This window comes from Scyliorhinus torazame, chromosome 4, assembly GCF_047496885.1.
Source record: "Scyliorhinus torazame isolate Kashiwa2021f chromosome 4, sScyTor2.1, whole genome shotgun sequence".
Taxonomy (NCBI): domain Eukaryota; kingdom Metazoa; phylum Chordata; class Chondrichthyes; order Carcharhiniformes; family Scyliorhinidae; genus Scyliorhinus; species Scyliorhinus torazame.
The window spans coordinates 48,606,616-48,750,794 of record NC_092710.1 but is presented as its reverse complement, the minus strand read 5'-3'; the positions used below and the strand labels follow the sequence as shown (position 1 = coordinate 48,750,794).

Below are 144,179 nucleotides of genomic sequence, written 5' to 3'. Positions count from 1 at the left end.
GTCGGAAAAATGGGTCGATATTCTCCGGCCCGAAATGGGCTAGCAGCGACGTAACGGGATCCGCTCTTGCGCAGTGGTTCACGCTGTGCAGCGTCATACGCGCTGCACGGCGTGACGGCTCATAAGGCCGCGCTGCTCCCCCTCACCCGACCGCAACACCCGACTGGATGGCTGGCCGTCGCTCAGCCCCGAGGTTCGAGTCACGCGATGTGGATACGCTCCTGGACGCGGTGGAGCAGAGGAGGGACGCCCTGTATCCCGGGCACGGCCGCAGAGTTGCCCCACGCCACAGCCGGCGTCTGTGGAGGGAAGTGGCAGAGGCCGTCACCGCTGTGGCCCTGACACCACGGACAGGCACCCAGTGCCACAAGAAGGTGAACAACCTCATCAGAGCAGGCAGGGTGAGCCTCCCATATCCCCACTCCCCATATCCCCCCTCCCCCATATCCCCCCTCCCCCATATCCCCCCTCCCCCATATCCCCCCTCCCCCATATCCCCCCCAGATCCCCCCCATATCCCCCATATCCCCCCTCCCCCATATCCCCCATATCCCCCCTCCCCCATATCCCCCATATCACCCCTCCCCCATATCCCTCCCTCCCCATATCCCCCAAATTCCCCCTCCCCCATATCCCCCCTCCCCATATCCCCCTTCCCCATATCCCCCCTCCCCATATCCCCCTCCCCATATCCCCCCTCCCCATATCCCCCCTCCCCATATCCCCCATATCCCCCCACCCCCATATACCCCATATCCCCTATATCCCCCCTCCTCCATATCCCCCCTCCCCCATATCCCCCATATCCCCCTCCCCATATCGCCCATATCCCCCCTCCCCCATATCCCCCCTCCCCCATATCCCCCCTCCCCCATATCCCCCTCCCCATATCCACCCCTCCCCATATCCCCATATCCCCCATATCCCCCCTCCCCATATCCCCCTCCCCATATCCCCCCCATATCCCCCCTCCCCCATATCCCCCTCCCCATATACCCCCTCCCCCTATCCCCGCCCCATATCCCCCCATATCCCCCATATCCCCCCACCCCCATATACCCCATATCCCCCTCTCCCATATCCCCCCTCCCCATATCCCCCATATCCCCCCTCCCCCATATCCCCCCTCCCCCATATCCCCCCTCCCCATATCCCCTCCTCCCCCATATCCCCCATATCCCCCCACCCCATATACCCCATACCCCCCATATCCCCCCTCCCCCATATCTCCCATATCCCCCCTCCCGCATACCACCCTCCCCATATCCCCTCTCCCCCATATCCCCCATATCCCCCCTCCCACATATCCCCCATAATCCCCTCCCCATATCCCCCCTCCCCCATATCCCCCCTCCCCATGTCCCCCATATCCCCCCTCCCCATACCCCCCTCCTCCATATCCCCCCTCCCCCATATCTCCCCTCCCCCATATCCCCCCTCCCCCATATCCCCCCTCCTCCATATCCCCCATATACCCCCCACCCCCATATACCCCATATACCCCCTCCCCCATATCCCCCCTCCCCCATATCCCCCATATACCCCCCTCCCCAATATACCCCATATCCCCCATATCCCCCCTCCCCCATATCCCCCCTCCCCATATCCCCCCTCCCCCATATCCCCCATATCCCCCCTCCCCCATATGCCCCACCCCCTTATACCCCATATCCCCCTCCCCATATCCCCCATATCCCCCCTCCCCCTTACCCCTCTCCCCCATATCCCCCGTATCCACCTCCACCATATCCCCCATATCCCCCATATCCCCCCTCTCCCATATCCCCCTCCCCCATATCCCCCCTCTCCCATATCCCCCATATCCCCCCTCCCCCACACCTCCCCTCCCCCATATCCCCATATCCCCCCTCCCCATATCCCCCTCCCCATATCCCCCCTCCCCCATATCCCCCCTCCCCATATCCCCCATATCCCCCCACCCCCATATACCCCATACCCCCCCTACCCCATATCCCCCCTCCCTCATATCCCCCCTCCCCCATATCCTCCATATCCTTGATATCCCCCCTCCCCCATATCGCCCCTCCCCCATATCCCCCTCCCCATATCCCCCTCCCCATTTCCCCCCTCCCCCATTAACCCCATATCCCCCCCACCCCCATATACCCCATATCCCCCCTCCCCCATATCCCCCTCCCCATACCCCCCTCCCCCATATACCCCATATCCCCCCTCCCCCATATCCCCCATATCCCCCCTCCCCCATATCCCCCATATCCCCCCTCTCCCATATCCCCCCTCCCCCATATCCCCCTTCCCCATATCCCCCCCTCCCCATATCCCCCCTCCCCCATATCCCCCCATCCCCATATCCCCCCCACCCCATTTCCCCCATATCCCCAAGTGAGTCCAGCCCTAACCTTAACCTCTGCAATGCATGCGCAACCGATGGTGTGCATTCATATACCTGCCTAACACTGTTGCCTTTTACCCCTGCCCCCCCCCGCAGGTGGATCGGCAATGGGAGGGGTGGTGGTGTGCATGCGGGTGGGGTGGGTGGGGTTGAGGAGGGGGGTGAGGGTGCTGGGTTGGTGGATGGGTGGGGGGTGTGGGTGGTCGGCTGTTGCCATGGTGTGCGGTCTGTGGCCATACTACCCGATTCCCACGCCCATCTAGTCAGTGAAGCGGGCATCTATCAGTCTGTTCCATGCCCGCTGGGCCAGCCGGTAACGGTGGACAGCCACCCGCCTGTGTCTACCCCGTCTGCCCTGACCATTGCCCCCATCCCCCTCATCTGGGGAGGACTGGGCCTCTTCCTGCTGCTCCTCCACTCCGCCCTCCTCTGCCTGCGGCACATCGCCCCTCTGCTGGGCTATGTTGTGCAGGGCGCAGCACACCACAATGATGCGGCCGACCCTATCTGACCGATACTGGAGGGCGCCCCCAGAGAGGTCCAGGCACCTGAAACGCATCTTCAGCACGCCAAAGCACCTCTCGATCACTCCCCTTGTCGCTACATGGGCATCATTGTAGCGGTTCTCCGCCTCATTGCGTGGCCTCCGTATAGGCGTCATCAGCCACGATCGCAATGGGTAGCCCCTGTCGCCCAGCAACCAGCCCCTCAGCCGGAGATGGCGTCCCTCGTACATGCCGGGGATGGGTGACCGCGACAACACGAATGAGTCGTGTACACTGCCTGGGTGACGGGCGCAGACGTGCAGGATCATCATGCGGTGGTCGCAGACCACCTGTACGTTCATCGAATAGGTCCCCTTCCTATTAGTGAACACAACCCTGTTATCTGCAGGTGGCCGCACGGCGACGTGCATCCCATCGATCGCGCCCTGGATCATGGGGAACCCGGCCACGGCAGAGAAGCCCACGGCCCGGGCATCTTGGCTGGCCCGGTCCACGGGGAAGCGGATGTAGCGGTGCGCCATGGCATATAGGGCATCTGTCACTGCCCGGATGCACCGGTGCACCGATGTCTGCGATATGCCGGACAGGTCCCCACTCGGTGCCTGGAATGACCCCGTTGCATAAAAGTTCAGGGCCACCGTAACCTTGACGGACACGGGGAGAGGGTGTCCCCCGCCAGTGCCACGCGGTGACAGGTGTGCCAGCAGGTGGCAGATGTGTGCCACGGTTTCCCGGCTCATCCGGAGTCTCCTCCTGCATTCCCGATCCGTGAGGTCCTGGTATGACCGCCGGGGCCGGTACACACGGGGCGCCCTCGGGTGCCTCCGTTGCCGTGGGGCCGCGACGTCCTCCTCCCCCTCCTCGTCCTGTCGGTCAGGTGTCCCTCCAGCCTGGGCGGCTGCCGCCTGCCCCTCTGCGGCAGCCTGCGCCGCCTCTCTGGCACGCTCCTCCTCCTCCTCCTCCTCCTCCTCCTCCTCATCCAGGGCAACATAGACATGAGCGGCTGCCACCACGGCGGCCAACATCGCTGGATGATCTGAAAACATGACGGCCAACCCATCCCCCTCCTCGGCACGGACCCCCCCCCCCAACCTCCACCCTGGCACGGCACGGAACCCCCCCCAACCTCCACCCCAGCACGGACCCCCCCACAACCCCCAACCTACACCCTGGCACGGCACGGACCCCCCCCCCCAACCTCCACTCCAGCACGGACCCCCCCACAACTCTCAACCTCCACTCCGGCATGGCACGGAACCCCCCCCCCCAACCTCCACCCCAGCACGGCCCTCCCCCAACCTCCACCCCGGCACGGCACGGACCCCCCCCCAACCTCCACCCCAGCACGGACCCCCCCCCCAACCTCCACCCGGGCACGGACCCCCCCCCAACCTCCACCCCGGCACGGACCCCCTCCCGGAGCCCAGCCTACTCTAACCATCCCCCCCACTGCCGCACACACACACACACACAACCCGAGACACACCTCTCCTCACGCAATCAGACTGCGGCCACGCCATTGCCTGCCCAGAGCCAACCCCCCAGGCCGTCACTCACCTCCACGCTGGTAGGCGTTAGCCTGGAGCACCGGGTCACGCCGATGAAAAGGAGGTTTGATTCACGTCGACGTGAACGGTCATCACGTCGACGGGACTTCGGTCCATCCGGAAGGGAGAATATCGGCAGGCCGAAAATCGGCTGCCTTGCGCAGACCCGTGACATTCTCCGCGGCAGCGGCGACATTAACGCCCCGCCGACTTTTCTCCCTTCGGAGACTTCGGCAACCGGCGGGGACGGGATTCACGGCGGCCAACGGCCATTCTCCGACCCTCTGGGGGGTCGGAGAATGACGCCCAATATCTCTGAAATAAACTCAGGTTAGGCATTACAAGTGCAATTACTTTATACCCCGACGATCCCCACGGGGATATTGAGGTTGAAGAATTATTCCAAATGTGTTTTTTGAAGTTTGCTTAAACAGATGACGACAACTATGTTAATTCCCTGTGGTTGAAATGTAATCAAAGCTGAGAGTTAATTGGAACCTCAAGTCAGGACAAGTCTGATTATGCAGAATAGCAAATCATCATTGGAAGATGTGCTAAACAACCAAGGAAGTCTTCCTTCAAACATTAGACATCCCATCCCTGGTTCTCATATTGGTCCAGTGAATGGCCTGCACCCTTCATGTTCCTCAGAAATTAAGTTCCTAGTCTTACTGATATTGGTGATGTTCAGTCATACTCATGGACATGATTGCTCTCTTTCACCATGGTAATTTGTTGGGAAACATCAGTGAGACCAAAATATCATAGAATGGTTGCAATCCAGCAGTTGGGTATTGGGACTCGTCTGTCCGTATCTGCGCGCTGCACGAACACCACCTCTCATTTTCAAGTCTCCTCATAATCTCCTTGTTTTATTTTCTCGTCAGTTGCTTATCCAGTTCTCTCCTGATTAAGCCTGGATTCTCCACCCTTTCAGGCAGTTCATTTCAGACCCTAACCATGGACTGTCCAAAGATGAACCAGTCCACAAACGATGGTTGAGATTTAAATTCAAGATCAAGTCTTGAATGGCGGTGGACAATTAAACACCGAACTGGAGGAGGAGGCATCGACAATATCCCCATGCGCTGTGATGTCAGAGCCAGTCATTGCAAAAGACGGTACTGAACCCTTTGCAAAAGAAAATCAAACAAAGGTTTCATGTGAATAATCCAACTCGACCTCCTCCGGGGGTCCCCTTAATCACAGATGCCAGTCCACAGCCCATTCGATTCACTCTGTGTGATATCCAATCAAGGGATACTGCAAAAGTTACGGGCCCTGACACTATTCTGCGCAATTCTTGGTCTCCAGAACTAGTCGCACCACTAGTCACGTTTCTCACGCTACAACCCTGACATCTGCCGAGCAGTTTGGGAAATTGCCCAGTTATGCACAGTCCACAGAAACTGGATAAAATCCAAGCAGGCTAATTACGCCTCATCACTTTACTCGCGATCATCAGTTAAGTGATGGAATGTGTCATCGATAGTGCCACAATAAGGCACTTACACAGCAATAACTTCCTCCCTGATCCTCAGCTGATCTCAAGGCAGTGTTTGACCATATGTGGCATCAAGGAGCCCGAGCAAACCTGAAGTCAATGAGGGTTACGAGAAACAGCAAACTCCCAGTTGGACCTGTTACAAAGGAAAATGGTGGCAGTGGTTGGACATCAAACCTCTGCGACCCGGTGCTTCACTGCAGGAGAGTCTCACTGTATTGGTCACAGTCCAACCGCCTTCAGGTGCTTCACCAATGACATTCCCTCAACCATAAGGTCAGAATTGGCATTTTCACTGATAATTGTGCAATGTTCCACATCACCCGCGGCTCCACAGATACGCAAGCAGTGCGTGACCATCTGATGCAATACTTGGACGGTATTCAGTTTTGGGTTGACAAGTACGAACAATATTTTTGTCACCATAGACCATAAGACCATAAGACATAGGAGCAGAATTAGGCCACTCGGCCCATCGAGTCTGCTCCGCCATTCAATCATGGCTGATATTTTCTCATCCCCATTCTCCTGCCTTCTCCCCATAACCCCTGATCCCCTTTTTAATCAAGAACCTATCTAACTCTGTCTTAAAGACATTCAGTGAATTGGCCTCCACAGCCTTCTACGGCAAAGAGTTCCACAGATTCACTACCCTCTGGCTGAAGAAATTCCTCCTCATCTCTGTTTCAAAGGATCGTCCCTTTAATCTGAGATGGTGTCCTCTGGTTCTAGTTTTTCCTACAAGTGGAAACATCCTCTCCATGTCCATTCTATTCAGGCCTCGCAGTATCTTGTACGTTTCAATAAGGTCCCCTCACATCCTTCTAAACTCCCAATGAGTACAGACCCAGAGTCCCCAAACGTTCCTCATACGACAAGTTATTCATTCCAGGGATCATTCTTGTGAACCTCCTCTGGACCCTTTCCAAGGCCAGCACATCCTTCCTTATATATGGGGTCCAGAACTGCTCACAATACTCTAAATGGGGTCTGATTAGAGCCTTATACAGCCTCAGAAGTACATCCCTGGTCTTGTATTCTAGCCCTCTCAACATGAATGCTAACATTGCATTTGCCTTCTTAACTGCCGACTGAACCTGCACATTAACCTTAAGAGAGTCATGAACAAGGACTCCCAAGTCCCTTTGTGCTTTCCGAAGCTTTTCTCATTTAGAAAATAGTCTATGCCTAGATTCCTCCTTCCAAAGTGCATAACCTCACAATTTTCCACATTGTATTTCATTTGCCACTTCATTGCCCACTCTCCTAGCTTGTCCAAGTCCTTCTGCAGCCCCATTGCTTCCTCAATACTACCTGTCCCTCTACAGATCTTTGTCTCATCTGCAAACTTAGCAAAAGTGCCTTCAGTACCTTCTTCCAGATAATTGATGTATATTGTAAAAAGTTGTGGTCCCAGCACAGACCCCTGAGGCACACCACTAGTCACCGGCTGCCACCCTGAAAAAGACCCCTTTATCCCCACTCTTTGCCTTCTGCCAGTCAGCCAATCCTTTATCCATGCCAGGATCTTACCCTGAACACCATGAGCTCTTAACTTATTTAACAGTCTCCTGTGCGGCACCTTGTCAAAGGCCTTCTGGAAATCTAAATATATCACGTCCACTGGTTCTCCTTTGTCTAACTTCCTTGTTACCACCTCAAAGAACTCTAACAGATTTGCCAGACACGACCTCCCTTTGACAAAGCAGTGCTGACTCAGTCCTATTTTACCATGCACTTCCAAGTGCTTCGCGATCTGATCTTTAATAATAGACTCTAAAATCTTACCAATGACCGAAGTCAGGCTAACCGGCCTATAATCTCCCGTCTTCTGCCTCCCTCCCTTCTTAAACAATGACAATGACATAAGTGCTGGGCAATTAGTATACGGAGCGAGAGATAATCACCCCATATTACCTTGACATATAATAACGTTTCCATCGTTGAATATTTCATGATCAACATCCTGATAGTTGCCATAGACCAAAAACTGAACTGGACTAATTATATAAATATCGAGTCTACAAGAACAGGTGGGATGCTGGGAATTCTGCAGTGGGTAACTCACGCCCTGAGTCCCCAAGCTCTGGCCAAAATCTGCAAAGTACACACCAGGGGTGTCTTGGCACACTCTCCACTTGCCTGGATGAGTGCAGATCCAATAACAATCAAGAAGATTGACACTGCCCAGGAAAAAGCAGCCCGCTGGACTGGCACTCCATTCACCAACTTTACCATCCGGTCCCTCCACCATCAACACTCAGTGGCAGCAGTGTGAACCATTTACAAGATGCACTGCAGAAAATCACCAAGACTCCGTCAACAGCACCGCTACATACCATGCTGTCTTGGATATCTATCGCCATTCCATCATTGTCACTGGATCAATATTCTGGAACTCCTCTGTAACTGGACTATGGGTGTCCCTGTTACACTTGTACTGCAGAGGTGCAAGAAATTGCTTCCGCACCAATATCTCAACCGCAATTCGGGATGGGCAATAATTGTTGGCCTCACCTGCGGTGTCCAGATCCTGTGAAAGAATGACTTAGAATATAATTTCCTTAATGTCACTGTTGATTAAAAAATGAAATGAAATTTGCTTATTGTCACAAGTAGGCTTCAAATCAAGTTACTGTGAAAAGCCCCTAGTCGCCCCATTCCAGCACCTGTTCGGGAGGCTGGTATGGGAATTGAACCATGCGGCTGGCCTGCTTTAAAAGCCAGCTATTTAGCCCTGTGCTAAACCAGCCCCTGGTTACATTGTTTATCGTCTGAAACCTGTGTCCTATGGTTTTTGACGTTTATTCTCTATCTGAGATCAAAGCAAATTACTGCGGCTGCTGGAATCTGAAACAAAAACAGAAAATACTGGACAATCAAAAGATTTGACAAAGTGTCATCCCGACTGGAAATGTTAACTCCCTTCTCTCTCCACAGATGCTGCCAGACCTGCTGAGATTGCCCAGTATTTTCTGTTATTCTCTATCTACCCATTTTAAAGTGAGTCCTCCAACCCCGACCCCATCCTGATTTTCAGCACAATTCAATTTACTCTCAAACTTCCCTTCCCTGAGAAAACAAATGCAGTTTCTCTAATCTATCTGCAAGTTCCTCAAACCTGGAAAAACCTCACGCCCGTTTTGCGACTTTTGAAATGCGTTCACATTGTTCCTCAGGTGTAAATCTCTATCACTCCGTCTCTGGAATTCTCAGGGTACCTGTTTAACATCTTTATCCAATACAGCGATGACTGCGTTCGTTTCAATTCATTCTTTCATTCTGATTTCGGAAACCTCATTAATTTTATCTCTAATACAGGCCCAATCAAACCAACTCTCCTCAAAGGACAGTTGCTGCAATCCTGATATCAGTGTACTGAGCCTGTGCTACATGCTCTCCTTGGTAGTTATATCCGTTGTCAGGTAGGGAGCCAAAAACTGAACACAGAACTCCAGCTGTGGTCTCACCAAGGCCCTGTGTTACTACACTAAGATATGTGTACTTCTGAACTCAAATCCTCTTGCGATGAAGGCTAACTTGCCATTTGTCTTTCTAATTGTTACTGCATCTGCCTCTTCACTTTTGTTTACAAGGAAACACTTTGTACATCCACATTTCCCAAAATATCACCATAAAAACAGCGTCTTCAACGCCCACTCTTTTGTAACAGTGTTCATATCAAAGAACTAATAGAACAAAGAACAAAGAACAATACAGAACAGGAACAGGCCCTTCGGCCCTCCAAGACTGCGCCGATCACGTGTCCTATCTAGACCAACCGCCTGTATCCTACCATACCCCGTCTGTTCATGTGCCTATCCAGATAAGTCTTAAAGGTCACTAACGTATCTGCCTCAACCACCTCACATGGCAATGCATTGCAGGCCACATCGCCCTCTGTGTAAAAACCTTCCCCCCTCACCTTGAACTTGTGCCCCCTTGTAATTTTCAATTGTGCCCTGGGGAAAAGCCTCCAACTGTTCACCCTATCTATACCACTAATAATTTTATAACCTTTTTTCAGGTCACCCCTCAGCCTCCATCTCTCGAGGGAAAACAATCCCAGTTTATTCAATCTCTCCTCATGGCTAATGCCCTCCATACCAGGCAACATCCTGGTAAGCCTTTTTTCTACTCTCGCCAAAGCCTCCGCGTCCTTCTGGTAGTGTGGTGATCAAAATTGGACACAGTATTCCAAATGTGGCCTCCCCAATGTTTTGTATAACTGTAACATAATTTTCGAGCTTCCCCAGCCACCACCCTGTAAAACAATGCTAATCTCTGCCTTTGTTGTCATACTCCTGTGATGATACGCTCACTATTATTGAGACTCAATTTTGTTCCCGATTTATTTCTTTAGTCAAATACATTCCCCCAGCTGGTGGAACTTTCACTCCAGGACTCCGAATTATTACCCCAGTAATTTAACCACTGTACTAGCGTTCCAGGTGGACATAAGGAATGTGTCACATCTGAATCATGTTATGTACATGATTTAGACTCTCTGAAGATGAGTCCAGAATATGGGTTGTTACAGTGTCAATTTATTGCATAAAATGTGTCTCAGGAGAACGCGAGTGGGCTCTCCTGGCAGCCAAGGTCAGTTTCAGAGTGAAATGGCAAGCGATGGAATGAACAGAGGTCATTGATGTATATTTCATCAATCTTTATTCTGATCAGTGGGGAATTTGGAGAAAGGTGTTCACCAGTCAATGATTTATCGACCCGCAGCGACAATTGTGACTGACTGATTACTCATGTAATAACTGTTACATTTCCGTCTCAATCACAGCCAGATAGGGGAGAGATTTCCCATACCCTCTTTTATTTAAACAGTTGTTTTTTGCCTCGAGTCTTGAGTTTTTCTTTTCCAATTCCACGTTAAGTTTTTCTCTGACATTCTGCACCATCTATTTCTTCTTAAATACTGAATGCCTTCCCCGTCATTTACCTACAAACATTGCATACATCCTATAGTTAAACCTTCTACACAACTCTCCTCTGTCCTATTTCTTACCTAACAATCAATATGTTCCATTAAGTTCCTTTCTTCTCTATTCCTAATTAAACATCACAGCACTTCATTCAAGTTATTTTTATTCTATTCTAATAATAAGTCACTTTGTCCCATTAAATCCACTTTGCTTTGACAAATTACATTATTGTTGCATTCCTCAAAATTCCAATATCCTCCAGTTACAGTTTACGAGTTACCAATTTTGAACTTCCTTTATTCCCATTGTAATTAAGCAATTCCCCTCAATTCACTTCCCTCTCTCTTCAAGGAGCTCCTGTATTACCAGCTCTCCTCTGTTTTCTCTATTTCCGGTCTTAATTCTTGAAGCTCATTAGTGCAAATTCTATCCAACTCGTGACCTCTTAACCCGATTCACCTGTTGATCGTTCCGAACTGCAGGCTCGCTGATAATACGAATGGTTTATTATATCCGTCTCCCTTTTCAATTAGCCAAAATCTCGTAGCTCCGACCAAATACACTTTTGGGTCCTGTGGTTCTAATCTACTAGCCCAGCTCCATCCTGCATTCCCTCTCCAGAATCCTTCAATGTTTTCTCGTCTGCCCAAACCTCTCATCCGCCTGAGGTTTCAGTTTTGTGCCTTTGACACAGCAGTGAAATAACCTTTCACAAAGTTTGAAAAAGGCGATGGTGTCATTCATCCTGTCTTTGACATGGTTGGAGCGCGCCTTCCACTCTAAACTCAAGGCTCCAGTTAGCAGATGGGTGGGACTGCCCTCGCCTGGTCCCACTCTTACCTCTGTGGTCATGACGAATGTGATATAAAATAGTTACTTTAGAGATATTAGTTACTGTAATGTAGAGATAGGCCAATCTCATTCTGGTGAGTTCACAGACAAATGATTTCAGACCGCATGGCAAAGCAAGGAGGAGGTGTGTCCACCGAAGGAGGAGAAAAGGATGCTGGGTAATAGGGGCCAGAGGAAGGGATTGGAAGTGAGCTAATCAGAATGTCTGACTAGGTCAGGAGGGGTATAGGATGACCTATGGGAATCGTGTATGTGAAACTTGATACCATTTGAATTGATTTGCAGAGATCCCTTTGTCTCTTTGTTCATTCGCTTTCCGGGGTGTAGGAGACTGGATGTGTCTTATGCCTCTGTGAAATGAATCAAGCTTGCAAGCTAAATAAAATAACTAATGCTGTACCTGCAAATCCATCTCGACTTTTATTGAGGCCAGACTGACGGGTAAAGAAATTTGGGATTTGACAATTGGTGCCGAAAACCCGGGATTTCTCAAGACGGTTCTGACCAACTGCAAAATCAGAATTAGACTGATTATGAACAGGAGGATGGGGAAAAAGGGCCCACAATGTACAGCTGGAAAATGACCGCGCGTTGATATTTCCCCTCTTCTTATCGTCTGATTAGTCTGGTCACTCGTGGTTGGTACGGAAAGATCGTCTCGACGAAATCAAAGGTCAGTCTGGGGATTAGAAATTTAATTGATGGGATTTCATATTGTTGATTCGGCTTGGGTTAGGTTTTGGGTTGATGGGACATCTAAAATGATGATTCAATTCCAAGTATAAGTGTTTTTATGGCTGATCAGACTTCAGTAGTGAAGGTTCAGTCCAGTATAAGTGTTTTTATGGCTGATGTGACTTCAGTAGATGGAGGTTCAGTCAAGTATAAGTGTTTTTATGGCTGATGTGACCTCAGGATGAGGGTTCAGTTCAATGAGTGTTTTTAAATCTGAAGATGATTCAATTCCATGTGTGAGTGTTTTAAATCTATAGTTGATTAAGCTAAAAAGAAATTGTACCCTTGGACTGTAGTGGCGAAAAACGCAGTTCTGAGGACTAGTTGAGATTGTGGGGAATTGCTTGGATAAATTTCAAGACAAGAACATCCATAGAACTGGATGTTGCATATTGGTTGAAGCAGAAGTCTCTCAAAGGGTTAACAGCAGCAGCCAAAGTTAAAGACGACAGAAGTGCTTCTCACTCAGGCCTTGAGATAACAGCAGCAGCCTGTAGTGTAATCGGATACCTTTCCTTTGAGTCAGTGAACTCCAGCAAAGTTACGTTTTGAATTAATTAAAGGAAACCAGTGGGTTTCTCCACCTCTTTGATAAAAGTTATTATTTTCGAAAGCAATTGATTGAAATTGCCAGAATCTTAAGTTTTACCTACTTGAAATAATGTTTATCTCATTTTATTTGTGAATTAATAGAAACTTAAAGAAGATCACTGACACCATTTTAAAAACTGTAAATCTGGAGATGATAGTTGACTTTGCCAACATTTTTGTGAATGTAAGAAAAACTTGTTAAAAGAAAAATTGTTAAGATAAAGAATTAATTAAGTTGTAAATGTTATACAAGTTGTGTTAAGCAAATCATAAATTTAGTTCTGAGTTGAGATCAGAGCTAAGCTTGCAAGTTGCAGTAATTCAATTTGAATTTTCAAACATTTTTAAGTTTTAAAAGAACACTGTTAGAACCTTTTCAATCGTTTTGCTTAGAAAAAAAAACAAAAACGCGCAAGTAGAGACAGGAAAGTCTCGGGTCAAACAAAAGATGAGCTACGTAGTTCAATGGCTGGCCTTGAATTGACAGAAAATGATTAATTCAATAATTAAAAAATGTCAGTAAAAGTTTTGACTGCACCTGTAGCATTGTCTGCACTAATTCCAGAACCACCAGAGTATAATAATTTATATCCAGTCACTGCTCCCCATATTCCAATCCTGCCAGTAACTCCAGCCCTTTTGGATGATAGTGCGGGTTCCGATTTACCATCTTCACGATCAGTAGAGAAAGAGGAGCTCTGTTCCGCAAGCCCAGTTAGCTCTAGGACCAGATCTCGGACAGCAAGAGAAGGCTTGATCCTAACCAGAAACAATTAAGCATACCACCTAAAACCCTCCAAACCAAGGAGAAACCGCAAATTTCAGAACAAAGGGAGCTGCAACAGATGATTTTGAAGTGAAAGAACTCCCTCTAGTGACAGGGAGGGACGTCGAAGTCTTGGAAGAACCAGAGGAAATAGCTAGAGTGCCCCCTGGTGAGACTCGGAGACAGTTGCCGATTAGGAAGCTACCAATCACCTGAATTATGCTAGCCACGCCGCACTTCAGCAAGCCCATGCGTTAGACGACGATAGACGGACACAGATCCTGAATGCGTTGAGTAGCACATTTCAAAAGCCCATAAATATTTCTGCTATCTTAGACCTAAAACCTAAGACGACTGAAGAGCCAGAGGAATTTCTGGAGCGTTTTAATGAAATCTACCGTGGGCAGTCAGGCGACTTGCCATATCAAAATGGTCAGAATTCCCCTCAATATTGTGCTATGTTAATGCATTGCCTACCACCTTCTGTGGCTACTGCTGTGAAATGCAATAACATAATTGGACAGAGAACGACCCTTCCCAGGTGGCAAGGGCAGTCAGATTTTATTGGAAGGAGGGTGTAGGCCAGGAAGGAGGCTCAGTTACAAAGGTTAAGACTGAGTATGTAATGAAAAAGGATGATCTGCGACCCCAACAAGCGGCAGAAATGGTAGTTTACCAGCAGGAGCCCCAATATTGTGACTTTGGGTGGGTGGACCAGCGAGGGGAAGGCTATCAAACGCACCCAAATGGACCCTCAGCTCCTTTTTATGGCCCACCGTATGCACCAACAGCTTTACAACCGCCGCCCCTTCTGAGGGGCCATTGGTCTACTGGGAGAAGAGGACGGGGCAGATATAGAGGGAGCAATGCATGTTTTAATTGCGGCCGTGCAGATCACTGGCAACAGGAATGCCCCTTTAAAAGACAGGCAGCAGAAGGAGATTATCCGACCCAAAGGAGGGGGTACCCACCAAGGGGAGGACAGACGAGATACACTGAATTCTCCCAGGCAAACCCTTTCCCAACACAGGATTGACTAGCTAATTTAGTCATAAGGACTCTCCAATCGGACAGGGAACCTATTATCTCTCTGCAGATAGGAGATTAACATCACTCATTTGTAAACAACACTGGAGCAGCCATGTCTTCTGTGCAATCAGAACTTCGACTACCATTATCCGACCACACGCAGCAATTGTCAGGGTTCCAAGGACAGGTGTGTGAGTATCCTATTTCTGAACCTGTGACAGTCACTTACGAGAATAAGTCTGCAGATCATCAGTTTGTAGTGACTCCTGGATTGGACTGTAATTTGTTGGCCTGAGATTTACTGTGTATCTTCCAGCTACAGCTAGAGTATGGAGACGAAGGGGTAACGGTCCAATCATGGAGGATGATACAACAGTGCTATATTTCTATCACCCCCAGTGGTGGACGTTAGACATTGAACATTCATTGCATCACGTTACCCTGGCCTATGACAGAACCGGACAAAACAGGGAGTTGGAGGACAAATACCGGCCATTAATTGGGACCGAATGGCCAGTCAAAGGTACAGCCACAGTCACGGGAAAAGAAGGTACAGCTGATTTTGTTACAATACCACCACATTTATGGCCACAGTCAGCTTCAGTAAGCCCTCATATTACACGTCAGGTCCACGACCAGTACCATGCCAGGAATCTGGGGCAAATGGTAAGGAGGGCAGTGGATCATTCGGATCCAACAGAGTACGCACTTCAAGTCATGCCATAAAATATTTTGAGGTCCCTGAAACAATTAACACTCGACTGCAGCATCACAGGGGACATGATGTTTTGGAATCTGTCAATCCACAGGTCTGGGCGAAATACCCATCACAAGTGGGAAAGACAAATGTTACACCTATAAAGGTAACGATTAAGGATCATGTAAAGCTACCTTCCATTCGGCAATACCCCCTGAAATCCCAAGCTGCTCCGTCTATAGACAAATTAATTCAAGAGCTGTTGCAACAGAGTATTTTGGTCCCTTGCCAATCAGAATGTAACACCCCCATACTTGCTGTTCCTAAACCAGCCAAACCAGACCAGTACCGATTAGTACAGGATTTACGTTCAATCAATGCCATCGCATAGCCGTTACATGCTCTCACCCTCCAACAGGATATTACGGTGTATAGCTCCCACTCGGTCATCGCACTACTGAGGCAACTGCAGACTCAGCATCTTACCGCAGCTCGTCAGAATAGGTATGAGATATACCTTTTGAACAATCCACGTCTGACATTTAAACACTGTACCACTATCAATCCAGCCTGTTTTCTTAGTGGTCCCCCTGTCCATGAAGACGCACCTGGCCACGACTGTTTAGCCTTGATTCAGGAAACTACCACAATAAGGGACGATTTGAGTGACATTTCGTCAGAACAACCTGACATGATTATGTGTGGTCAAATATTCCACCGGGGTTTAGTTAATGACTTACTGCAGGCCCTTCTTATGCCCGCGCAGATTTCCGTTATTAAATGCGCTGCCCACACGAATGGTAAGACCCCAGTTGACATTGGTAATGAACAAGCAGATTGTGCAGCGCGGACAGCCGCGCAAATTCAGCAAGTGATGGTGCCTAAAATGTTAAGTCAGACTAAACGATCTACTATAAATATGTCTGCTTCTGACAAGTCAATGCCAACCATCCAAGACGTCATAAGGTTACAGGAGGATGCTCCTGAGAGTGATAAACAAATGTGGAAACGGTTAGGTTGTACATATGATTCTGTTTCCTCTTTATGGACAACGCCAGCACATCAGACTTGTATGTCTGATGTGCTGGCTTTATGGGTCATCGAATGTGTACACTTTGCACTCATTGTGTGGCTCGGGGGACTAGTGATTTGTAACTGGACACTTGGTGGCATCCTAAAATGCAGGGGTTGGCCCAGAGTACCAGTAATCGGTGTTTGATTTGTCAGCAATATAACACCGGCAAAGGTATCCCTTGTGGGATGGCGCAAACCCCGTTGCCCAGTGGTCCCTTTGAGACGCTCCAAATGGATTACATTGAGTTGGAAAGGTGTCAATGTTATAAATATGTTTTGGTCATTGTGGATGGGTTCAGCAGATGGGTTGAGGCGTATCCGACTACCGATAATAAAGCTGCTACTGTGGTTAAAGTTCTGATGCGGGAAATCATTCCCCGGTACAGTAGACCAGCTCAGTTGAGTTCAGATAACGGGCCTCATTTTCTTGGACAGATTAACCTGCCTCCCTTCTCCAGTGCTATTTTACAGGTGTGGAGCATGATGGTGTGGCTACGCACCATCTGTGTGATATTTGGCCTCACCTCGCTTGGAGTGTTATTGGCGACGGACATAGAAAAGGGGAATATTATCTACATTTGTAACCCCAACCAAGCTACAAGGACAGTTCAGTTATGCAAAGGTGATGTTCTTCGCTGCCCCCATATACGAAGACATGGTATCGACTCATGGAAGGTCGTCAAAGTTAAGGAGAATGCAGGAGTCATGAAGCAATTGCACCGGTCCCGGCGATGGGAAGGGAACATTATATGGACATTGCCTTGTTTTTGGAGTACATGTAAGTTTGATTTTGGATGTGTTAAGATTGGTGCGATAAAGGTAACATCAGACCGTCAGGAGAGCGTAGGAAGAGATTGTGAGAGAGAGAGAGGGACGAGAGAGAGGACGGGGCGTGTGAGAAGGGAAGTACAGCTAGAACGTAGGTTACCGGGAGATACACTTAAGTTAGTTAAAGGCCAAACTGAGGAAAACCTGGGTAGTATGAATCTCTTCTACCAGATTTACCACCGCTTGTATGGCCACGGACGGGTTGTCTGCTACCCGAGCCCCGCAGCTGTGTCTAGGTTATTTTCTGTTTCACCGCTTTGGGGCACTCCCCAAACGGTGGTTCATTGTCAACGTTCCGAGCCACCGCCCGAGCAAGTCACTCTTCCTTACGATCCGGGTTCAGCACCACCGGCTATTTGCCTTCCCCTTCCTTGGGATAATTCCCATTCACAGTATGATAGGCTGCAACGGTGGAGGGCATATATGCCTAGCCACTTCACTCCCAATAGGGATTCCCGGTCGTACGAGAATTGTTTCAGCAGTGAAGGATACGGCTGTTTGCTGGTAGAGGTGGAAACGAATATAACATGTCTGTTCCCCACATGTACAGACAGGAGGTGCCATATCACCCAGGCGTCTGGCCAATGCGTTTGTTACAACAACACTTGCGTTCCATTGAACGCCGGCCTCCAGCTCCTTTGTCTCTGGGGGAATGTCTCTCATATCACTGTTGGGACGAGGGCTTTCCGCATTGCTAGGCGGCCTGAATGGGCGTTTCGAAGCTAGATAAACTGGGCTTCTGGGGGGTTCCTTGGCTGTCAGCAATAGGAATTATTTCATTTGTGGCCTTACCATCTTGGGAAATGAAACCTTGGGAGCCCTCAGGGCAATAACCAAGGAATTGTCTCAGCTACGGTTGTTTGCAATGCAGAACCGGTATGCTCTTGACTATCTTCTGGCCCGTGAGGGTGGGGTATGCGCCATAGTGCGGGGCAAGTGTATCATGGGAGCTCAGGACTTGACCGCTAACATCACTAAATTTATGGATCACATACGGGATCACCTGGACGGAATGCAGGATCCTGGCGCTTGGGGTAACTGGGGTTTTGGAGGTTGGAAGGACTGGTTGATAAATATGGTCATGTATTTAGTGGTGGCTATCGGCTGCATCTTTGTGGGTCCAGTCATCCTTAAATGTGTGATGGGTAGAATGGGGGTTACACTGGAACAGATCAACGCCCCTAAAATCTTAGCTGTCAAAATCCATGAGGGTGCAGCAGATGAAGGGGGGCTACGCCAGGAATTGGAAATGCAGTGACAGATCTTTTTAGATGAGGGACCGTAGCTATGGATTGGATAGTTCGGTTACCATGGAATGATAAAAGGAGGGAATGACGAATGTGATATAAAATATTTACTTTAGAGATATTAGTTACTGTAATGTAGAGATAGGCCAGTCTCATTCTGGTGAGTTCACAGACAAAGGATTTCAGACCGCATGGCAAAGCAAGGAGGAGGTGTGTCCACCAAAGGAGGAGAAAAGGATGCTGGGTAATAGGGGCCAGAGGAAGGGATTGGAAGTGAGCCAATCAGAATGTCTGACTAGGTCAAGAGGGGTATAGGATGACCAATGGGAATCGTGTATGTGAAACTTGATACCATTTGAATTGATTTGCAGAGATCCCTTTGTCTCTTTGTTCATTCGCTTTCCGGGGTGTAGGAGACGGGATGTGTCTTATACCTCTGTGAAATGAATCAAGCTTGCAAGCTAAATAAAATAACTAATGCTGTACCTGCAAACCCATCTCGACTTTTATTGAGGCCAGACTGACGGGTAAAGAAATTTGGGATTTGACAGTCAGATACAGAGAGAATATCCTGGAATGATTCACCATCGAGTGCTGGCACTGCTACCTCCGCCCTTTCCACTGGTTGTCCCGCTCACCTTGTTATTCTTCATTGTCCAGGCTAACCTTGGCGAAGATATTGAGAAACACCTGATCAGATTTCACATACACATTCCTGACTCTGCCTCGACACCACTTTTCTCGACGCCCACATTGCCTCTTTGTGGTCAAATTCCTTGAGCATGTTCTGCATGTTCAGAGAACATTTTTTCTGTCATGACATTAAACCAAAAATCGGAACAGATGACTCCAGTGCAGAGAACCTAGAAGTGACTGTATAACACGGTGCACACACTTCCAGTGAGAGTAACATATTACATAGAATTTACAGTGATTTGGCCCGTCGGGTCTGCACCTTGGAAAAAGCACCCTACTTAAGCCCACACCTCTGCCGTATCTCCCTACGGCCAATCCACCTAACCTGCACATCTTTGGACTTGTGGGAAGAAACCGGGGCACCCGGAGGAAACCCACACAAACACAGAAAGACAGTGCAGCCTCCACGCAGACAATGACCCAAGCCGGGAACTGAACCTGGGACCCTGGAGCTGTGAAGCAACAGTGCTAACCACTGTGCTCCCGTGCTGCCGATTAATCCGGTTCCCACCTAAACTCAGACCCTGGGTCAGTGAGGCGTAGAACAAGCCAAAAGTAGAAGGTTTCCCATGTGATGTGGCGGGCATGTAAGGTTAGGTTACTAAGGATCAATGTTTTAGACAATACAAATGTGAGGGGCCTTTCATTGTTGCAGTTAAGGGTCCATCAATATGCGAGGGTTTGTGTCTCAAAGATTCATTGTTTGGTCCTCGGCTCCATTTGTGATGTCAGCTGGAGACGGGAATCAGCCCCTAGTTACAATTCATTACCTGGAGTTACCCTGGGCACAGAGTGGAATTACTATCACACCTAAATAAGAGGAGTTATGGCTGGACGAGATGTAGATCCTCACATTATTAATCTGTGTCTGTGCCTATTCCCCAGGTTTAAATGGGCGGAGAAAGGTTTGCAGCCTCGTGATCTTGTCATTCCGTCCCAGTGAATCCCATGGCTTCCTCCCAGAGATGGAGAGAAGCATTTGTGACTGTCTCCTGCACAAACATTTTAACCGAGGGGAAATAAAGAGGAGGAGACGCAGGGTCCCACCCAACAGATGCTTGTCTTGGTGGAGGCCCATTTAGAAGTGTGCATGAGGATGAGGCCAGGAACCCTTCCTCTGTAGCTCAGAGGGACTGCCAGCAATGTGATGGAGGCTCAATAAGTAAATAGAGCGATTTTGCACAAGAGGAGACTGACAAACTTCAGCCGCAGGTTAGTTCTCCAATCCCCACACGCACTCATTCCAGCCAGGAAGACGACAGCACAGAGAGCGGAAGCCGATTCGTAGATGCAGAGCTCAGGTCCCTGCTGGACGCCATGGAAGAAAGGTGGGACACCCTGTTCCCCAAGGTGGGAAGGAGGATGCCAACTGCCATCATACAATGGGCCTGGGCGTTGGTGGCAGAGGCTGTGAGTGCCGTGGGCACCACCATCAGGACTGGACAGCAATGCTGGAAGACGCTGCACCAGTTTCTCAGGGCCGTCAGGGTGAGTAGGCAGAATTGTGCCCCTGGCACTATCGCCCATCCAAAACACCTGTAACCCCCTCCCCCACACCAAACCCCACCCGCCGGCGGTGTGCACGCACCCCGCACTGCAACAAATATCAACACCCATATCGTTCACCATGGCTGGTGCCCTGACCACGGACGTCACCAGCTGCTCCACCGAGTGTGGCACGGGTCTGACTGCCGAACACTGTCCACTTTCTGTCTCCTCCCTCCCACAGGAGAAGATGGCGAATAACCACAGTGAGAGAGGGGACCGCAGCGGGACGGCTTGACCTCAGCAGTTGCGGAACAGCGGGCACTGGACTTTGTAGGTTGGCTCGGAGAGAGGGCAGTCACCGAGACGGAGATCTGAATCGGGCAACCAAGTGAGCTCCTCGCTGCATGGTGGATTCCCATGGCATGCATGGGCACCACGCCCACCCCACCACCACCGCACCCCACACCCACACCACCCACACACCGCCTCGCCCCACACCCACACCATCCCTCCCCCACCCCACCCCACACCACCCACACACCGCCTCGCCCCACACCCACACCATCCCTCCCCCACCCCACCCCACACCACCCCACCCCACCCCCACACCACCCGCATACCACCCCCACACCATCCCACCCCACCCTCACACCACCCCCACAGCACCCCGGCCCACCCCCACACCACTCCCTCATCACCCCACCCCACCCCCACCCCACCTCACTCTCCCACCAACCCCTCACCATCCTCTCACCACCCCAACACCATCCTCTCACCATCACCCTCCAATCATGGGTCACGAATTGTGTCTTGCAGGATCACCGGGCGATGATGCGGGCCCTTCTGGTGTCCCCAACCCCAACACCAGGAGAGCAGCGAGGAGGATGCAGACACGGGCACGGGTGGGCGCCCTCGACCCGCAGCCAGAGGTACCCCAGAGCACCAGTCTGGGGATGAAATTGACTTCCCATCAGAGCTGTCTCCAACACCCTCCACCATCCCAGAGACACTCACCTGGGCTGGGCAATTCAGTGAAGTGGGCCTTGTGGAAGGATCTGGTGCACATCACTCACGTGGAGCAGTACAGCAGGTGGAGGGAGGATCCCCCGAAGGGGTGGACGGTGGGACGGTGACCCTTTCCCAGGGACCAGCTGCCTTGTGGGCAAGTTTCGGGCTTCGGGAAAGGGCGGTCCCATCTATTGTGGAGATGCAGTCTCAGAGCCAGGGACTACATGAGGGGAGTCGGCAACCACCCATCGCCTGAAGGTGCAGTTAGAGCTGGTGAACCAGCTGTAGGGCAGGAGATGGTGCCGACCATGCGTACTACTGAGGTCAACGCCGTACGTGCAGTATCTGCAATGGAGGCCTTGAGGGCGAAGATTTCGGCCATGGGTCAAGATGTCCAAGGCCTGGGCCACTCTGCACTCTCAGTGGCCAAGGCCCAGGACAGGGCTACCCTCTCACAGGCAGCCATGTGCCAGGGCCACCTGGATTTTGCAGCAGCACTCCTGGGCATGGCCCAGTCACAGGGGGACCATGACTGAGGGCCTCGGCAGCATTGCCCGGGTGCTGGCCGCCGTGCCACAGACCCAGAGGGAGGTGGCACAGTCACTGTCCGATGTAGCACAGACCCAGAACGTGGTGGCCCAGTCCCTGGGTGAAATGGCGCAGTCCTAGAGGGATGAGTTCCACTCCCTGCCCTCCATGGCTGCGAGCATTGCGACCTTGGTCTGGGCGCCTCAAAGAGTTCATGAACCGCCAAGTGCGCCAAGGTAAAGGCGCCGCGCGCACTACCCGGGTTTCGGGCGCAGACGTGCATAATGCCCAGGTTTCGGGTGAAGAGGTGCATGATGCACATCTCATGGTCACACACCAGCTGCACGTTCATCGAGAGGAACCTCTTTCAGTTTGTGAAGACCAGCCTGTCCTGTACCGGAGCTCGTAGGGTGACATGCATCCCATCAATCACCGAGCTCTGTGAGATTCACGACAAGCCCCCACTCAGCGCTTGGAAGTTCCCCTTTTCATAAAGGATCAGGGCGACCATCACCTTGATGGCCAATGGGAGCGGGTGTACTCCCCCATTCCCCCGGGGTGCCAGATGCACCATGATCTGGTAGATATGTCTTAGACGGCATGCTCGATCCGGCAGGTCCTGGGATCACATGTGCTACCGGTACACATGAGGCTTTATGCGGAACCTCCTTTGCACCTCCTCCCCCTCGGCCTGTTGGGCGACTGCCTTCAGATACCTTCAGGTACGCGCATTTCTAAAAACACAGGTGGTGTCATTTCCGCTGCTACCCCCACACAGGATACAGGATAGGGCGGTCTCCGGCACCTGGGTAGGGGAGGGGAAGGTGTCGGACATCTACCAGGAATTTCAGGAGGCGGAGGAAGCCCCAGTGGAGGAACTTAACGGTAAATAGGAGAAGAAGCTAGGTGAGGAGCTAGATGCGGGCCTGTGGACGGATGCCCTAAACAGGGTTAATTCTTCATCATCATGTGCCAGGCTTAGCTTAATCCAGTTTAAGGTGGTCCACCGGGCACACATGACGGCAACCAGGATGAGCAAGCTCTTTGGGGTTGAGGATAAATGTGCGAGGTGTGCGGGAAGCCCTGCAGATCATGTCCATATTTTCTGGGCATGCCCGACTCTTGAGGGTTTCTGGCAGGGTTTTGCTCTGGCAATGTCCAAGATCTTAAACACGCGGGTGGTGCCGAGCCCAGTGATAGCGATCTTTGGTGTGTCAGACGTTCCGGGAGTTCAGGAAGCGAAACAGGCCGTCGTATTGACCTTTGCCTCCCTGAGACCTGGGTTAGTGACATGGCTGGCTTTCTCAGTCTCGAGAAAATAAAGTTTGCCTTGAGAGGGTTCTCTCGGAGGTGGCAGCCATTCCTCGACTTTCTAGTAGAGCAGTAATGTTCAGCAGCAGCGGCATCCCGGGGAGGGTGGGGGGAGGAGAATTGTTATGTTGTATTGTTCTTTTCTTTGTATATATGATTAACTTTTACTTCATTTTGTTCTGTTAATGGTTGCGCACGGTTATGCAAAAATTATGTATTTGACAAAAATTTTGAATAAAAATAATGTAAAAAATAATAAAGACAAAGGCCATTGGGTGAAATTATATGAAATCTAAATATGGGAATCATGCTGTTTACAGGAACGATTCTAATGCTGGTTAATACAGCTTCCAATTGTTTTTTATTACATGTGATGGGACTTGTACACTCTTGTGGTAAGGAGGTGGAGTACAATTGCATCACAGAGTTTCTACAAGGGAATTCATTCAGCTGTCGAAACTTGTTTGTGGGAAATTACAAAAAAACAACTTGAACCGTTTTCTAACCTCAGCTTCCCTGGAGAGATCCTGGAGAGTATAAAATGAATGCAGTTTAATTGAGAGACATTGGTTGCTTCTCAACGGAAGAGATTCACTCCACACAGAAAATGCATCGATCAATTCAGATGGTCAGGAAAATATACTACTTGATACTTGCCATAATTGGTGTTCCAGGTAAGGGTTTATAACAAATGAAGTTCTGAAATTATGCACATGCGCTGGTTTCCGGAATTCACCTTCTCATGGCTGCTTTAGTCACAGAAAATCTTTCATCACGAAGGATTAAGAACATTATTGTTTAATTCAAGGACACTGGTTGTTGCTGTTCCTGGAAATCACAGCATTTTAAAAAGTGCCTGGAAAACGGCTTACAAGCTGTTTTTTGGTTTCGGTCTGCGTGCTGAATGCAGAAATTGTTACATAATATATGTTATGTTTGTGGCAGTAATGTGACTAACTAATCTATGTTAAGGTGTCCAGTCTCTATATCAGCTAAAGCTGTGCTTCTGTGTTGTAAAAGGCGTGGCCATTATTGATGACAACCACTTGATTATTTAAAATTCAAGCAACCAATGGAAATGTGTTTTGATTGCTGGAGATTCACTGGAGTACAGATAATTTTACAAGGAGTGGTGGTCAGTCCTAGCTAAACAGGTCATGGAACCTAGTGGGCTACAGATTATATAACCAATGGGAGAAGCCAGATCTGTGTGCAGTTTTTCAGTCTGCCAGAAGGTTTGAGTTGAATAGCAGGCTTGCCAAATGCAGTCTGGCTGGGCACAAGAGTCTGATAAGACAGAAGGATTTTCAGACTTCCTGAAAGGGAACTCTCTCCAATGGTCTGCACAAATAAGCAGGGAAAGCGTTGTGTTAACTTTACTTCTAAGTGGCATTTGAACCATCTTGGGTTGCTTAGTTGGAATATATATGGCGATGGTGTAAGGCATCAGTTTGAGATTTCCCTTATGTTTAAGAGCTCTTTAACTGATAATTGTAAAACTATCTTCTTTGCTCTAAATGTGGGTAATTCTATTCTTAAATTAAAGTTTGTTTGAAATAAAGGATACTTATTAATCAGAGTGATCACTCAGTTTAAGGGGGAATTTACTGGTAAGATTACTCTTTCAGTGAGGACGAGTTTCCTGGGTGTGGAAGAGGTTACTCTAGTTGTTTTGCAAAGAGTGGTTAAAACAAAACTTTTGGCTTTGGCGGTCAAACTGCAATTGACTTCACCTGAAGGGGTGCAGACGTTGGAGATAATTAAAGCGATAGCTCAGCATTTAAATTCACCAAAGGCATCATTCGGAATCACTAGAACTAGCTAAAATTTAATTACGAGTGAAACATTTTGAAATGGAGGAAAAGCTTGAGCTCCTCAAAAGAAAATTGAAATGAGGAAACTTGTTGTGGAAATGGAAAGATGAGCAAGGGATGAAAAGGAAAGAGGCAAACGAAGAAGAAAAGGTAAAGGAAAGAGCAGCAACGGTAGAGGGAAAAGGCAAGCAGAGAGATTTTGAACTTTGGAAAATGAATCTGCAAATAGATTACAAACTGAAAAGTTTGCAGTTAAATGCGGACGTTGAGGCTGTTGTATTATATTACTTCACCTGGTAGCATGTTATATTACTTGAAGTAATGTGTGTTACACATTTGTTTATGCCGAGAAGTTCTTAACTTTGATGATGATGAATACTCAAAGTCATCTCGTGATAGCGAATAATTTATTGAGTAACTAATCAATTAACTTGTGAGTTTGATTCTTCAATACTTTTATCACTACTTTTACTAGCAGTTAAATTAAACAAGATAGGATTGGATTAACTATGAATATTATACTTGTTCTCTGAGCTACCTCTACGCTTCTGTTCTCTAGTCACAACACACCCAAAGAGAACGGGGAAACAGATTGAGCCTGTATTTATACCCCCTATTAGTGTTGCCCTCTAGTGATCAGTTGACTGTACTGACTAACCATTAACCCTTTATGTATATACATATACAGAGATCACTACAGAGGCAAGTTCAGAGGAAGGCAGGACCCCTCTTTGTCAAAAGCCTCGAGTGAAAATGTTTGAATATATTCATGAACTTCCTACGGTTGACGAGAAAGATGTCGAAAAACGTCTTTTGTCTCGTTGAGAAATTAGCCAAATACAATGTGGGTATTGTTGGTTCAAACAAAATTGTTAGATGGAGCGAGTGAAGTGTTTGCATTGTTAGCAGAGGAGTTATCTAGGGATTATGATGAGGTGATAAAAGCCAATTAAATGCATATGGACTAGTGCCAGATTCCTATGGATGAAAGTTTAGAAATCTATGGAAGGAATCACGTCAGCTCAGGTCAGAAAGGAATCGTCTGGGTGTGGAAGAGATTGAAGAAAAGTTCAATGTTTTCATTGTAATAAGTTTGGATCCACAAAGTCACGGTGTTGATGTCTTAAGATAAAAACTTAAGAAGACTAACAGGGTTTATTAAAATGGGAAAAAAATGTGGTTACCTCTCAAGAGGTGCACAATACTGCACACTGGCTCAGAGGGTGCATGTTAGGAAGGTGTCTGGTTTGTTTAAATATTTTAGATGTGGGGTAGGGTTTACACATGTCGACAAGGTGGGTATGTAAAGAGATTAAGACCTTCAGGCATACAGGAGGAAGTCAATCTTTAATGGGTGAGAGACAGTGGTATGTAGTTCAGATTAAAATTGCCCGATAAAGTGGTAAAATGTGGGATCACAATGAAGTGTGTCGTATTCCATTATGTAAAACTGGTGAAGTGGCTGCAGGGTAATTATCTTTTACAGGCAGGTCCAGTCCTTTGTGGGTAATTATATAGCGAGTGATGCCTACTGTGGTTGAAAGGCAGTGGAATGTGAAGCGACTGAGGTGTTTCAAGAATCATATCCGAGTGGTGTTACTAGATTGTGTGGGAATAAAATCACAAAGTCACAGGTTCAGACATGAGGCGGAGAAAACAAGGAGTACGGATAGCGAGATTGAGGTTCATTTATCAGGTCCAGCCTTTAACCAGATGACTGATAAAGAACAAGAGCAAGTGGAGGGTGGAGGTCAGCTGTGGAATTCTCTGTCAGCGGATCCTCCGGCCCGCCGGTAGCACACCCACACCACGTTTGCTGACGGCGAGGGTCGGCCCACAATCGGGTACTCCATTGGCCAGCTACGGGAATGGGGAATCCTGCTGCCGACGGGGGTGCGACGTGCAGGACTGGTGGACCGGAAAATTCCGCATATCTTCAGTTCCAGAAAATTAGGAGAATTACAACAGAGGAATTCAGAGATAAAGTTGATCAGAAAGTATACACAGAGATAGAATCTGAGTAGCCAGGAGTGTTATTACACAATAAATAATATATTAATAAGGAAGTGAAGCCCTTTAAATGTTCAGGTTGATGATAAAAGGTCAACGCTTGATCACATGGTATTAACAGTGCGATATAGAAATGAAGTTCTGTGGGTAGCACATGAGATTCCTGTAGGGGGTCATTTAGGAGTAAGGACAACTCCAGTAAATATACAAAAACATTTTCATTGGCCTGTCCTGCAGCGGGATGTAGTTGAACTTTGCCATACATGTCATACTTGATTGGTATTGGAAAATCTTAAACAACAAGCAAGCCAGCTACCTTAATACCCATTCTTGCATTTGAGTAAACATTTGTTGAGGCCTCAATTGTTAAGATGATAAAAAGTAATCAATGTTTGTTGACAATAATGGGTGTGGTTGCTAGATTTCCGGAAGCAATTCTGTTGCAAAATATTGCAGCAAAGAAGGTTGTAGTGGACTTAACTTTGTTTTAGCCACATACGGGCTAACAAAAGATATCTAGTCGGATCAGGGATCCAATTTTATCGCAACGTTATTCAGGGAAGTTATTAATAGCTGAGGAATAAAGTGCATCATCCAGCATCAGAAGGAGCTTTAGAAAGGTGGCGTTTGATAAGTGGAATCAGACTTTAAAGACAACATCCATATTATCATAGAATTTACAGTGCAGAAGGAGGCCATTCGGCCCATCGAGTCTGCATCGACACTTGGAAAGAGCACCCTACCCAAGGTCTACACCGCCACCCTATCCCCATAACCCAGTAACCCCACCCAACACTAAGGGCAATTTTGGACATTAAGGGCAATTTATCATGGCCAATCCACCTAATCTGCACATCTTTGGACTGTGGGAGGAAACCAGAGCACCCGGAGGAAACCCACGCACACACGGGGAGGATGTGCAGATTCCGCACAGACAGTGACCCAAGCCGGAATCGAACCTGGAGCTGTGAAGCAATTGCGCTGTCCACAAGGCTACCGTGCTGCCAACATTTTGACTGTGTTGTCTTCTTTATTTCTCTGTGAACCACAAGCTGTTTCCTATATTGACTGAATGACCACACGACTGGTGTACTAGTTCAAAGACAGTTTATTAATAACACAAGACTTATTTCTATATGCAATGATATTTAGTTTACGCACTAAACTAGACCTAATCACTAAGATGACCTTTACTTCACTTCGGGGTGACCGGCTCTGTGCAAGAGATCAGGCCTTTAACTATGTCCACGTGGGTCGGTTGGAAGTCTTCAGGTTTGTCGCGGCTGGGCTCGTCCTTCAGGTAGTGATCGTGGGTCCTTGAACTTGGCTAGTTGATATGCTGCAATTGGTCTCACACAGGCTGGTCCAAAAGAGGCCGATCTTTCGGTTTGCAGTTCTTCTTATCCCCCTGGGCTTTCGCGCCCTTTGGGGTGGTTCGAACTCCAGATCCAATAGATCAATAGAGTTCCGATCACCCTCATTGATCCTGGCCAATTAGGGGGCGGATACCTCAGTGGCTGGGCGGGTCCTCGCTACCATTGTCATAGGCACGACGGCCTTTACAACTAATGGCAAGTGGCGCCGGTTCGTCTGCTACTGTTGTAACTCCTTAATTCAAACTTGATTGTCCTGGCGGAAATGGTGATTGACTCTTTATGGGTACAAGTTTCAGTCAGGCCTGGCTTCTTTGCACAATACACAGAGGCTGTGTTCCTGTCTGTGTTCAAGCTGACCACAATTCCCATGATCTTTTGCAGGTAGCCATTTTAGATGGCTACAGATACAAAGATCGCGCAGATACAAAAGGAGATTGCAAGCATGCTTAAGAATATCATTGAAGTCAGTTACAATGATTGGAGATCAACTATTCTGATGGTACCAAAACCAGATGGAATGAAACGATTGTGTGTTGGACAAGCAAAGTGTAATATCAAAGTTTATTTACTAAAAGTATACTGAGCAGTACCTTTAACAGAAAGGGTGAAGGAGATTCTGGCTTTTGATCATAGATCATAGAATTTACAGTGCAGAAGGAGGCCATTCGGCCCATCAAGTGCTCTTGAGAGCACCCTACCCAAGATCAACACTGCCATCCTATCCCCATAACCCAGTAACCCCACCCAACACTAAGGGCAATTTTGGACAATAAGGGCAATTTATCATGGCCAGTCCACCTAACCTGCACATCTTTGGACTGTGGAAGGAAACCGGAGCACCCGGAGGAAACCCACGCACACACGGGGAGGACGTGCAGACTCCACACAAACAGTGACCCAAGCCGGAATCGAACCTGGGACCTTGGAGCTGTAAACCAATTGTGCTATCCACAAGGCTACCGTGCTGCCCCAAATGGCATGCATCAGTTTAAAGTGGTTGGGGCAACACGGTAGCATGGTGGTTAGCACAATTGCTTCACAGCTCCAGGGTCCCAGGTTCGATTCCCCACTGGGTCACTGTCTGTGTGGAGTCTGCACGTTCTCCCCGTGTCTGCGTGGGTTTCCTCCGGGTGCTCCGGTTTCCTCCCACAGTCCAAAGACGTGCAGGTTAGGTGGATTGGCCAAGCTAAATTGCCCTTAGTGTCCAAAATTGCCCTTAGTGCTGGGTGGGGTTACTGGGTTATGGGGATAGGGTGGAGGTGTGGACTTGGGTAGGGTGCTCTTTCCAAGAGCCGGTGCAGACTCGATGGGCCGAATGGCCTCCTTCTGCACTGTAAATTCTATGTATATCTATGTATAAAGTGGTGCCATTTGGAATGAATAATGCGTGAGCAACATTGCGAAGACTAACTGGACTACACAATTGTGCAGTGTACACTGCAGGTTTGGTGGTGTTCAGGTCACTGCGAAAGGAGCTTTTGGAACATCTGAAGGATTTGCTCGATTGTCCACAGTGGGATGATTTGGTGGTAAACCTGACTCAACGTCTGTTTACCAAAGCTAAATCACATTATGAAGCCACATTGTTAGTCATGGTCAGATTAACGCATGGAATGAGAAACTTAAAGCGATTGGGCACTTCACAATGCCATCGACGAGAAGAGAAGTTTTGAGATTTCTGATATTGTATCCCTTTTGGCAGAAACCCCACGCCACATTTCACCATGATGGTTGTTCCACTGTGTTCCGCCACCCTGGGCTAGTGCGCGGTCAATTCCAGCCTCACTTTACCCTGAGTCACAGCACAATTTAAATTGACAATTAATTCTTCGAAAATATCCACGGGCTCTGGACTGTCGCTGACAAAAGACGACAGTCATCAGGTATGTAAATGTAAACACATTTTGAAAAATTAATAACAATAACTATAATTAACTATGCAGTAGATAAAAATGGTTAACGATTATCTAATTACTAACCCACCTCTTTTACTCACCCCCACTCTCTGTACACACAAACGCAAGACTGACAAACAAACACAGAGGGGAAAAAGGTGTAAATACAATGATGGAAGTAAAAGGATAAGGGTCTTTGTTTCAAATGGTTGTATTATAGTTCAGCTTTTTCATACGTTAGCCTTCTCGTACTCCTTTCTACAGTCTAGCCCTTCAGTTCGAGGTTTTTGTTTTCAGTCCATAATGGTTTTCAATACAGATTCATCCAAGTCTAAAGAAGCTCTCCGCAGGTACACACATCCTCATTAGGCAGCATTAATGGAGGAAGAGAGAGCGAGAGGGAGAATGTGAAAGAGAAAGATACATATTCACAGCTGCTCAACTCAGCGTCCAGGCTCCGAATGTCCTTTCTATGGTGATCTGAAAACAATTCCACTCAGGTAGGACCCATCATTGCCTGTCACCGGGCAGAATATGGCCCTTTGCCAATTCATTGGCTACCAGCCAACCAATTGAACCGCCTACCTCCGATCTCTCGGGTGCCACAAAGTCTGAGTTCTGCTGTTCAAAAACTCCACAGTTCATTATTTTACAACGTTTGAGTTCCTTGCTTGCTCTTTCACCTTAAAGGGAAATGTTCAGAAAATATCCATGATCAAAATGATAACCACCAAGTAAAAGGAATGGGAAATAAAGGAATCACCACAAAAGGCACCTTACAACTGACTGACCTTGGAAGAAAGAACTAGAAATTCCTTTGGATGGCTGACCGTTTGGAGGTACTGACAAACTGAAAACTATGCTAGCTGTCGCATCAGTTTGAATCACACCGAATTACCACAAGCAATTTCAGGTGGCCATTGATGCCAGTGATGTGGGCCTTGGTGCTGTTATGTTACAAGAAAATGAAGAAGCTATGGAAAGACTTGTTTGCTCCCCCACCCCCCAAAAGCCAAATACTCGTCAAAGGATGTATTCGACCATTGAGAAGGAGGCGTTGGGTTTGGCATTGGCTTTGCAACCTTTTGGCATTGATGTTGCTACAAATTCATCAGCGATAATTGTTTACACAAACTATAATCCATTGAAGTATTTGGTGAAGTTTAAAGATTGAAACAAAATACTTATTAGATGGAATTTATTGCTACAACAATTTAACTTGAAAGTTATACATGTGGCAGGAAGAGAGAATGTGAATGCCGATATTTTATCATCATTTGAGATGAAAGAAGAATGGAACGTCAAAATTGGGAAAGACAGACTTAAATGTACTATACTGCTGTTTAAATGTTCATGCATAAATATGAGGGGATATGTATCATATAGAGCAATGTGAGTGTATAGTAATGAGTAGTGTTTAAAGTTGAAAATGTTATGCAAAATGAAGCCATATTTTCATATTGCTAGTTCATTCTGTTAAGGGGTTAAGTGTGAGGAATGTACAGAATTGGTATATTTCCATTGCATTTCATATCTGTTGCAGGAATGCTCTTCAAAGTCTGGTTAAGGTAATATCTGTTGCAGTCATATTATTAAAGAACCTTGATTATGATATCCAGACTGTGTTTCTGTTAAAACTTATTTTAAGATGAGTAAAACATTAGGTAACCATTGTTTCTATCTATTTATGTCTTTTCATACAGAAAGTTAATGAAACATTATTATTGTTTCTGGAAATCCCCTGGGTAATAGATCATTTATGAGAGATTGTATTTTGTGCTAGCTGATTAAGTGGCGGGATATTATAGTGGGATACAATGATGAAATTAATGGGACGAGCCTTGTATTGCTGTAGTTTTGCAGTGTGTAATCAGCTTTTATGTTGAACAGCAGTTATGCAAATTCTGCCAGGGCCTATTAAGACGCAGTGTATTGCATCTGCTGTTAAAAGAGTCTCTCTTTCTCCAAAAGGTCTACACCGAGATAAGCAAGTAACCTATTTTGTCAACTTTACGTAGAAATGATATTTGAACTGTATTGGGTTGTTTAATTGGAATGAGTGAGTGAGGTGCAGACAGTAAGTACACGTTTTAAAATTTTATTTAAGACCTGTTAACAAAGTTATTTATTTGATGCAAATCTTGTTAATTCTGTGTTTAAATTAACATGTGTTTTGACATAGACTATACTTATTGGTCAGAGTTATCATTCCTGGGGTGAAGTACCCTTCCTTACAGTTTTACAAATAGAAAAAGAGCTCTGGGTTCCCGTCTGGTATTCAAAGAAAATTTGGGGCCTGTCCGTTTCCCCAATAGTATTAGTTTTAAACAACATTTTGTAAGAGCTGACTGAAAGTTCAGAAATCTGCTGATAAAAGGTGTTTTTTTGGACAAACGCAGCATTTGCGTGAAATTGTTGGGAAGCGGCATATTCATTCGCATAGAGTCCAGTTGATCAGTTGAATGCAATGATTTCAACATAGGCTAGGATGATTTTTTACACTGGCAGTTGCAAGTTTGGCTTTAAAAAATAAACAATCTCTTCATATTGCTAGTTAGGGGGAAGGTATGTAGAAATTGTTATATATTACATATAATAATTATATTTGAGGCAGTAATGTTTTAATAGCCTGGATGAGGTATATATTTGATGCAGTAATATTATTACAGAATCTATGTTGTGATATCCAGACTGTATGTCTGTTAAAGCTGTAATTAAGAGTGGCAAATGGTGGGGAAATGCTTGATCCCGACCATTCACTACTTTTTACAGATAAATGGGCTATTAACTTGTGATCCGATTGCTGGAGATTCCCCGGAGTGTCGGTAATTTATGGGAGAGTGGTGCTAAATCCAAGCTAAGCAGGCCATGGAACTTAGTGGGATACAAGGATAAAATGAATGCAGGCTAGGTATATCTGTAGTTTTGCTGTCTGCTAGAAATTTTAAGTTGAACAGCGCTTTTGCCAAATGTGGTCAGCTTGGGAGGAGAATTCTGACAAGGCAGAAGAATTTTCAGTTTGTTCCTGAAAGGCAATCTCTCTCCAAAGGTCTGCACAAATAAGCAAGTAATCATGTTCTGTTAACTTTATTTATCAGTAGAATTTTAACTTTATTGTGTTGCTTTGTTGGAATAGAGAAATCGGGAAGGTGTGAGGCATGAGTTGAAGTTTTTCCTTGTGTTCAAACACTGTTTACCCGATAATTGCTGTTATTTTCCTTGATGTTAATGCGGTCACTTCTTTGTTTAAATTTGCCATTCTCATCCCGTACCAATGCAATTTTGTGTTCTGGACCAGGATCTTGACATCTGGAAGAAAGGAGAAGGATCAACTGGGTGCTTGAAGAAATCAGCTCTTTGCATTTCAGAGCGTGCCCACAGCGGCACATATTTAGAAGCTGAGTGTCTGAAGATTATTCTCATGTCCGCCTGAAAAACAGTGCAAGAGTCATGGTTGGATTTATTGAGCTATGACCCAATTGTAAGCCACACATATTACCTGGCTAATGCTTCCTGCCTGGTCTCAGGAATAGGCAATATTTTCTGTAATTCCACTCTCTTTTCCTTTTTATGTGTCACAGTGAATTTGGTGTCAATTTTGATTCTTTCCCGTGGAAAGTGCCGCCTCTCCACCTGCACCACACGCTATTTGGTGGCTATGGCAACAGCGGATCTTCTGGTCATTATCACTGAGGTCATACTAAACCGAATCGATGATTATTATTTCCCATTGAATTTCCTAAAAATCACCCCTGTGTGTAGTGTTCGCTACGTCCTGCTCCGTATAGCCATAGCCTGTTCTGTCTGGTTCACTGTCGCTTTCACTTTTGATCGATTTGTCGCCATTTGTTGTCAGAAGCTGAAATCTAAATATTGCACCAAGAGAACTGCAGCTGTGGTCCTAGCAATTATCGGCATTCTGTTCACTGTGAAAAACATCCCCATCTACTTTCGATTTAAACCGAGATGGATTATCGACAATGTACCATGGATGTGTTCAAATAAGCGGAGCTATTTTACTGACCCTGTTTGGATTGGATTCAGAAAATTTGAAAAAGTTCTAACGCCACTGATACCATTCGGTTTAATTTTGCTGCTGAACGTACTGACAGTCAGACACATTTTGGTGACCAGCCGGGTCCGTGAGCAACTGAGAGGTCAGAGCGTGGGGGATAATCACAGTGACCCGGAGATGGAGAGCAGAAGGAAGTCGATGATTTTACTCTTCTCCATATCCGGCAGCTTCATCCTCCTGTGGTTTGTTTATGTTTTGTATTTCTTTGATGTGAATGACTTCTTAGATGATGATTCATTTTACATCTTTGAAAATGTTGCCTATATGCTGCGGAACTTAAGTTGCTGCACAAACACCCTGATTTACGTCCTGACTCAGTCTAACTTCAGAGAGCAATTGAAGAGCATGCTGAAATACCCAGTTATATCAATTATTAAATTAATTAATAAACAACACACCTGAGACCAATCAGATGGTGAGGCAGTGCTGAAATGCAAGAGGGTAAAGCAGGTAGCTCGGAAAGGAAAGGCCAGGAGGAGTGGGGGAAACAAAATAACTGTTAGGGATGGGCAAGGGTGAATATGAATGTTTCAGGAGAGGAGTCAGATGATTTCCTGGTGTGCTGGAAATAAATGAGCAAACACCATCGTTCCTTTACCTCCTCTGCTTGATTTCCCATTTCCTCGCATTTTCCCAAAAGTAAAACTTAGCGGGTTCACAGAAAAACAAAATTGTTCGTATATTAGAAATATTACTGTGACAATGCATTATTCTTATTTATTTATCAATATATTCATTGAGTCAATAAACGCTTTATTAAATCTGAGTCCCGAGCTTTCTTAACGCCTGGCTGGGTAATTGGGAAGGTGGGGAATGGGAAGATGGGGAATGTGGCATATGGGAGTTTGTGGAAGGTGGGTGATGGGGAAGATCGGGTTTGGGAAAGGTGGTGTGTGGAGTGGGAAGGTTGACTAGGTGATGTGGAAGATGGGCTTAATGAACATGCGGGATGGAGCAGGTGGGACTGGAATTTGTGGGAAATGGGAAGGTGAGAGGGTGGAGAATGTGCAGGATGGAAAATGTAGTGGATGCGGATTGTGGAGGATTGAAAATGTGGGTTGGGGCAAGTTGAGGAATGGCTAAGTTGGGGGATGGGAAAATAGGCATTGGGAAAGTTGGGTGACGAGGAAGGGGGTGGGGTTGGGAATGTTTTGTTGGGGCAGGTGGGTGCGAAATTAGTGTCATGGGGGTGGAGTGGGGTATTGGCATGGTGAGGGTGGGAAAGTTAGGGGATGGGATGGTTGGGATGGCAAAGGTGTCCTTTGTGGAACATTCATGATTGGGAAAGTGGCGACAGGAGAAGGTATGGAATGTGGTACATCAGGGATGGGGAATGTTGGGAATGAGGAATGTGGAATACACAGAAGGTGGGGGGTGGGGAAGATGGGGATGGTGAATTTGCTGGACGTGCAAGGTGGGGTGTGGTCAAGCCTAGACTCTGGCAGAGCGGTGTGGAGGTTGGTCATCACCACCAGGACCCATTTTCCTTGTGGGGTGGCTGTGGGAGGACGGGGTGGGGAGGTCTTGGGGAGGGGGAGCAGAGATCCTTGGCCATGTCAGTCGGGATGGTCAGTGTCTGAAGCAGCAACTCCTGCAGGTAGATCATTCTAACTGACAGGACAATGGAACAATGATAGATGATGTTGTGATGCAACAAAGATCATTGATCAAAAAGTAGGAGTGACTGGATTCCTTTCTCAAATTGTAGCTTCATATTGCCCTGGGTTTCGTGTAGTTTTGCTTATTCAGGCTTCAGACCGAGACAGAGAGCAAGGACTTTATGTCCATTCTTTCTAAGTGAGTACCCCTCATAGCAACATCGCCGACGACACAAATTGCCACCCCTGTCCCCTGTAAAATGATGGAAAGAGCTTTCCTCTTCATTTTCAAATACTCCATTGCCTGGAGCCAACCTCTGGTCGCTGAACCATTTGGAGATGGAAAGCTTGCTCCCTCTTCCTCTTCCCCTATGCAACTGGCAACAGATGTTGAAGAAGGTGGCACCATGTAAGGGTGCAGTGTAAGCACAGGAGCAGGCAGCTCGATGCCACCAGGCATAGTGATAAACCGAATCTGCCTGCAGACTCCCGCAGGTGGAGCAAAGATGCTACATTGAGATCTGAAAGACTGATCATCATAAATCTTGCCCTACCTGGGTGTATAATCCAGGTGGCATGGTGCCTGTGTCAGCAATTCAGCTCTCTCATATAAATTTAGTTTGGCATAACTTTGAAGTATATAAAAGCCTGAATGGTATCGACAAGGTCTGTGTGGAAAGATGTTTCCTCTTTTGAGCTGAGATCTAGGGGGCGCTGTTTTTAACATCCAGGCACCCTTATGGGATAGAGAAGATTGATTTTTCTCTGTCCATGGGTTGTCCAACTTTGAGGCTTTACCTCAGAAAGCAATGGAAGCGGGGTCACTGAATATTGTTAAATCAGAGATAAATTGATCTTGTTGGGCAGCAAAAGTTTTTGAGAGTTGTTGGGAATTTAAAAACCGAAACACAATCAAAACATCCATAATCTTATTGAATGTTGGTGCTGTCTTGAGAGGCCCAGTCACCTTCTTCTGCTCCAGTTTTGTATGTTCAAATGGAACCAATTTGAAAGCAAACACATTTGCACAGCGAATTCCTCATTGTAACGCAAAGAAAATGGCCAAATATTTTTTCAGCGAAAGAATTTAAATGGGGAAACCTTGGCGTCCTTAAAACGGATCAGTTGAAAATGTTTGCTGGGGAAAGATGTCCGCCGACACCCTCACCCATTTACCGCCTCTGGTTGGGGTCCCAGCTCCCAGCAGTGAACATTTTCCAGTAAAATCAAACAAAATGGGCTGATCCAGTCGTCAGTGGAACATCTGGATCTCGCGTCTCCCGTTGAGCACTCGGATCAATAGCTCAATGGTGACTCCAAATCTATGGCCTCGTCAATTTAATTGCAGCTACAATTACGAGGAGGTGGAGAGAGAGGAAGAAGCTCATGAGAGGGAAAGAGAGCGTGGGGAATGTTAAAGAGAGGGAAAGTGAGAAAGAGAAGGAAGGGAGAGGGAGGGATCAAGAAAAGGAAAGAGAATTTGCTTTTTCCGAATATTGGAAATGGAGCTGGCAACTCAAAGGTAAGGAGAGTATAGACGGCGTCGCTGCAAGTTAATATCTCTCTCGATGAGGAAATACCCACCCCATCCCCCTCACCATCCCTCTCACGTGGGACTACTTTCTGAGACCATCAAGTTTGTGAGATTCCTTTCCAAATTTGAAGAGAATGATGTGAAGCCATTTTTGTTCTTTTAGAAAATAGGAGGGCAGCTAAAATGGCCCCCAGATATCTGGACATTTTTAGTTCATGGGGAGCTGTTTGAGAGCGTCTAAGCGGTCTACTTCATGCTGCATTGTGATGGGCACCAGGGCCATAGGTCCCCAAGGCACAGGGCACCGATGGAGCCAGGGTTGTGGAGGGCAGAGTGCTGGAGGAGTGGCCGGGGGGGGAGGGAGCAGGACAAGTGGGGGCACAGTCTGCAGTACAGCCTGTTGGACCTGGCTGGGCATGCGAGTACGCACCATGCTAACATGTCTGACTTTTACCCCCTGCAGACAATGGCCTTCAGGCAGCACGTTAGCGCAGTGCTTAGCACAGTTACTTCACAGCTCCAGCGTTCCAGGTTCGATTTCTGGTTTGGGTCACTGTCTGTGCGGAGTCTGCACGTTCTCTGTGTGTGTGGGGGTTTTCTCCGGGTTCTCCGGCTTCCTCCACAGTCCAAAGATGTGCAGGTTAGGTGGATTGGACACCCTAAATTGCCCTCAGTGTCCAAACCGTTTCGGTGGGGATACTGGGTTACGGGGATAAAGGGGATAGGGTGGAGGCGTGGGGCTTAAGTAGGGTGCTCTTTCCAAGGGCCGGTGCAGACTCACTGGTGGCCTTTTGTGGAACATAGGAGCAGGAGGAAGTCTTTCGGCCCTTCGAGCCTGCTCCGCCATTCATCACGATCATGGCTGATCATCCACCTCAAAAGCCTAATCCTGCTGTCTCCCCATAGCCTTTGATCCCATTCACCCCAAGTGCTATATCTAGCCGCCTCTTGAATATATTCAATGTTTTAGCATCAACTACTTCCTGTGGGAATGAATTCCACAGGCTCACCACTCTTTGGGTGAAAAAATATCTCCTCATCTCTGTCCAAAATGGTTTCCCCTCAATCCTCAGACTGTGACCCCTGGCTCTGGACACACCCACATTGGTAACATCTTCCCCGCATTTACCCTGTCTAGTCCTGTCAGAATTTTATAAGTCTCTATGAGATCCCCCTCATTCTTCTGAACTCCAGCGAGAATAATCCTAACCTAGTCAATCTCTCCTCATATGATAGTCCAGCCATCCCTGGAATCAGTCTGGTAAACCTTCGCTGCACTCCCTCGAGAGCAAAAACATCCTTCCACAGAGGAGGAGACCAAAACTGCACGCAATACTCCAGGTGTGGCCTCACCATGGCCCCTTATAATTGCAGCAACACATCCCTCCTTCTATACTCGAAACACCTCGCAATGAAGGCCAACGTACCACTTTACCACCTGCTGCACCTGCATGCTTACCTTCAGCGACTGGTGCACAAGGACACCCAGGTCCCGCTGCACAGCGAAAACAGCACGGGAGCAGAGAGAGGCGGGACAGCGAAAACAGCGCCGGAGGAGAGAGCCGGGAGATTTAAAAAGCGCGGGAGGAGAGAGCCGGGACAGCGAAAACAGCGCGGGAGCAGAGAGAGCCGGGACAGCGAAAACAGCGCCGGAGGAGAGAGCCGGTAGATTTAAAAAGCGCGGGAGGAGAGAGCTGGGACAGCGAAAACAGCGCGGGAGCAGAGAGAGCCGGGACAGCGAAAACAGCGCCGGAGGAGAGAGCCGGGAGATTTAAAAAGGGCGGGAGGAGAGAGCCGGGAGATTTAAAAAGCACGGGAGGAGAGAGCCGGGAGATTTAAAAAGCGCTGGAGGAGAGAGCCGGGACAGTGCTGGGAGAGGTGAGTGCACAAAAGGTGTGGCAGGAGTGCCTTTAGTCACGGAGTGCTGATTGGAACAGAGTGCATCTGAGTTTAGGTGAGTGACTGAGTTCGGGTGAGTGGCCAGAGAGGGCTGTGTTTTTGTTGGTGCTCGGGTTTACCTTGAGGTTCGACAAAAAATGTTTTTTTTTTTTTAATATTTAAATTAATTAACTAGTTGAATATGGCTGGACAGGTGATGTGCTGTTGCTGTATGATGTTGGAACTGGTGGATCCCATTGAGACCGTCAGTGACTACATCTGCAGCAAGTGTTGGCTGCTCGAGGAATTTCGGCTCAGAATTGATGAGCTGGAGACCGAGCTGCACACACTGCGGCACATCAGGGAGGGGGAACATTACCTGGACGCTTTGTTTCAGGAGGCAGTCACACCCGGTAGAATAAGTTCTGTTAATTTGGACAGTGGTCAGGGACAGAGTGGTGTGACTGCAAGGGAGGCAGATAGGGGGATCCTGAGTTTAGGAGTTGAGGAGCCTCAGCCCTTGACCTTGCCCAACAGGTATGAGGTACTTGCTCCCTGTGTGGATGAGGAAGAGGGCTGTAGGGAGGATGCGTTGACTGACCACTGCACCGTGGTACAGGAAGCCATTCAAGAGGGGGGAGCAAAAAGACAAGTGGTAGTTGTAGGGGATTCTATAATTAGGGAGATTGATGGCATCCTTTGTAAGCCAGATCGAGAGTCCCGCATGGTATGTTGCCTGCCCGGTGCCAGGGTGAGGGACATCTCTGATCGGCTTGAAAGGATTTTGGAGAGGGAGGGGGAGGATCCAGTTGCTGTGGTCCACGTTGGGACTAACAACATAGGTAAGACTAGGAAAGAGGACCTGTTTGGGGATTATCAAACACTCGGGACTAAATTAAAGAGCAGGTCCTCCAGGGTTATAATCTCTGGATTACTACCCGAGCCACGTGCCAATTGGCAGAGGGTTGAGAAAATTAGAGAAGTTAACACGTGGCTAAAGGAGTGGTGCGGGAAAGAGGGATTCCATTTCATGGGGCATTGGAATCAGTACTGGGGCAGGAGGGACCTGTACCGTTGGGACGGTCTTCACCTGAACCATTCTGGTACCAGTGTTCTAGCGAATAGGATAAATAGGTTGGTCACAAGGACTTTAAACTAGCAAGTTGGGGGGAAGGGAAGTGTAAAGCTATGGACAGTATAATGGTTAATGAAGATCAAGGCAGCAGGTTACGTGACAGGTTATTTTGTAGAGATATGGGTTCAAAGACAAGGAGAATTAGGAGAAAGGGGAAGAGGAAAAATAAATTGCGAAAAGTTGCTGATCAAGGTGTTAGGATTCAGAACAAAAACATAAAAAACAGCATAAGTGTACTTTATCTGAATGCTCGTAGTATACGAAATAAGGTAAATGAGTTGATGGCACAAATCATCGTGAATGACTATGATTTAGTGGCCATTACTGAAACATGGTTAAAAGATGGTCACGACTGGGAGTTAAATATCCAAGGGTATCAGACTATACGAAAGGATAGAATGGACGGTAAGGGCGGTGGTGTAGCTTTGTTGCTTAAGGATGGCATCCGGGCAATAGTAAGGGATGATATTGGTGCTATGGAGGACAAGGTTGAATCAATTTGGGTGGAAATCAGGAATAGTAAGGCGAAAAGGTCACTGATAGGAGTAGTCTATAGGCCACCAAATAGTAACAGAATGGTAGGGCAGGCAATAAGCAAAGAAATAACGGATGCATGTAGAAATGGTACAGTGGTTATCATGGGAGATTTTCATCTGCATATTGATTGGTTTAACCAGGTTGGTAAAGGCAGCCTTCAGGAGGAGTTTATAGAATGTGCCCGGGATAATTTCCTGGAACAGTATGTAATGGAACCTACAAGGGAACAAGCGGTCCTAGATATGGTCCTGTGTAATGAGGCAGGATTGATTAATGATCTTATAGTTCGGGATCCTCTTGGAAGGAGCGACCACAATATGGTGGAATTTAAAATACAGTTGGAGGATGACAAGGTAAAATCAAACACTAGTGTTTTGTGCTTAAACAAAGGCGATTACAATGGGATGAGAGAAGAACTAGCTAAGGTAGACTGGGAGCAAAGACGTCATGGTGAAGCAGTTGAGGAACAGTGGAGAACCTTCCGTGCAATCTTTCACAGTGTTCAGAAAAGGTTCATACCAACAAGAAAGAAAGACGGTAGAAAGGGGAAAAATCGACCGTGGATATCTAAGGAGGTGAAGGAGAGTATCAAATTGAAGGAAAAAACATACAAAGTGGCAAAATTTAGTGGGAGACTAGAGGACTGGGTAGTCTTTAGGGGACAACAGAAAGCTATAAAAAAGCCATAAAGAAGAGTAAGGTAGACTGTGAAAGTAAACTGGCTCAGAACATAAAAGCAGATAGTAAAAGCTTCTACAAATATCTAAAACAAAAAAGAGTCGCTAAGGTAAATATTGGTCCTTTGGAAGATGAGAAGGGAGATTTAATAATAGGAGACGGGGAAATGGCTGAGGAGCTGAACAGGTTTTTTGGGTCAGTCTTCACAGTGGAGGACACAAATAACATGCCAGTGACTGATGGAAATAAGGATATGATAGGTGAGGACCTTGAGAGGATTGTAATCACTAAGGAGGCAGTATTGGGCAAGCTAATGGGGCTAAAGGTAGACAAGTCTCCTGGCCCTGATGGGATGCATCCCAGAGTGTTAAAAGAGATGGCTAGGGAAATCGTAAACGCACTAGTGATAATTTATCAAAATTCACTAGACTCTGGGGTGGTCCCAGAGGATAGGAAAGTAGCAAACGTGACACCACTGTTTAAAAAAGGAGGTCGGCAGAAAGTGGGTAATTATAGGCCGGTAAGCTAAACTTCGGTTGCAGGGAAAATGCTGGAATCTATCATTAAGGAGGAAATAGCGGGGCACCTGGAGGGAAATTGTCCCATTGGGCAGACGCAGCATGGGTTCACAAAGGGTAGGTCGTGTCTGACTAATTTGGTAGAATTTTTTGAGGACGTTACCAGTGCAGTAGATAACGGGGAGCCAATGGATGTGGTATATCTGGATTTCCAGAAAGCTTTTGACAAGGTGCCACACAAAAGGTTGCTGCATAAACTAAAGATGCATGGCATTGAGGGTAAAGTGGTAGCATGGGTAGCGGATTGGTTAACTAACAGAAAGCAGAGAGTGGGGATAAATTGGTGTTTCTCTGGTTGGCAACCTGTAACTAGTGGGTTCCCTCAAGGATCAGTATTGGGCCCGCAGTTGTTCACAATTTACATAGACAATTTAGAGTTGGGGACCAAGTGCAATGTGTCAAAGTTTGCAGACACTAAGATGAGTGGTAAAGCAAAAAGGGCAGAGGATACCGGAAGTGTGCAGAAGGATTTGGATAGGTTAGGTGAATGGGCTAGGTCTGGCAGATGGAATTCAATGTTGCCAAGTGTGAGGCAATCCATTTTGGGAGGAATAAGAGCAGAATGGATTATTATTTAAACGGTAAGATGTTAAAACATGCTGCTGTGCATTGGGACCTGGGTGTGCTGGTGCACCAGTCGCAAAAAGTTGGTGTGCAGGTGCAACAGGTGATTAAGAAGGCTAATCGAGTTTTGTCTTTCATTGCTAGAGGGATGGAGTTCAAGACTAGTGAGGTTATGCTGCAATTGTATAGGGTGCTGGTGAGGCCGCATCTGGAGTATTGTGTTCAGTTTTGTGCTCCTTACCTGAGAAAGGACATATTGGCACTGGAGGGAGTGCAGAGCAGATTCACTAGGTTGATCCCAGAGTTGAGGGGATTGGATTATGATGAGAGGTTGAGTAGACTGGGACTGTAATCATTGGAGTTTAGAAGGATGCGGGGGGGATCTTATTGAGACATATAAAATTATGAAGGGAATAGAAAGGATAGATGCGGGCAGATTGTTTCCACTGGTCGGGTAAAATGCGAGTGAAATTTGAAGAATTTGAGAAAGGAAACCAAAGGGAGGCTGCCGGTTTGCTTGCGAGGGAAATGAGCTGGAGAGGCTGAATTACCAGTGAAGGAAATTCAAAAGATACAATATGAGACTTTGAAGTGAGCTATGAAAATATTTTCATAATGGGCCCTGATAGCTCAGTCGGTAGAGCTTCTGACTTTTAATCTGAGGGTCCAGTGTTCAAGTCCCTGTCAGGGTTTTGATTATGGCTCAAGGCGTTTGCTTCCCAATGAACGGCAGGAAATAAAAATGAAAAATGCAGGATGCTTTATGGAAAGTGGAAGAACCGTGACAACGTCGTGTTTGCCAAATTGCAACAGCCGTCCAGAATTTTAAAGAATTTTTGCTAGATTTTCAGTTGATGTAAAAACTCTCTCCTGGTCTTATCCAGCATTATACCACTGTAGTAATCTGGCAATGTTTAATCACTTCCCAATTCACAAAATATTTCCTGTTTGTATACTTCTTTCCAGCATAACTGCTTTTAAATTAATAACTTTCAGAATAACTGCAATTTTTACAGTTTCAAAAGCCCAATGCCGATGAATATTTTAATTTGCACTCTCAAAGTCAGCAGGAGAAATCAACAATACTGATGTTTAATCAAAACAATTGAAATCTGCTCTACACTTGCAAAGTTGACTTGCAGATTGGTGCTGTGGCTTAGATGGTTAAAGCGCCTGTCTTGTAAACAGGAGATCCTGAGTTCAAATCTCAGCAATACCGTTGTACATTCAGGTCAAAGCATGTAACCTGTGAAGAATGCTCTTCATTTAATGGTGAACACAGAAAATGTTGGCATCAATTCTGTGGGACTGACCTTCAAGCTTGTTTTATGTCAAACTTGATTCAAACTTCCATATCTCCCATTTTTCACGCAACTTCCATTTTCCTCATCTACTCCATTGCATGTAACCTCGCTTCAGCTCTGAATAAGGATCACACGGATTTGAAACATTAACTTTGTGTCTGGTTCCACAGACGTCCTCAAATTTGATGAGCTTTAATCCAATCATTTTTAGTTTCTCATGCAGATTCACAGATTTACTCTGATGAAGAGTGACCCAGCCTCGAAACGTTAGCTCGGTTCTCTCTTCACAGATGCTGCCAGACCCACTGAGATTTTCCATCATTTCCTGTTTTTTTTCAGATTTCACATCTGCAGTAATTTGCCTTTTTATTGGACGATATATGTTGCTGCATGTCAGCAAGAACGATTTGGGCGGGATAAAGGATGGGACGTTTTCCATGAAGATGTGGCATTGACAGACCTATTTACACCCTGAAACTTTGCGATTTGCATAATTTGCTACTTTACTCGATGAGCTTACTTGCGTTCACACTCTGCCACAACAAACAACAGATGACACGCTTTATTCCCTCTCTCAAAATACAATCTGTATCTCTGCAGCTTCCCACTGATATCTCAGCGAACTAACCGTAATCTTCAATGTCTTGAAGTCCCAGTGCATGTCCCTGGGTAACAACAGTTGTCACATCACAGGTCATTGGTAAAATGCGAGTCCACGTTGAAGAATTTGAGAAAGAAAGCCGAAGGGAGGCTGCCGGTCTGCTTGCGAGGGAAATGAGCTGGAGTGGCTGAATGACCAGTGAAGGAAATTCAAAAGATACAATATGAGACTTTGAAGTGAGCTGTGAGAATGCTTTTTAAATGGGCCCTGGTAGCTCAGTCGGTAGAGCATCAGACTTTTAATCTGAGGGTCCAGGGTTCAAGTCCCTGTCAGGGCTTTGATTTTGGCTCAAGGCGTTTGCTTCCTAATGAACGGTAGGAAATAAAAATAAAGAATGCAGGATGCTTGATGGAAAGTGGAAGAACCGTGACAACGTCGTGTTTGCCAAATTGCAACAGCCGTCCAGAATTTTCAAGAATTTTTGCTAGATTTTCAGTTGATGTTTAAACTCTCTCCTGGTCTTATCCAGCATTATACCATTGTAGTTTTCTGGCCATGTTTAATCACTTCCCAATTCGCAAAATATTTCCTGTTTGTATACTTCTTTCCTGCAGAACTGCTTTTAAATTAATAACATTCAGAAATAACTGCAATTTTTACAGTTTCAAAAGGCCAGTGCTGATGAATATTTTAGTTTGCACTCTCAAAGTCAGCAGGAGAAATCAACAATACTGATGTTTAATCAAAACAATTGAAATCTGTTCTACACTTGCAAAGTTTCTTTACAGATTGGTGCTGTGGCTTAGATGGTTAAAGCACCTGTCTTATAAACAGGAGATCCTGAGTTCAAATCTCAGTGGTGCCTTTATACATTCTGGTCAAAGCATGTAGCCTGTGAAGAATGCTCCTCATTTAATGGTGAACACAGAAAACGTTGACATCATTTCTGTGGTACTGACCTTCAAAATTGTTTTCGCTTGTTTTATGTCAAACTTGATTCAAACTTCCATATCTCCCATTTTTCACGCAACTTCCATTTTCCTCATCTACTCCATTGCATGTAACCTCGCTTCATCTCTGAATAAGGATCACACGGATTTGAAACATTAACTTTGTGTCTGGCTCCACAGACATCCTCAAATTTTATGAGCTTTAATCCAATCATTTTTAGTTTCTCATGCACATTCACAACATGTGCAGTAATTTGCCTTTTTATTGGACGATATATGTTGCTGCATGTCAGCAAGAACGATTTGGGCGGGATAAAGGATGGGGCGTTTTCCATGAAGATGTGGCGTTGACAGATTTATTTACACCCTGAAATTTGCGATTTGCATAATTTGTTACTTTACTAGATGAGCTTACTTGCGTTCACTCTCTGCCACAACAAACACCAGATGACACCCTTTATTCCCTCTCTTAAAATACAATCTGTATCTCTGCAGCTTCCCACTCATATCTCAGCGAACTAAACATAATCTTCAATGTCTTGAAGTCCCAGTGCATGTCCCTGCGCAACAACAGTTGTCACATCACATGTCATTGGTAAAATGCGAGTCCAAGTTGAAGAATTTGGGAAAGGAAACCAAAGGGAGGCTGCCGGTCTGCTTGTGACGAATGTGATATAAAATAGTTACTTTAGAGATATTAGTTAATGTAATGTAGAAATAAGCCACTTTGATTCTGGCAAGTAGAGACAAAGGTTTTAGACCGCATGGAAAAAAGCAGGAAGAGGTGTGTCTATGAGAGTGATGCTGCATTGATAGGGGCCGGAGGAAGGGATTGGAAGTGAGCCAATCAGAATAGATCAAACAAGTCAGGAGGGACATAGGATGACCTATGGGTGTCGAGTATGTGAAACTTGATGCCATTTGAATGTATCAGTACTGATCTCTTTGTGTGGGACATTCACTTAGCTCCCGGGGCTGCAGAGAGCAACATGTTATCTGTATCACTGTGGGCTAGGTAGCTTGCAAGCTGAATAAAATAACTAATGTTATACCTGCAAATCCATCTCGACTTTTATTGAGGCCAGACTGACGGAAAAAGAAATTTGGGATTCAACATTTGGTGCCGAAAACCTGGATTTCTCAGGGCGATCCTGGTTTCAACTGCAAAATCAGAATTAGACTGATTATGAATAGGAGGATGGGGAACGAGGGCCCTCAATGTAGAACTGGAAAATGACCGCACATTGATTGTTCCCCTCTTCTTATCGTCTGATTAGTCTGGTCACTCGCGGTTGGCACAGAAAGACCGCCTCGACGAAATCACAGGTCAGTCTGGGGATTAGCATTTTAATTGATGGGATTTCATTTGTGAGTTAATTCGGCTGGGGTAGGCTATATTGTTGATGGGACATTTAAAACTATAAATGGTTCAACTTCATTTGTGAGTTAATTCGGTTGGCTCAAGGCGTTTGCTTCCCAATGAACGGTCGGAAATAAAAATAAAGAACGCAGGATGCTTTATGGAAAGTGGAAGAACCGTGACAACGTCGTGTTTGCCAAATTGCAACAGCCGTCCAGAATTTTCAAGAATTTTTGCTAGATTTTCAGTGAATGTATAAACTCTCTCCTGGTCTTGTCCTGCATTATACCATTGTAGTTTTCTGGCCATGTTTAATCACTTCCCAATTCGTAAAATATTTCCTGTTTGTATACTTCTTTCCTGCAGAACTGCTTTTAAATGAATAACTTTCAGAATAACTGCAATTTTTACAGTTTCAAAAGCCCAGTGCCGATGAATATTTTAATTTGCACTCTCAAAGTCAGAAGGAGAAATCAACAATACTGATGTTTAATCAAAACAATTGAAATCTGTTCTACACTTGCAAAGCTTCTTTGCAGATTGGTGCTGTGGCTTAGATGGTTAAAGCGCCTGTCTTGTAAACAAGAGATCCTGAGTTCAAATCTCAGCAGTACCTAAATACATTCAGGTCGAAGTATGTATTCTGTGAAGCATGCTCCTTGTTTAATGGTGAACACAGAAAATGTTGACATCATTTCTGTGGTACTGACCTTCAAAATTGTTTTCGCTTGTTTTATGTCAAACTTGATTCAAACTTCCATATCTCCCATTTTTCACGCAACTTCCATTTTCCCAGTACCAACATTTTGAATGTCTGTCAGCGATGTCTGTGAGCAAAGATTGAATGATTAAATGATTTACTCTGATGAAGTGTGACCCAACTTCGAAACGTTAGCTCGGTTCTCTCTTCACAGATGCTGCCAGACCCACTGAGATTTTCCATCATTTCCTGTTTTAATTCAGATTTCACATCCGCAGTAATTTGCCTTTTTATTGGACGATATATGTTGCTGCATGTTAGCAAGAACGATTTGGGCGGGATAAATTGTTGGGCATTTTCCATGAAGATGTGGCGTTGACAGATCTATTTACACCCTGAAACTTTGCGATTTGCATAATTTGCTACTTTACTCGATGAGCTTACTTGCGTTCACACTCTGCCACAACAAACAACAGATGACACCCTTTATTCCCTCTCTCAAAATATAATCTGTATCTCTGCAGCTTCCCACTGATATCTCAGCGAACTAACCGTAATCTTCAATGTCTTGAAGTCCCAGTGCATGTCCCTGGGTAACAACAGTTGTCACATCACAGGTCATTGGTAAAATGCGAGTCCAAGCTGAAGAATTTGAGAAAGAAAGCCGAAGGGAGGCTGCCGGTCTGCTTGCGAGGGAAATGAGCTGGAGAGGCTGAATGACCAGTGAAGGAAATTCAAGAGATACAATATGAGACTTTGAAGTGACCTATGAAAACATTTGCGCAATGGGCCCTGGTAGCTCAGTCGGTGGAGCATCAGACTTTTAATCTGAGGGTCCAGGGTTCAAGTTCCTGTCAGGGCTTTGATTTTGGCTCAAGGCGTTTGCTTCCCAATGAACGGAAATAAAAATAAAGAATGCAGGATGCTTTCTGGAAAGTGGAAGAACCGTGACAACGTCGTGCTTGCCAAATTGCAAGAGCCGTCCAGAATTTTCAAGAATTTTTGCTAGATTTTCAGTGAATGTAAAAACTCTCTCCTGGTCTTATCCAGCATTATACCACTGTAGTTTTCTGGCCATGTTTAATCACTTCCCAATTCACAAAATATTTCCTGTTTGTATACTTCTTTCCTGCAGAACTGCTTTTAAATTAATAACTTTCAGAAATAACTGCAATTTTTACAGTTTCAAAAGCCCAGTGCCGATGAATATTTTAGTCTGCACTCTGTGGCGCACATAGACTCCGTGAGACAAATAGAGTGAAGTCGATGAGGCTTTATTAAGCGTGTCTGTTCCCCAGCAGCCCGATAGTAAACTGGCATGCGGGGGAAGGCACCGGCTTCTTATACTTCGCCTTCAGGGCGGAGTATGAGGTCAACGGCCAACCAGGACCCGGGATCTGTCAGCCAATGACATTAGGGCTTTCAGTCCCACATGACCCCCAATACATACTACCACATTCACCCCTTGTCAAAAATGAACCCGGCGGGGTGATGCTTCGTATGGTGGTAAGGGTTTACAGTACTGGTCCTGGGAGGAGAGAACAGTTACATGGTAGTACAGTACTGGACAGTATCGTCCTGTTACAACTATTTATAGAGGGTATAGGAAAAACAAATGTTCATTGAACAGTCCAGATTTGTTTTACATCGACGCCACGAGTCGGTCGGGCGGTCTGGTCGTCCGTGTCGATCGCCTCGGCCCCGGCGGTGGTGGTGGTGCTTGTACCAGCGTTGTCGCCTCCGGGAGCCGCACGGTTTCAGCTGTCGGTGCAAAGGGGAGGGGGACTGATCCTCCTGGGAAGGGGGCGGTCGCGGGGTGCGGCGGTGGCAGGAAGGGGGGGCGGTTGGGTTGATGGTGCCGGGGGGGTGTGCGTGGTGCCGGCGGGCGCCAGATCCCGCATGGAGACCGTGTCCTGTCGGCCGTCGGGGTACTCCACGTAGGCGTACTGGGGGTTTGCGTGGAGGAGGTGAACCCTTTCGACCAACGGGTCCGCCTTATGTGCCCGTACGTGCTTTCGGAGCAGGATGGGTCCTGGGGCCACCAGCCAGGTCGGCAGCGACGTTCCAGAGGAGGACCTCCTAGGGAAGACAAGGAGACGCTCGTGAGGCGTTTGATTAGTGCTCGTACATAATAACGACCGGATGGAATGGAGAGCGTCCGGGAGGACCTCCTGCCACCGTGAAACTGGGAGATCCCTGGACCGTAGGGCCAGTAGGACGGCCTTCCAGACCGTGCCGTTCTCCCTTTCTACTTGCCCGTTCCCCCGGGGGTTGTAGCTGGTCGTCCTGCTTGAAGCTATACCCTTGCTGAGCAGGAACTGGCGCAGCTCGTCATTCATGAAAGAGGACCCCCTGTCGCTGTGGATGTATGCTGGGTAACCGAACAGTGTGAATATGCTGTTCAGGGCTTTAATGACTGTGGCCGCGGTCATGTCGGAGCAGGGAATGGCAAAAGGGAAGCGGGAGTATTCGTCCACTACATTAAGGAAATACGCGTTGCGGTCGGTGGAGGGGAGGGGCCCTTTGAAATCGAGACTGAGGCGTTCAAAGGGACGGGAAGCCTTAATCAGGTGCGCTCCATCTGGCCTGAAAAAATGCGGTTTGCATTCTGCGCAGATGTGGCAGTCTCTTGTGACTGTACGAACCTCCTCTAAGGAGTATGGGAGATTGCGGGACTTGATGAAGTGGTAAAACCGAGTGACCTCCGGGTGGCAGAGGTCCTCGTGGAGGGCTTGGAGGCGGTCAATTTGTGCGTTGGCACATGTCCCGTGGGATAGGGCATCAGACGGCTCGTTCAGCTTTCCGGGCCGGTACAAGATCTCATAGTTGAAGGTGGAGAGTTCGATCCTCCACCGCAAGATCTTGTCGTTCTTGATCTTGCCCCGCTGTGCATTATCGAACATGAAGGCTACCGACCGTTGGTCAGTGAGGAGAGTGAATCTCCTGCCGGCCAGGTAATGCCTCCAATGTCGCACAGCTTCCACTATGGCTTGGGCTTCCTTTTCCACTGAGGAGTGGCGGATTTCTGAGGCGTGGAGGGTTCGGGAGAAGAAGGCCACGGGTCTGCCCGCTTGGTTAAGGGTAGCCGCTAGAGCTACGTCAGAGGCGTCGCTCTCGACCTGGAAGGGGAGGGACTCGTCGATGGCGCGCATCGTGGCCTTTGCGATGTCCGCTTTGATGCGGCTGAAAGCCTGGCAAGCCTCTGTCGACAGCGGGAAAGTCGTGGTCTGTATTAGGGGGCAGGCCTTGTCTGCGTACTGGGGGACCCACTGGGCGTAGTATGAAAAGAACCCCAGGCAGCGTTTCAGGGCTTTTGGGCAGTGCGGGAGGGGAAATTCCATGAGTGCGCGCATACGTTCGGGGTCGGGGCCTATTATCCCATTGCGCACTATGTAGCCCAGAATGGCTAGCCGATCGGTGCTAAAAACGCACTTGTCCTCGTTGTACGTGAGGTTCAAGGCTTTGGCGGTCTGGAGGAACTTTTGGAGGTTGGCGTCGTGGTCCTGCTGATCGTGGCCGCAGATGGTTACATTGTCGAGGTACGGGAACGTGGCCCGTAACCCATGTTGATCAACCATTCGGTCCATTTCCCGTTGGAAGACCGAGACGCCGTTTGTGACGCCAAAAGGGACCCTTAGGAAGTGGTATAATCGCCCGTCTGCCTCGAAGGCTGTGTACCTGCGGTCACTTGGGCGGATGGGGAGCTGATGGTAGGCGGACTTGAGGTCCACGGTGGAGAAGACTTTATACTGGGCAATCCGATTGACCATGTCGGATATGCGGGGGAGAGGGTACGCGTCTAGTTGTGTGTACCTGTTGATGGTCTGGCTATAGTCAATGACCATCCTTTGTTTCTCCCCTGTCTTCACTACTACCACCTGCGCTCTCCAGGGACTATTGCTGGCCTGGATTATGCCCTCCTTTAGTAGCCGCTGGACTTCGGAGCGAATGAAGGTCCGGTCCTGGGCGCTGTACCGTCTGCTCCTAGTGGCGACGGGTTTGCAATCCGGGGTGAGGTTCGCAAACAAGGACGGGGGTTGCACCTTGAGGGTGGCGAGGCCGCAGATAGTGAGTGGGGGTATGGGGCCGCCGAATTTAAACGTAAGGCTCTGTAGGTTACATTGGAAGTCTAAGCCCAGCAAGGTGGGGACACAGAGTTGGGGAAGGACGTTAAGTTTGTAGTTTTTGAATTCCCTCCCCTGTACCGTTAGGGTAACTATGCAGAATCCCTGGATCTGTACGGAGTGGGATCCTGCAGCTAGGCAAATCTTTTGTGCGCTGGGGAAGGTAGTTAAGGAACAGCGTCTTACCGTGTCGGGATGTATAAAACTTTCGGTGCTCCCGGAGTTGACTAGGCATGGCGTCTCGTGGCCGTTAATTAGGACCGTTGTCGTCGTCGTCTGGAGAGTCCTGGGCCGAGCCTGATCGAGTGTAACCGAAGCGAGCCGTGGTTGTAATAGTGGGGTGGGGTCCGTTGTTGCCGTCCAAGATGGCGTCGGGGATGGACAAAATGGCCACCCCCATACCTCGCCCGTAGCTGAGGGGTCACAAGATGGCGTCGGGGGTGGACAAAATGGCCGCCCCATGCGTCGTACAGGTCGGGGGCGGTCCAAGATGGCGGGGCCCCTCCTCCCCTCGTGGTGGTCGGGACCCAAAATGGCGGCGTCTGCGGGTCGCACATTGAGTGCTGGGGGGGTCTGGGGTGCGCTAGGACCGCGCGGAGTTCCTGCATTGCGAGCGCCCGGGCCGCGGGCGCTAGGACCGCGCGGAGTTCCTTGGCTGCGAGCGCCAGGGCCGCGGGCGCTAGGACCGCACGGAGCTCCCTCTCCGGGGACAGCGGTGGTCGGGGCCAAGGCCGGCGGGTCAGTACTGCGAGCGCTGGGACCGTGAGGAGGTCCCTCGCCGGGGACGGAGATCGGGGTCCAGGTAAGTTGTATTGCCGGCGGGTCAGGCGTGGGGCGCGGGACGGGGGTGAGGGCCCAGGTCGGCGGCGCTGGCGGGTCAGGCATGGGGCGCGGGACGGGGGTGAGGGCCCAGGTCGGCGGCGCTGGCGGGTCAGGCGTGGGGCGCGGGACGGGGGTGAGGGCCCAGGTCGGCGGCGCTGGCGGGTCAGGCGTGGGGCGCGGGACGGGGGTGAGGGCCCAGGTCGGCGGCGCTGGCGGGTCAGGCGTGGGGCGCGGGACGGGGGTGAGGGCCCAGGTCGGCGGCGCCGGCGGGTCAGTCGTGGGCCGCGAGCGCTGGCACCGCGCGGAGCTCCCTCGCCGGGGACAGCGGTGGTCGGGGCCCAGGCCGGCGGGTCAGGCGTGGGGCGCGGGACGGGGGTGAGGGCCCAGGTCGGCGGCTCCGGCGGGTCAGTCGTGGGGCGCGGGACGGGCGTGAGGGCCCAGGTCGGCGGCGCCGGCGGGTCAGGCGTGGGGCCGCGAGCGCTGGCATCGCGCGGAGCTCCCTCGCCGGGGACAGCGATGGTCGGGGTCAAGGTAGGTGGCGCCGGCGGGTCAGGCGTGGGGCGCGGGACGGGGGTGAGGGTGGCGTTAGGGATGCGAAAAACCCCCTCCTCTCCGTGGAGAGTGTTGGCCGGCACCCAAATCGGGAGCGCCAGCGGCGGGTCGTACATGGGCTGCGGGGAGGGGGGTTGGGGAGCGTAGGCGGCGTGCAGGGCTCCCAGATCTCCCGGGGCCGCGGTGATCGGGACCCAAAATGGCGGCGCCTGCGGGTCGCACATGGCGTGCTGGGGGGGTTGGGAGGCATAGACTGCCTGTAGGGCTCCCTGTTCTCCCGGGACGGCGGCGGCCACGCGGGATCGGCACACCACCGCATACTGGCCCTTTTTCCCGCAGCTTTTGCAGATGGCTGCGCGGGCCGGACAGCGTTGTCGGGGGTGCTTCGCCTGGCCGCAGAAATAACAGCGGGCGCCCCCGGTGCGACTCGGCGTTTGGACTGCGCAAGCCTGTGGGGTGTCCGGGGGGGGGGGGGTAGGGGGTTTGCCGCGGCGGGTACGTACGGGGCCCAATGGCCTGCCGCGCGGTCGGGGCCGTAGGCGCGGGTATTACGCGCGGCTACGTCCAGCGAGGCTGCCAGGGCCCGTGCCTCTGAGAGTCCTAGTGACTCTTTTTCTAGAAGTCTTTGGCGGATTTGGGAGGATTGCATACCTGCAACAAAAGCATCGCGCATTAACATGTCCATGTGTTCGTTTGCGTTCACCGACGGGCAGCTGCAGGCTCGTCCCAAAATCAGCAGCACGGCGTAGAACTCGTCCATCGATTCTCCGGGAGCTTGCCGTCTTGTCGCGAGCTGGTAGCGAGCGTAGATTTGGTTAACTGGGCGAACATAGAGACTTCTCAGTGCTGTGAAGGCCGTCTGGAAATCGCGGGTGTCTTCAATGAGGGTGAAAATCTCCGTGCTCACCCTCGAGTGCAGGACCTGCAGTTTTTGTTCGTCTGAGACGCGGCCTGTGGTCGATGTGATGTAGGCCTCAAAGCAAGTCTGCCAGTGTTTGAAGGCTGCTGCCGCATTCACTGCGTGGGGGCAGATCCTCAGGCATTCTGGAATGATCCTGAGCTCCATAGTCCTTTTTAGGCACGCTTAATAAATTGTGGCGCACAAAGACTCCGTGAGACAAATAGAGTGAAGTCGATGAGGCTTTATTTAGCGTGTCTGTTCCCCAGCAGCCCGATAGTAAACTGGCCTGCGGGGGAAGGCACCGGCTTCTTATACTTCGCCTTCAGGGCGGAGTATGAGGTCAACGGCCAACCAGGACCCGGGATCTGTCAGCCAATGATATTAGGGCTTCCAGTCCCACATGACCCCCAATACATACTACCACACACTCTCAAAGTCAGCAGGAGAAATCAACAATACTGATGTTTAATCAAAACAATTGAAATCTGTTCTACACATGCAAATGTGTTTTGCAGGTTGGTGCTGTGGCTCAGATGGTTAAAGCGCCTGTCTTATAAACAGGAGATTCTGAGTTCTAATCTCAACTGTACCTTTACCTGTTCAGATGAAAGCATGTAGCCTGTGAAAAATCCTCCTCATCTAATGGTGATCACAGAAAATGTTGACAACATTTCTGAGGTACTGACCTTCAAGATTGTTTTCCTTTGCTTTATGTCAAACTTCCATATCTCCCATTATTCACGCAACTTCCATTTTCCTCATCTACTCCATTGCATGTAACCTCGCTTCAGCTCTGAATAAGGATCACACGGATTTGAAACATTAACTCTGTGTCTGGCTCCACAGACATCCTCAAATTTTATGAGCTTTAATCCAATCATTTTTAGTTTCTCATGCAGATTCACAACATGTGCAGTATTTTCCTTTGAATGCACGACAGGATTGACCTCAGGAAATCCAGTAGGAACATTTTGAATGTCTGTCAGCGATGTCTGTGAGCAAAGATTGAACGATTAAATGATTTACTCTGATGAAGAGTGACCCAGCCTCGAAGGGTTAGCTCGGTTCTCTCTTCACAGATGCTGCCAGACCCACTGAGATTTTCCATCATTTCCTATTTTAATTCAGATTTCACATCCGCAGTAATTTGCTTTTTTATTGGACGATATATGTTGCTGCATGTCAGCAAGAACGATTCGGGCGGGATAAATTATTGGGCGTTTTCCATGAAGATGAGGCGTTGACAGATCTATTTACACCCTGAAACTTTGCGATTTGCATAATTTGCTACTTTACTAGATGAGCTTACTTGCGTTCACTCTCTGCCACAACAAACAACAGATGACACCCTTTATTCCCTCTCTCAAAATACAATCTGTATCTCTGCAGCTTCCCACTGATATCTCAGCGAACTAAACGTAATCTTCAATGTCTTGAAGTCCCAGTGCATGTCCCTGGGTAACAACAGTTGTCACATCACAGGTCATTGGTAAAATGCGAGTCCAAGTTGAAGAATTTGAGAAAGAAAGCCAAAGGGAGGCTGCCGGTCTGCTTGCGAGGGAAATGAGCTGGAGAGTCTGAATGACCAGTGAAGGAAATTCAAAAGATACAATATGAGACTTTGAAGTGAACTATGAGAATGTTTTTATATTGGGCCCTGGTACCTCAGTCGGAAGAGCGTCAGACTTTTAATCTGAGGGTCCAGGGTTCAAGTCCCTCTCAGGGTTTTGATTTTGGCTCAAGGCGTTTGCTTCCCAATGAACGGTAGGAATTAAAAATAAAGAATGCAGGATGCTTTATGGAAAGTGGAAGAACCGTGACAACGTCGTGTTTGCCAAATTGCAACAGCCGTCCAGAATTTTCAAGAATTCTTGCTAGATTTTCAGTGAATGTATAAACTCTCTCCTGGTCTTGTCCTGCATTATACCACTGTAGTTTTCTGGCCATGTTTAATCACTTCCCAATTCGCAAAATATTTCCTGTTTGTATGCTCCTTTCCTGCAGAACTTCTTTTAAATTAATAACTTTCAGAAATAACTGCAATTTTTCAGTTTCAAAAGCCCAGTGCCGATGAATATTTTAGTTTGCACACTCAAAGTCAGCAGGAGATATCAACAATACAAAATTTAATCAAAACAATTGAAATCTGTTCTACACTTGCAAAGTTGACTTGCAGATTGGTGCTGTGGCTTAGATGGTTAAAGCGCCTGTCTTGTAAACAGGAGATCCTGAGTTCAAATCTCAGCAGTACCTTTATACATTCAGGTCAAAGCATGTATCCTGTGAAGAATGCTCCTTGTTTAATGGTGAACACTGATAATGTTGACAACATTTCTATGGTACTGACCTTCAAGATTGTTTTCGCTTGTTTTATGTCAAACTTGATTCAAATTTCCATAATCTCCCGTTTTTCATGCAACTTCCATTTTCCTCATCTACTCCATTGCATGTAACCTCGCTTCAGCTCTGAATAAGGATCACACGGATTTGAAACATTAACTTTGTGTCTGGCTCCACAGACATCCTCAAATTTTATGAGCTTTAATCCAATCATTTTTAGTTTCTCATGCAGATTCACAACATGTGCAGTATTTTCCTTTGAATGCACGACAGGATTGACCTCAGGAAATTCAGTAGGAACATTTTGAATGTCTGTCAGCGATGTCTGTGAGCAAAGATTGAATGATTGAATGATTTACTCTGATGAAGAGTGACCCAGCCTCGAAACGTGAGCTCGGTTCTCTCTTCACAGATGCTGCCAGACCCACTGAGATTTTCCATCATTTCCTGTTTTTTTTCAGATTTCACATCCGCAGTAATTTGCCTTTTTATTGGACGATATATGTTGCTGCATGTCAGCAAGAACGATTTGGGCGGGATAAAGGATGGGGCGTTTTCCATGAAGATGTGGCATTTGCAGATCTATTTACACCCTGAAAATTTGCGATTTGCATAATTTGTTACTTTACTAGATGAGCTTACTTGCGTTCACTCTCTGCCATAACAAACAACAGATGACACCCTTTATTCCCTCTCTTAAAATACAATCTGTATCTCTGCAGCTTCCCACTGATATCTCAGCGAACTAAACGTAATCTTCAATGTCTTGAAGTCCCAGTGCATGTCCCTGGGTAACAACAGTTGTCACATCACAGGTCATTGGTTAAAATGCGAGTCCAAGTTGAAGAATTTGAGAAAGAAAGCCGAAGGGAGGCTTCCGGTCTGCTTGCGAGGGAAATGAGCTGGAGAGGCTGAATGACCAGTGAAGGAAATTCAAATGATACAATATGAGACTTTGAAGTGAGCTATGAGAACATTTTTATAATGGGCCCTGGTAGCTCAGTCGGTCGAGCATCAGACTTTTAATCTGAGGGTCCAGGGTTAAAGTCCCTGTCAGGGATTTGATTTTGGCTCAAGGCGTTTGCTTCCCAATGAACGGTAGGAAATAAAAATAAAGAATTTAGTGGAAAGTGGAAGAACCGTGACAATGTCGTGTTTGCCAAATTGCAACAGCCGTCCAGAATTTTCAAGAATTTTTGCTAGATTTTCAGTGAATGTATAAACTCTCTCCTGGTCTTGTCCTGCATTGTACCACTGTAGTTTTCTGGTCATGTTTAATCACTTCCCAATTCGCAAAATACTTCCTGTTTGTATACTTCTTTCCTGCAGAACTGCTTTTAAATTAATAACTTTCAGAATAACTGCAATTTTTCAGTTTCAAAAGCCCAGTGCCGATGAATATTTTAATTTGCACTCTCAAAGTCAGCAGGAGAAATCAACAATACTGATGTTTAATCAAAACAATTGAAATCTGTTCTACACTTGCAAAGCTGTTGTGCAGATTGGTGCTGTGGCTTAGATGGTTAAAGTGCCTGTCTTGTAAACAGGAGATCCTGAGTTCAAATCTCAGCAGTACCTATATATGTTCAGGTCAAAGCATGTAGACTGTGAAGCATGTTTAATGGTGAACACAGAAAATGTTGACAACATTTCGGTGGTACTGACCTTCAAGATTGCTTTCCCTTGATTTATGTCAAACTTGATTCAAACTTCCATCTCTCCCATTTTTCACGCAACTTCCATTTTCCTCATCTACTCCATTGCATGTAACCTCGCTTCAGCTCTGAATAAGGATCACACGGATTTGAAACATTAACTTTGTCTTTGGCTCCACAGACATCCTCAAATTTTATGAGCTTTAATCCAATCATTTTTAGTTTCTCATGCAGATTCACAACATGTGCAGTATTTTCCTTTGAATGCACGACAGGATTGACCTCAGGAAATCCAGTAGGAACATTTTGAATGTCTGTCAGCGATGTCTGTGAGCAAAGATTGAATGATTAAATGATTTACTCTGATGAAGAGTGACCCAGCCTCGAAACGTGAGCACGGTTCTCTCTTCACAGATGCTGCCAGACCCACTGAGATTTTCCATCATTTCCTGTTTTTTTTCAGATTTCACATCCGCAGTAATTTGCCTTTTTATTGGACGATATATGTTGCTGCATGTCAGCAAGAACGATTTGGGCGGTATAAAGAATGGGGCGTTTTCCATGAAGATGTGGCTTTGACAGATCTATTTACACCCTGAAACTTTGCGATTTGCATAATTTGTTACTTTTCTAGATGAGCTTACTTGCGTTCACTCGCTGCCACAACAAACATCAGATGACACGCTTTATTCCCTCTCTGAAAATACAATCTGTATCTCTGTAGCTTCCCACTGATATCTCAGCGAACTAAACGTAATCTTCAATGTCTTGAAGTCCCAGTGCATGTCCCTGGGTAACAACAGTTGTCACATCACAGGTCATTGGTAAAATGCGAGTCCAAGTTGAAGAATTTGAGAAAGAAAGCCGAAGGGAGGCTGCCGGTCTGCTTGCGAGGGAAATGAGCTGGAGAGGCTGAATTACCAGTGAAGGAAATTCAAAAGATACAATATGAGACTTTGAAGTGAGCTATGAGAACATTTTTGTGATGGGCCCTGATAGCTCAGTCGAGAGAACATCAGGCTTTTAATCTGAGTGTCAAGGGTTCAAGTCCCTGCCAACGTTTGATTTTAGCTCAAGGCGTTTGCTTCCCAATGAACGGTCGGAAATAAAAATAAAGAATGCAGGATGCTTTATGGAAAGTGGAAGAACCGTGACAACGTCGTGTTTGCCAAATTGCAACAGCCGTCCAGAATTTTCAAGAATTTTTGCTAGATTTTCAGTGAATGTATAAACTCTCTCCTGGTCTTGTCCTGCATTATACCACTGTAGTTTTCTGGTCATGTTTAATCACTTCCCAATTCGCAAAATATTTCCTGTTTGTATACTTCTTTCCTGCAGAACTGCTTTTAAATTAACAACTTTCAGAATCACTGCAATTTTTACAGTTTCAAAAGCCCAGTGCCGATGAATATTTTAATTTGCACTCTCAAAGTCAGCAGGAGAAATCAACAATACTGATGTTTAATCAAAAGAATTGAAATCTGTTCTACACTTGCAAAGCTGTCTTGCAGATTGGTGCTGTGGCTTAGATGGTTAAAGCGCCTGTTTTGTAAACAGGAGATCCTGAGTTCAAATCTCAGCAGTACCTTTATAAATTCAGGTCAAAGCATGTAGCCTGTGAAGCATGTTTAATGGTGAACACAGATAATGTTGGCAACATTTCTGTGGTACTGACCTTCAAGATTGTTTTCGCTTGTTTTATGTCAAACTTGATTCAAATTTCCATAATCTCCCGTTTTTCATGCAACTTCCATTTTCCTCATCTACTCCATTGCATGTAACCTCGCTTCAGCTCTGAATAAGGATCACACGGATTTGAAACATTAACTTTGTGTCTGGCTCCACAGACATCCTCAAATTTAATGAGCTTTAATCCAATCATTTTTAGTTTCTCATGCAGATTCACAACATGTGCAGTATTTTCCTTTGAATGCACGTCAGGATTGACCTCAGGAAATTCAGTCGGAACATTTTGAATGTCTGTCAGCGATGTCTGTGAGCAAAGATTGAATGATTGAATGATTTACTCTGATGAAGAGTGACCCAGCCTCGAAACGTGAGCTCGGTTCTCTCTTCACAGATGCTGCCAGACCCACTGAGATTTTCCATCATTTCCTGTTTTTTTTCAGATTTCACATCCGCAGTAATTTGCCTTTTTATTGGACGATATATGTTGCTGCATGTCAGCAAGAACGATTTGGGCGGGATAAAGGATGGGGCGTTTTCCATGAAGATGTGGCATTTGCAGATCTATTTACACCCTGAAAATTTGCGATTTGCATAATTTGTTACTTTACTAGATGAGCTTACTTGCGTTCACTCTCTGCCATAACAAACAACAGATGACACCCTTTATTCCCTCTATCAAAATACAATCTGTATCTCTGCAGCTTCCCACTGATATCTCAGCGAACTAAACGTAATCTTCAATGTCTTGAAGTCCCAGTGCATGTCCCTGGGTAACAACAGTTGTCACATCACAGGTCATTGGTTAAAATGCAAGTCCAAGTTGAAGAATTTGAGAAAGAAAGCCGAAGGGAGGCTGCCGGTCTGCTTGCGAGGGAAATGAGCTGGAGAGGCTGAATGACCAGTGATGGAAATTCAAAAGATACAATATGAGACTTTGAAGTGAGCTATGAGAAAACTTTTATAATGGGCCCTGGTAGCTCAGTCGGTCGAGCATCAGACTTTTAATTTGAGGGTTCAGGGTTCAAGTCCCTGTCAGGGTTTTGATTTTGGCTCAAGGCGTTTGCTTCCCAATGAACGGTAGGAAATAAAAATAAAGAATGCAGGATGCTTTATGGAAAGTGGAAGAACCGTGACAACGTCGTGTTTGCCAAATTGCAACAGCCGTCCAGAATTTTCAAGAATTTTTGCTAGATTTTCAGTGAATGTATAAACTCTCTCCTGGTCTTGTCCTGCATTATACCACTGTAGTTTTCTGGTCATGTTTAATCACTTCCCAATTCGCAAAATATTTCCTGTTTGTATACTTCTTTCCTGCAGAACTGCTTTTAAATTAATAACTTTCAGAATAACTGCAATTTTTCAGTTTCAAAAGCCCAGTGCCGATGAATATTTTAATTTGCACTCTCAAAGTCAGCAGGAGAAATCAACAATACTGATGTTTAATCAAAACAACTGAAATCTGTTCTACACTTGCAAAGCTGTTGTGCAGATTGGTGCTGTGGCTTAGATGGTTAAAGTGCCTGTCTTGTAAACAGGAGATACTGAGTTCAAATCTCAGCAGTACCTGTATACATTCAGGTCAAAGCATGTAGCCTGTGAAGAATGTTTAATGGTGAACACAGATAATGTTGACAACATTTCTGTGGTACTGACCTTCACGATTGTTTTCGCTTGTTTTATGTCAAACTTGATTCAAACTTCCATATCTCCCATTTTTCACGCAACTTCCATTTTCCTCATCTACTCGATTGCATCTAACCTCGCTTCAGCTCTGAATAAGGATCACACGGATTTGAAACATTAACTTCGTCTTTGGCTCCACAGACATCCTCAAATTTTATGAGCTTTAATCCAATCATTTTTAGTTTCTCACGCAGATTCACAACATGTGCAGTATTTTCCTTTGAATGCACGACAGGATTGACCTCAGGAAATTCAGTAGGAACATTTTGAATGTCTGTCAGCGATGTCTGTGAGCAAAGATTGAATGATTGAATGATTTACTCTGATGAAGAGTGACCCAGCCTCGAAACATGAGCTCGGTTCTCTCTGCACAGATGCTGCCAGACCCACTGAGATTTTCCATCATTTCCTGTTTTTTTTCAGATTCCACATCCGCAGTAATTTGCCTTTTTATTGGACGATATATGTTGCTGCATGTCAGCAAGAACGATTTGGGCGGTATAAAGGATGGGGCGTTTTCCATGAAGATGTGGCGTTGACAGATCTATTTACACCCTGAAACTTTGCGATTTGCATAATTTGTTACTATTCTAGATGAGCTTACTTGCGGTCACTCGCTGCCACAACAAACAACAGATGACACGCTTTATTCCCTCTCTGAAAATACAATCTGTATCTCTGTAGCTTCCCACTGATATCTCAGAGAACTAAACGTAATCTTCAATGTCTTGAAGTCCCAGTGCATGTCCCTGGGTAACAACAGTTGTCACATCACAGGTCATTGGTAAAATGCGAGTCCAAGTTGAAGAATTTGAGAAAGAAAGCCGAAGGGAGGCTGCCGGTCTGCTTGCGAGGGAAATGAGCTGGAGAGGCTGAATGACCGGTGAAGGAAATTCAAATGATACAATATGAGACTTTGAAGTGAGCTATGAGAACCTCTTTGTGATGGGCCCTGATAGCTCAGTCGAGAGAACATCAGGCTTTTAATCTGAGTGTCAAGGGTTCAAGTCCCTGTCAACGTTTGATTTTAGCTCAAGGCGTTTGCTTCCCAATGAACGGTCGGAAATAAAAATAAAGAATGCAGGATGCTTTATGGAAAGTTGAAGAACCGTGACAACGTCGTGTTTGCCAAATTGCAACAGCCGTCCAGAATTTTCAAGAATTTTTGCTAGATTTTCAGTGAATGTATAAACTCTCTCCTGGTCTTGTCCTGCATTATACCACTGTAGTTTTCTGGCCATGTTTAATCACTTCCCAATTCGCAAAATATTTCCTGTTTGTATACTTCTTTCCTGCAGAACTGCTTTTAAATTAACAACTTTCAGAATCACTGCAATTTTTACAGTTTCAAAAGCCCAGTGCCGATGAATATTTTATTTTGCACTCTCAAAGTCAGCAGGAGAAATCAACAATACTGATGTTTAATCAAAAGAATTGAAATCTGTTCTACACTTGCAAAGCTGTCTTGCAGATTGGTGCTGTGGCTTAGATGGTTAAATAGCCTGTCTTGTAAACAAGAGATCTTAGGTTCAAATCTCAGCAGTACCTTTATACATTCAGGTCAAAGCATGGAGCCTGTGAAGCATGTTTAATGGTGAACACAGATAATGTTGACAACATTTCTGTGGTACTGACCTTCAAGATTGTTTTCGCTTGTTTTATGTCAAACTTGATTCAAATTTCCATAATCTTCCGTTTTTCATGCAACTTCCATTTTCCTCATCTACTCCATTGCATGTAACCTCGCTTCAGCTCTGAATAAGGATCACACGGATTTGAAACATTAACTTTGTGTCTGGCTCCACAGACATCCTCAAATTTTATGAGCTTTAATCCAATCATTTTTAGTTTCTCATGCAGATTCACAACATGTGCAGTATTTTCCTTTGAATGCACGACAGGATTGACCTCAGGAAATTCAGTAGGAACATTTTGAATGTCTGTCAGCGATGTCTGTGAGCAAAGATTGAATGATTGAATGATTTACTCTGATGAAGTGTGACCCAGCCTCGAAACGTGAGCTCGGTTCTCTCTTCACAGATGCTGCCAGACCCACTGAGATTTTCCATCATTTCCTGTTTTTTTTCAGATTCCACATCCGCAGTAATTTGCCTTTTTATTGGACGATATATGTTGCTGCATGTCAGCAAGAACGATTTGGGCGGTATAAAGGATGGGGCGTTTTCCATGAAGATGTGGCGTTGACAGATCTATTTACACCCTGAAACTTTGCGATTTGCATAATTTGTTACTTTTCTAGATGAGCTTACTTGCGTTCACTCGCTGCCACAACAAACAACAGATGACACGCTTTATTCCCTCTCTGAAAATACAATCTGTATCTCTGTAGCTTCCCACTGATATCTCAGCGAACTAAACGTAATCTTCAATGTCTTGAAGTCCCAGTGCATGTCCCTGGGTAACAACAGTTGTCACATCACAGGTCATTGGTAAAATGCGAGTCCAAGTTGAAGAATTTGAGAAAGAAAGCCGAAGGGAGGCTGCCGGTCTGCTTGCGAGGGAAATGAGCTGGAGAGGCTGAATGACCGGTGAAGGAAATTCAAATGATACAATATGAGACTTTGAAGTGAGCTATGAGAACGTTTTTGTGATGGGCCCTGATAGCTCAGTCGAGAGAACATCAGGCTTTTAATCTGAGTGTCAAGGGTTCAAGTCCCTGTCAACGTTTGATTTTAGCTCAAGGCGTTTGCTTCCCAATGAACGGTCGGAAATAAAAATAAAGAATGCAGGATGCTTTATGGAAAGTGGAAGAACCGTGACAACGTCGTGTTTGCCAAATTGCAACAGCCGTCCAGAATTTTCAAGAATTTTTGCTAGATTTTCAGTGAATGTATAAACTCTCTCCTGGTCTTGTCCTGCATTATACCACTGTAGTTTTCTGGCCATGTTTAATCACTTCCCAATTCGCAAAATATTTCCTGTTTGTATACTTCTTTCCTGCAGAACTGCTTTTAAATTAACAACTTTCAGAATCACTGCAATTTTTACAGTTTCAAAAGCCCAGTGCCGATGAATATTTTATTTTGCACTCTCAAAGTCAGCAGGAGAAATCAACAATACTGATGTTTAATCAAAAGAATTGAAATCTGTTCTACACTTGCAAAACTGTCTTGCAGATTGGTGCTGTGGCTTAGATGGTTAAATAGCCTGTCTTGTAAACAGGAGATCATGAGTTCAAATCTCAGCAGTACCTTTGTACATTCAGGTCAAAGCATGGAGCCTGTGAAGCATGTTTAATGGTGAACACAGATAATGTTGACAACATTTCTATGGTACTGACCTTCAAGATTGTTTTCGCTTGTTTTATGTCAAACTTGATTCAAATTTCCATAATCTCCCGTTTTTCATGCAACTTCCATTTTCCTCATCTACTCCATTGCATGTAACCTCGCTTCAGCTCTGAATAAGGATCACACGGATTTGAAACATTAACTTTGTGTCTGGCTACACAGACATCCTCAAATTTTATGAGCTTTAAACCAATCATTTTTATTTTCTCATGCAGATTCACAACATGTGCAGTATTTTCCTTTGAATGCACGACAGGATTGACCTCAGGAGATTCAGTAGGAACATTTTGAATGTCTGTCAGCGATGTCTGTGAGCAAAGATTGAATGATTGAATGATTTACTCTGATGAAGAGTGACCCAGCCTCGAAACGTGAGCTCGGTTCTCTCTTCACAGATGCTGCCAGACCCACTGAGATTTTCCATCATTTCCTGTTTTTTTTCTGATTTCACATCCGCAGTAATTTGCCTTTTTATTGGACGATATATGTTGCTGCATGTCAGCAAGAACGATTTGGGCGGTATAAAGGATGGGGCGTTTTCCATGAAGATGTGGCGTTGACAGATCTATTTACACCCTGAAACTTTGCGATTTGCATAATTTGTTACTTTTCTAGATGAGCTTACTTGCGTTCACTCGCTGCCACAACAAACAACAGATGACATGCTTTATTCCCTCTCTGAAAATACAATCTGTATCTCTGTAGCTTCCCACTGATATCTCAGCGAACTAAACGTAATCTTCAATGTCTTGAAGTCCCAGTGCATGTCCCTGCGTAACAACAGTTGTCACATCACAGGTCATTGGTAAATGCGAGTCCAAGTTGAAGAATTTGAGAAAGAAAGCCGAAGGGAGGCTGCCGGTCTGCTTGCGAGGGAAATGAGCTGGAGAGGCTGAATTACCAGTGAAGGAAATTCAAATGATACAATATGAGACTTTGAAGTGAGCGATGAGAACATTTTTGTGATGGGCCCTGATAGCTCAGTCGAGAGAACATCAGGCTTTTAATCTGAGTGTAAAGGGTTCAAGTCCCTATCAACGTTTGATTTTAGCTCAAGGCGTTTGCTTCCCAATGAACGGTCGGAAATAAAAATAAAGAATGCAGGATGCTTTATGGAAAGTGGAAGAACCGTGACAACGTCGTGTTTGCCAAATTGCAACAGCCGTCCAGAATTTTCAAGAATTTTTGCTAGATTTTCAGTGAATGTATAAACTCTCTCCTGGTCTTGTCCTGCATTATACCACTGTAGTTTTCTGGTCATGTTTAATCACTTCCCAATTCACAAAATATTTCCTGTTTGTATACTTCTTTCCTGCAGAACTGCTTTTAAATTAATAACTTTCAGAATAACTGCAATTTTTCAGTTTCAAAAGCCCAGTGCCGATGAATATTTTATTTTGCACTCTCAAAGTCAGCAGGAGAAATCAACAATACTGATGTTTAATCAAAAGAATTGAAATCTGTTCTACACTTGCAAAGCTGTCTTACAGATTGGTGCTGTGGCTGTCTTGTAAACAGGAGATCCTGAGTTCAAATCTCAGCAGTACCTTTATACATTCAGGTCAAAGCATGTAGCCTGTGAAGCATGTATAATGGTGAACACAGATAATGTTGACAACATTTCTGTGGTACTGACCTTCAAGATTGTTTTCGCTTGTTTTATGTCAAACTTGATTCAAATTTCCATAATCTTCCGTTTTTCATGCAACTTCCATTTTCCTCATCTACTCCATTGCATGTAACCTCGCTTCAGCTCTGAATAAGGATCACACGGATTTGAAACATTAACTTTGTGTCTGGCTCCACAGACATCCTCAAATTTTATGAGCTTTAATCCAATCATTTTTAGTTTCTCATGCAGATTCACAACATGTGCAGTATTTTCCTTTGAATGCACGACAGGATTGACCTCAGGAAATTCAGTAGGAACATTTTGAATGTCTGTCAGCGATGTCTGTGAGCAAAGATTGAATGATTGAATGATTTACTCTGATGAAGAGTGACCCAGCCTCGAAACGTGAGCTCGGTTCTCTCTTCACAGATGCTGCCAGACCCACTGAGATTTTCCATCATTTCCTGTTTTTTTTCAGATTCCACATCCGCAGTAATTTGCCTTTTTATTGGACGATATATGTTGCTGCATGTCAGCAAGAACGATTTGGGCGGTATAAAGGATGGGGCGTTTTCCATGAAGATGTGGCGTTGACAGATCTATTTACACCCTGAAACTTTGCGATTTGCATAATTTGTTACTTTTCTAGATGAGCTTACTTGCGGTCACTCGCTGCCACAACAAACAACAGATGACACGCTTTATTCCCTCTCTGAAAATACAATCTGTATCTCTGTAGCTTCCCACTGATATCTCAGCGAACTAAGCGTAATCTTCAATGTCTTGAAGTCCCAGTGCATGTCCCTGGGTAACAACAGTTGTCACATCACAGGTCATTGGTAAAATGCGAGTCCAAGTTGAAGAATTTGAGAAAGAAAGCCGAAGGGAGGCTGCCGGTCTGCTTGCGAGGGAAATGAGCTGGAGAGGCTGAATGACCGGTGAAGGAAATTCAAATGATACAATATGAGACTTTGAAGTGAGCTATGAGAACTTTTTTGTGATGGGCGCTGATAGCTCAGTCGAGAGAACATCAGGCTTTTAATCTGAGTGTCAAGGGTTCAAGTCCCTGTCAACGTTTGATTTTAGCTCAAGGCGTTTGCTTCCCAATGAACGGTCGGAAATAAAAATAAAGAATGCAGGATGCTTTATGGAAAGTGGAAGAACCGTGACAACGTCGTGTTTGCCAAATTGCAACAGCCGTCCAGAATTTTCAAGAATTTTTGCTGGATTTTCAGTGAATGTATAAACTCTCTCCTGGTCTTGTCCTGCATTATACCACTGTAGTTTTCTGGCCATGTTTAATCACTTCCCAATTCGCAAAATATTTCCTGTTTGTATACTTCTTTCCTGCAGAACTGCTTTTAAATTAACAACTTTCAGAATCACTGCAATTTTTACAGTTTCAAAAGCCCAGTGCCGATGAATATTTTATTTTGCACTCTCAAAGTCAGCAGGAGAAATCAACAATACTGATGTTTAATCAAAAGAATTGAAATCTGTTCTACACTTGCAAAGCTGTCTTGCAGATTGGTGCTGTGGCTTAGATGGTTAAATAGCCTGTCTTGTAAACAGGAGATCTTAAGTTCAAATCTCAGCAGTACCTTTGTACATTCAGGTCAAAGCATGTAGCCTGTGAAGCATGTTTAATGGTGAACACAGATAATGTTGACAACATTTCTATGGTACTGACCTTCAAGATTGTTTTCGCTTGTTTTATGTCAAACTTGATTCAAATTTCCATAATCTCCCGTTTTTCATGCAACTTCCATTTTCCTCATCTACTCCATTGCATGTAACCTCGCTTCAGCTCTGAATAAGGATCACACGGATTTGAAACATTAACTTTGTGTCTGGCTACACAGACATCCTCAAATTTTATGAGCTTTAAACCAATCATTTTTAGTTTCTCATGCAGATTCACAACATGTGCAGTATTTTCCTTTGAATGCACGACAGGATTGACCTCAGGAAATTCAGTAGGAACATTTTGAATGTCTGTCAGCGATGTCTGTGAGCAAAGATTGAATGATTGAATGATTTACTCTGATGAAGAGTGACCCAGCCTCGAAACGTGAGCTCGGTTCTCTCTTCACAGATGCTGCCAGACCCACTGAGATTTTCCATCATTTCCTGTTTTTTTTCTGATTTCACATCCGCAGTAATTTGCCTTTTTATTGGACGATATATGTTGCTGCATGTCAGCAAGAACGATTTGGGCGGTATAAAGGATGGGGCGTTTTCCATGAAGATGTGGCGTTGACAGATCTATTTACACCCTGAAACTTTGCGATTTGCATAATTTGTTACTTTTCTAGATGAGCTTACTTGCGTTCACTCGCTGCCACAACAAACAACAGATGACATGCTTTATTCCCTCTCTGAAAATACAATCTGTATCTCTGTAGCTTCCCACTGATATCTCAGCGAACTAAACGTAATCTTCAATGTCTTGAAGTCCCAGTGCATGTCCCTGGGTAACAACAGTTGTCACATCACAGGTCATTGGTAAAATTCGAGTCCAAGTTGAAGAATTTGAGAAAGAAAGCCGAAGGGAGGCTGCCGGTCTGCTTGCGAGGGAAATGAGCTGGAGAGGCTGAATTACCAGTGAAGGAAATTCAAATGATACAATATGAGACTTTGAAGTGAGCGATGAGAACATTTTTGTGATGGGCCCTGATAGCTCAGTCGAGAGAACATCAGGCTTTTAATCTGAGTGTCAAGGGTTCAAGTCCCTGTCAACGTTTGATTTTACCTCAAGGCGTTTGCTTCCCAATGAACGGTCGGAAATAAAAATAAAGAATGCAGGATGCTTTATGGAAAGTGGAAGAACCGTGACAACGTCGTGTTTGCCAAATTGCAACAGCCGTCCAGAATTTTCAAGAATTTTTGCTAGATATTCAGTGAATGTATAAACTCTCTCCTGGTCTTGTCCTGCATTATACCACTGTAGTTTTCTGGTCATGTTTAATCACTTCCCAATTCGCAAAATATTTCCTGTTTGTATACTTCTTTCCTGCAGAACTGCTTTTAAATTAACAACTTTCAGAATCACTGCAATTTTTACAGTTTCAAAAGCCCAGTGCCGATGAATATTTTATTTTGCACTCTCAAAGTCAGCAGGAGAAATCAACAATACTGATGTTTAATCAAAATAATTGAAATCTGTTCTACACTTGCAAAGCTGTCTTACAGATTGGTGCTGTGGCTTAGATGGTTAAAGCGCCTGTCTTGTAAACAGGAGATCCTGAGTTCAAATCTCAGCAGTACCTTTATACATTCAGGTCAATGCATGTAGCCTGTGAAGCGTGTTTAATGGTGAACACAGATAATGTTGACAACATTACTGTGGTACTGACCTTCAAGATTGTTTTCGCTTGTTTTATGTCAAACTTGATTCAAATTTCCATAATCTTCCGTTTTTCATGCAACTTCCATTTTCCTCATCTACTCCATTGCATGTAACCTCGCTTCAGCTCTGAATAAGGATCACACGGATTTGAAACATTAACTTTGTGTCTGGCTCCACAGACATCCTCAAATTTTATGAGCTTTAATCCAATCATTTTTAGTTTCTCATGCAGATTCACAACATGTGCAGTATTTTCCTTTGAATGCACGACAGGATTGACCTCAGGAAATTCAGTAGGAACATTTTGAATGTCTGTCAGCGATGTCTGTGAGCAAAGATTGAATGATTGAATGATTTACTCTGATGAAGAGTGACCCAGCCTCGAAACGTGAGCTCGGTTCTCTCTTCACAGATGCTGCCAGACCCACTGAGATTTTCCATCATTTCCTGTTTTTTTTCAGATTCCACATCCGCAGTAATTTGCCTTTTTATTGGACGATATATGTTGCTGCATGTCAGCAGGAACTATTTGGGCGGTATAAAGGATGGGGCGTTTTCCATGAAGATGTGGCGTTGACAGATCTATTTACACCCTGAAACTTTGCGATTTGCATAATTTGTTACTTTTCTAGATGAGCTTACTTGCGGTCACTCGCTGCCACAACAAACAACAGATGACACGCTTTATTCCCTCTCTGAAAATACAATCTGTATCTCTGCAGCTTCCCACTGATATCTCAGCGAACTAAACGTAATCTTCAATGTCTTGAAGTCCCAGTGCATGTCCCTGGGTAACAACAGTTGTCACATCACAGGTCATTGGTTAAAATGCGAGTCCAAGCTGAAGAATTTGAGAAAGAAAGCCGAAGGGAGGCTGCCGGTCTGCTTGCGAGGGAAATGAGCTGGAGAGGCTGAATGACCAGTGAAGGGAATTCAAAAGATACAATATGAGACTTTGAAGTGAGCGATGAGAACAATTTTGCAATGGGCCCTGATAGCTCAGTCGAGAGAACTTCAGGCTTTTAATCTGAGTGTCAAGGGTTCAAGTCCCTGCCAATATTTGATTTTAGCTCAAGGCGTTTGCTTCCCAATGAACGGTAGGAAATAAAAATAAAGAATGCAGGATGCTTCATGGAAAGTGGAAGAACCGTGACAACGTTGTGTTTGCCAAATTGCAACAGACGTCCTGAATTTTCAAGAATTTTTGCTAGATTTTCAGTGAATGTATAAACTCTCTCCTGGTCTTGTCCTGCATTATACCACTGTAGTTTTCTGGCCATGTTTAATCACTTCCCAATTCGCAAAATATTTCCTGTTTGTATACTTCTTTCCTGCAGAACTGCTTTTAAATTAATAACTTTCAGAAATAACTGCAATTTTTATGTTTCAAAAGCCCAGTGCCGATGAATATTTTATTTTGCACTCTCAAAGTCAGCAGGAGAAATCAACAATACAAAATTTAATCAAAACAATTGAAATCTGTTCTACACTTGCAAAGCTGCCTTGCAGATTGGTGCTGTGGCTTAGATGGTTAAAGCGCCTGTCTTGTAAGCAGGCGATCTAGAGTTCAAATCTCAGCAGTACCATTATAAATTCAGGTCAAAGCATGTAGCCTGTGAAGCATGTTTAATGGTGAACACAGATAATGTTGGCAACATTTCTGTGGTACTGACCTTCAAGATTGTTTTCGCTTGTTTTATGTCAAACTTGATTCAAATTTTCATAATCTCCCGTTTTTCATGCAACTTCCATTTTCCTCATCTACTCCATTGCATGTAACCTCGCTTCAGCTCTGAATAAGGATCACACGGATTTGAAACATTAACTTTGTGTCTGGCTCCACAGACATCCTCAAATTTTATGAGCTTTAATCCAATCATTTTTAGTTTCTCATGCAGATTCACAACATGTGCAGTATTGTCCTTTGAATGCACGACAGGATTGACCTCAGGAAATTCAGTAGGAACATTTTGAATGTCTGTCAGCGATGTCTGTGAGCAAAGATTGAATGATTGAATGATTTACTCTGATGAAGAGTGACCCAGCCTCGAAACGTGAGCTCGGTTCTCTCTTCACAGATGCTGCCAGACCCACTGAGATTTTCCATCATTTCCTGTTTTTTTTCTGATTTCACATCCGCAGTAATTTGCCTTTTTATTGGACGATATATGTTGCTGCATGTCAGCAAGAACGATTTGGGCGGGATAAAGGATGGGGCGTTTTCCATGAAGATGTGGCATTTGCAGATCTATTTACACCCTGAAAATTTGCGATTTGCATAATTTGTTACTTTACTAGATGAGCTTACTTGCGTTCACTCTCTGCCATAACAAACAACAGATGACACCCTTTATTCCCTCTCTCAAAATACAATCTGTATCTCTGCAGCTTCCCGCTGATATCTCAGAGAACTAAACGTAATCTTCAATGTCTTGAAGTCCCAGTGCATGTCCCTGGGTAACAACAGTTGTCACATCACAGGTCATTGGTTAAAATGCGAGTCCAAGTTGAAGAATTTGAGAAAGAAAGCCGAAGGGAGGCTTCCGGTCTGCTTGCGAGGGAAATGAGCTGGAGAGGCTGAATGACCAGTGAAGGAAATTCAAAAGATACAATATGAGACTTTGAAGTGAGCTATGAGAACATTTTTATAGTGGGCCCTGGTAGCTGAGTCGGTCGAGCATCAGACTTTTAATCTGAGGGTCCAGGGTTCAAGTCCCTGTCAGGGTTTTGATTTTGGCTCAAGGCGTTTGCTTCCCAATGAACGGTAGGAAATAAAAATAAAGAATTTAATGGAAAGTGGAAGAACCGTGACAACGTCGTGTTTGCCAAATTGCAACAGCCGTCCAGAATTTTCAAGAATTTTTCCTAGATTTTCAGTGAATGTATAAACCCTCTCCTGATCTTGTCCTGCATTATACCATTGTAGTTTTCTGGCCATGTTTAATCACTTCCCAATTCGCAAAATACTTCCTGTTTGTATACTTCTTTCCTGCAGAACTGCTTTTAAATTAATAAATTTCAGAATAACTGCAATTTTTCAGTTTCAAAAGCCCAGTGCCGATGAATATTTTAATTTGCACTCTCAAAGTCAGCAGGAGAAATCAACAATACTGATGTTTAATCAAAACAATTGAAATCTGTTCTACACTTGCAAAGCTGCCGTGCAGATTGGTGCTGTGGATTAGACGGTTAAAGTGCCTGTCTTGTAAACAGGAGATCCTGAGTTCAAATCTCAGCAGTACCTTAATACATTCAGGTCAAAGCATGTAGACTGTGAAGAATGTTTAATGGTGAACACAGAAAATGTTGACAACATTTCTGTGGTACTGACCTTCAAGATTGCTTTCCCTTGATTTATGTCAAACTTGATTCAAACTTCCATATCTCCCATTTTTCACGCAACTTCCATTTTCCTCATCTACTCCATTGCATCTAACCTCGCTTCAGCTCTGAATAAGGATCACACGGATTTGAAACATTAACTTTGTGTTTGGCTCCACAGACATCCTCAAATTTTATGAGCTTTAATCCAATCATTTTTAGTTTCTCATGCACATTCACAACAGGTGCAGTATTTTCCTTTGAATGCACGACAGGATTGACCTCAGGAAATCCAGTAGGAACATTTTGAATGTCTGTCAGCGATGTCTGTGAGCAAAGATTGAATGATTAAATGATTTACTCTGATGAAGAGTGACCCAGCCTCGAAACGTTAGCTCGGTTCTCTCTTCTCAGATGCTGCCAGACCCACTGAGATTTACCATCATTTCCTGTTTTTTTTCAGATTTCACATCTGCAGTAATTTGCCTTTTTATTGGACGATATATGTTGCTGCATGTCAGCAAGAACGATTTGGGCGGTATAAATTATTGGGCGTTTTCCATGAAGATGTGGTGTTGACAGATCTATTTACACCCTGACACTTTGCGATTTGCATAATTTGTTACTTTACTAGATGAGCTTACTTGCGTTCACACTCTGCCACAACAAACAACAGATGACACCCTTTATTCCCTCTCTTAAAATACAGTCTGTATCTCTGCAGCTTCCCACTGATATCTCAGCGAACTATACGTAATCTTCAATGTCTTGAAGTCCCAGTGCATGTCCCTGGGTAACAACAGTTGTCACATCACAGGTCATTGGTAAAATGCGAGTCCAAGTTGAAGAATTTGAGATAGGAAACCAAAGGGAGGCTGCTGGTCTTCTTGCGAGGGAAATGAGCTGGAGAGGCCGAATTACCGGTGAAGGAAATTCAAAAGATACAATATGAGACTTTGAAGTGAGCTATGAGAATGTTTTCATAATGGGCCCTGGTGGCTCAGTCGGTAGAGCATCAGGCTTTTAATCTGAGGGTCCAGGGTTCAAGTCTCTGTCAAGGCTTTGGTTTTGGCTCAAGGCGTTTGCTTCCCAATGAACGGTAGGAAATAAAAATAAAGAATGCAGGATGCTTCATGGAAAGTGGAAGAACCGTGACAACGTTGTGTTTGCCAAATTGCAACAGACGTCCTGAATTTTCAAGAATTTTTGCTAGATTTTCAGTGAATGTATAAAAACTCTCCTGGTCTTGTCCTGCATTATACCACTGTAGTTTTCTGGCCATGTTTAATCACTTCCCAATTCGCAAAATATTTCCTGTTTGTATACTTCTTTCCTGCAGAACTGCTTTTAAATTATTAAATTTCAGAAATAACTGCAATTTTTCAGTTTCAAAAGCCCAGTGCCGATGAATATTTTATTTTGCACTCTCAAAGTCAGCAGGAGAAATCAACAATACAAAATTTAATCAAAACAATTGAAATCTGTTCTACACTTGCAAAGTTGTCTTGCAGATTGGTGCTGTGGCTTAGGTGGTTAAAGTGCCTGTCTTGTAAACAGGAGATCCTGAGTTCAAATCTCAGCAGCACCTTTCCACATTCAGGTCAAAGCATGTAGTCTGTGAAGAATGTTCCTCATTTAATGGTGGACACTGAAAATGTTGACAACATTTCTGAGGTACTGACCTTCAACATTGCTTTCCCTTGATTTATGTCAAACTTGATTCAAATTTCCATATCGCCCACTTTTCACGCAACTTCCATTTTCCTCATCTACTCCATTGCATGTAACCTCGCTTCAGCTCTGAATAAGGATCACACGGATTTGAAACATTAACTCTGTGTCTGGCTCCACAGACATCCTCTAATTTTCTGAGCTTTAATCCAATCATATTTAGCTTCTCATGCATGTTCACAACATCTGCAGTATTTTCCTTTGAATGCACGACAGGATTGACCTCAGGAAATCCAGTAGGAACATTTTGAATGTCTGTCAGCGATGTCTGTGAGCAAAGATTGAATGATTCAATGATTTACTCTGATGAAGAGTGACGCAGCCTCGAAACGTTAGCTCGGTTCTCTCTTCACAGATGCTGCCAGACCCACTGAGATTTTCCATTATTTCCTATTTTTTTTCAGATTTCACATCTGCAGTAATTTGCCTTTTTATTGGACGATATATGTTGCTGCATGTCAGCAAGAACGATTTGGGCGGGAGAAAGGATGGGGCGTTTTCCATGAAGATGTGGCGTTGACAGATCTATTTACACCCTGAAATTCGCGATTTGCATAATTTGCTACTTTACTAGATGAGCGTACCTGCGTTCACACTCTGCCACAACAAACACCAGATGACACCCGTTATTCCCTCTTTAAAATACAATCTGTATCTCTGTAGTTTCCCACTCATATCTCAGCGAACTAACTTTAATCGTCAATGTCTTGAAGTCCCAGTGCATTGTCCCTGCGCAACAACAGTTGCCACATCGCAGGTCATTGGTAAAGTGCGAGTCCAAGTTGAAGAATTTGGGAAAGGAAACCAAAGGGAGGCTGCCGGTCTGCTTGTGACGAATGTGATTTAAAATAGTTACTTTAGAGATATTAGTTAATGTAATGTAGAAATAAGCCACTTTGATTCTGGCAAGTAGAGACAAAGGATTTTAGACCGCATGGAAAAAAGCAGGAAGAGGTGTGTCTATGAGAGTGATGCTGCATTGATAGGGGTCGGAGAAAGGGATTGGAAGTGAGCCAATCAGAATAGATCAAACAAGTCAGGAGCGACATAGGATGACCTATGTGTGTCGAGTATGTGAAACTTGATGCCATTTGAATGTATCAGTACTGATCTCTTTGTCTGGGACATTCACTTAGCTCCCGGGGCTGCAGAGAGCAACATGTTATCTGTATCACTGTGGACTAGGTAGCTTGCAAGCTGAATAAAATAACTAATGTTATACCTGCAAATCCATCTCGACTTTTATTGAGGCCAGACTGACGGATAAAGGAATTTGGGATTCAACATTTGGTGCCGAAAACCGGGATTTCTCAGGGCGATCCTGGTCCAACTGCGAAATCAGAATTAGACTGATTATGAACAGGAGGATGGGGAACGAGGGCCCTCAATGTAGAACTGGAAAATGAACGCGCATTGATTGTTCCGCTCTTCTTATCGTCTGATTAATCTGGTCACTCGCGGTTGGCACAGAAAGACCGCCTCGACGAAATCACAGGTCAGTCTGGGGATTAGCATTTTAATTGATGGGATTTCATTTGTGAGTTAATTCGTCTGGGGTAGGCTATATTGTTGATGGGACATTTAAAACTATAAATGGTTCAACTTCATTTGTGAGTTAATTCGGCTGGGGAAGGCTATATTGTTGATGGGACATTTAAAACTATAAATGGTTCAACTTCATTTGTGAGTTAATTCGGTTGGGTTAGGTTATGGGAGGTCGATGCGACATTTGAAATTGAAAATGGTTCACCTCCATGTGTGTGTGTTAAAAATATAGTTGATTAAGCTAAAATTATCTCCTTGGACTGTAGTGGCGAAAAACACAGTTCCGAGGACTGGTTGAGATTATGGGGAATTCCTTGGATAGCACAAATGATCCAGGCATGCCACTGCAAATATTATGTGATAAGTATCCGGACAAAGCGAAGGATTTTAGAAAATTGTCAGCACAGTTAAGAACTAAAATGGGAGATGAATGGCCACTAGGGGGCAGCACAGACCTAGAAATGGTTAAGAAAATCCAGGGACAAATTTGGAGAAAAAATCAAAGTATGAAAGCTAAAGAATTAATTGGATTATGGAGGCAATATTGTCAAGAGGAAAGAGATAAGATTATGTTGTCTAGCTGGCAGGACAATGCCCTTAAAATGGGGATTCCAATTAGTGAACAGGGTAACCTAAAAACATTACAGATCTTGAAAAAGGAATGTGCATTTAAAAAAAGAGCAAGTAGAGACAGGAAAGACGCGGGTCAAACAAGAGATGAGCTACGTAGTTCAATGGCTGGCCTTGAATTGACAGAAAAAGAAAAATTCAATAATTTGGAAAAGTCAGTAAAAGTTCTGTCTACACCCGTAGCATGGTCTGCGCTCATTCCAGAACCACCAGAGTACAATAATATAAACCCAGTCATTGCTCCCCAGATTCCAAATATGCCAGAAACTCAAGCCCTTTTGGATGATAGTGTGGGTGATAGTGTGGGTCCTGATTTACCAACTTCACGACCAGAAGAGCAAAAGGAACTCTGTCCCACAAGCCCAGTTAGCTCTAGGACAAGATCTCGGACAGCGAGAGAGGGGCTTGACCCTCACCAGAAACAATTAAGCATATCACCTAAGTCTCTCCAAACTAAGGAGAAACCACAAGATTCGGAAACAAAGGAAGCTGAAACAACTTCTTTTGAAGAGAAAGATCTCCCCCTAGTGACAGGGAGAGACGTTGAAGTCTTGGAACAGCCAGGGGAAATAGCTAGAGTGCCCCCTGGTGACATTCGGAGACAGTTACCGATTAGGAAGATGCGAAACCCCGACGCAGTGACTGCGGGAGCGAACCCCACGATAGACGTTTACTTCCCATGGACACCCAGTGAGATGATGGCTATTATGGCTACAATCCCAGATAGAAAAAAATCTCCTGCTGCCTTCGTGGATTCCTTGAGAACTACCATCTCAATTTATCAAGCTGATTCAAGGGACCTCTGGGCCCTAGTCCAGCAGATTTTAACCCCAGCAGAGTACCGCAATTATCTTAACCACCTGAATTATGCTAGTCATGCCGCACTTCAGCAGGCCTATGCGTTAGACGACGATGGAAGGACACAAATCTTGAATGCGTTGAATACACATTTCAAAGGCCCATAAATCTTCCTGTTATCTTAGACCTAAAACCTAAGAAGACTGAAGAGCCAGAGGAATTTCTGGAGCGTTTTAATGAAATCTACCGGGGGCAGTCAGGCGATTTGCTGTATCAAAATGGTCAGAATTCCCCTCAATATTGTGCTATGTTAATGCATTGCCTACCACCTTCTGTGGTTACTGCTGTGAAATGTAGTAACATGAATTGGACAGAGAACGACCCTTCCCAGGTGGCAAGGGTAGTCAGATTTTATTGGAAGGAGGGTGTAGGCCAAGAAGGAGGCTCAGTTACAAAGCATAAGACTGAGTATGTAATGAAAAAGGATGATTGGTGATCCCAACAAGCGGCAGAAATGGCAGTTTACCAGCAGGAGCCCCAATATAGTGACTTTGGGTGGGTGGATCAGCGAAGAGGAGGATACCAAACCCACCCAAAGGGACCCTCACCCCCTTTTTATGGCCCACCGAACGAATCAACAGCTCTACAACCGCAGCCCCCTCTGAGGGGCCATTGGTCTACTGGAAGAAGAGGACGGGGCAGAAATAGAGGGAGCAATGCATGTTTTAATTGCGGCCATGTAGATCACTGGCAACAGGAATGCACCTTTAAAAGACAGGCAGTAGAAGGAGATTATCCGACCCAAAGGAGAGGGTACCCACCAAGGGGAGGACAGACGAGATACACTGAATTCTCCCAGGAAAACCCTTTCCCAACACAGGATTGACTAGCTAATTTAGCCATAAGGACTCTCCAATCGGACAGGGAACCTATTATCTCTCTGCAGATAGGAGATCAACATCACTCATTTGTAATCGACACCGGGGCAGCCATGTCTTCTGTGCAATCAGCACTTAAATTACCATTATCCGATCACACGCAGCAATTGTCAGGGTTCCAAGGACAGGTGTGTGAGTATCCTATTTCTGAACCTGTGACAGTCACTTACGAGAATAAGTCTGCAGAGCATCAGGTTGTAGTGACTACTGGATTGGACTGTAACTTGTTGGCCCGAGATTTACTGTGTATCTTCCAGCTACAGCTAGAATGCGGAGATGAGGGGGTAACGGTTACATCATGGAGGATGAGACAACAGTGCTATATTTCTATCACCCCCCAGTGGTGGACGTTAGATGTTGAACAGTCACTGCATCACGTTACCCTGGCCTATGACAGAACTGGACGAAACAGGGAGTTGGAGGACAAATGCCGGCCATTACTTGAGACCGAATGGCCAGTCAAGGTTACACCCACAGTCACGGGAAAAGAAGGTACAGCCGATTTTGTTACAATATCACCACATTTATGGCCACAGTCAGATTCGGTAAGCCCTCATATTACACGTCAGGTCCATGACCAGTACCATGCCAGGGATATGGGGCGAATGGTCGGGAGGGCGGTGGATCATTCGGATCCAACAGACTACGCACTTCAAGTCATGCCGGACGGCACTACCAATAAATATTTTGAGGTCCCTGAAATGATTAACACTCGACTGCAGCATCACAGGGGACATGATGTGTTGGAATATGTCAATCCACAGGTCTGGGCGGAATACCCATCACAAGTGGGAAAGACAAATGTTACACCTATTAAGGTGATGATTAAGGATCATGTAAAGCTACCTTCCATTCGACTATACCCCCTGAAATCTCAAGCTGCTCCATCAATAGATAAATTAATCCGAGAGCTGTTGAAACAGGGTATTTTGGTCCCTTGCCAATCAGAATGTAACACCTCCATACTTGCTGTGCCTAAACCAGCCAAACCAGACCAGTACCGATTAGTACAGGATTTACGTTCAATTAATGCCATCGTACAGCCGTTACATGCTCTCGTCCCTAACCCTGCCCACATACTGGCTCAAATTCCAGCTCAAGCCCGGGTCTTCGCCGTAATTGACCTTCAGCACGCCTTCTTTGCCCTCCCACTTGTGACTGAAAGTCAATATTTGTTTGCCTTCACTTCCAATGGACAGCAGTATACCTGGACCCGACTGCCACAGGGGTTCGTCAATTCACCTACACTCTTCTCCAGATGTCTGCAGACCCAACTCCAGGCCTTGACATTGGAGCATGGTTCCACTCTGGTGCAGTATGTAGATGACATATTGGTGGCAAGTCCTGACGAGCCCAGTAATAGGGATGATGTGATCCAATTATTGAACCACCTATCCTCGTTGGGTTATGTTGTTTCACAAGCAAAGGCCTTGGTGGCTCAGAGAAAAGTTAAGTTCTTAGGAGTTTTACTTACAGCCACAGAAAGAAGTCTCGAACCCAGTAGGATTGAACCAATATGCCAATTCCCCGCCCCTACAATAGCCAAGGAGGTTCGTCATTGGCTGGGTATGATGAATTATTGTCGGCAGTGGATACCAAACATCGCTGTCTATACAAAGCTGCTGACGCCTTACACTAGTGAAGGGAGGAATTTTACTCTCACCACCGAGGCACTCGAGGCCTTCCGTTGCCTGAAGCAGGCCTTGCTACAAGCACCGGCCCTCGGTAGGCCCCTATACGACCGACCATTCCAGATATACTGTACTGTTCTGGAAGGATGTTCAACAGCGGTACTCACCCAGCAACATGGGGACAAGCACCGGCCCGTAGCATATTACTCTTCCAAACTCGACCCAGTGGCGTTGGGCCACCCTGTTTGCACCCAGATCTTGGCAGCGATATACAATAGTTTGCAGGCTGCTGCCAACATCACTCTCCAACAGGATATTACGGTGTATAGCTCCCACTCGGTAATCGCACTATTGGGGCAACTGCAGACACAGCATCTTACCGCAGCTCGTCAGAATAGGTATGAGATATACCTTTTGAACAATCCACGTCTGACATTTAAATACTGTACCACTATCAATCCAGCCTGTTTTCTTAGTGGTCCCCCTGTCAATGAGGACGCGCCTGGTCACGACTGTTTAGCCTTGATTCAGGAAACTACAACAATAAGGGACGACTGAGTGATATTCCGTTAGAACAACCTGACATGATTATGTATGTTGATGGCAGTGCATTAGTAAGCCCCACTGGCCGGAGACTGTCGGGTTATGCAATCATAGATCAGGATGGTCTGATTCTAGAAGCGGCAGCTTTCCAGACCCCTTACTCAGCACAACAAGCCGAACCTTTTGCCCTCACCCGTGCATGTATACTTGGGGGAGATCGCCGGGTAAATATCTACACTGACTCCCGATATGCTTTCGGGGTAGTTCATGACTTCGGACAACTCTGGAAGAATAGGGGATTCCTTACCTCGGCAGGCACAGAAATATCCAACCGGGGTTTAGTTAATGACCTACTGCAGGCCCTCCTTATGCCCGCGCAGATTTCCGTTATTAAATGCGCTGCCCACACGAATGGTACAACCCCAGTTGACGTTGGTAATGAACGAGCAGATTGTGCAGCGCGAACAGCCGCGCAAATTCAGCAAGTGATGGTGTAGAAGACAGATATGAAAGTGTATAACTGAAAAGTTTCTCCCGGCCATTTTAGGTTAGGTTTGGTTTTAGTGTTTAGTTTAGTCAGTTTTGTCCTTTATAGTCTCCATTTTAGAGATGTCTTTTGGGCATTCTGTCAGTCTAACAGTCTGTGTCAGTGATGTTAGTCCACTTTTGACTTTGAGTTTGAGTTTAGCTGAAGATTAGCTCTCTCTCTCTCTTCATGTTTCATTGCCAGACTTTGACCTTTAAAAAGTTACTTTTGAGCTGTCTGCCTAAGCAAAGAAAGATAATGTCTGTAATTCTCTGAAAGCTTCGAATTGTCTACGAATTGCCTTTTAAATGACTTTCAAATTGTAATCAAGCGACTACAAATAAAACAATTCTTTTTGGCACCTGAGGAGTTTATACTGCAAATTTCTGCTGAGTTCCAGTATTCGCAAAGTGCTACTGATAACCGAATAGCAGAGATGATATAAATTCCTTCAACTATACACAGTCGAATAATACAAGGAATCGAACAACTTAACACAGTCTACAAATATTATAAATCTTACAACTTGTCGTATTGCGCCAGGACTTGATTCATCAACTAAGCTTCCCCCAAACTTGGCGTAGTTCGGCAGGTTAAGAATCTCTATAAATTATAGTTTCCTTTAATTGGCGAGCCAGCCAGGAGTCGAACCTAGAATCTTCTGATTACAAGTCATTCGTTTTGGCGTAGTCAGGCAGTGGGGGGGAGTACTGAGGACGACCTTCGGAGGCCCAGGTGACGACGGAAAGCTTCGAAGATAATCGGAGGAGGTCGGAAACCTTCGGGAAGCTTCTGAGATAATCGGAGGAGGCCCAGAAGACAGCCGGAACCCACGGCTAGACTAGGGTAAGAAATATCTTTTTCACCCATTAAAAGTCTTAAAGCCGCATCAATCAGTACTTCGACCCTTGAAAAGAACATTTTTTATAAACTGTGTTAAATACATCAAGTGCCAGTCGGTCAGACTATCAGACGTGACTGGAAGATGAGTCACTGCAGTAACTAAAATAAAACGGCAGTCAGCGATCAAGAAAAGTTATGGCTGATCCTAATCAAAGTGTAGATCCAGAGCCTTTAGAAGGCAGAAAATTACTCCCCACTACATCCAAGGGGGGTGCTGGAATACCAGATGTTTCTGTTGAAGATACGTTGGGGGATTGTAGATCTTTCACTCGTCGACATTTTAACCTATGTGAAACCTCAAAGAAAATTGAATCAAAGTATGATATCCCCAGAGGACAGTGGTCCTTCAATAATATCAAGAGAGCATGGGGAAAATGCACATGATTACACGGTGCAGAACGTGTAAAATGGTCCTTGGTAATTACGGGACAGATACACAGTCAGCAAGAGATCATTGTTAAAAATAAAAGTGATCATCAGCTTCAGTCCACTAAAGACCAACTAAGTGCAGTTCTTGAAGATTTGCAAGTTGCAAAATCCAAACTTGAGCATTATGATGAAATTAAAACAGAATTGCAAGATGCAAAATCCAAACTTGAAACAGATTTGCAAGATGCAAAATCCAAACTTGAGCATTCTGATGAAATTAAAACAGATTTGCAAGTTGCAAAATCCAAACTTGAGCATTATGATGAAATTAGAACAGATTTGCAAAACCAAACCTCTGATCTCCAACAATTTCAAATCCAAGTTTTTAAAGTGGAGTCAAAATACCAACAGTTGCAATGAACTACTGAGTGAAGCGATGATGAGTATAGGTCCACTAAAAAGCAACTAATTGCAGTTGTTGAAGAATTGCAAGATGCAAAATCCAAACTTGAGCATTCTGATGAAATTAAAACAGAATTGCAAGTTGCAAAATCCAAACTTGAGCATTATGATGAAATTAAAACAGATTTGCGAAACAAAACCTCTGAACTCCAGCAGTTATCTTTTCAAATAACAGAATTCCAAAATCAAGTCTTTGAAGTGGAGTCAAAATACCGACAATTGCAATTAAAAACTGAGCGAATTGAACTTGAAAATTGCAAGTTAGTGAAAGAAAGATGCGTTTTAGAAAGGAATATAACCAGCGTGACTGAACATTGCAATTCTTTGACAAACATGCTTTCTGTACAAAAGATTGAACAAACTCAGAAAGCAGTCCAAGCCACCCACCTAGTGGCACAATCGGCAATTGCACAGCCGAGATCAATTGTTAAACATAAATAATTTTCTCTGTCGGATGAATCAGACGAAGATAGTGTTCCTACAATACAAAATACTAAAGCAATTCGACTAGCCCCTTTAAAACGCAAACGGGTTAGGGTTGGAAGCAAAAAAATAGAAGAAGATGGTGAAACTATCACTAGAAACATATTTGACCACCAATGGGTTCATGAACAAATTGATCCTTCTAAAATTGACGAATGGTCCAAGGGTCTTCCACACCCTAAAAAGGGTGGTATGACCACATGGGATGGAATTCACAGATTACAAGCCATTTACAGTCTCCACCCACTTGATGGAGTACAAATTCTGACTATCATGCTAGGTACTCGTATAGGTTTAACCCTTAAAAATGAAGTAGAAGTTCCCTTTGGAGACGATTTGCAAAATTTAGAAGCTGGTTGGCAAGCAGTCAAGAATTGGCTATTAAAATTCCGTCCCCCGAGGACCAATTGGTCTAAGATCACAGCTTGCATTCAAAAAAATGATGAAGATATTCAGGATTTTGAGGAAAGATTTTTACATACTTGGATGGAATATTCAGGGATGACACTCGACCAGGAAAATGACACATGGGATGCAAGCACTTTAAGTCCATTAAAAACGGCTTTTATAGCCGGTGTTAAACCTGGAATTTCTGCTGCCTTGAATTTGGTTTTACCAGCTTGGGCCACAGCTGGCACATACCGAGACATAGTTGACCGATGCATTCAGATAGATCGTGGTTTGTACAATCAGGCAACTTTTAACACTGCAGCTGCTCAAATGCAGCCTATTGCTCAAATCCAGCCCATGTTACCTGCTGCTCCAGCGGCGGCTGTTGCAGCACCTGCAGGAATATCAGCAGTAACTACAATTTCACCACCGGCGCCAGGGCAAACATGTACCCTTGCTCCATTAAAATCACGTAAGGAAATACCACAATGTCTTTTCTGTGGTAGAGTAGGACACTGGATGGCAAAATGCTATCAAAAACAACGGATGGATTCAAGAGATGATAATGAAGTAGAAAATATTCATTACAATACATACCCACCTCGTGGTCAATTACGTAACTCACACAAACAAGACGCACCTAGGGTTACGTTCCAACAAGACACACCCAGACTTGCGTACAGGGATTCTAGACCCTCCCAGCCGTACCCACGTAGGGAGGAACCGTACCCACGTAGGGACGAGCTGTACCCACGTAGGGAGGAACCGTACCCACGTAGGGACGAGCTGTACCCACGTAGGAATCTATACGATGATGATAATGCTATGAATGAAATGTTAAACAGCTGTCCTCCAGCTCAAAGAAGTTCTCTGTATGATAATTCAAAAAACTACTAGAACCCACTCTTGATGATTCTCTCCATTTCTCTCTACATGCACTTGTGGAACAAAAAAATGATGGACTATATATTTCATTAAGAGTGGGAGGCATTTATATCGATTTTTTATTCGACACTGGAGCTGAACTTACCTGTGTTACTGAACAGAGTGCTGCTTTCTTTCCCCTAACTGTAGAAAAAATTGAAGCTTTTGCCGCAGGAGGAGGCTCGGTCACTCTTCGGAAGACTAAACCAATGCTTTTAGAATTTGGACCACATCAACTGATGACATCAATATGGGTAGGTCCGGTAACACAAGCACTTCTAGGTATGGACATCTTATCACAACAAAATTCTTCACTCAATTTCAATAATGGAAAAATCACCTGGTCCATTAGACACATCAAAAAAGATGAAATACAAAGCCATCCAATTTGGGCAATTGACAAAAATGATTGTGGTCTTTTAAAAATGGAACCAGTCACTTTTATGGGATCCGCTCCACCTTGTACCAAACAATACCCTATTAATAAAACTTCAATTCAAGGCATTCTACCTATAATAAAACAACTTGAAGAGAGGGGTATTTTAATGCGCATTCACAGTTCATCAAACAGCCCTGTATGGCCTGTAAAAAAGGCTAATGGCACATGGCGCCTCACTATTGACTATAGAAAGGCAAATCAATTCATTGTCAGAAAAGCTCCTTTAGTGGCAGATCCATCTACAATCTTTAACTCTTTAACTCCTGACCTTCAATGGTTTTCAGTTATTGACATGGCAAATGGCTTCTGGTCAGTACCACTGGCTAAACATGTACAACCATGGTTTGCTTTTACAGTCAATCAGCAACAGCACACATGGACTAGACTACCGCAAGGTTTTCATAATAGCCCAACTGTTTACCACATGGCTCTGCAGAATCATCTCAGGCAACTGCCTGATCTGCCTTCCACCATTATTCAGTATGTAGATGATGTTCTAATAGCCTCCATCAATAAAGATGATCATGACAAAGACTTACGGGTGGTCTTGAACCACCTCAGTACAAATGGTCACAAAGCTAGCTTTGCCAAAGCACAAATTGCCCAGGAAGAAGTTGTTTACTTGGGTCAGAAAATTTCCAAAGGCAAAAGGGAACTTACTCAGAACAGAACAATTGCCATCAGAGCAGCTAAAGAACCCTCAACTGTACAGGAAGTCAGATCTTTCTTGGGCCTCTGTAATTTTAACAGAAATTGGATTGATTCTTATACTCAGTTATGTCAGCCATTAAATGATCTTTTAAAAGGAAACAGAAAATCAAAAGATCAAGTTAAACTCAATTCAGAACAAAAACAATCATTTCTGAATTTGAAAAAGGTCTTGTGTTCGGCACCAGCCTTAGGTATTCCAAACAACGGAAAACCTTTTACCATGTTTGTTCATGAAAGAGATGGTTACATGACTGCATTTCTAGCTCAAGAACATGGTGATCAGTTAAGACCAGTTGGGTACTATTCCCTTAAACTTGACAATGAGGCACTGGCATTTGGCAGTTGTTTACGAGCCATGGAAGCCACATGTCGAGCTGTAATGATGACATCAGGCCTTGTTCTAGACCAAAAATTAACCATTAAATGTCCACACTCAGTCCATTCTCTACTATCCATGAACAGAGTGTCACAAGTTACATCAGCTAGATGGACTAGGTGGACAGCAGTACTGGAAGCTCCCAACCTATATTTTCACAAAGCTAGTCCTATAAACCCATCATCCTTGCTCCCGCTTCCCGAGGAACAAAAGGGAGGGGAGGGAGAAGGGCATGACTGTGTGAAAATAATAGAGGAAATGGAAGAAGTACGCTTAGTAGAAGAAGAGCCACTACAGAACCCAGATTTAATCCTATTCACTGATGGTTGCTCTTTTATTGACAAGGGTATCAGAAAAGCTGGGTGGGCAGTCACAAGCCCATACGAAGTATTAGCTGAAGGAAGCTTGCCCCCAGGTACATCAGCTCAGCAGGCCGAATTAAAGGCACTAACAGAAGCATGTCATGTGGCAAGAGATAAAACTGCTAACATCTATACTGACTCCAGATATGGTTTTGGAGTAGCACATGATTTTGGCCATCTGTGGAGAAAAAGAGGATTTTTCACAACGGCAGGTACACCTATCCGAAATGGACAGGAAGTACAAAATCTTCTAGAAGCTATGGTTTTACCAAAAGAAGTATCAGTTCTAAAATGCAAAGCCCATACTCATGGGGACTCTATGGAAGCAAGAGGAAATGCTCTTGCTGACCAAGCAGCAAGGGAAGCTGCCTCCCTTTGTGCCTCTCAGTGGCATCAGGAATCCAGTCACATTTACAAATTGGGAGTAGCTACCTTATTACATGATTTACGTGAAATGCAGAATGATTGTACAAAGGAAGAAAAATGGACATGGTTAGAATCAGGTATTCAACCAGGTGATGATGATGACATTTGGAGAGAAGTTCAAACTTGTAAACCAGTTGCACCACAATCGCTAATGCCTTTTTTAGCTCAACAAATTCATTCATGGGGACACATATCACCTCAACAAATGATGGATCGATTCCATAGAAGTTGGTGTGGTAAAGGATTTAAAAAACATGCACAATTGGTAGCAAACTGCTGTGTAACCTGTCAAAAGAATAACTTGGTACCCATAACATCAATGCCAAAATTAAGAGCTCCTGCTCCTGCAGGTCCATTCCAGGATATACAGGTAGATTACATCAGCCTTCCTAAATGACAAAAGTACAATGACGTCCTTGTAATAGTGGATAAATTCTCCAGATGGGTGGAAGCTGCTCCAGCTAGAAGAGGGACAGCTGCCCATACAGCCAAAGTGCTATGCAAAGACTTTATCCCTAGATGGGGAGTTCCAGCTAGCATTGACTCAGACAATGGATCACACTTCACAGGTGCTGTTTGTAAGGAAGTCTGTAAACTACTAAACATTATCTGGAATTTTCACTGTCCTTACATCCACAATCACCAGGAAAAGTGGAACGTATGAATCGAACTTTGAAAGAAAGACTGTCTAAATACAGCCAGGAAGGCATGAATTGGGTCCAAGCTTTGCCAATAGTGTTATGCAGTATTAGAGCTACACCAAACAGAACAACAGGCCTGAGTCCTTTTGAAATCATCACAGGCAGACCAATGTCTCTGCCAGGATCTATTGACTTGCGGAAAGCAGACTGTCATTTAATGAGTGATACTTTGTTGTCTTACTGTCAAGATCTAACAAATGCAGTTAGCTCTGCTTCTCAACAGGTGTTAGCTGCTTGGGGAGATCCTCCAGAAGGTGGGCACGACCTGGTGCCTGGTGAAGAAGTGTACGTTAAAAAGCTGCAAAAGGAACCCTTAGGATCAAAGTGGGAAGGTCCTTTCGTAATCCTTCTCACCACCCAATCCGCTGTGAAGTTAAAAGGAAAGAAAAGTTGGATTCACGCATCACACGTGAAGCGCGCATACAAGTAAAATGTTTGCCGCAATTTTAATTTTCAGTTCTGTGATTGGCTTTGTGAACGTTGTATCAGAACTGAATAAGAACACATTCCTTTACACATCTACGATATATGCTAAAAACGTTAATATTTCCAATTGTTGGGTATGCATTGCAACCCCTACTAACTCAGGGGAGGGTATTCCCTTTCTAACTATTCCCTTTAATGCTTCAGAAACGGCAGAATGGTACATCTATCAAAGTGTCCCTCACTCTGTGGTGATCCGTTCTGGAGCATATTCATGTGAAAAAGGAAGGTTCCAGGTTCGCATCCAAAAATATATTAAACTATGGAAATCTGCAGGTTATCCACTAAATACCTTTTTAGGATGGCACCAACTTAAATATAACCCTAACCAAAAACCTCAACATCTCAACCTCCCAACTAATGGTAAACAAAACGGATCAATTTGCTTCATGAGTAAGAACCCTAAAGGGATACAAATGGGTAATAGTATTTGTACTAATTATGTAGATGTTAACACAGCTTATAAATGTACAAACAATCTCTTACAAAGAGTTCTGCGGTCCTCAAAGATAACAGGCATACCTAATCTCAAAGATAATAAAACATTCGAAGACCGATGGTTCTTAGAAAATATTTACTTATATTCTGCTTATAATGGAACTTATTTTATTTGTGGTAATAAAGCATATCCCTGGCTCCCAACATCCTGGTCAGGATCTTGCTATTTAGGATACATTGTACCGGCCATTCGTCATGTGATTAATCTTCCTCATGCTTCAGAAGCAGTTGCTCGAAGGAACAAACGTTCCATTTTCTTAAAAGATGCAATTTTTGATAGAATGATTCCTTTCTATCAGGAAATGAGGATGGAGAATAAATTGAATAAAATAACAACCATCCTACAAAACGTAGCAGATTACACCGCCACTGCCCTAGATAAAATTTCTGACGAAATGCGAGCAATTCGAACCATGGTATTACAAAATCGAATGGCACTTGACTATGTGCTAGCTGGAAAATGTGGCACCTGCGCCCTGATTGGTGCAGAATGTTGCACTTTCATTCCCGATAACTCGAAAGAAGTTAAAGATTTGGCATTACATATCCAAAACGAAATCAAAAAACTTGATCCACCCCAATTTATCTCTCTCTGGGATAAAATTTGTGGGTGGCTTGGACCCACTGGAATGTCCACAATAAGAATAATCTCATTCTCCTGTGTAGCTGTATTCACCATTTACATAACATACCAATGTGCTAAGTGCATAAAAAACCTATTCGCTAAACGCAGGGGACCAACTATCAGAATGATTCAAACTAACCCAACGGTACCCGCAATTGATGAACTTGAGCTGAAATACTATTATTGAAATATTACTGATCAATCAACTACTTGACTATTATTAACATATTGTATCATTTATTAATACTGAATCAGTAGGATAAAATTTGATTAATTCATTAATTATAATAATTATTTTGACTGTATTATTAACATTGTATAATTTATTAATACTGAATCAGTAGGGTCAAATTTGATTAATCTATTAATTATAATAATTATTTTGAAATGCCTGTTGTATTTTAAGTGTCAATTTTATTGTTTAAAACTGCAATGATTCTTTGCGCTTTTACCTATCCTATCGCATTAATGATGTATTTTAATCTTTTCTGATATATCTCAATTTTTCGATTTATCAAAGGGCCGACTGTAGAAGCCAGGTATTTCGAATACAACTAGTATAGGTAAAAGATAGCTGTTTAAGCATAAATGTTGAGCCCCAGTTTTAATACCCATTTATACAGCATAATTCACTTTTACTGAAGTCCGTTGTTCTGGCAAATGCATATTTTCAAAGACAGTGTGACATTAAAACAGCAAGATAATTTGACACTGCTTGTGCTAATTGTCAAGGACAGGGACTGAATACACAGCACCATTGTTCACAATGCCGATAACAGTTAGGTCAGAAAAGCTGATGTTGCACATTGAAGATGGACGGCTTGCCATCAAATCAAATGTGTTTGAGTCTAACCCAAACCAATTAGGATTATATTGGGGTGTAATTAGACGACTTAAGACAGATATGAAAGTGTGTAACTGAAAAGTTTCTCCCGGCCATTTTAGGTTAGGTTTGGTTTTAGTGTTTAGTTTAGTCAGTTTTGTCCTTTATCGTCTCCATTTTAGAGATGTCTTTTGGGCGTTCTGTCAGTCTAACAGTCTGTGTCAGTGATGTTAGTCCACTTTTGACTTTGAGTTTGAGTTTAGCTGAAGATTAGCTCTCTCTCACTCTTCATGTTTCATTGCCAGACTTTGACCTTTAAAAAGTTACTTTCGAGCTGTCTGCCTAAGCAAAGAAAGATAATGTCTGTAATTCTCTGAGAGCTTCGAATTGTCTACGAATTGCCTTTTAAATGACTTTCAAATTGTAATCAAGCGACTACAAATAAAACAATTATTTTTGGCACCTGAGGAGTTTATACTGCAAATTTCTGCTGAGTTCCAGTATTCGCAAAGTGCTACTGATAACCGAATAGCAGAGATGATATAAATTCCTTCAACTATACACAGTCGAATAATACAAGGAATCGAACAACTTAACACAGTCTACAAATAGTACAAATCTTATAACTTGTCGTATTGCGCCAGGACTTGATTCATCAACTAAGCTTCCCCCAAACTTGGCGTGGTTCGACAGGTTAAGATCCTATAAATTAAAGATTCCTTCAGATGTTAAGATGCCTAAGATGTTAAGTCAGACTAAACGATCTACTATAAATATGTCTGTTTCTGACAAGTCAATGCCAACCATCCAAGACGTCATAAGATTACAGGAGGACGCTCCTGAGAGTGATAAACAAATGTGGAAACGGTTAGGTTGTACATATGATTCTGTTTCCTCTTTATGGACCACGCCTGCACATCAGACTTATATGTCTGATGTGCTGGCTTTATGGGTAATTGAATGTGTACACTTTGCAACTCATTGTGGGGCTCGAGGGACTAGTGATTTGTTGCTGGACACTTGGTGGCACCCTAAAATGCAGGGGTTGGCCCAAAGTATCAGTAATCGGTGTTTGATTTGTCAGCAATATAACACCGGAAAAGGTATCTCTTGTGGGATGGGGCAAACCCCGTTGCCCAGTGGTCCCTTTGAGACGCTCCAAATGGATTACATTGAGTTGGAAAGGTGTCAATGTTATAAATATGTTTTGGTCATTGTGGATGTGTTCAGCAGATGGGTCGAGGCGTATCCGACTATCGATAATAAAGTTGCTACTGTGGTTAAAGTCTTGATGAGGGAATTCATTCCCCGGTACGGTATACCAGCTCAGTTAAGTTCTGATAATGGGCCTCATTTAATTGGACAAATTAACAAGGAGTTTTGCTCACAGTTGGGCATACGCCAGCAGTTACACTGTGCTTATAGACCGCAGGCGGCCGGGTTGGTTGAGAGACACAATCAGACCCTCAAAACTAAATTGGCTAAATTAAGAGCAGACACGGGACTGACATGGCTTAAGTTGCTCCCCGTTGCCCTCTTCCAGCTGCGGGTTACACCTGCGGGACCGGCCCGGCTCTCTCCCGCCGAGATTCTTTATGGCAGGCCTCTTAGAACTCCCTGGAGCCTGCAGGTTCCCAGACTGGTTCAGTTTCATCAGATGACTGAAGAGATGACCACCTATGTTCTAGCCCTCACGCAAGTGCTCAAGGAACTCCATGGCCAGGTCCACGCGGCTCACCAGCCATCGCCCCCAGTACTTAGCTCACTTTCAGTCCAGCCCGGTAGTTATGTCATGGTCAAAAATTGGACTAGGAAGGGATCGGAGCCGCGATGGGACAGGCCCTTCCAAGTTCTCCTTACCACCCCCACAGCAGTTAAAGTGGAGGGGCGAAGTGCTTGGGTCCACCTACATCACTGTAAATTGAGTCCATCTCCACTACTGTAAAAGGTCGGATACTAAACTGCCTCCCTTCTCCAGTGCTATTTTACAGGTGTGGAGCATGATGGAGTGGCTACGCATCGTCTGTATGATATTTGGCCTCACTTCGCTTGGCGTGTTATTGGCGATGGACATGGAAAAGGGGAATATTATGTATCTGTGTAGCCCCAACCAATCTACAAGGTTACATCACCTTTGCAATGGTGATGTTCTTCGCTGCCCCCAGAGACGAGGACATGGTATCGGCTCATGGAAGGTCATCAAAGTTAAGGAGAATGCAGGAGTCATGAAGCAGTTGCACCGGTCCCGGCGATGGGAAGGGAACATTATATGGACATTGCCTTGTTTTTGGAATACATGTAAATTCGATTTTGGATGTGTTAAGAGTGGTGCAATAAAGGTAAAATCAGGCCGTCAGGAGAGCGTAGGAAGAGGCTATGAGAAAGTGAAAGGGACTAGAGAGAGGACGGGGCGTATGAGAAGGGAAGTACAGCTAGAACGTAGGTTACCGGGAGATACACTTAAGTTAATTAAAGGCCAAACTGAGGAAAACCCGGGTAGTATGAATCTCTTCTACCAGATTTACCACCGCTTGTATGGCCAGGGACGGGTTGTCTGCTACCCAAACCCCGCAGCGGTGTCTAGGTTATTTTCTGTTTCACCGCTTTGGGGCACTACCCAAACGGTGGTCCATTGTCAGCATTCCGAACCACTGCCCGAGCAAGTCACTCTTCCTTACGATCCGGATTCAGCACCACCGGCTATTTGCCTTCTCTTCCTCGGGATAATTCCCATTCACAGTACGATAGGCTGCGACGGTGGAGGGCGTACATACCTAGCCACTTCACTCCCAATAGGGATTCCTGGTCATACGAGAATTGCTTCAGCAGTGAAGGATATGGCTGTTTGCTGGTAGAGGTGGACACAAATATAACATGTCTGTTTCCCACCTGTACGGACAGGAGGTGCCATATCACCCAGGCGTCTGCCCAATGCGTTTGTTACAACACCACTTGCGTTCCATTGAACGCCGGCCTCCAGCTCCTTTGTGGCTGGGCGAATGTCTCTCATATCACTGTTGGGACTAGGGCTTTCCGCATTGCTAGGCGGCCCGAATGGGCGTTTCAAAGTTGGATAAACTGGGCTACTGGAGGGTCCTTACGCAACCGATATGCTGATTGTGATGCTAGCCTGCACACGGAGCAAGGATACTACTTTTTATTTAATGGTACAGCGACCAATGTTTTGTCACCCCCATTTCCCCGCCGAATTGCTATAGGGACTCTAGTCCCTACCACAGTCCCCTGCCCTTCGGCGTGGAACCTGCATAATCAGTTAGCACGCCGGGCAGTCTCTGCTGAATTTTGCGAGAACTGGAAAAAACCTCAGGTTCTTGCACCCAACCGGGGCCACTCAGCCGGGTGGGGCATTCTGGGCGTATTGACACTGGGAGGTGTGGGGGGTTCCTTGGCTGTCAGTGATCGGAATTATTTTATTTGCGGCCTTACCATCTTGGGAAATGAAACCTTGGGAGCCCTCGGGGCAATAACCAAGGAGTTGTCTCAGCTACGGTTGTTTGCAATGCAGAACCGGTATGCTCTTGACTATCTTCTGGCCCGTGAGGGTGGGGTATGCGCCATAGTGCAGGGCAAGTGTATCGTGGGAGTTCAAGACTTGACCGCTAACATCACTAAATTTATGGATCGCATACGGGATCACTTGGACGGGATGCAGGATCCTGGCTCTTGGGGTAACTGGGGATTTGGAGGTTGGAAGGACTGGTTGATAAATATGGCCATGTATCGAGTGGTAGCTATCGGCTGCATCTTTGTGGGCCTGGCCATCCTTAAATGTGTGATGGGTAGAATGCGGGGTGCACTGGATCAGATCACCGCCCCAAAAAATTTAACTGTTAAAATCCATGAGGGTGAAGCAGATGAAGGGGGGCTTAGACAGGAATTGGAAATGCAGCGGCAGGTCTTTTTAGATGAGGAACCGTAGCTATGGATTGGATAGTTCGGTTATCATGGAATGATAAAAGGAGTGAATGACGAATGTGATATAAAATAGTTACTTTAGAGATATTAGTTAATGTAATGTAGAAATAAGCCACTTTGATTCTGGCAAGTAGAGACAAAGGATTTTAGACCGCATGGAAAAAAGCAGGAAGAGGTGTGTCTATGAGAGTGATGTTGAATTGATAGGGGCCGGAGAAAGGGATTGGAAGTGAGCCAATCAGAATAGATCAAACAAGTCAGGAGGGACATAGGATGACCTATGGGTGTCGAGTATGTGAAACTTGATGCCATTTGAATGTATCAGTACTGATCTCTTTGTCTGGGACATTCACTTAGTTCCCGGGGCTGCAGAGAGCAACACGTTATCTGTATCACTGTGGACTAGGTAGCTTGCAAGCTGAATAAAATAACTAATGTTATACCTGCAAATCCATCTCGACTTTTATTGAGGCCAGACTGACGGATAAAGAAATTTGAGATTCAACATTTGCGAGGGAAATGAGCTGGAGAGGCTGAATTGCCAGTGAAGGAAATTCAAAAGATACAATATGAGACTTTGACGTGAGTTATGAGAGAACTGTTGAAATGGGCCCTGATAGCTCAGTCGGTTGAGCATCAGACTTTTGATCTGAAGGTTCAGGGTTCAAGTCCCTGGCAGGGTATTGATTTTGGTTCAAGGCGTTTGCTTCCCAATGAACGGTTGGAAATAAAAATAAAGAATGCAGGATGTTTTATGGAAAGTGGAAGAACCGTGACAACGTCGTGTTGGCCAAATTGCAACAGCCGTCCAGAATTTTGAAGAATTTTTGCTAGATTTTCAGTGAATGTAAAAACTCTCTCCTGGTCTTATCCAGCATTATACCACTGTAGTTTTCTGGCCATGTTTAATCACTTCCCAATTCACAAAATATTTCCTGTTTGTATACTTCTTTCCTGCAGAACTGCTTTTAAATTAATAACTTTCAGAAATAACTGCAATTTTTACAGTTTCAAAAGCCCAGTGCCGATGAAGATTTTGGTTTGCACTCTCAAAGTCAGCAGGAGAAATCAACAATACTGATGTTTAATCAAAACAATTGAAATCGGTTCTACACTTGCAAACATGTCATGCAGGTTGGTGCTGTGGCTTAGATGGTTAAAGCGCCTGTCTTGTAAACAGGTGATCCTGAGATCAAATCTCAGCAATACATTTACACTTTCAGGTCAAAGCATGTAGCCTGTGAAAAATGCTTGTCATTTAATGGTTAACACAGAAAATGTTGACAACATTTCTGTCGTGCTGTCCTTCAAGATTGCTTTTCCTTGATTTATGTCAAACTTGATTCAAACTTCCATATCTCCCACTTTTCACGCAACTTCCATTTTCCTCATCTACTCCATTGCATGTAACCTCGCTTCAGCTCTGAATAAGGATCACACGGATTTGAAACATTAACTTTGTGTCTGGCTCCACAGACATCCTCAAATTTTATGAGCTTTAATCTAATCATTTTTAGTTTCTCATGCAGATTCACAACATGTGCAGTATTTTCCTTTGAATGCACGACAGGATTGACCTCAGGAAATCCAGAAGGAACATTTTGAATGTCTGTCAGCGATGTCTGTGAGCAAAGATTGAATGATTAAATGATTTACTCTGATGAAGAGTGACGCAGCCTCGAAACGTTAGCTCGGTTCTCTCTTCACAGATGCTGCCAGACCCACTGAGATTTTCCATCATTTCCTGTTTTTTTTCAGATTTCATAACTGCAGTAATTTGCCTTTTTATTGGACGATATATGTTGCTGCATGTCAGCAAGAACGATTTGGGCGGGATAAAGGATGGGGCGTTTTCTCTGAAGATGTGGCGTTGACAGATCTATTTACACCCTGAAACTTTGCGATTTGCATAATTTGCTACTTTACTAGATGAGCTGACTTGCGTTCACTCTCTGCCACAACAAACAACAGATGACATGCTTTATTACCTCTCTAAAAATACAATCCGTATCTCTGCAGCTTCCCACTGAAATCTCAGCGAACTAACCGTAATCTTCAATGTCTTGAAGTCCCAGTGCATGTCCCTGGGTAACAACAGTTGTCACATCACAGGTCATTGGAAAAATGCGAGTCCAAGTTGAAGAATTTGAGAAAGGAAGCCGAAGGGAGGCTGCCGGTCTGCTTGCGAGGGAAATGAGCTGGAGAGGCTGAATGACCAGCGAAGGAAATTCAAAAGATACAATATGAGACTTTGAAGTGAGCTGTGAGAAACTTTTTTAAATGGGGCTTGGTAGCTCAGTCGGTAGAGCATCAGACTTTTAATCTGAGGGTCCAGGGTTCAAGTCCCTGTCAGGGTTTCAATTTTGGCTCAAGGCGTTTGCTTCCCAATGAACGGTAGGAAATGAAAAATAAAGAATACAGGATGCTTTATGGAAAGTGGAAGAACCGTGACAACATCGTGTTTGCCAAATTGCAACAGCCGTCCAGAATTTTCAATAATTGTTGCTAGATTTTCAGTTGATGTTTAAACTCTCTCCTGGACTTATCCTGCATTATATCACTATAGTTTTCTGGCCATGTTTAATCACTTGCCAATTTGCAAAATATTTCCTGTTTGTATACTTCTTTGTTGCAGAACTGCTTTTAAATTAATAACTTTCAGAAATAACTGCAATCTTTACAGTTTCAAAAGCCCAGTGCCGATGAATATTTTAATTTGCACTCTCAAAGTCAGCAGGAGAAATCAACAATACTGATGTTTAATCAAAACAAACGAAATCTGTTCCACACTTGCAAGCCTGTCTTGCAGATTGGTGCTGTGGCTTAGATGGTTAAAGTGCCTGTCTTGTAAACAGTAGATCCTGAGTTAAATCTCAGCAGTACCTTTATACATTCAGGTCAAAGCATGTAGCCTGTGAAGAATGCTCCTCATTTAATGGTGAACACAGAAAATGTTGACAACATTTCTGTGGTACTGACCTTCAAGATTGCTTTCCCTTGTTTTATGTCAAACTTGATTCAAACTTCCCTATCGCCCATTTTTCACGCAACTTCCATTTTCCTCATCTACTCCATTGCATGTAACCTCGCTTCAGCTCTGAATAAGGATCACACGGATTTGAAACATTAACTTTGTGTTTGGCTCCACAGACATCCTCAAATTTTATGAGCTTTAATCCAATTATTTTTGTTTCTCATGCACATTCACAACATGTGCAGTATTTTTCTTTGAATGCACAACAGGATTGACCTCAGGAAATCCAGTAGGAACATTTTGAATGTTTGTCAGCGATGCCTGTGAGCAAAGATTGAACGATTCAATGATTTACTCTGATGAAGAATGACCCTGCCTCGAAACTTTAGCTCGGTTCTCTCTTCACAGATGCTGCCAGACCCACTGAGATTTTCCATAATTTCCTGTTTTTTTTCAGATTTCACATCTGCAGTAATTTGCCTTTTTATTGGACGATATATGTTGCTGCATGTCAGCAAGAACGATTTGGGCGGGATAAAGGATGGGGCGTTTCCCATGAAGATGTGGCATTGACAGATCTATTTACACCCTGAAACTTAGCAATTTGCAGAATTTGCTACTTTACGAGATGAGCTTACTTGCGTTCACACTCTGCCACAACAAACAACAGATGACATGCTTTATTCCCTCTCTCAAAATACAATCTTTATCTCTGCAGCTTCACACTCACATCTCAGCGAACTAAATGTAATCTTCAATGACTTGAAGCCCCAGTGCATGTCCCTGCGTAACAACAGTTGTCACATCACAGGTCATTGGTAAAATGCGAGTCCAAGTTGAAGAATTTGAGAAAGAAAGCCGAAGGGAGGCTGCCGGTCTGCTTGCGAGGGAAATGAGCTGGAGAGGCTGAATGACCAGTGAAGGAAATTCAAAAGATACAATATGAGACTTTGACGTGAGCTATGAGAGAACTGTTGAAATGGGCCCTGATAGCTCAGACGGTTGAGCATCAGGCTTTTAATCTGAAGGTCCAGGGTTCAAGTCCCTGGCAGGGCATTTCTTTTGGTTCAAGGCGTTTGCTTCCCAATGAACGGTTGGAAATAAAAATAAAGCATTCAGGATGCTTTATGGAAAGTGGAAGAACCGTGACAACGTCGTGTTTGCCAAATTGCAACAGCCGTCCAGAATTTTCAAGAATTTTTGCTAGATTTTCAGTTGATGTTTAAACTCTCTCCTGGACTTGTCCTGCATGATATCACTATAGTTTTCTGGCCATGTTTAATCACTTACCAATTCGCAAAATATTTCCTGTTTGTATACTTCTTTCTTGCAGAACTGCTTTTAAATTAATAACTTTCAGAATAACTGCAATTTTTACAGTGTCAAAAGCCCAGTGCAGATGAATATTTTAATTTGCACTCTCAAAGTCAGCAGGGGAAATCAACAATACTGATGTTTAATCAAAACAATTGAAATCTGTTCCACACTTGCAAGCCTGTCTTGCAGATTGGTGCTGCACATATTGTGAATCTGCATGAGAAACTAAAAATGCTTGGGTGAAAGCTCATAAAATTTGAGGATGTCTGTGGAGCCAAACACAAAGTTAATGTTTCAAATCTGTGTGATCCTTATTCAGAGCTGAAGCGAGGTTACATGCAATGGAGTAGATGAGGAAAATGGAAGTTGCGTGAAAAATGGGAGATATGGAAGTTTGAATCAAGTTGGACATAAAAGAGGGGAAAGCAATCTTGAAGGTCAGTACCACAGAAATGTTGTCAACATTTTCTGTGTTCACCATTAAATGAGGAGAATTCTTCACAGGCTACATGCTTTGACCTGAATGTATAAAGGTACTGCCGAGATTTGAACTCTGGATCTTCTGTTTACAAAATTGGCACTTTAACCATCTAAACCACAGCACCAATCTGCAAGACAGGCTTGCAAGTGTGGAACAGATTTCAATTGTTTTGATTAAACATCAGTATTGTTGATTTCCCCTGCTGACTTTGAGAGTGCAAATTAAAATTGGTAAGTGATTAAACATGGCCAGAAAACTATAGTGATATCATGCAGGACAAGTCCAGGAGAGAGTTTAAACAGTCAAGGAAATTCAAAAGATACAATATGAGACTTTGAAGTGAGCTATGAAAACATCTTTACATTGGGCTCTGGTAGCTCAGTTGGTAGAGTATCAGACTTTTAATCTGATGGTCCAGGGTTCAAGTCCCTGTCAGGGCTTTGATTTTGGCTCAAGGCGTTTGCTTCCCAATGAACGGTCGGAAATAAAAATAAAGAATGCAGGATGCTTTATGGAAAGTGAAAGAACCGTGACAACGTCGTGTTTGCCAAATTGCAACAGCCGTCCAGAATTTTCAAGAATTTTTGCTAGATTTTCAGTTGACGTTTAAACTCTCTCCTGGTGTTGTCCTGCATTATATCACTATAGTTTTCTGGCCATGTTTAATCACTAACCAATTCGCAAAATATTTCCTGTTTGTATGCTCCTTTCCTGCAGAACTGCTTTTAAATTATTAACTTTCAGAATAACTGCAATTTTTACAGTGTCAAAAGCCCAGTGGCGATGAATATTTTAATTTGCACTCTCAAAGTCAGCAGGAGAAATCAACAATACTGATGTTTAATCAAAACAATTGAAATCTGTTCTACATTTGCAAAGTTGTCTTGCAGATTGGTGCTGTGGCTTACATGGTTAAAGCGCCTGTCTTGTAAACAGGAGATTGTGAGTTCAAATCTCAGCAATACCTTTATACATTAAGGTTTAAGCATGTAGCCTGTGAAGAATGCTCTTCATTTAATGGTGAACACAGAAAACGTTGACAAAATTTCTGTGGTACTGACCTTCAAGATTGCTTCCCCTTGATTTATGTCAAACTTGATTCAAACTTCCATATCTCCCACTTTTCATGCAACTTCCATTTTCCTCATCTACTCCATTGCATGTAACCTCGCTTCAGCTCGGAATAAGGATCACATGGATTTGAAACATTATCTTTGTTTCTGGCTCCGCAGCCATCCTCAAATTTTATGAGCTTTAATCCAATCATTTTTAGTTTCTCATGCAGATTCACAACATGTGCAGTATTTTCCTTTGAATGCACGACAGGATTGACCTCAGGAAGTCCAGTAGGAACATTTTGAATGTTTGTCAGCGATGTCTGTGAGCAAAGATTGAATGATTACATAGAACATAGAACATAGAACGATACAGCGCAGTACAGGCCCTTCGGCCCATGATGTTGCATCTAAACAAAAGCCATCTAACCTACACTATGCCATTATCATACATATGTTTATCCAATAAACTTTTAAATGCCCTCAATGTTGGCGAGTTCACTACTGTAGCAGGTAGGGCATTCCACGGCCTCACTACTCTTTGCGTAAATAACCTACCTCTGACCTCTGTCCTATATCTATTACCCCTCAGTTTAAAGCTATGTCCCCTCGTGCCAGCCATTTCCATCCGCGGGAGAAGGCTCTCACTGTCCACCCTATCTAACCCCCTGATCATTTTGTATGCCTCTATTAAGTCTCCTCTTAACCTTCTTCTCTCCAACGAAAACAACCTCAAGTCCATCAGCCTTTCCTCATAAGATTTTTCCTCCATACCAGGCAACATCCTGGTAAATCTCCTCTGCACCCGCTCCAAAGCCTCCACGTCCTTCCTATAATGCGGTGACCAGAACTGTACGCAATACTCCAAATGCGGCCGTACCAGAGTTCTGTACAGCTGCAACATGACCTCCTGACTCCGGAACTCAATCCCTCTACCAATAAAGGCCAACACTCCATAGGCCTTCTTCACAACCCTATCAACCTGGGTGGTAACTTTCAGGGATCTATGTACATGGACACCTAGATCCCTCTGCTCATCCACACTTCCCAGAACTTTACCATTAGCCAAATATTCCGCATTCCTGTTATTCCTTCCAAAGTGAATCACCTCATACTTCTCTACATTAAACTCCATTTGCCACCTCTCAGCCCAGCTCTGCAGCTTATTTAAATCCCCCTGTAACCTGCTACATCCTTCCACACTATCGACAACACCACCGACTTTAGTATCGTCTGCAAATTTACTCACCCACCCTTCTGCGCCTTCCTCTAGGTCATTGATAAAAATGACAAACAGCAACGGCCCCAGAACAGATCCTTGTGGTACTCCACTTGTAACTGAACTCCATTCTGAACATTTCCCATCAACCACCACCCTCTGTCTTCTTTCAGCTAGCCAATTTCTGATCCACATCTCTAAATCACCCTCAATCACCAGCCTCTGTATTTTCTGCAATAGCCTACCGTGGGGAACATTATCAAACGCTTTACTGAAATCCATATACACCACATCAACTGCTCTACCCTTGTCTACCTGTTCAGTCACCTTCTCAAAGAACTCGATAAGGTTTGTGAGGCATGACCTACCCTTCACAAAGCCATGCTGACTATCCCTGATCATATTATTCCTATCTAGATGATTATAAATCTTGTCTCTTATAATCCCCTCCAAGACTTTACCCACTACAGACGTGAGGCTCACTGGTCTATAGTTGCCGGGGTTGTCTCTGCTCCCCTTTTTGAACAAAGGGACCACATTTGCTATCCTCCAGTCCTCTGGCACTATTCCTGTAGCCAATGATGACATAAAAATCAAAGCCAAAGGTCCAGCAATCTCTTCCCTGGCCTCCCAGAGAATCCTAGGATAAATCCCATCAGGACCCGGGGACTTATCTATTTTCAGCCTGTCCAGAATTGCCAACACCTCTTCCCTACGTACCTCAATGCCATCTATTCTATTAGCCTGGGTCTCAGCATTCTCCTCCTCAACATTATCTTTTTCCTGAGTGAATGCTGACGAAAAATATTCATTTAGTATCTCACCTATCTCTTCAGACTCCACACACAACTTCCCATCCCTGTCCTTGACTGGCCCTTCTCTTTCCCTAGTCTAAGAGTAGGGAGGGCACCTTCAAGGTTAGTGCCATGGAGATTTTGCCAATAAACTCTGCATTCACCATTAAATTGGGAGCTTTTCATAACAGGTTACTTGTTTTGACCTAAAGGTATAAAGGCACTGCTGAGATTTGAACTTAAAATCTCCTGTTTACTTAGACAGGCGCTTTAACAAGCTAAGCCACAGCACCAACTTAAACCAGTACTGAGCCGACTTCCAGTTGCGGCAGAGATGAGCTAGCCGCACGTTTCGGCGGCTCAAGCTCCGACGGAACTTCGGGCTCTTTTAAGAGCCCCAACGGGAACTTTTACAGCCGAAAAACCCGGTGCGAGGCGCGAGGGAAGGGAGTCCCCCCCGAACGACGGAGGGAAAAACCGGCGGCGGCGGCTGCAGCCCGAAGAATCTGCAGCCAGAAGGTCAGAGGGAGTGGAACAAAATGGCGGCGGAGAAACCACAGGTGACATGGGGGCCTGAGCAGGACGAGGTGGTGAGACGGTGCGTGGACCTGCTGAAGAAGGAGGTAATGACCCCGTTGTTACAGGCAATTGAGGGGCTTAAGGAGACTTTAAAGACCCAGGAGACTGAACTTCGCGTGGTGGAGCAGAAGGTGTCAGGTATTGAGGACGAGGTCCTGGGCCTGGCGGTCAAGACTCAGACGCACGAGGCACTTCATAAAAAGTGTGCTGACAGGATTGAGGCCCTTGAAAATGGAGTGCGAAGGAAGAACCTCAGGATACTAGGTCTCCCGGGGGGTGTGGAAGGAGTGGACTGTGGAGCGTACGCAAGTAAGATGCTGAGCTCACTGATGGGTGCTGAGGCCCCTGCGGGTCCCATGGAGGTGGAGTGGGCAAATCGGATCCCGGCGAGAAGACCAAAAGCGGGAGAGCTACTGAGGGCGATAATCGTGCGATTCTACCGCCTTAAGGACAGAGAAGAGGTCCTGAGATGGGCTAAAAAGGTGCGGAGTCGCAGATGGGAGAATGCGGTGGTAAGGGTCTACCAGGATTGGAGTGCGGAGGTGGCGAGAAGGAGGGCGAGCTTCAACCGAGCCAAAGAGGTTTTGCACAAAAGGAAGGTGAAGTTTGGGATGCTGCAGCCGGCAAGACTATGGGTCACGCATCAGGAGAGACACTATTATTTCGAGACGGCGGAGGAAGCATGGTCCTTCATCAATGAAGAGAAACTGGACCGGAACTGAGGGACTGATGCTGCAGGGAACTGTTATTGTTGTTATTATTGTTTTTGTTAATGGGATGGTGAAAGTTAATCGAGAAGTAAACAGGGAAGGGGGGGGACACTGGGGAAATGTGGGCGCCGGTGAGGGGGGAGAGGCGGGACATAGTCGGAGAATGGGGAAGGAGAGGGGGAGGGGAAAGGGAGCTGCGCCATAAGAGGCGGGTCAGGTAAAGGGATGTTCCCGCGCCAGAAAGAATAAGGCGGGAAAATAGGCGCAAGGCGGATGGGAGTTCCCTCACACCGGGGGGGGGGTCGAGGAGCGAGCAGGAGTAGCCGGGGTCAGTTGAAGTCAGCTGACTTACGGAAGTGATATGAGGGGAGCAATCAAGCTAGATAGGGATCTAGCGGGGCGGGGGGGGGGGGGTGCGGGGGGGGGGGGGTGGGCGGGGGGAACAACCGGGTTGCTGCTGTGAAATCCAAAAGGAAATGGCTAAAGAGAGGGTGGTCGGGGGCGGAATGCGACGCTGGGGGAGCGAGCGGGAGCGCGGAGGCGGGATATGGGACTGGCCTAGAGAAGGTAATGGCTAGTCGACACGGGAGGGGGGCAGGTAGCCCCCCAGTGAGGCTGATCACGTGGCACGTGAGAGGCCTGAAAGGACCGATAAAAAGGGCCCGAGCGGTCACGCATTTGAAAGGACAAAGGGCAGACGTGGCTATGCTCCAAGAGACGCACCTAAAGGTGGCAGACCAAGTTAGGCTAAGGAAAGGATGGGTGGGACAGGTGTTCCACTCAAGACTGGACGCAAAGAACAGAGGGGTGGCCATTTTGGTGGGGAAACGGGTAGCATTTGAAGCAAAGAACATCGTAGCAGATAGTGGAGGTAGATATGTAATGGTGAGTGGTATGCTGGAGGGAATGGAGGTCGTGTTGGTTAATGTGTATGCCCCAAATTGGGATGATGCGGGGTTCATGAGATGGATGCTGGGACGTATACCGGACCTGGAGGTAGGAAATTTGATTTTAGGAGGGGACTTTAATACGGTGCTGGACCCGGGGCTAGATAGATCCAGCTCAAGGACTGGAAGAAGGCCGGCAGCGGCCAAGGTACTTAAGGGGTTTATGGACCAAATGGGGGGAGTGGATCCATGGCGATTTCTTAGACCCAGGGCTAGGGAGTATTCCTTCTTCTCCCACGTCCATAAAGTGCACTCCTGGATAGATTTTTTTGTTTTAGGAAGGTCGTTGATCTCTAGGGTGGAAGAAGCTGAATACTCAGCCATAGCGGTTTCGGATCATGCCCCACATTAGGTGGACCTGGAAGTAGGAGAGGACAGGGAGCAGAGAACACTCTGGCGATTAGATGTGGGACTGATGGCGGATGAGGGAGTGTGTGCAAGTGTGAGGGGGTGTATCGAGAGATACCTGGAGGTCAATGACGACGGCGAGGTCCCTGTGGGAGTGGTCTGGGAAGCACTAAAAGCGGTGGTCAGAGGAGAGCTGATTTCTATTGGGGCCCACAAAAGGAAAACAGAGGCCAAGGAAAGGGATAGATTACTGGGGGAGATTTTAAGGGTGGACAGGGAATTTGCAGAGACCCCGGATGAGGAGCTATACAGGGAGAGGAGGCGACTCCAGACCGAGTTTGACCTTCTGACCACCAGAAAGGCGGAGGTACTGTGGAGGAAGGCACAGGGGAGGAGGTATGAATATGGGGAAAAGGCTAGTCGCCTGTTGGTGCACCAACTGCGAAAGAGGGCAGCAGCGAGGGAGATAGGAGGAATTAGGGATGAAAGGGGAGACACTGTGCGAAGGGCAGGAAAGATAAATGAGGTGTTTAAGACCTTTTATGAAGAACTGTATAGGTCTCAGCCCCCAGAGGGAGAGGAGGGGATGCGGCAGTTCCTGGACCAGTTGAGGTTCCCGAAAGTGGAGGAGCAGGCGGTGGCAGGCCTGGGGGCGCCGATTGAGCTGGACGAGGTTATTAAGGGACTGGGAAGCATGCAAGCAGGGAAGGCCCCGGGGCCGGACGGGTTCCCGGTGGATTTCTACAGAAAATATGTTGACTTGCTGGCCCCGTTGTTGGCGAGGACGTTCAATGAGGCCAGGGAAGGGGGGACACTACCCCCGACAATGTCGGAGGCGACGATATCGCTAATTTTGAAGAGGGACAAAGATCCGATGCAGTGTGGGTCCTATAGACCTATTTCACTATTGAACGTGGACGCCAAACTGCTAGCAAAGGTGCTGGCATCGAGGATAGAGGACTGTGTCCCAGGGGTGGTGCACGAAGACCAGACAGGGTTCGTAAAAGGGAGACAATTGAATGTTAACGTGCGACGGCTATTAGGGGTGATAATGATGCCCTCAGTGGAGGGGGAGGCAGAGATAGTGGCGGCAATGGACGCAGAGAAGGCATTTGATAGGGTGGAGTGGGAGTATTTATGGGAAGTGTTAAGGAGGTTTGGGTTTGGGAACGGATTTATTCGCTGGGTTAGACTACTTTATGGGGCACCAACGGCAAGCGTAGTTACAGGTCGACATAGATCGGAGTATTTCCGATTATATAGGGGAACAAGACAGGGATGCCCGCTGTCTCCATTGTTGTTTGCGCTGGCAATTGAACCTCTGGCCATGGCGCTGAGAGACTCCAGGAAATGGAGAGGGGTGACTAGAGGGGGAGAAGAACACCGAGTCTCGTTATACGCGGATGACCTATTGCTATACGTGTCGGACCCAGCGGGGGGGATGATAGAGGTTATGCGAATCTTGAGGAGGTTCGGGGAATTTTCGGGGTATAGGTTAAACATGGGGAAGAGTGAATTATATGTGATAAATCCAGGGGACCAGAGTAGAGAGATAGAAGGCTTGCCGCAAAGGAAAGTGGAAAGAAACTTCCGATACTTGGGGATTCAGATCGCTAGGAGCTGGGGAACCTTGCACAGACTTAATCTGACACGGCTGGTAGAACAAATGGAGGAGGACTTTAAGAGCTGGGACATGCAGCCTTTATCGCTGGCGGGCAGGGTGCAGGCAATTAAGATGATGGTCCTCCCGAGGTTCTTATTTGTATTTCAATGTCTCCCTATTTTAATCACCAGGACCTTTTTTAATAAAATAGATAGGAGCATTACGAGCTTTGTGTGGGCAGGGAAAGTTCCGAGAGTAAGGAGGGGGTTCCTGCAGCGCAGTAGGGACAGAGGAGGACTGGCACTACCGAACTTGGGAGATTATTATTGGGCCGCCAATGTGGCAATGATACGTAGATGGATGATGGAGGGTGAGGGAGCAGCATTTAAAAGGCTGGAGAGAAGGTCCTGTAAAGGGACGAGTCTCGAGGCGCTGGTGACGGCGCCGCTACCGTTCTCACCGAAAAAGTACACCACGAACCCGGTGGTGGCGGCAACACTGAACATATGGGGACAGTGGAGGCGACAGAGAGGAGTGCGGGGAGCCCTGGTGGGGTCCCCTATCAGGAACAACCATAGGTTCGCCCCAGGAAGAATAGATGGAGGATTTCAGAGCTGGTACCAGTTGGGAATTAGGAAGGTGGGAGATTTATTCATAGATGGGACTTTTGCGAGCTTGGGAGCACTGGAGGAAAAGTGTAAGTTACCCCGGGGGAATTTCTTGAGATATATGCAGGTGAGGGCGTTTACTAGACAACAGGTGAGGGAATTTCCGCGGCTCCCGACACAGGGGATACAGGACAGGGTGCTTTCAGGGGTGTGGGTCGGAGAGGGCAAGGTGTCAGAGATTTACAGAGAGATGAGGGAAGAGGGGGAGGAGTCGGTGGGCGAACTAAAAAGAAAGTGGGAAGAAGAATTAGGGGAGGAGATAGAGGAGGGTATGTGGGCTGATGCCCTAAGCAGGGTAAATTCCTCTTCCTCATGCGCCAGGCTTAGCCTGATTCAATTTAAGGTGCTACATAGAGCACACATAACGGGGGCAAGATTGAGCAGGTTCTTTGGAGTGGAGGACAAATGTGGGAGGTGTGGCGGGAGCCCGGCAAACCACGCACATATGTTTTGGGCGTGCCCGGCACTGGAAGGGTACTGGAAGGGAGTGACGGGAGTGTTTCGCAGGTGGTGAAGGCCTGGGTCAAACCAGGCTGGGGGTTAGCTCTATTTGGAGTTGCGGAAGAGCCGGGAGTGCAGGAGGCGAAAGAGGCCGATGTCGTGGCCTTTGCGTCCCTCGTAGCCTGGCGCAGGATCCTACTCATGTGGAAGGAGGCGAAACCCCCCGGACTGGAGGCCTGGGTAAACGATATGGCGGGGTTTATTAAACTGAAGCAGATAAAGTTTGCCCTGAGAGGATCGGCTCAAGGGTTCACCAGGCGGTGACAGCCATTTCTCGACTACCGAGGGGAACGTTAGAGGGAAGACAGATGGCCAGCAGCAGCAACCCAGGGGGAGGGGCGGGGGGGGCGGGAGGGGGGGAGGAGGCTTAGTTGAGTATAGGTCAATAGAGTATGAGGTTTTGTTACTTGTATATTATTATTATTATTATTATTGTTAAAATGTTTTTAAAAATTCTGTTTTGTTATTGTTATCGTTTCGTTTGTTTTGTAAGCGGGAAAAATGTTGCTCAGGGAAAAAAAATTTCAATAAAACCAGTACTGAGCCTCTGACTGTGTGTAACTATCCCCAGTACTGAGCCTCTGACTGTGGCACTATCCCCAGTACTGAGCCTCTGACTGTGTGGCACTATCCCCAGTACTGAGCCTCTGACCGTGTGGCACTATCCCCAGTACTGAGCCTCTGACTGTGTGGCAATATCCCCAGTACTGAGCCTCTGACTGTGTGGCAATATCCCCAGTACTGAGCCTCTGACTGTGGCACTATCCCCAGTACTGAGCCTCTGACCGTGTGGCTCTATCCCCAGTACTGAGCCTCTGACTGTGTGGCACTATCCCCAGTACTGAGCCTCTGACCGTGTGGGACGATCCCCAGTACTGAGCCTCTGACTGTGTGGCACTATCCCCAGTACTGAGCCTCTGACTGTGTGGCACTATCCCCAGTACTGAGCCTCTGACTGTGGCACTATCCCCAGTACTGAGCCTCTGACTGTGTGGCACTAACTCCAGTACTGAGCCTCTGACTGTGTGGCTCTATCCCCAGTACTGAGCCTCTGACTGTGTGGCACTATCCCCAGTACTGAGCCTCTGACTGTGGCACTATCCCCAGTACTGAGCCTCTGACCGTGTGGGACGATCCCCAGTACTGAGCCTCTGACTGTGTGGCACTATCCCCAGTACTGAGCCTCTGACTGTGGCACTATCCCCAGTACTGAGCCTCTGACTGTGTGGCTCTATCCCCAGTACTGAGCCTCTGACTGTGTGGCACTATCCCCAGTACTGAGCCTCTGACTGTGTGGCACTAACCCCAGTACTGAGCCTCTGACCGGGTGGGACGATCCCCAGTACTGAACCTCTGACTGTGTGGCACTATCCCCAGTACTGAGCCTCTGACTGTGTGGCACTATCCCCAGTACTGAGCCTCTGACTGTGTGACACTATCCCCAGTACTGAGCCTCTGACTGTGTGGCACTATCCCCAGTACTGAACCTCTGACTGTGTGACACTATCCCCAGTACTGAGCCTCTGACTGTGTGGCACTATCCCCAGTACTGAGCCTCTGACTGTGTGGCAATATCCCCAGTACTGAGCCTCTGACTGTGGCACTATCCCCAGTACTGAGCCTCTGACTGTGTGGCACTATCCCCAGTACTGAGCCTCTGACTGTGTGGCACTAACCCCAGTACTGAGCCTCTGACTGTGTGGCACTATCCCCAGTACTGAGCCTCTGACCGGGTGGGACGATCCCCAGTACTGAACCTCTGACTGTGTGGCACTATCCCCAGTACTGAGCCTCTGACTGTGTGGCAATATCCCCAGTACTGAGCCTCTGACTGTGTGGCAATATCCCCAGTACTGAGCCTCTGACTGTGGCACTATCCCCAGTACTGAGCCTCTGACTGTGTGGCACTATCCCCAGTACTGAGCCTCTGACTGTGTGGCACTAACCCCAGTACTGAGCCTCTGACTGTGTGGCACTATCCCCAGTACTGAGCCTCTAACTGTGTGGCACTAACCCCAGTACTGAGCCTCTGACTGTGTGGCACTATCCCCAGTACTGAGCCCCTGACCGGGTGGGACGATCCCCAGTACTGAACCTCTGACTGTGTGGCACTATCCCCAGTACTGAGCCTCTGACTGTGTGGCACTATCCCCAGTACTGAGCCTCTGACTGTGTGGCACTATCCCCAGTACTGAGCCTCTGACTGTGTGGCACTATCCCCAGTACTGAGCCTCTGACTGTGTGGCACTATCCCCAGTACTGAGCCTCTGACTGTGTGGCACTATCCCCAGTACTGAGCCTCTGACTGTGTGGCACTATCCCCAGTACTGAGCCTCTGACCGTGTGGCACTATCCCCAGTACTGAGCCTCTGACCGTGTGGCACTATCCCCAGTACTGAGCCTCTGACTGTGGCACTATCCCCAGTACTGAGCCTCTGACCGTGTGGCTCTATCCCCAGTACTGAGCCTCTGACTGTGTGGCACTATCCCCAGTACTGAGCCTCTGACCGTGTGGCACTATCCCCAGTACTGAGCCTCTGACCGTGTGGCACTATCCCCAGTACTGAGCCTCTGACTGTGGCACTATCCCCAGTACTGAGCCTCTGACTGTGTGGCACTATCCCCAGTACTGAGCCTCTGACTGTGTGGCACTAACTCCAGTACTGAGCCTCTGACTGTGTGGCTCTATCCCCAGTACTCAGCCTCTGACTGTGTGGCACTATCCCCAGTACTGAGCCTCTGACTGTGGCACTATCCCCAGTACTGAGCCTCTGACCGTGTGGGACGATCCCCAGTACTGAGCCTCTGACTGTGTGGCACTATCCCCAGTACTGAGCCTCTGACTGTGTGGCACTATCCCCAGTACTGAGCCTCTGACCGTGTGGCACTATCCCCAGTACTGAGCCTCTGACTGTGTGGCTCTATCCCCAGTACTGAGCCTCTGACCGTGTGGCACTATCCCCAGTACTGAGCCTCTGACTGTGTGGCACTAACCCCAGTACTGAGCCTCTGACTGTGTGGCACTATCCCCAGTACTGAGCCTCTGACTGTGTGGCAATATCCCCAGTACTGAGCCTCTGACTGTGGCACTATCCCCAGTACTGAGCCTCTGACTGTGTGGATCTATCCCCAGTACTGAGCCTCTGACTGTGTGGCACTATCCCCAGTACTGAGCCTCTGACTGTGTGGCACTAACCCCAGTCCTGAGCCTCTGACCGGGTGGGACGATCCCCAGTACTGAACCTCTGACTGTGTGGCACTATCCCCAGTACTGAGCCTCTGGCCGTGTGGCACTATCCCCAGTACTGAGCCTCTGACTGTGTGGCACTATCCCCAGTACTGAGCCTCTGACTGTGTGGCACTATCCCCAGTACTGAGCCTCTGGCTGTGTGGCACTAACCCCAGTACTGAGCCTCTGACTGTGTGGCACTATACCCAGTACTGAACCTCTGACTGTGTGACATTATTCCCAGTACTGAGCCTCTGACTGTGTGGCACTATCCCCAGTACTGAGCCTCTGACTGTGTGGCACTAACCCCAGTCCTGAGCCTCTGACTGTGTGGCATTATCCCCAGTACTGAGCCTCTGACTGTGTGGCTCTCCACCCAGTACTGAGCCTCTGACTGTGTGGCTCTATCCCCAGTATTGAGCCTGACTGTGTGGCACTATCCCCAGTACTGAGCCTCTGACCGTGTGGCTCTATCCCCAGTACTGAGCCTCTGACTGTGTGGCACTATCCCCAGTACTGAGCCTCTGACTGTGTGGCACTATGCCCAGTACTGAGCCTCTGACTGTGTGGCACTATCCCCAGTACTGAGCCTCTGACCGTGTGGCACTATCCCCAGTACTGACCCTCTGACCGTGTGGCACTATCCCCAGTACTGAGCCTCTGACCGTGTGGCACTATCCCCAGTACTGAGCCTCTGACTGTGGCACTATCCCCAGTACTGAGCCTCTGACTGTGTGGCACTATCCCCAGTACTGAGCCTCTGACTGTGTGGCACTAACTCCAGTACTGAGCCTCTGACTGTGTGGCTCTATCCCCAGTACTCAGCCTCTGACTGTGTGGCACTATCCCCAGTACTGAGCCTCTGACTGTGGCACTATCCCCAGTACTGAGCCTCTGACCGTGTGGGACGATCCCCAGTACTGAGCCTCTGACTGTGTGGCACTATCCCCAGTACTGAGCCTCTGACTGTGTGGCACTATCCCCAGTACTGAGCCTCTGACCGTGTGGCACTATCCCCAGTACTGAGCCTCTGACTGTGTGGCTCTATCCCCAGTACTGAGCCTCTGACCGTGTGGCACTATCCCCAGTACTGAGCCTCTGACTGTGTGGCACTAACCCCAGTACTGAGCCTCTGACTGTGTGGCACTATCCCCAGTACTGAGCCTCTGACTGTGTGGCAATATCCCCAGTACTGAGCCTCTGACTGTGGCACTATCCCCAGTACTGAGCCTCTGACTGTGTGGATCTATCCCCAGTACTGAGCCTCTGACTGTGTGGCACTATCCCCAGTACTGAGCCTCTGACTGTGTGGCACTAACCCCAGTCCTGAGCCTCTGACCGGGTGGGACGATCCCCAGTACTGAACCTCTGACTGTGTGGCACTATCCCCAGTACTGAGCCTCTGGCCGTGTGGCACTATCCCCAGTACTGAGCCTCTGACTGTGTGGCACTATCCCCAGTACTGAGCCTCTGACTGTGTGGCACTATCCCCAGTACTGAGCCTCTGGCTGTGTGGCACTAACCCCAGTACTGAGCCTCTGACTGTGTGGCACTATACCCAGTACTGAACCTCTGACTGTGTGACATTATTCCCAGTACTGAGCCTCTGACTGTGTGGCACTATCCCCAGTACTGAGCCTCTGACTGTGTGGCACTAACCCCAGTCCTGAGCCTCTGACTGTGTGGCATTATCCCCAGTACTGAGCCTCTGACTGTGTGGCTCTCCACCCAGTACTGAGCCTCTGACTGTGTGGCTCTATCCCCAGTATTGAGCCTGACTGTGTGGCACTATCCCCAGTACTGAGCCTCTGACCGTGTGGCTCTATCCCCAGTACTGAGCCTCTGACTGTGTGGCACTATCCCCAGTACTGAGCCTCTGACTGTGTGGCACTATGCCCAGTACTGAGCCTCTGACTGTGTGGCACTATCCCCAGTACTGAGCCTCTGACCGTGTGGCACTATCCCCAGTACTGAGCCTCTGACCGTGTGGCACTATCCCCAGTACTGACCCTCTGACCGTGTGGCACTATCCCCAGTACTGAGCCTCTGACTGTGTGGCACTATCCCCAGTACTGAGCCTCTGACTGTGTGGCACTATCCCCAGTACTGAGCCTCTGACTGTGTGGCACTATCCCCAGGACTGAGCCTCTGACTGTGTGGCTCTATCCCCAGTACTGAGCCTCTGACTGTGTGGCACTATCCCCAGTACTGAGCCTCTGACTGTGTGGCACTAACCCCAGTACTGAGCATCTGACTGTGTGGCACTATCCCCAGTACTGAACCTCTGACTGTGTGGCACTGTCCCCAGTACTGAGCCTCTGACTGTGTGGCACTAACCCCAGTACTGAGCCTCTGACTGTGTGGCACTATCCCCAGTACTGAACCTCTGACTGTGTGGCACTGTCCCCAGTACTGAGCCTCTGACTGTGTGGCACTAACCCCAGTACTGAGCCTCTGACTGTGTGGCACTATCCCCAGTACTGAGCCTCGGACTGTGTGGCACTGTCCCCAGTACTGAGCCTCTGACTGTGTGGCACTATCCCCAGTACTGAGCCTCTGACTGTGTGGCACTATCCCCAGTACTGAGCCTCGGAATGTGTGGCACTATCCCCAGTGCTGAGCCTCTGAATGTGTGGCACTATCCCCCAGTACTGAGCCTCTGAATGTGTGGCACTATCCCCAGTACTGAGCCTCTGACTGTGTGGCACTATCCCCAGTACCGAGCTTCTGACTGTGTGGCACTAACCCCAGTACTGAGTCTCTGACTGTGTGGCACTATCCCCAGTACTGAGCCTCTGACTGTGTGACACTATCCCCAGTCCTGAGCCTCTGACTGTGTGGCACTATCCTCAGTGCTGAGCCTCTGACTGTGTGGAACTATCCCCAGTACTGATCCTCTGACTGTGTGGCACTGTTGTCAGTACTGAGCCTCTGACAGTGTGGCACTATCCCCAGTACTGAGCCTCTGACTGTGTGGTCATGTCCCCAGTACTGAGCCTCTGACTGTGTGGCACTGTTGTCGGTACTGAGCCTCTGACTGTGTGTAACTATCCCCAGTACTGAGCCTCTGACTGTGGCACTATCCCCAGTACTGAGCCTCTGACTGTGTGGCACTATCCCCTGTACTGAGCCTCTGACCGTGTGGCACTATCCCCAGTACTGAGCCTCTGACTGTGTGGCAATATCCCCAGTACTGAGCCTCTGACTGTGTGGCAATATCACCAGTACTGAGCCTCTGACTGTGGCACTATCCCCAGTACTGAGCCTCTGACCGTGTGGCTCTATCCCCTAATACTGAACCTCTGACTGTGTGACACTATCCCCAGTACTGAGCCTCTGACTGTGTGGCACTATCCCCAGTACTGAGCCTCTGACTGTGTGGCACTATCCCCAGTACTGAACCTCTGACTGTGTGGCAATTTCCCCAGCACTGAGCCTCTGACTGTGTGGCAATATCCCCAGTACTGAGCCTCTGACTGTGGCACTATCCCCAGTACTGAGCCTCTGACTGTGTGGCACTATCCCCAGTACTGAGCCTCTGACTGTGTGGCACTAACCCCAGTACTGAGCCTCTGACTGTGTGGCACTATCCCCAGTACTGAGCCTCTGACCGGGTGGGACGATCCCCAGTACTGAACCTCTGACTGTGTGGCACTATCCCCAGTACTGAGCCTCTGACTGTGTGGCAATATCCCCAGTACTGAGCCTCTGACTGTGTGGCAATATCCCCAGTACTGAGCCTCTGACTGTGGCACTATCCCCAGTACTGAGCCTCTGACTGTGTGGCACTAACCCCAGTACTGAGCCTCTGACTGTGTGGCACTATCCCCAGTACTGAGCCTCTAACTGTGTGGCACTAACCCCAGTACTGAGCCTCTGACTGTGTGGCACTATCCCCAGTACTGAGCCTCTGACCGGGTGGGACGATCCCCAGTACTGAACCTCTGACTGTGTGGCACTATCCCCAGTACTGAGCCTCTGACTGTGTGGCACTATCCCCAGTACTGAGCCTCTGACTGTGTGGCACTATCCCCAGTACTGAGCCTCTGACTGTGTGGCACTATCCCCAGTACTGAGCCTCTGACTGTGTGGCACTATTCCCAGTACTGAGCCTCTGACTGTGTGGCACTATCCCCAGGACTGAGCCTCAGACTGTGTGGCTCTATCCCCAGTACTGAGCCTCTGACTGTGTGGCACTATCCCCAGTACTGAGCCTCTGGCTGTGTGGCACTAACCCCAGTACTGAGCCTCTGACTGTGTGGCACTATCCCCAGTACTGAACCTCTGACTGTGTGGCACTATCCCCAGTACTGAGCCTCTGACTGTGTGACATTATTCCCAGTACTGAGCCTCTGACTGTGTGGCACTATCCCCAGTACTGAGCCTCTGACTGTGTGGCACTAACCCCAGTACTGAGCCTCTGACTGTGTGGCACTAACCCCAGTACTGAGCCTTTGACTGTGTGGCACTATCCCCAGTACTGAGACTCTGACTGCGTGCGACTATCCCTAGTACTGAGCCTCTGACTGTGTGGCACTATCCCCAGTACTGAGCCTCTGACTGTGTGGCTCTCCACCCAGTACTGAGCCTCTGACTGTGTGGCTCTATCCCCAGTACTGAGCCTGACTGTGTGGCACTATCCCCAGTACTGAGCCTCTGACCGTGTGGCCCTATCCCCAGTACTGAGCCTCTGACTGTGTGGCACTATCCCCAGTACTGAGCCTCTGACTGTGTGGCACTATCCCCAGTACTGAGCCTCTGACTGTGTGGCACTATCCCCAGTACTGAGCCTCTGACTGTGTGGCACTATCCCCAGTACTGAGCCTCTGACCGTGTGGCACTATCCCCAGTACTGACCCTCTGACCGTGTGGCACTATCCCCAGTACTGAGCCTCTGACTGTGTGGCACTATCCCCAGTACTGAGCCTCTGACTGTGTGGCACTATCCCCAGGACTGAGCCTCTGACTGTGTGGCTCTATCCCCAGTACTGAGCCTCTGACTGTGTGGCACTATCCCCAGTACTAAGCCTCTGACTGTGTGGCACTATCCCCAGTACTGAGCCTCTGACCGTCTGGCACTATCCCCAGTACTGAGCCTCTGACTGTGTGGCACTATCCCCAGTACTGAGCCTCTGACTGTGTGGCACTATCCCCAGGACTGAGTCTCTGACTGTGAGGCACTATCCTCAGTACTGAGCCTCTGACTGTGTGACACTATCCCCAGTACTGAGCCTCTGACTGTGTGGCACTATCCCCAGTACTGAGCCTCTGGCTGTGTGGCACTAACCCCAGTACTGAGCCTCTGACTGTGTGGCACTATACCCAGTACTGAACCTCTGACTGTGTGACATTATTCCCAGTACTGAGCCTCTGAAAGTGTGGCACTATCCCCAGTACTGAGCCTCTGACTGTGTGGCACTAACCCCAGTCCTGAGCCTCTGACTGTGTGGCATTATCCCCAGTACTGAGCCTCTGACTGTCTGGCTCTCCACCCAGTACTGAGCCTCTGACTGTGTGGCTCTATCCCCAGTACTGAGCCTGACTGTGTGGCACTATCCCCAGTACTGAGCCTCTGACCGTGTGGCTCTATCCCCAGTACTGAGCCTCTGACTGTGTGGCACTATCCCCAGTACTGAGCCTCTGACTGTGTGGCACTATGCCCAGTACTGAGCCTCTGACTGTGTGGCACTATCCCCAGTACTGAGCCTCTGACCGTGTGGCACTATCCCCAGTACTGAGCCTCTGACCGTGTGGCACTATCCCCAGTACTGACCCTCTGACCGTGTGGCACTATCCCCAGTACTGAGCCTCTGACTGTGTGGCACTATCCCCAGTACTGAGCCTCTGACTGTGTGGCACTATCCCCAGTACTGAGCCTCTGACTGTGTGGCACTATCCCCAGGACTGAGCCTCTGACTGTGTGGCTCTATCCCCAGTACTGAGCCTCTGACTGTGTGGCACTATCCCCAGTACTGAGCCTCTGACTGTGTGGCACTAACCCCAGTACTGAGCATCTGACTGTGTGGCACTATCCCCAGTACTGAGCCTCTGACTGTGTGGCACTATCCCCAGTACTGAACCTCTGACTGTGTGGCACTGTCCCCAGATCTGAGCCTCTGACTGTGTGGCACTAACCCCAGTACTGAGCCTCTGACTGTGTGGCACTATCCCCAGTACTGAGCCTCTGACTGTGTGGCACTATCCCCAGTACTGAGCCTCGGACTGTGTGGCACTGTCCCCAGTACTGAGCCTCTGACTGTGTGGCACTATCCCCAGTACTGAGCCTCGGACTGTGTGGCACTATCCCCAGTACTGAGCCTCTGACTGTGTGGCACTATCCCCAGTACTGAGCCTCTGACTGTGTGGCTCTATCCCCAGTGCTGAGCCTCTGAATGTGTGGCACTATCCCCCAGTACTGAGCCTCTGAATGTGTGGCACTATCCCCAGTACTGAGCCTCTGACTGTGTGGCACTATCCCCAGTACCGAGCTTCTGACTGTGTGGCACTAACCCCAGTACTGAGTCTCTGACTGTGTGGCACTATCCTCAGTACTGAGCCTCTGACTGTGTGGCACTATCCCCAGTACTGAGCCTTTGACTGTGTGACACTATCCCCAGTACTGAGCCTCTGACTGTGTGGCACTATCCCCAGTACTGAACCTCTGACTGTGTGGCAATTTCCCCAGCACTGAGCCTCTGACTGTGTGGCAATATCCCCAGTACTGAGCCTCTGACTGTGGCACTATCCCCAGTACTGAGCCTCTGACTGTGTGGCACTATCCCCAGTACTGAGCCTCTGACTGTGTGGCACTAACCCCAGTACTGAGCCTCTGACTGTGTGGCACTATCCCCAGTACTGAGCCTCTGACCGGGTGGGACGATCCCCAGTACTGAACCTCTGACTGTGTGGCACTATCCCCAGTACTGAGCCTCTGACTGTGTGGCAATATCCCCAGTACTGAGCCTCTGACTGTGTGGCAATATCCCCAGTACTGAGCCTCTGACTGTGGCACTATCCCCAGTACTGAGCCTCTGACTGTGTGGCACTAACCCCAGTACTGAGCCTCTGACTGTGTGGCACTATCCCCAGTACTGAGCCTCTAACTGTGTGGCACTAACCCCAGTACTGAGCCTCTGACTGTGTGGCACTATCCCCAGTACTGAGCCTCTGACCGGGTGGGACGATCCCCAGTACTGAACCTCTGACTGTGTGGCACTATCCCCAGTACTGAGCCTCTGACTGTGTGGCACTATCCCCAGTACTGAGCCTCTGACTGTGTGGCACTATCCCCAGTACTGAGCCTCTGACTGTGTGGCACTATCCCCAGTACTGAGCCTCTGACTGTGTGGCACTATTCCCAGTACTGAGCCTCTGACTGTGTGGCACTATCCCCAGGACTGAGCCTCAGACTGTGTGGCTCTATCCCCAGTACTGAGCCTCTGACTGTGTGGCACTATCCCCAGTACTGAGCCTCTGGCTGTGTGGCACTAACCCCAGTACTGAGCCTCTGACTGTGTGGCACTATCCCCAGTACTGAACCTCTGACTGTGTGGCACTATCCCCAGTACTGAGCCTCTGACTGTGTGACATTATTCCCAGTACTGAGCCTCTGACTGTGTGGCACTATCCCCAGTACTGAGCCTCTGACTGTGTGGCACTAACCCCAGTACTGAGCCTCTGACTGTGTGGCACTAACCCCAGTACTGAGCCTTTGACTGTGTGGCACTATCCCCAGTACTGAGACTCTGACTGCGTGCGACTATCCCTAGTACTGAGCCTCTGACTGTGTGGCACTATCCCCAGTACTGAGCCTCTGACTGTGTGGCTCTCCACCCAGTACTGAGCCTCTGACTGTGTGGCTCTATCCCCAGTACTGAGCCTGACTGTGTGGCACTATCCCCAGTACTGAGCCTCTGACCGTGTGGCCCTATCCCCAGTACTGAGCCTCTGACTGTGTGGCACTATCCCCAGTACTGAGCCTCTGACTGTGTGGCACTATCCCCAGTACTGAGCCTCTGACTGTGTGGCACTATCCCCAGTACTGAGCCTCTGACTGTGTGGCACTATCCCCAGTACTGAGCCTCTGACCGTGTGGCACTATCCCCAGTACTGACCCTCTGACCGTGTGGCACTATCCCCAGTACTGAGCCTCTGACTGTGTGGCACTATCCCCAGTACTGAGCCTCTGACTGTGTGGCACTATCCCCAGGACTGAGCCTCTGACTGTGTGGCTCTATCCCCAGTACTGAGCCTCTGACTGTGTGGCACTATCCCCAGTACTGAGCCTCTGACTGTGTGGCACTATCCCCAGTACTGAGCCTCTGACCGTCTGGCACTATCCCCAGTACTGAGCCTCTGACTGTGTGGCACTATCCCCAGTACTGAGCCTCTGACTGTGTGGCACTATCCCCAGGACTGAGTCTCTGACTGTGAGGCACTATCCTCAGTACTGAGCCTCTGACTGTGTGACACTATCCCCAGTACTGAGCCTCTGACTGTGTGGCACTATCCCCAGTACTGAGCCTCTGGCTGTGTGGCACTAACCCCAGTACTGAGCCTCTGACTGTGTGGCACTATACCCAGTACTGAACCTCTGACTGTGTGACATTATTCCCAGTACTGAGCCTCTGAAAGTGTGGCACTATCCCCAGTACTGAGCCTCTGACTGTGTGGCACTAACCCCAGTCCTGAGCCTCTGACTGTGTGGCATTATCCCCAGTACTGAGCCTCTGACTGTCTGGCTCTCCACCCAGTACTGAGCCTCTGACTGTGTGGCTCTATCCCCAGTACTGAGCCTGACTGTGTGGCACTATCCCCAGTACTGAGCCTCTGACCGTGTGGCTCTATCCCCAGTACTGAGCCTCTGGCTGTGTGGCACTATCCCCAGTACTGAGCCTCTGACTGTGTGGCACTATGCCCAGTACTGAGCCTCTGACTGTGTGGCACTATCCCCAGTACTGAGCCTCTGACCGTGTGGCACTATCCCCAGTACTGAGCCTCTGACCGTGTGGCACTATCCCCAGTACTGACCCTCTGACCGTGTGGCACTATCCCCAGTACTGAGCCTCTGACTGTGTGGCACTATCCCCAGTACTGAGCCTCTGACTGTGTGGCACTATCCCCAGTACTGAGCCTCTGACTGTGTGGCACTATCCCCAGGACTGAGCCTCTGACTGTGTGGCTCTATCCCCAGTACTGAGCCTCTGACTGTGTGGCACTATCCCCAGTACTGAGCCTCTGACTGTGTGGCACTAACCCCAGTACTGAGCATCTGACTGTGTGGCACTATCCCCAGTACTGAGCCTCTGACTGTGTGGCACTATCCCCAGTACTGAACCTCTGACTGTGTGGCACTGTCCCCAGTACTGAGCCTCTGACTGTGTGGCACTAACCCCAGTACTGAGCCTCTGACTGTGTGGCACTATCCCCAGTACTGAGCCTCTGACTGTGTGGCACTATCCCCAGTACTGAGCCTCGGACTGTGTGGCACTGTCCCCAGTACTGAGCCTCTGACTGTGTGGCACTATCCCCAGTACTGAGCCTCGGACTGTGTGGCACTATCCCCAGTACTGAGCCTCTGACTGTGTGGCACTATCCCCAGTACTGAGCCTCTGACTGTGTGGCTCTATCCCCAGTGCTGAGCCTCTGAATGTGTGGCACTATCCCCCAGTACTGAGCCTCTGAATGTGTGGCACTATCCCCAGTACTGAGCCTCTGACTGTGTGGCACTATCCCCAGTACCGAGCTTCTGACTGTGTGGCACTAACCCCAGTACTGAGTCTCTGACTGTGTGGCACTATCCTCAGTACTGAGCCTCTGACTGTGTGGCACTATCCCCAGTACTGAGCCTTTGACTGTGTGACACTATCCCCAGTCCTGAGCCTCTGACTGTGTGGCACTATCCTCAGTGCTGAGCCTCTGACTGTGTGGCACTATCCCCAGTACTGATCCTCTGACTGTGTGGCACTGTTGTCAGTACTGAGCCTCTGACAGTGTGGCACTATCCCCAGTACTGAGCCTCTGACTGTGTGGCACTGTTGTCGGTACTGAGCCTCTGAGTGTGTGTAACTATCCCCAGTACTGAGCCTCTGACTGTGGCACTATCCCCAGTACTGAGCCTCTGAATGTGTGGCACTATCCCCAGTACTGAGCCTCTGACCGTGTGGCACTATCCCCAGTACTGAACCTCTGACTGTGTGGCAATATCCCCAGTACTGAGCCTCTGACTGTGTGGCAATATCCCCAGTACTGAGCCTCTGACTGTGGCACTATCCCCAGTACTGAGCCTCTGACCGTGTGGCTCTATCCCCAGTACTGAGCCTCTGACCGTGTGGGACGATCCCCAGTACTGAGCCTCTGACTGTGTGGCACTAACTCCAGTACTGAGCCTCTGACTGTGTGGCACTATCCCCAGTACTGAGCCTCTGACTGTGTGGACCTATCCCCAGTACTGAGCCTCTGACTGTGTGGCAATATCCCCAGTACTGAGCCTCTGACTGTATGGCACTATCCCCAGTACTGAGCCTCTGACTGTGTGGCACTATCCCCAGTACTGAGCCTCTGACTGTGGCACTATCCCCAGTACTGAGCCTCTGACCGTGTGGGACGATCCCCAGTACTGAGCCTCTGACTGTGTGGCACTATCCCCAGTACTGAGCCTCTGACTGTGTGGCACTATCCCCAGTACTGAGCCTCTGACCGTGTGGCAATATCCCCAGTACTGAGCCTCTGACTGTGTGGCAATATCCCCAGTACTGAGCCTCTGACTGTGGCACTATCCCCAGTACTGAGCCTCTGACTGTGTGGCTCTATCCCCAGTACTGAGCCTCTGACTGTGTGGCACTATCCCCAGTACTGAGCCTCTGACTGTGTGGCACTAACCCCAGTACTGAGCCTCTGACCGGGTGGGACGATCCCCAGTACTGAACCTCTGACTGTGTGGCACTATCCCCAGTACTGAGCCTCTGACTGTGTGGCACTATCCGCAGTACTGAGCCTCTGACTGTGTGACACTATCCCCAGTACTGAGCCTCTGACTGTGTGGCACTATCCCCAGTACTGAACCTCTGACTGTGTGACACTATCCCCAGTACTGAGCCTCTGACTGTGTGGCACTATCCCCAGTACTGAACCTCTGACTGTGTGGCAATATCCCCAGTACTGAGCCTCTGACTGTGTGGCAATATCCCCAGTACTGAGCCTCTGACTGTGGCACTATCCCCAGTACTGAGCCTCTGACTGTGTGGCACTATCCCCAGTACTGAGCCTCTGACTGTGTGGCACTAACCCCAGTACTGAGCCTCTGACTGTGTGGCACTATCCCCAGTACTGAGCCTCTGACCGGGTGGGACGATCCCCAGTACTGAACCTCTGACTGTGTGGCACTATCCCCAGTACTGAGCCTCTGACTGTGTGGCAATATCCCCAGTACTGAGCCTCTGACTATGTGGCAATATCCCCAATACTGAGCCTCTGACTGTGGCACTATCCCCAGTACTGAGCCTCTGACTGTGTGGCACTATCCCCAGTACTGAGCCTCTGACTGTGTGGCACTAACCCCAGTACTGAGCCTCTGACTGTGTGGCACTATCCCCAGTACTGAACCTCTAACTGTGTGGCACTAACCCCAGTACTGAGCCTCTGACTGTGTGGCACTATCCCCAGTACTGAGCCTCTGACCGGGTGGGACGATCCCCAGTACTGAACCTCTGACTGTGTGGCACTATCCCCAGTACTGAGCCTCTGACTGTGTGGCACTATCCCCAGTACTGAGCCTCTGACTGTGTGGCACTATCCCCAGTACTGAGCCTCTGACTGTGTGGCACTATCCCCAGTACTGAGCCTCTGACTGTGTGGCACTATCCCCAGTACTGAGCCTCTGACTGTGTGGCACTATCCCCAGGACTGAGCCTCAGACTGTGTGGCTCTATCCCCAGTACTGAGCCTCTGACTGTGTGGCACTATCCCCAGTACTGAGCCTCTGGCTGTGTGGCACTAACCCCAGTACTGAGCCTCTGACTGTGTGGCACTATCCCCAGTACTGAACCTCTGACTGTGTGGCACTATCCCCAGTACTGAGCCTCTGACTGTGTGACATTATTCCCGGTACTGAGCCTCTGACTGTGTGGCACTATCCCCAGTACTGAGCCTCTGACTGTGTGGCACTAACCCCAGTACTGAGCCTCTGACTGTGTGGCACTAACCCCAGTACTGAGCCTTTGACTGTGTGGCACTATCCCCAGTACTGAGACTCTGACTGCGTGCGACTATCCCTAGTACTGAGCCTCTGACTGTGTGGCACTATCCCCAGTACTGAGCCTCTGACTGTGTGGCTCTCCACCCAGTACTGAGCCTCTGACTGTGTGGCTCTATCCCCAGTACTGAGCCTGACTGTGTGGCACTATCCCCAGTACTGAGCCTCTGACCGTGTGGCCCTATCCCCAGTACTGAGCCTCTGACTGTGTGGCACTATCCCCAGTACTGAGCCTCTGACTGTGTGGCACTATCCCCAGTACTGAGCCTCTGACTGTGTGGCACTATCCCCAGTACTGAGCCTCTGACTGTGTGGCACTATCCCCAGTACTGAGCCTCTGACCGTGTGGCACTATCCCCAGTACTGAGCCTCTGACTGTGTGGCACTATCCCCAGTACTGAGCCTCTGACTGTGTGGCACTATCCCCAGGACTGAGCCTCTGACTGTGTGGCACTATCCCCAGTACTGGGCCTCTGACCGTGTGGCACTATCCCCAGTACTGAGCCTCTGACTGTGTGGCACTATCCCCAGTACTGAGCCTCTGACTGTGTGGCACTATCCCCAGTACTGAGCCTCTGACCGTGTGGCACTATCCCCAGTACTGAGCCTCTGACTGTGTGGCACTATCCCCAGTACTGAGCCTCTGACCGTGTGGCCCTATCCCCAGTACTGAGCCTCTGACTGTGTGGCACTATCCCCAGTACTGAGCCTCTGACTGTGTGGCACTATCCCCAGTACTGAGCCTCTGACTGTGTGGCACTATCCCCAGTACTGAGCCTCTGACCGTGTGGCACTATCCCCAGTACTGAGCCTCTGACCGTGTGGCACTATCCCCAGTACTGAGCGTCTGACTGTGTGGCTCTATCCCCAGTACTGACCCTCTGACCGTGTGGCACTATCCCCAGTACTGAGCCTCTGACTGTGTGGCACTATCCCCAGTACTGAGCCTCTGACTGTGTGGCACTATCCCCAGTACTGAGCCTCTGACTGTGTGGCACTATCCCCAGGACTGAGCCTCTGACTGTGTGGCTCTATCCCCAGTACTGAGCCTCTGACTGTGTGGCACTATCCCCAGTACTGAGCCTCTGACTGTGTGGCACTAACCCCAGTACTGAGCATCTGACTGTGTGGCACTATCCCCAGTACTGAACCTCTGACTGTGTGGCACTATCCCCAGTACTGAGCCTCTGACTGTGTGGCACTATCCCCAGTACTGAACCTCTGACTGTGTGGCACTGTCCCCAGTACTGAGCCTCGGACTGTGTGGCACTAACCCCAGTACTGAGCCTCTGACTGTGAGGCACTATCCCCAGTACTGAGCCTTGGACTGTGTGGCACTGTCCCCAGTACTGAGCCTCTGACTGTGTGGCACTCTCCCCAGTACTGAGCCTCTGACTGTGTGGCACTATCCCCAGTACTGAGCCTCGGAATGTGTGGCACTATCCCCAGTGCTGAGCCTCTGAATGTGTGGCACTATCCCCCAGTACTGAGCCTCTGAATGTGTGGCACTATCCCCAGTACTGAGCCTCTGACTGTGTGGCACTATCCCCAGTACCGAGCCTCTGACTGTGTGGCACTAACCCCAGTACTGAGTCTCTGACTGTGTGGCACTATCCTCAGTACTGAGCCTCTGACTGTGTGGCACTATCCCCAGTACTGAGCCTCTGACTGTGTGACACTATCCCCAGTCCTGAGCCTCTGACTGTGTGGCACTATCCTCAGTGCTGAGCCTCTGACTGTGTGGCACTATCCCCAGTACTGATCCTCTGACTGTGTGGCACTGTTGTCAGTACTGAGCCTCTGACTGTGTGGCACTATCCGCAGTACTGAGCCTCTGACAGTGTGGCACTATCCCCAGTACTGAGCCTCTGACTGTGTGGTCATGTCCCCAGTACTGAGCCTCTGACTGTGTGGCACTGTTGTCGGTACTGAGCCTCTGACTGTGTGGCACTATCCCCAGTACTGAGCCTCTGACTGTGTGGCACTATCCCCAGTACTGAGCCTCTGACTGTGTGGCACTATCCCCAGTACTGAGCCTCTGACTGTGTGGCACTATCCCCAGTACTGAGCCTCTGACTGTGTGGCACTATCCCCAGTACTGAGCCTCTGACTGTGTGGCACTATCCCCAGTAATGAGCCTCTGACTGTGTGGCACTGTCCCCAGTACTGAGCCTCTGACTGTGTGGCACTATCCCCAGTACTGAGCCTCTGACTGTGTGGCACTATCCCCAGTACTGAGCCTCTGACTGTGTGGCACTATCCCCAGTACTGAGCCTCTGACTGTGTGGCACTATTGTCAGTACTGAGCCTCTGACTGTGTGGCACTATTCCCAGTACTGAGCCTCTGTCTGTGTGGCACTATCCCCAGTACTGAGCCTCTGACTGTGTGGCACTAACCCCAGTACTGAGCCTTTGACTGTGTGGCACTATCCCCAGTACTGAGACTCTGACTGCGTGCGACTATCCCTAGTACTGAGCCTCTGACTGTGTGGCACTATCCCCAGTACTGAGCCTCTGACTGTGTGGCTCTCCACCCAGTACTGAGCCTCTGACTGTGTGGCTCTATCCCCAGTACTGAGCCTGACTGTGTGGCACTATCCCCAGTACTGAGCCTCTGACCGTGTGGCCCTATCCCCAGTACTGAGCCTCTGACTGTGTGGCACTATCCCCAGTACTGAGCCTCTGACTGTGTGGCACTATCCCCAGTACTGAGCCTCTGACTGTGTGGCACTATCCCCAGTACTGAGCCTCTGACTGTGTGGCACTATCCCCAGTACTGAGCCTCTGACCGTGTGGCACTATCCCCAGTACTGAGCCTCTGACTGTGTGGCACTATCCCCAGTACTGAGCCTCTGACTGTGTGGCACTATCCCCAGGACTGAGCCTCTGACTGTGTGGCACTATCCCCAGTACTGGGCCTCTGACCGTGTGGCACTATCCCCAGTACTGAGCCTCTGACTGTGTGGCACTATCCCCAGTACTGAGCCTCTGACTGTGTGGCACTATCCCCAGTACTGAGCCTCTGGCTGTGTGGCACTAACCCCAGTACTGAGCCTCTGACTGTGTGGCACTATACCCAGTACTGAACCTCTGACTGTGTGACATTATTCCCAGTACTGAGCCTCTGACTGTGTGGCACTATCCCCAGTACTGAGCCTCTGACTGTGTGGCACTAACCCCAGTACTGAGCCTCTGACTGTGTGGCATTATCCCCAGTACTGAGCCTCTGACTGTGTGGCTCTCCACCCAGTACTGAGCCTCTGACTGTGTGGCTCTATCCCCAGTACTGAGCCTGACTGTGTGGCACTATCCCCAGTACTGAGCCTCTGACCGTGTGGCTCTATCCCCAGTACTGAGCCTCTGACTGTGTGGCACTATCCCCAGTACTGAGCCTCTGACTGTGTGGCACTATCCCCAGTACTGAGCCTCTGACTGTGTGGCACTATCCCCAGTACTGAGCCTCTGACTGTGTGGCACTATCCCCAGTACTGAGCCTCTGACTGTGTGGCACTATCCCCAGGACTGAGCCTCTGACTGTGTGGCTCTATCCCCAGTACTGAGCCTCTGACTGTGTGGCACTATCCCCAGTACTGAGCCTCTGACTGTGTGGCACTAACCCCAGTACTGAGCATCTGACTGTGTGGCACTATCCCCAGTACTGAACCTCTGACTGTGTGGCACTATCCCCAGTACTGAGCCTCTGACTGTGTGGCACTATCCCCAGTACTGAACCTCTGACTGTGTGGCACTGTCCCCAGTACTGAGCCTCGGACTGTGTGGCACTAACCCCAGTACTGAGCCTCTGACTGTGAGGCACTATCCCCAGTACTGAGCCTTGGACTGTGTGGCACTGTCCCCAGTACTGAGCCTCTGACTGTGTGGCACTCTCCCCAGTACTGAGCCTCTGACTGTGTGGCACTATCCCCAGTACTGAGCCTCGGAATGTGTGGCACTATCCCCAGTGCTGAGCCTCTGAATGTGTGGCACTATCCCCCAGTACTGAGCCTCTGAATGTGTGGCACTATCCCCAGTACTGAGCCTCTGACTGTGTGGCACTATCCCCAGTACCGAGCCTCTGACTGTGTGGCACTAACCCCAGTACTGAGTCTCTGACTGTGTGGCACTATCCTCAGTACTGAGCCTCTGACTGTGTGGCACTATCCCCAGTACTGAGCCTCTGACTGTGTGACACTATCCCCAGTCCTGAGCCTCTGACTGTGTGGCACTATCCTCAGTGCTGAGCCTCTGACTGTGTGGCACTATCCCCAGTACTGATCCTCTGACTGTGTGGCACTGTTGTCAGTACTGAGCCTCTGACTGTGTGGCACTATCCGCAGTACTGAGCCTCTGACAGTGTGGCACTATCCCCAGTACTGAGCCTCTGACTGTGTGGTCATGTCCCCAGTACTGAGCCTCTGACTGTGTGGCACTGTTGTCGGTACTGAGCCTCTGACTGTGTGGCACTATCCCCAGTACTGAGCCTCTGACTGTGTGGCACTATCCCCAGTACTGAGCCTCTGACTGTGTGGCACTATCCCCAGTACTGAGCCTCTGACTGTGTGGCACTATCCCCAGTACTGAGCCTCTGACTGTGTGGCACTATCCCCAGTACTGAGCCTCTGACTGTGTGGCACTATCCCCAGTAATGAGCCTCTGACTGTGTGGCACTGTCCCCAGTACTGAGCCTCTGACTGTGTGGCACTATCCCCAGTACTGAGCCTCTGACTGTGTGGCACTATCCCCAGTACTGAGCCTCTGACTGTGTGGCACTATCCCCAGTACTGAGCCTCTGACTGTGTGGCACTATTGTCAGTACTGAGCCTCTGACTGTGTGGCACTATTCCCAGTACTGAGCCTCTGTCTGTGTGGCACTATCCCCAGTACTGAGCCTCTGACTGTGTGGCACTAACCCCAGTACTGAGCCTTTGACTGTGTGGCACTATCCCCAGTACTGAGACTCTGACTGCGTGCGACTATCCCTAGTACTGAGCCTCTGACTGTGTGGCACTATCCCCAGTACTGAGCCTCTGACTGTGTGGCTCTCCACCCAGTACTGAGCCTCTGACTGTGTGGCTCTATCCCCAGTACTGAGCCTGACTGTGTGGCACTATCCCCAGTACTGAGCCTCTGACCGTGTGGCCCTATCCCCAGTACTGAGCCTCTGACTGTGTGGCACTATCCCCAGTACTGAGCCTCTGACTGTGTGGCACTATCCCCAGTACTGAGCCTCTGACTGTGTGGCACTATCCCCAGTACTGAGCCTCTGACTGTGTGGCACTATCCCCAGTACTGAGCCTCTGACCGTGTGGCACTATCCCCAGTACTGAGCCTCTGACTGTGTGGCACTATCCCCAGTACTGAGCCTCTGACTGTGTGGCACTATCCCCAGGACTGAGCCTCTGACTGTGTGGCACTATCCCCAGTACTGGGCCTCTGACCGTGTGGCACTATCCCCAGTACTGAGCCTCTGACTGTGTGGCACTATCCCCAGTACTGAGCCTCTGACTGTGTGGCACTATCCCCAGTACTGAGCCTCTGGCTGTGTGGCACTAACCCCAGTACTGAGCCTCTGACTGTGTGGCACTATACCCAGTACTGAACCTCTGACTGTGTGACATTATTCCCAGTACTGAGCCTCTGACTGTGTGGCACTATCCCCAGTACTGAGCCTCTGACTGTGTGGCACTAACCCCAGTACTGAGCCTCTGACTGTGTGGCATTATCCCCAGTACTGAGCCTCTGACTGTGTGGCTCTCCACCCAGTACTGAGCCTCTGACTGTGTGGCTCTATCCCCAGTACTGAGCCTGACTGTGTGGCACTATCCCCAGTACTGAGCCTCTGACCGTGTGGCTCTATCCCCAGTACTGAGCCTCTGACTGTGTGGCACTATCCCCAGTACTGAGCCTCTGACTGTGTGGCACTATCCCCAGTACTGAGCCTCTGACTGTGTGGCACTATCCCCAGTACTGAGCCTCTGACCGTGTGGCACTATCCCCAGTACTGAGCCTCTGACCGTGTGGCACTATCCCCAGTACTGACCCTCTGACCGTGTGGCACTATCCCCAGTACTGAGCCTCTGACTGTGTGGCACTATCCCCAGTACTGAGCCTCTGACTGTGTGGCACTATCCCCAGTACTGAGCCTCTGACTGTGTGGCACTATCCCCAGGACTGAGCCTCTGACTGTGTGGCTCTATCCCCAGTACTGAGCCTCTGACTGTGTGGCACTATCCCCAGTACTGAGCCTCTGACTGTGTGGCACTAACCCCAGTACTGAGCATCTGACTGTGTGGCACTATCCCCAGTACTGAACCTCTGACTGTGTGGCACTATCCCCAGTACTGAGCCTCTGACTGTGTGGCACTATCCCCAGTACTGAACCTCTGACTGTGTGGCACTGTCCCCAGTACTGAGCCTCGGACTGTGTGGCACTAACCCCAGTACTGAGCCTCTGACTGTGAGGCACTATCCCCAGTACTGAGCCTCGGACTGTGTGGCACTGTCCCCAGTACTGAGCCTCTGACTGTGTGGCACTCTCCCCAGTACTGAGCCTCTGACTGTGTGGCACTATCCCCAGTACTGAGCCTCGGAATGTGTGGCACTATCCCCAGTGCTGAGCCTCTGAATGTGTGGCACTATCCCCCAGCACTGAGCCTCTGAATGTGTGGCACTATCCCCAGTACTGAGCCTCTGACTGTGTGGCACTATCCCCAGTACCGAGCCTCTGACTGTGTGGCACTAACCCCAGTACTGAGTCTCTGACTGTGTGGCACTATCCTCAGTACTGAGCCTCAGACTGTGTGGCACTATCCCCAGTACTGAGCCTCTGACTGTGTGACACTATCCCCAGTCCTGAGCCTCTGACTGTGTGGCACTATCCTCAGTGCTGAGCCTCTGACTGTGTGGCACTATCCCCAGTACTGATCCTCTGACTGTGTGGCACTGTTGTCAGTACTGAGCCTCTGACTGTGTGGCACTATCCCCAGTACTGAGCCTCTGACTGTGTGGCACTATCCCCAGTACTGAGCCTCTGACTGTGTGGCACTATCCCCAGTACTGAGCCTCTGACTGTGTGGCACTATCCCCAGTACTGAGCCTCTGACTGTGTGGCACTATCCCCAGTACTGAGCCTCTGACTGTGTGGCACTATCCCCAGTAATGATCCTCTGACTGTGTGGCACTGTCCCCAGTACTGAGCCTCTGACTGTGTGGCACTATCCCCAGTACTGAGCCTCTGACTGTGTGGCACTATCCCCAGTACTGAGCCTCTGACTGTGTGGCACTATCCCCAGTACTGAGCCTCTGACTGTGTGGCACTATTGTCAGTACTGAGCCTCTGACTGTGTGGCACTATTCCCAGTACTGAGCCTCTGTCTGTGTGGCACTATCCCCAGTACTGAGCCTCTGACTGTGTGGCACTATCCCCAGTACTGAGCCTCTGACTGTGTGGCACTATCCCCAGTACTGAGCCTCTGACTGTGTGGCACTATCCCCAGTACTGAGCCTCTGACTGTGTGGCACTATTGTCAGTACTGAGCCTCTGACTGTGTGACACTATCCCCAGTACTGAGCCTCTGACTGTCTGGCACTATTGTCAGTACTGAGCCTCTGACTGTCTGGCACTATTGTCAGTACTGAACCTCTGTCTGTGTGGCCCTGTCCCCAGCACTGAGCCTCAGACTGTGAGTTGTTATTCACAGCACTAAACCTCTTGTTATGTGGAACTATCCCAAGTATTACGATCTGACAATGCGGCCGCTCTTCAATGCTGACTTGAACTCACACGGTTCTGATGCTAGAAACGGGCTGTGATGTGCAGATTGATTGGAATAACACAATGGTTAAAATGGCTGAACTGGGAGTATGTACTCCAACCTCGAATATTATCTTGAATAAATTAAAATAAATTTAGAATAATTGGAATCATGAATATAGTAATACACAGGATCAGCAATAGGCGATTCGGCCCATCGAGCAGCGAAACCGTGGATGGCCTGATTGTGATCTTAGTTCCACTTTCCTGACAGTCCCTCTGGTCAGAGCTTCCACTGCTGGCTGGGAAAGGGAATGGAAATACCAGCGACCCTCAGGTTGAACCAATTCCCACTCCGCTCCATCTTAAATTTAACCTCGCCCCGCTTTTAATGTTCACGAAGCTCCAGATTACTGAAATGAGAGGAACATCTTCTCCTAATCTTGCCTGCCACGCCTCCTCGGAATGGGACATGTTTCACTAGGATCACCTCTCATTCTTCAACGATTTAATGAGTATTGCCCAACACGGGCAAAGTCTCCTCATAACCAACACCTTCATAACAGGAAAAAGCCAAGTGAAACGATTCTGAGTGTCATCTAATTGGAGCTGACCAACACTGTGTTCTCTCCAATGCCATGTACATCAAGAAATCTCATCTTTTATACTTGTAATAAAGTTGAGCATCCGATTTGCATTTTGTGAGTCATGTACACTGCAAACATACTGCTCACCCATGTCAATCTAGTTCTGCTCTTCGGCAATCCCTGTCCAAGTGAGCAACTCTGTGACCCTGTATGTAAGATTCTGTAGGATTTGGTGTATTCTCCTCCTCATCATGACCTTCCCTGTCGCCCCTCCGCTCTGTACAGATATTTGTTGTTCCTCGTCCCACATCTAGGGGTCCACAGCGAGCTTTACTTTGCACAGGTGGTTCCCCTGAACCAGGCTCGAGTGTGGCTGAAAGTGCATGCCTCAAATATCATGTTCATGTGTTCTCCTGTTCACGTGTCACGTGCTGTCCCAGCTGAGATTGTGATAAAAATAACATGCAGAAAAGTAAGCCATGACTAAATGTATCACAGGTCAGAGAATGCTCCTTAGGTTTTATTGTTATTTATTGGAAGGGGAAGAATTTGGATGGAACGCTGAGTACAAATATGTCCACAGTGTTGTCATTGAATACTCACGGGATGTATTTACACTCGATTATCCACAGAATAAATCTCCTTCTGCACCGCACTTATCAAATGCCCCCAAACACAGGGTTCGATACAAAGTAAAGCTAGCTCTACAATGTCCCTCCCAGGGAATATGGAGCTAGATACATCCAAAGCTCCCTCGATATTGTCCCTGTCAAGCACTTCCATCAAATGGTTCTCTAGAGATTGCAGTCCCCGAAACTGTCCAAAAACGACGTCCTGGGCAGGTGTATCAAGATGTAATTGAAGAGTAAATGCCCCTTTAGATTGTCCCATCCACATTTCCAGGGCAATTAAAGTGCCCATTAGATGCAGAATAAGGTTCTCTACACGTTTTTGTTAGACCCATTCAGGGGCCTGCATTGGAAGAAACGCAATGGGTGTGGACAGATTGCAAGGAAGGGGAGAGACAGAGGGTGAGACTGAGAGAAAGGGGAGCAAGCAGTATGGTTGATAAATAGAGAGTGGGAGAGCGAAATAAAATAAAATGTGTGGAAATGATTATAGGGAGGCGAGAGGGACTGATTATGCTGGAGAGTGAGGAAAGGTAGTGGGAGAAGAATTCAGTGTGATGTTGAGCGAGAGATAAAGTAGGAGAGTGAGTATTGAGCAGGAGGCAGAAAGCAAAAGTGGAGCCTGAGGGTTGAAGGTGGGAACAATGGACTGTGAAGAGACATATTGGTGTTGGGCAGTGAGAAGGAGAGTGGTGGATATCTGGTTAGAAACTTGTCTGATGTCAGATGTGAACAGTCTGCAAACAGGCAGTGCCAGCTGCAGACAGTTCCCTGGAAGAGGGATGGAGTCGTCAAGAAAGCCCCAAGCTAAGTCTAAGGGTTGTCAGTACCGTTTGCCAATCCATTCTCTGCCCTCGCATCCCTGACTGTTCTCAGCTCCCCACTGAGGTCCTTATATCTACCCCCCCCCACCCCCCCCCCCCTCTCCGCCCACTGTCTGTCTATCCAGGGGAGAGGAGGGATAGAAAGAGAGAGAGAGAGTTCGCAATGATCAGGCGGGCGAATGAAAGTGGCACATATAAATAAATAGAATAATAAATAAATAAAATGTATTCACACAAGGTTTCCACAATGGGCAGCCTGTTGTTTTTGTGAAAGCTCTATTCTTTCTTCTGAGACGACTGAAGGTGTTGAGAATCGAGACAGAGGAGGTGGAGGAGGCACGGGCCTGCTGTTGTATTTCCTGATGCATCAAGAAGTCCAGGTTAAAGCCCAACAGGTTTGTTTCAAATCAGTAGCTTTCGGAGCGCAGCGCATTCCTCAGGTGAATGAAGAGGTTAGTTCCACATCCACATATACAGACAAAGTCAATGTTGCAAGACGATACTTTGAATGCGAGTCTTTGCAGGTAATTATGTCTCTACAGGTTCAGATGGAGCAACTGGAGAGAAGTATCATCGCAGGTTAAACAGGTGTCAATTGTCTCAAGCCAGGACAATTGGTAGGAGTTTGCAAGCCCAGGCTGTCATGATATTCAAACACACACATCATGATGGACATACCAACAGACAAATCAGAGCACACAACACCACAACCAATCACACACAAGGACAGCAACCACATAAAAGCACGAGCACGACACCTAGTGGACAGTAGGTCTGGGGACAAAGACACGGACAAGACCTGTTACAAGATCACAAACAGGGAATCCCCACGTGCAGAGTATCAAGACAAAACTGTACATAGAAAGTTTAAATAAAATAGCGTTGTACCATATACAACCGTGTTGGCTCATCTGTGTGTCAGAACGCCCAACACCACATGGTACAGGAGTGGATCGATACTTGCCAACTAACCTGCCATTCTGGACATGGACCGCACCGACAAACCGCAGCCGTTGCAAGTCGCGGGGAACCTAGGTACCAATTGGAAGCTCTTCAGGCAGCGATTTGACCTGTACATCCGAGCCAACGAAAAACAGAGTGCCTCGGATGAAACGAAGATTGCAATGCTCCTCTTCTACGCAGGTCAGCACGCCCTCGACGTCTTCAACTCACTGGTGTTCGAAGAAGGCGAAAACCAAGCCAAGTATGACACGGTCATCCTCAAACTGGACCAGCACTTTAAGGTTGAAGTGAATGAAAGTTTTGAAAGATACCTCTTTCAGCAATGCCTGCAAGGTAAGGAGGAGCTTTTTCAACCCTTTTTGACGCACCTCCGAATTCTAGCGCAGTCCTGCGGTTACGGCAGCACCACAGAGTCCATGATCAGGGACCAGATTGTTTTTGGCGTTGCCTCTAGTGGCCTACGCCAGCAGCTTCTTAAAATAAAAAGCCTCACCTTAGCGTCTGCTGTGGAAGCCTGTGTCCTCCACGAGGATTCAACCTGCCGTTTTGCCCGATTTCAGGCGTCCGAGTTGGCACGGAGGGGGTCCCCAGCCGTCGAATCGGCAAGCCAGGCCGCCCACGACGCCGAACGCATCCAGGCCGTCGATTACTTCCCGACCCACGGCCCGGACGACAGCGGCCGCTTCCCGCGGTCTCCCACGCTGGTGCGCGCCAAAAATAACGGCCACATCGAGGGACGCATTGCGCAGGCGCACCCACCGCAAGATCGCACTGCGCATGCGCAGTGGCGCAACGAACGCCGTGATGTCATGACGTGCGGCAATTGTGGAGCTGTACACTTAAAAGGGCAATGTCCTGCTAAAAACCGACAGTGCCTTAGATGTGGCAAGGTGGGCCATTATGCTGCCCACTGTCGTTCGGCTCAACCCATGGATCCTGCACATCCCCGACAATCTCGCAGACAAGTCAGGACCGTCCAGCCCACGCATCAAGACTTCCAGTTAAGTGATGCAGATGACCAGGATGCCTTCCGCGTTTCCGTCATCTATGTCAACAAGGTCAATGCCATCAATCCAGCCGATGAGTGGTGTGCCACCCTGACGGTCAACCGATCGCGCGTCACCTTCCGTCTGGACACCGGCGCATCCGCCAACCTGATTGCATATTCTGCATTCCAGGCCATGAAGGTCAAACCACCCATCACGCCATCCCGGCTCAAGATGGTTGATTATAACGGGAACGTCATCCCGTCCATGGGATCTTGCCAGCTACAGATAACTCACAAGATGCACACGGCCACACTCCCCTTCGAAGTTGTCGGCTCATCAAAAGACTCGTTACTGGGCGCACAGGCGTGTAAGGTCCTTCACCTGGTACAGCGCATTATGTCTCTCTCTCCAGATGAGATATCCGACTTCCCGGATGCTGAGTTCCACGCAAATCTCCATTCCCTCCTTGCTCACAACCAGGAGGTTTTTGAAGGCATGGGGACATTGCCATACACGGACAAGATTCGACTCAAACCGGACGCCATCCCTGTCGTTCACGCACCTCGCAGGGTTCCTGCGCCACTCAAAGACCGCCTCAAGTTGCAGCTGCAGGATCTTCAGGACCAAGGGTTCCTATCCAGGGTCACGGAGCCCACGCCATGGGTCAGCTCCATGGTCTGTGTAAAGAAGCCCTCTGGCGAGCTCCGCATATGGAAAGATCCTAAAGATCTGAATAACAACATCATGCGGGAACACTATCCCATCCCGAAATGAGAGGACCTCACCAGCGAGATGGCGCAAGCCAAAATATTTACCAAATTGGATGCGTCCAAAGGATTTTGGCAGATCCAATTGGACCCGGCCAGCCGAAGGCTATGCACGTTCAACACCCCTTTTGGCAGATTCTGCTACAACCGGATGCCATTCGGCATCATTTCAGCATCTGAAGTTTTCCACCGCATTATGGAGCAGATGATGGAAGGCATCGAAGGAGTACGTGTATATGTGGACGATATCATCATTTGGTCCACCACTCCGCAGGAACACATGCATCGTCTACGACGTGTCTTCACCCGCATACGACAAAATGGCCTGCGTCTCAACCGCGCCAAGTGTGCCTTCGGCCAGATGGAGCTGAAATTCCTCGGGGACCACATCTCACGATCAGGGGTCCGTCCCGATGCAGACAAAGTTAGCGCCATCACAGCCATGCCACGACCGGCTGACCAGAAGGCTGTCCTAAGATTCCTGGGCATGGTCAACTTCCTTGGGAAGTTCATTCCCAACCTGGCTTCTCATACAACGAATATGCGCCATCTCGTAAACAAATTAACAGAATTCCACTGGCAGCAATCGCATCAGCTGGAATGGGAGGAGCTCAAGCACAAACTGGTCACGGCACCAGTGCTGGCGTTCTTTGACATGACTCGCCCTACAAAGATCTCAACAGACGCCAGCCAATCTGGTATTGGAGCGGTACTCCTGCAAAAAGACAGCACGATGTCATGGGCCCCGGTTGCATATGCCTCACAAGCCATGACCCCTACCGAACAGCGCTACGCGCAAATAGAAAAAGAATGCCTGGGCTTGTTAACTGGACTGGACAAGTTCCACGACTTTGTGTATGGCCTGCCACGATTTACGGTTGAAACTGCCCACCGCCCCCTGGTCAACATCATTAACAAAGACCTGAACGACATGACCCCTCGCCTTCAGCGCATCTTACTTAAACTCAGGAGGTATGATTTCGAACTGATCTACACTCCGGGGAAGGATCTCATCGTGGTGGACACGCTCTCCCGAGCAGTGAGCACACCACCAGATGCGGAGGGGTTCGTGCGTCAAATTGAGGCACACGTGACTCTGACAGCAGCAAATCTGCCAGCTGATGATCCAAGTCTGGCCCACATACGCGCAGAGACGGCGACTGACCCCCTTCTGCAGCGAGTGATGCGCCACATGACGGAAGGGTGGCTCAAAGGGCAGTTCCCCCAGTTTTATAATGTGCGAGATGACCTTACCAACATAGACGGGGTCCTTATGAAATTAGACAGGATCGTTATTCCGCACAGCATGCGCCAGATGATTCTTAATCAACTACACGAAGGCCACTTGGGCGTCGAAAAATGCAGACGAAGGGCCCGAGAGGCGGTATATTGGCCGGGTATTAATGAAGACATAGCCAACATGGTGCTCAATTGCACAACCTGTCAGAGGTTTCAGCCAGCGCAAACTTCGGAGACGCTTTTACCACACGAGTTGGTGACGTCCCCCTGGGCGAAGGTGGGTGTTGACCTATTTCACGCGCTCGGCAGAGATCACATCGTTATTATAGACTACTTCTCAAACTACCCGGAAGTCATGCCTCTCCATGATCTGACGTCGTCCGCAGTCATTGGGGCCTGCAAGGAAACATTTGCTCGCCATGGCATTCCAAGGACTGTCATGTCAGACAATGGACCCTGCTTCGCCAGCCGTGAATGGTCGTCCTTTGCCGCAGCATATGGTTTCACTCATGTGACATCCAGCCCTCTACATCCACAGTCGAACGGGAAGGCTGAAAAGGGCATCCACATTGCCAAGCGGCTCCTGTGCAAGGCGGCTGCTGCCGGATCGGACTTTAACCTCGCCTTGCTGGCCTATCGATCGGCCCCGCTATCCACGGGTCTCTCGCCAGCGCAGCTCCTAATGGGTCGCTCCCTCAGGACGACGGTACCGTCCATCCTGGCACCAACAACAGACCATGAGACAGTTCTTCGGAACATGCAAATGCAGCGTGATCGCCAGAAAAGTCAGTACGACACACGAGCGACGGACCTGCCCCCCCTGTCCTCCGGAGACAAAGTACGCGTCCATCAACCGTATGGTGGCTGGTCAGCACCGGCCGAAGTCCTCCGACATGTGGCTCCCCGCTCGTTCCTGGTTCGCATGCCGGATGGTTCAGTGCGTCGCCGCAATCGGCGCGCCCTTCGCCGGCTTCCATGCTTGCAGTCAAACAGTACACACACGCCAGATCCTCAACAGGCTTCCGAGGATGACTTTGTGGAGCTGCCGCAGATCACGCCCTCTCCATCGCCACCCGTGGCCATGCTTGCACATCAGCCGGTGGTTCTTGACCCACCCTTGAGGCGGTCAACCCGAACTCGTCGCAAGCCCATTAGACTGGACTTATAACACCGCTCATATGTCGAACAAGTTACACAATTTTATATGATAACCTGTTATTGTTTATCGTTCCAGATATCGTCTGACTGGACCACTGTTCAAGTTTTTTTTCTCGTTCGCATTCATGTTCTGTTATGGTACAACCTTGTTCATGTGACGCACCCGACATCGCCCCATGTAAATAGTTACGTCATACGCACATGCTGTACACAACACACACACACTCTTAGATGCACTCACAACGCGATCATATTTATTACCACGTAGGCACATATCTTTGTAAAAAGGGGGGATGTCATGATATTTAAACACACACATCATGATGGACACACCAACAGACAAATCAGAGCACACAACACCACAACCAATCACGCACAAGGACAGCAACCACATAAAAGCACGAGCACGACACCTAGTGGACAGTAGGTCTGGGGACAAAGACACGGACAAGACCTGTTACAAGATCACAAACAGGTAATCCCCACGTTCAGAGTATCAAGACAAAACTGTACATAGAAAGTTTAAATAAAATAGCGTTGTACCATATACAACCGTGTTGGCTCATCTGTGTGTCAGAACGCCCTACACCACACAGGCCAGATGGTGGGGGATGAATGTAATGCAATATGAGTCCAAGGTTTCGGTTGAGGCTGTAGTGCAGAACCTGGCTATCAGTTTCTGCTCGGCGATTCTGCATTGTCGTGCATCCTGAAGGCCGCCTTGGAGAACGCTTACCCGAAGATCAAAGGTTAAATACCCTTGACTGCTGAAGTGTTCCGCGACTGGAAGGGAACATTTCTGCCTGGAAATTGTCGCACGATGTCCGATCATTCGTTGTCGCAGCGTCTGCATGGTCTCGCCAATGTGCCACGCTTCGGGACATCCTTTCCTGCAGCGTACGAGGTAGACAACGTTGGCCTGTTAGAGGCTGTGTGGTTGTCTGAAGGCAAGCAGTGGGGTGTGGGGATGGCCTTGTCAAGATGTTCGTCTCCATTGATGGCATGTTAAAGGCTGCGAAGAAGATGTCGTAGTTTCTCTGCCCTGGGGAAGTACTGGACGGCGAACGGTACTCTGTCGGTTGTGTCCCATGTTTGTCTTCTGTGGAGCTTGGTGCGGTTTTTTGCTGTGGCACGTTGGAACTGTTGATCGATGAGTCGTGCACCATATCCTGTTCTTACGAGTGCGTCTTTCAGTGTCTGCAGATGTCTGTTACGTTCCTCCTTGACTGAACAGATCCTGTGCATATGGAGGGCTTGTCCATAGGGGATGGCTTCTTTAATGTGTTTAGGGTGGAAGCTGGAGAAGTGGAGCATCGTGAGATTGTCCTTGGGCTTGCGGGAAGTGCTGAGGTGACCGTCCTTGATGGAGATGCATGTGTCCAAGAATGCAACTGATTCTGGAGAGTAGTCCATGATGAGTCTGATGGTGGGATGGAACTTATTAATGTCATTGTGTTGTCATTTCAGTGATTCATCGCTGTGGGTCCAAAGGAAAAAAATGTAATCAATGTGTCTGATGTTGAAGGTCCTGTGCAGTGAGGAGGTCTTGTTCGAACTTGTGCGTGATGATGTTGGCGTATTGGGATGCAAATCTGATCCCATGGCTGTTCCGTGAGTCTGGACGAAGAACTTGTTGTCGATGGTGAAGACGTTGTGATCCAGGATGAAGCGGATGAGTTGCAGAATTGCGTCTGGAGATTGGCAGTTGTTGGTGTTGAGGACTCAGGCTGTTGCAGCAATGCCGTCGTCATGGGGGATGCTGGTGTCGAGTGATTTTGTCAATGTATGGGTTGTGGAACCCACCTCTTCACTCACCTGCTGAAGGAGCAGTGCTCTGAAAACTAGTGATTCGAAACAAACCTGTTGGATTTAACCTGGTGTTGTCAGACTTCTTACTGTGCCCACCCCAGTCCAACGCCAGCATCTCCACATCAGTATTTCCTGATATTCAGAGACTGTGCTGTCTGCCCTCCTGGCCCCTTTACAGCCACTCCTCTGAATGTCAGCGATTATCCATCGTGACCCGATCTGTCGTATTCCCTCCTCGGGGGGTTTCCTTCCAGTCCTCCTGCATTCCTCTGTTACCCTTGAGCACTGGGCCATTGAGCTCCTCTCAGTGTTTCTGTTTCTTCATTAATTTAATAATTGACACAGCCGGATATCTCACTAACTTCACAACCTGTTCTCTAAATTTGGACTGAGTCAACACATAAATAAACGCATTGGTGCAGCAATTTAAATTCCGCAGCATGTATGAGACTTTTTCAAAGATATAAGAAGAACTATTATCTAAATATCCATCGACATCAAAAAAATATAAAATATACATAAACCACAGGAGTATGAAGCTGCCCGATAGAGTGAAGAGTAAAATCATAGATTTCCTTCTGCTCTCCATCTCTGGGTCACTGACATTCTCTCTCTTCCTCTGACCCCTTAGTGCCTTCCGGGCTCGACTGGCCACTAAAATGTGTCTGACTGTCAGAGCGTTGAGCAGCAGAATTAAACCGAATGGCAGCAAAGGAGTTAAAACCTTATCAAACATTCTGAATCCAATCCAAACCGGGTCAGTAAAGTAGCTTGGCTTATTAGAACATCTGATTTCAACATTGTTAACTATCCTTCTGGGTTCAAATCTGAAGTACAGGGGAATGTTTTTTAAACAGAGAAAAATGCCGGGTGTTGCTAGTATCACCTCCGCAGTTGTCTTGGTGCAATATTTAGATTTCAGCTTCTGACAACAAATAAGGACAAATCGATCAAAAGTGAAGGTGACGGTGAACCATACAGAACAGTCAATGCCTATACGGAGCAGGACATATCGAACTCGACACGCAGGGGTGAATTCCATTAAAACCATTGGGAAATAATAATTATTGATTCGGTTGAGTATGACCTCAGTGATAATTGACAGGAGATCTGCCATTGCCATGGCTACCAGGTAACGAACGGTACCAGCGGAGAGGCCACACTTTCCCTGCGACACAACCACAATTACCATTATATTCGCTGTCAGAGAAAGAGGGAAGACTGAAAATTATTAATAAACATTCCTGGTTTCTGAGCCCATGTAGTAAGGACTGCTTTTGTCACGCAAACATTGGATTTGTGATTGCTTAAGAGGTAAAAGAAAATCGCAATAATGACCTCACCTTGTCTCCGATCTAAACCTCCAGGCTTAACAGATAAGCAGCTGGGACATGCAGCAGATCACTTGCAGGTGGCAGGGGAAGGGGACGCAGACTGTTACCAGAATAGGGACAGAGTGTATCACAGAAAAACAATCAAGTCAGAGGGAATACAGTGGCAGTAAGTTGCAGGAGAGTAAGAGAACGCTGAATGGCCTCTGGTTTATTAATGGAGTATTACAGGTAAAACGGATGAGTTAAGGGCGAGGATTGACACGAGGAATTATGATATAGTAGCCATCGCGGACACGTGGTTGAGAGAGGGGCAGGATTGGCAGCTTAACCTCCCGGGATACAGAATCTTCAGGACGGACAGGGGAGGGGGCAAAAGAGGGGGAGGAATTGCACTATTAGTTAAGAAGACAATTACTGAAGTAAGGAGAGATGAGAGAGAACATACAGTGCAGAAGGAGGCCATTCGGCCTTACTGACCCACGTAAGCCCTCACTTCCACCCTATCCCCGTAACCCAATAACCTCCCGAACCTTTTTTGGTCACGAAGGGCAATTTATCATGGCCAATCCATCCAAGCTGCACGTCTTCGGACTGTGGGAGGAAGCCGGAGCAAACCCACACGGACACGGGAAGAAGGTGCAGACTCTGTACAGAAAGTGACCCAGTGGGGAATCGAATCTGGGACCCTGGTGCTGTGAAGCCACAGAGCTATCCACTTCTGATACCGTGCTGCCTAGTGTTGCATCTTGGGGGTTGCATTAATTGAAGCTTTGTGGGTAGAGCTTAGAATAAAAAAGGGACAGCCATATTGCTAGGTGTTTATTATAGACCCCCGAATAGCCAGAGGGAAATTGAGAAGCAAATATGGGCGTAATATGCAGATATAAAAATAACAGAGTAATTATACGGGGGGTGAATTCAACTTTCCCAACATTAACTGGCATAGTCATTGTGTTAAGGGCTTCGATGGAGCAGAGTTCATAAAACTTATGTGTGGAGGGTCCAACAAGTGATGTTGCAGTGCTGGACCTAATGCTGGGGAATGAAGCCAGACAGAGTGGTAGACGTGATGGCGGGGGAGCATTTTTGTGATAGCGACCTCAACATGGTGCAATGTCAATTTATTATGTGCAAGGAAATAAGCAAATTGCAGAAAATTTTGTTGGATTGGGGAAGAGCAGACTTTAATAAAATAAGGCCGGATCTGGCCAAGGTAGATTGGGAAAAGTTACTGGCGGGGAGATCTACGGAAGAGCATTGGGGGGGGGGGGGGGTGAGGTGGGGGGCGGTGGTTTCAAAGAGGAAATGGGGAGGGTACAGGCCCAACATGTTCCCTTTAGGGTAACAGGAAGGAGTAACAAGCCCAGAGAAGCATGGATGGCCAGAGATATTCAGGATACAATGAGAAGGAAGAGAGAGGCCCTTCATAAGTACAAGGGAAACAAATCAACATACACATTCGTGGAGTACAGAAAGGGCAGGATTGAGCTTAAGAAAGCAAAGAGGGGATATGAGAAATCTCTAGCTGGTAAAAGTAGGGAAAATCCCAGGATATTCTCGAAGTATATCAATGGGAAGAGGATAACTAGAGAAACAGTAAGGTCCATTCGGGACCAAGGGGGGAATCTGTGGTGGAGCCAGAGGGATTGGTAGTGTGTTAAATTAATATTTCACATTTATCTTCACCCAGGAGAATGAGGAGGCAGCTATGGAACTCTGGGAGAGAGATTGTGAGGTTATTGAGCAAGTTGTCACAGGGAGGGAAAGTTATCGGAAAGTGTGAGGCGTTACATTTTGGAAGGAGCAAGTTGACAAGGAAATATTCAATGAATGACACCACACTGGGAAGTCCTGTGGAACAAGGAGACCTTGGCGTGTTTGTAATTAGATCTCTGAAGGCAGAAGGGCAGGTTAATAGGGTGGTGAAAAAGGCATATGGTACACTTGCAAGTATCAATCGAGGCATAGATAGTAAAAGCACGGAAGTCATGTTGGAGTTATGTAGAGCATTGGTGATGCCACAGCTGGAATACTGTGTGCAGTTCTAGTCATCGTATTATAGTAAGTATGTGTTTGCACGGGAGCGCCTGAAGAGGCGTTGCAACAGATGTTGCCTGGGATGGGACATTTTAGTTATGAAGAGAGGTTGGATAGGTTTGGATTGTGTTCACTAGAGCAGAGAATACTGAGGGGTGACCTAATCAAGGTGTACAAGATTATGAGGCGCATGGACAGGGTGGATGGAGAACAGCTGTTCCCCGTAGCTGAAGGCTTGGTTACGAGGGGACACAAGTTCAAGGTGAGGAGCAGATGGTTCAGGGAGGGTTTGAGGAAAAACCTTTTTACCCAGAGGGTGATGACGGTCTGGAATACACTGCCTGGGAGAGTAGTAGAGGCAGGTTGCCTCACATCCTTCAAAACTACCGGGATGAGCACTTGGCATCTCTTAACATTCGAGGCTATGAGCCAAGTGCGGTAAATGGGATTAGGATGGGCAGACCATGCGGCGGTGCAGACTCGATGGGCCGAAGG

General features: G+C 47.4%; 1 protein-coding gene and 20 non-coding genes across 21 annotated transcripts; all 21 read left to right on the top strand.

Moving 5' to 3' along the window:
• The first annotated feature begins 29,312 nt into the window (after window positions 1-29,312).
• On the top strand, window positions 29,313-35,549 carry LOC140411334 (probable G-protein coupled receptor 139). The gene is made up of 2 exons (XM_072500456.1): window positions 29,313-29,466; window positions 34,254-35,549. Exons 1-2 carry the CDS (start codon window positions 29,313-29,315, stop codon window positions 35,288-35,290), a joined length of 1,191 nt encoding a protein of 396 aa, XP_072356557.1. The 3' UTR covers window positions 35,291-35,549.
• An 8,460-nt stretch (window positions 35,550-44,009) lies between these two features.
• Window positions 44,010-44,082, top strand: trnak-uuu (transfer RNA lysine (anticodon UUU)). The gene has a single exon. It is a non-coding gene; the product is annotated as a tRNA-Lys (tRNA).
• Window positions 44,083-44,535: 453 nt separating this feature from the next.
• trnat-ugu (transfer RNA threonine (anticodon UGU)) lies at window positions 44,536-44,609 on the top strand. Its single transcript has one exon. It is a non-coding gene; the product is annotated as a tRNA-Thr (tRNA).
• A 950-nt stretch (window positions 44,610-45,559) lies between these two features.
• trnak-uuu (transfer RNA lysine (anticodon UUU)) lies at window positions 45,560-45,632 on the top strand. The gene has a single exon. It is a non-coding gene; the product is annotated as a tRNA-Lys (tRNA).
• A 454-nt stretch (window positions 45,633-46,086) lies between these two features.
• trnai-uau (transfer RNA isoleucine (anticodon UAU)) lies at window positions 46,087-46,160 on the top strand. The gene has a single exon. It is a non-coding gene; the product is annotated as a tRNA-Ile (tRNA).
• A 1,987-nt stretch (window positions 46,161-48,147) lies between these two features.
• Window positions 48,148-48,221, top strand: trnat-ugu (transfer RNA threonine (anticodon UGU)). Its single transcript has one exon. It is a non-coding gene; the product is annotated as a tRNA-Thr (tRNA).
• Window positions 48,222-49,094: 873 nt separating this feature from the next.
• Window positions 49,095-49,167, top strand: trnak-uuu (transfer RNA lysine (anticodon UUU)). Its single transcript has one exon. It is a non-coding gene; the product is annotated as a tRNA-Lys (tRNA).
• A 7,716-nt stretch (window positions 49,168-56,883) lies between these two features.
• trnat-ugu (transfer RNA threonine (anticodon UGU)) lies at window positions 56,884-56,957 on the top strand. The gene has a single exon. It is a non-coding gene; the product is annotated as a tRNA-Thr (tRNA).
• Window positions 56,958-58,548: 1,591 nt separating this feature from the next.
• trnat-ugu (transfer RNA threonine (anticodon UGU)) lies at window positions 58,549-58,622 on the top strand. The gene has a single exon. It is a non-coding gene; the product is annotated as a tRNA-Thr (tRNA).
• A 1,591-nt stretch (window positions 58,623-60,213) lies between these two features.
• On the top strand, window positions 60,214-60,287 carry trnat-ugu (transfer RNA threonine (anticodon UGU)). The gene has a single exon. It is a non-coding gene; the product is annotated as a tRNA-Thr (tRNA).
• Window positions 60,288-61,355: 1,068 nt separating this feature from the next.
• trnak-uuu (transfer RNA lysine (anticodon UUU)) lies at window positions 61,356-61,428 on the top strand. The gene has a single exon. It is a non-coding gene; the product is annotated as a tRNA-Lys (tRNA).
• A 452-nt stretch (window positions 61,429-61,880) lies between these two features.
• Window positions 61,881-61,954, top strand: trnat-ugu (transfer RNA threonine (anticodon UGU)). The gene has a single exon. It is a non-coding gene; the product is annotated as a tRNA-Thr (tRNA).
• An 8,235-nt stretch (window positions 61,955-70,189) lies between these two features.
• On the top strand, window positions 70,190-70,263 carry trnat-ugu (transfer RNA threonine (anticodon UGU)). Its single transcript has one exon. It is a non-coding gene; the product is annotated as a tRNA-Thr (tRNA).
• A 1,592-nt stretch (window positions 70,264-71,855) lies between these two features.
• trnat-ugu (transfer RNA threonine (anticodon UGU)) lies at window positions 71,856-71,929 on the top strand. The gene has a single exon. It is a non-coding gene; the product is annotated as a tRNA-Thr (tRNA).
• A 1,584-nt stretch (window positions 71,930-73,513) lies between these two features.
• Window positions 73,514-73,587, top strand: trnat-ugu (transfer RNA threonine (anticodon UGU)). The gene has a single exon. It is a non-coding gene; the product is annotated as a tRNA-Thr (tRNA).
• A 1,066-nt stretch (window positions 73,588-74,653) lies between these two features.
• On the top strand, window positions 74,654-74,726 carry trnak-uuu (transfer RNA lysine (anticodon UUU)). Its single transcript has one exon. It is a non-coding gene; the product is annotated as a tRNA-Lys (tRNA).
• A 452-nt stretch (window positions 74,727-75,178) lies between these two features.
• Window positions 75,179-75,252, top strand: trnat-ugu (transfer RNA threonine (anticodon UGU)). Its single transcript has one exon. It is a non-coding gene; the product is annotated as a tRNA-Thr (tRNA).
• Window positions 75,253-95,527: 20,275 nt separating this feature from the next.
• Window positions 95,528-95,600, top strand: trnak-uuu (transfer RNA lysine (anticodon UUU)). The gene has a single exon. It is a non-coding gene; the product is annotated as a tRNA-Lys (tRNA).
• A 1,601-nt stretch (window positions 95,601-97,201) lies between these two features.
• trnak-uuu (transfer RNA lysine (anticodon UUU)) lies at window positions 97,202-97,277 on the top strand. Its single transcript has one exon. It is a non-coding gene; the product is annotated as a tRNA-Lys (tRNA).
• A 1,597-nt stretch (window positions 97,278-98,874) lies between these two features.
• On the top strand, window positions 98,875-98,947 carry trnak-uuu (transfer RNA lysine (anticodon UUU)). The gene has a single exon. It is a non-coding gene; the product is annotated as a tRNA-Lys (tRNA).
• A 1,109-nt stretch (window positions 98,948-100,056) lies between these two features.
• trnak-uuu (transfer RNA lysine (anticodon UUU)) lies at window positions 100,057-100,129 on the top strand. The gene has a single exon. It is a non-coding gene; the product is annotated as a tRNA-Lys (tRNA).
• The last annotated feature ends 44,050 nt before the right edge of the window (window positions 100,130-144,179 follow it).

Coding starts and splice junctions, on each gene's coding strand:
- LOC140411334 (XM_072500456.1), top strand. CDS start 29,313: ATGGCTACAGATACAAAGATCGCGCAGATACAAAAGGAGATTGCAAGC. Junction 29,467..34,253: donor GTGTGTTGGACAAGCAAAGT/GTAATATCAAAG, acceptor CCTGAAAAACAG/TGCAAGAGTCATGGTTGGAT.